At 35.0% G+C, this 144,179-nt stretch overlaps 1 protein-coding gene and 1 pseudogene across 1 annotated transcript; both read right to left on the reverse strand.

Moving 5' to 3' along the window:
* The window catches only part of LOC124982702 (PR domain zinc finger protein 2-like), a 6,637-nt pseudogene extending 3,862 nt beyond the window's left edge, over nt 1-2,775 (reverse strand).
* Nucleotides 2,776-15,321: 12,546 nt separating this feature from the next.
* LOC124982703 (A disintegrin and metallopeptidase domain 3-like) lies at nt 15,322-115,738 on the reverse strand. Its single transcript, XM_047549667.1, has 19 exons — nt 115,735-115,738; nt 114,389-114,658; nt 113,705-113,787; nt 80,698-80,774; nt 80,101-80,278; nt 75,589-75,651; nt 72,696-72,767; nt 72,310-72,476; nt 71,177-71,258; nt 51,522-51,658; nt 49,735-49,921; nt 44,598-44,696; nt 42,736-42,931; nt 42,182-42,269; nt 41,751-41,931; nt 36,964-37,078; nt 26,679-26,847; nt 19,629-19,743; nt 15,322-15,384 (listed from the first exon to the last, which is right to left on the reverse strand). The coding sequence occupies exons 1-19, from the start codon at nt 115,736-115,738 to the stop codon at nt 15,322-15,324; spliced, it is 2,346 nt and encodes a 781-aa protein (XP_047405623.1).
* Nucleotides 115,739-144,179: the final 28,441 nt, after the last annotated feature.

Genomic DNA, 144,179 nt, shown 5'->3' on the forward strand with positions numbered 1-144,179 from the left:
TATCATTAGAAATTTATTGGAAAAACATTGGGAAGGTTTTACTGTATTGGGACACAAAATATACCCAATAAAAATTTAGTAGTAATACATAGATAAACTATATGAAAATAAACAATTGTAGCTATGCTCGAGTTAAAAGGAGCCCGTGATTACTTTAGTATAATAGTTTCTAAATATAGATGGATAAAGAGGCATTCCTCTGAGCTTGGATGCGGTGTTTAGCCTTTGTTGCTTTCCTAGTTTTAGTAATTTATTCTAGAGATACTTTACATAATAAAAATATTTAGGTTAGTCATAAATATAATTTGTGTTTTTCCTGTTTAGCCTAATTCTTTGAGAATCAAAATAAGATTGTAGTCCACCATTAAATGAAATAGAATTGACTAAATATTAACTATAAGTTGACTTCTTTGCCCTTTGTTAATAATAGTAAAAGCTTTTCACAGTTAAACACTGGAGTTCACGGTAAAGGTAATTTCTCAGAAAATCTAGTGATGAATTTGTTCTGGAAATTGAAAGTTAACAGATCATGGTGACCTCAATTTAGCTGGAGGACAAGGTTGTTTTAATCTAGCTGGGAAATAAGGTTGTTTTGATCTAAGCTATCATACAGAAAGAATGTGTACTTTGAGAAGAAGCATAGATTGTACTTTTGAAGTTTTTTTTAAATTTTGAACTAACTGTAAAACGATATAATCATTAGTAAAGAAAAAAATGAATAAAAAGGCTGGCAGGAAAATAAAGATAGAGATTCAGCCTCAGAACACTTGGTGTCTCTGTCTGCTGTTTCTTCTCACCGCCGATGCCTCCCATCCACCTAGGACCCCCGACCACTTCTAGGGCTGGACCCCAGCACCTTAACATTTATAGCTGAACCCTTTGGACCTTTACATTTTGTATTCATAAAAGGAAGGAGAGTTCCCAGTTTCTCTCTCTTCTCTCCCAGATGAACTCCATGCTGGTGAGTCAATATGACTTTCTAATTTGGGTTTCTAGGAAGTTAGGACTGTCCATGCTTCTTTTCCATCACTGGGTTTCTGGAAGTCCCGAGGGGCAGGGCTGGGCTGTGGCAAACTGGGTAGAGAACTGGTCAATCTCTTAAACCTACTCAAGGTCACAGGTAATATGGATACCGGAGTGGACATGCAAATGGAACCTAACTTATGGATTTCAGTTGCTGAAATCTCTGCAGGAGGAGTTAGCTTGTCCTGGATTTGATGAAGCTATTTGAGCTTTGATGACAAATAAACATTCTTCTCCTTGTGGAAAGACACTGCCTGAGTCGTTGATACACTAAGAGGCAGACTTAAGGAACACGGAGGTGCCACAGGGTCAGAGTCTGTTTCAACTTTAATTTTGGGGCACACAGGTGGCCTAGCAGTTCCGTTTCTTAGACCCACAGTTTATGCTGCTGGATGGCTCTTTAGGAAGCTCATCTGTTACAATGACCTGTGTAGTCTTTATACTTTGAGTAATTTCCACTCTAACTGGAATGAGCAGACAATTTATGCCATATAAGTCCACCAAATTGGATTCCATCTCAATCACATCACAGTTACTAGTCCTGTTGTGATCTGCATTTTACCATCAGTTTGTACATGTGCATGTATATATTTTCTGCAAAGATTTTCAGGAGCGTTGCTATGGTTAGAGTGTCTCCTCAAAGATCCAGGTGTCAAGGATTGGTCCCTGTGTGGTACTGGGCAGTGGTGAACTTTCCACATGTATACATTATGTATGCATTATTCTTAACCTGAGATTTTTTTTCTTATCATCAACAAATGGCCCAAACTTTTTTGCCTTTTAAGATTGATTTAGTGGCCCAGACACTGATCCAGGTCATGTCAACAGCTGATTGGAGAACCTCACTTCCTCCAGAAGTCCTCAGAGCACATGTTTGGGTACCTCAGTCAGGGTCTCAGCAGCTGCCAAATGCTCAGGAGTGTTCATTTTTTACTTTATGCTGGGTTTACCCAGACCTGACCCCACAGTGAGTTGAGGAACATCTTAAAATAATCATCAGGATTTTAACTGAAAGTCAATCTTGCTCAAGTTTAAACTTTGTATCTGAATTTTTTGTGTAGAGTTATTTTGAAGTAAATGTTAGTGCATTTATAGGTCATTTTCACTGGCTGATTCATTTTCAATTCCAGTTGTGTTCTATAAAGTTACAACAAAGAAACTTTAATTATATGAGCCCCACGCTGCCACCCCCGCTACACCCCATGCCCCAAACAATGCTCTGAGAGCCACTGTGGCCGCTCTCAAATATTTCATGTTTCTGTGTTAAGATTTAAGCACCTATTGGGTTTGATTTCTTCTTTAATCATATGTGAGGTCTATAATAGGACACATCTTACCTTAGTAATATGTCCTTTGATATCAGATTATTGTGAAGTATTAAATGCATTTCCAAGTGGGTTTTATAGTTTAGTTTCTCTGTCACATGTTTGGTGATGAGTAGTGTTATTTTGACATATTGAAAACTGTCAGAGGCTGAGAATTCCCTTTCTCTGTAGTTTTCACAAAAGTCTTGCCATTTTAGTGGATCAGGCAATTTTGTTGTAGAATATATGAGGTAAGTATGTTAAAATTCCTCCTTTAGTCTTGTCAACACTACATTTTGAAATGATATGCAGAAAAAACTTGGTCAAGGACTTGCATAATATGGTGCCTACAGTCTTTGTGCTGTTGCTCTCTGCTGTTGCTGAAGCAGTGGATGTCCAGGAGAAGGTCTTTAGGGACCCCTATACATCCTACGTGAGGTCTGGTCATTGGGTGGGAATTTTATCTCTCCTATTTATTTATGTAATGTTTTTATTAGTGCATTACAGTTACATATGATATTGAGGTTCATAGTGACACCATATATGCATAAATATATCACATTTTCCTTATGCATTCATCTGTTGACAGCTAGCTGGGCTGGTTGCATAACTTGGTTATTGTGAATTGCACTGCAACAAACATTGATATACCTATATCAATATACTATGCTAATTTTATTTATCTTGGATACATAGCAAAGAGTAGGATTACTGGGTCATATATTGGTTTGATTTCGTGTCCTTTGAGAAATCTCACCACTTTTTTCCAAAGTAGTTGTTCTAATTTATAGTCCAATATTGTATGAGTGTATCTTTTCCACACGTCCTTGTCAACATTTGCTGATATGTGCTTTCTTTATAATTGGCATTCTAACTGGAGTGAGATGAAATTTCAATGTGGATTTGATTTGCATTCCCCCTTATTGCTAATGTTGAACATTTTTTCATATATTTGTTGTCTATTTATATTTCTTATTTGAAGAAGCATTCATTTAGTTCTTTTGTCCATTTGTTGATTGGGTTATTTGGATTTACTTTTTATTTTGGTGTTAAAAATTTGAGTATTATATATATTCTTGATATTAATCCTGTCATTGGAGAAGTCATCAAAAATTTCTACCATTCTGTAGGCTCTATCTTTATGCTTTTATGCAGTCCATTTGCTATGAAAAAGCTTTTTAATTGAATACTATCCTATCTATGGATTTTTGGTTTATTTCTTATACTTGAGGAATGTTAAGGAAGTTTGTGACTGCACCAGTATGTTGGAGTGTTGACCCTATGCTTTTCTCTCATAGTCACAGGGTTTCAGGTCTAAATCCCAGGACTTTGATCCATGTTGGATTGACATTTTGCAAGGAAAAAAGGAGAGATTTTCACTTTTCTACATGTGGATATTGGTTTTGTAAGCACAATTTTTTAAAAAGCTATCTTTTCCTCTCACAGGTTTTTTGATCACTTTGTTGAGTTTCAGATGTCTGTATCTAAATGGGTATGTTTCTTCTGTTCACTTCTCTTGATCTTCATTACTATTTTGATGTCAATGCTGTTTTTGTTACTATACCTCTGTTATATAATTTGGGATCAAGTATTTTTATGCCTTCAGCATCATCTTTTTGTTCAGGTTTGCTTTGGCTATTCTGGGTCTTTTAGTGTTCCTTACAAATCTTGAGACTATTTTTTCCTAGTTCTGTTAAGAATATCATTGCTTTTCTGATTGAGATTATATTGAATCTGTATAAAGCTTTTGGTAGTATGACTGTTTTGAGAATATTAATTCTACACATACAAGAATGTCAGAGATCTTTATATCAACTAAGTTCTTCAAATTATTTATTCTGCGATCCATAGTTCATTATAAAGGTCTTTAACCTTCTTCATATGTATATTCTCAATTTTTTTGTTTTGTTTTTTGAGGTTATTGTGAATGGGAGTGCATTCCCGATTACTTTCTCAGCACATTCATTTTTGGAGAATAAAAACTGATTTATTTATGTAAGCTGATCTTGTATCCTGCTACTTTGCTGAATTTATCTGGTGATATCTACATTTTCATGTCTAATTTTGTCAATGTTCTTCTCTCTCTCTTGATAATTTGGCTATGGTTTTATCAATACTATTTATCTTTTCTAGAAGTCTTCTGATGAATATTTTTGCATCTTCCAATATAAGATCTTGTTTTTGACAACAGAGATAATTTGACTTCTTTTCCCATTTGTATCCCTCCAAATTCATTGTCCCCCCTGAATCCTCTGGTGAGGATTTCAAGAACTATATTGAATAGGAGTCTTATTCAATATCATGTCTTATTCATGATTTTATAGGAAATGGTTTTACTTTTTCTCCCTTCAGGATAATGTTGGCTTTTGGGTTTGTCATATATTGCCTTTATAATATTGAGTAAGTTTCCTTTATATATAGTTTCTCTAGTATTTTTAACATGAATGAGTGCTGGATTTTTACAATTACTTCTGCATCTTTCAAGGTGATCGTGTGTTTCTTGGCCTTAATTCTATATATGTGGTGAATTACATTATTGATTTGCATATGTGATCCAATTTTGCATCCCTGGATGAAAGCCACTTAATCACAGTATGTTAATTTCCTAATGTTTTTTTGAAGACAGTTTGCTAATATTAAGAATTTTTGAGTCTATGTTCATTGGGAATATTGGTCTGTAGTTTCCTTTATATGTTGTCTTCTGATTTTGGTATCCAGGTAACACTTGGCTCATAGAATGAATTTCTGAGTGTTCCCTTCTTTTCTATTTCATAAAATATTTTTAGAGAAAATTGAAAAAAAAAAAAAGAAAATTGGCATTGACATTGGCATTGGGCTTTTCTTTGTTGTAAGGCTTTTAATTGCTGCTTCAATCTCATTGCTTAATACTGATCTATTTAGTTCTCTATGTCCTCGTGGTTCAATTCAACTACATCATAGGGGTCTAGAAATTTGTTGATAACTTCTAAAATTTTCCGGCTTATTGGCATAAAAGTTTTCAAAATTGTTTCTGCTGATTCTCTGAATTTTAGAAGTGTCTGTGGTGATATTTGCGTTTTCTTGTCTAACTTTGTCAATGTTTTCCTTCTTGATAGTTTGGCTATGGCTCAATATCATCTTTTCAAAAATCTCACTCATTGTTGCACTGATCCTTTGTATTTGTATTTTTTACCCACACCTTCATTTCAGTTCTGATCTTAATTATTTCCTGTCTTCTAATTATTTTGGAATAAGCTTTTTCTTCTTTCTCTAGAATATTGAGGTGTAACTTTAGATTATTTCTTTGGAATCTTTTGATTTTTGAATGTAAGGCACAGAGTGCATTAGAAATAAAAATGGAAAGAAATAAAAGCTCTGTAAAATGAAACTGAATCTATGTGGTCTGAAGTCTTCAATCAAAAGGCATAGATTGGCAGAGTTATTTAAAAACAAAACTCAAACATATGTTGTTTACAAGAGACTCACCTTAAAGGCAAAGACATCCACAGACTGAAAGTGGAAGGAAGGAAAACAATAAACGATGCAAACTCTCTTTTGAGAACTGCCTCTTACTGTCCCAGACATTTTGATATGTTGTACATCTGTTCCCATTTGCTTATAAGAAATTTTTATTTTTAATATTTTTTAATTCTCCTATGATCCATTCATCATTCAAAAGTATATTCCTTAATCTCTAGGTGTAGAATGTTTTCTGTTTCTGTTTTGTTATTGGTTTCTAATTTAATTCTATTATGATCTAATAGGATGCAAGAAATTTTTTTTTAAGTCTTCACTTGTGTAATAAAATATGGTCTAATTTAGAGAAGGTTCCAAATGTCACCGAGAATAAAGTGAATTTGGGTGCTGATGGATGAAATATTTTATATATGTCTATTCTACTTTATTAATGGCATTTTAGTTCTGAAGAGTCTTTTCTGTAGTATATGTCAAAATTGCCTATCGGTGAGATAAGTGTGTTCAAGTCACCCAGTGTTTTGTATTGGGGTCTTTTTGACTCTTTATATTTAGTAGAGCTTGTTTTATGTATGTAGGTGCTCCACCATTTGGTGCATAGATATTTACAATCATATCTCATTGCCAGATGGTTACCTTATTAAGTGATCTTCTTTGACTCTTCTGATTAATTTTAACTCAAAGTCTTCTTTGTTGGATATGAGAGTAGCTACCTTTGCTTGCTTTTGTTCTCCATTTGCATGGTATATCTTTTAACACCCTTTAACTTTCAGTCTGTGAATGTCTTTGACTATAAGCGGAATCTGTTGTTAACACATGGTTGAGTCTGGTGTTGTAATTCACTCTGTTAATCTATGTCTTTTGATTGGAGAGTTTACAACAGTTGTATTCAGTATTATTATAAAGAACATGAGTTTTATTTCCTGGTGTTTTGTTTCAAATGCTTAATTCAGCCTTGACTCTTATTTAATTGACTATTCCTATTAATTGACTATTAATGAGATACATCAATACATTTGATATGATATGTATTTTTCTCTTTTTGTGTGTGAAATATTTAATTAAGGAAGATTTGTAATATGTGCTTAGTGATAGTGATATTTTGTTTCTCTTTATCATGGAATGTTTACATTTCATTGTCAATACTGAAGGATAGATTTGTTGGATGTTGGAGATAGTAATCTTGGTTGACACCTCTTATCTTTGCAGTCTTGGTATATATTATTCCAAACTCTTCTGGCTTTTAGGATCTGAGTTGAGAAATCTGTAGAACTTATGATTGGCTTACCTCTTTTTTTTTTGGCTTACTTCTTAATATGATCAGATATTATCCTCCTGAAGGTTTCAAAAGTCTATCCTTATTCTCTATATTGGGCATTTTAACCATATAGGATCTTGGAGAGTATCATTTTTGATCTTATGTATTTGAGGTTCTAAATTTGGATAGCCTTCACAATCCTAAGGTTTGAAAAAATTGGGGTATTATTTCATTGAAAAGTTTGAGTATTCCTTTACTTTGCATCTTGGTGCCTTCTTCTTCACCAATGTTTTTTAGGTTTGTTCTCTTAATAGTATCCCAGATTTATTTAACATTCTGGTCATGGTCTCTTAACACCATTTCTTTACTGTTGACTCTATTTTCAAGATTATATATTTGTCTCCAGACCTGAAAATTTGTCTACTATGTTGTCCAATCTATTGATGTTTTCTACTAAACTTTTATTGACAGGATTTATTTTCAACATATCTCTTATTGAAATGATTTTTACTTCCTTTATCTTATTAGTTTATTCTTTATATCTTCTTTGAGTTTATTGAACACTTTAACTATGCAGTTTCTAAATTTGTTTTCTGATATTTCTTCCACTTGGTGTCAATGGGGATCAATTGTTGAAGTGTTGTGGGCTGTTTGGCATGTCTTCCTCCCTTGATTTTTCATATTGTTTGCATGTCTACCCATCTGCTCCAATTATTAACTCTTCTTTTTAATCCATGGTGTTGAGGGCCGTCTTGGACAAGATGGCACCTGGCAGTGAGCCAAAGGGCACTGGCTACCAAAATAAGGAAGTACCCAAAAAGGCTGCTTGCTTACTAGTTCCTTGGAGACTTATGACATGTTAACGCCAAGCTCAAGGATTGACTATCTAATATGCTGCACGTGGACAGCTTGTGATTTATATAGTGTTATGCTAGCATTCCTCTGCATGCTCTCCTGCGTGAGAGAAAGCTTTGCTATAATTGGCTGATAAGCTAGGAGCCTGGGGGAGGAGAGAGGGAGAGAGAAGAAGGAAGATAGTGAGAGAACAAAGGAGACAGAGAAACAGGGAGGACGCAATAAATCTCGTCAAATTAAAGATTAGTGGTGTCTCCTTTCTCTGCGCTGGTTCCGCTGGATGGAACACATGGGACTATTTAGTGAGCTTCCTTCTCTTAAGTACTCCAGACTAAGTGAATATTCAAGTATTGATATTCCACCCAGTGTGTATGCTCTGCCATTCCCAGCATTAGTACTACTTTGAAGAAGATATTCAATACTGTTCACTGTAATTTTTTAGAGCAAAGTCTTATACTAATAAATCTTAGAAAAACATTTTTGAAAATGTTCTCCATAGTTTCTCAAATCCAGTTACAAAATTGCAATAATGTTCTAGTATAGGTTGAGAATTCAGTCATTAATGATACTTAAATTATCAATACACCAAGTAGGGGTTGAAAGGGACAGGAGAGATCAATGGCCAAATGGGGGGAATAGACAGAGAAAATAAAAGATTAGGATAACATAAAGATTTTTAAAAGGAATAAAATTGGTAGAAGATAAAGTAATTTCAGACAGAAGTCCATAATGCACTAGCAAAATGAGAGACTAAGAAGAGTGAGTAACCTGAGGTCAGAAAACAAACAGATAATAATTCCCATTGCTGATTTAAAAAATTAGGAGAATTACAAATGGGTTGAGGATTGCAAAATGAAATAATGAGGGAAAATCTACTGATTCCATACAAAAAGTAATATCTGTAACATCGAAATTGAATTTTAAGTTTTTTATGTTAATGTATACTGAGTGGGGAGATTTCTTATTTCATCAGACTGTGGTACCTTTAGAAAATGCTTGGCACTCCTCAGATTTACCTCCAAGTTTCCCCATACTCTTCAGATATTTAAAGATATTTCCAGTAGCACAGAAACCCCCTTTAATTTGTATAATTTATATGTTAATAATTATGATAAATTTTTTCCAAAATTAGATAATTTAATAAAGTAAAAAATAATGCTTTTTTGTCCATTTTCAACTCTTTCTGGTGTCTTATAACAACAGTTGTCAATTTTAAGACCCCCTCTAATGTTTGGTGTGCTCAGATACTTCTTAGCTTTCTTTTGGGTCAGAGAAGACAAGTCTTCACCCTATGTGTTTTGGGTATCAGTTATTCCCTTTAATGGGGTGCAGATTTGCATATCTTCCTGAAGAAAAACTCCAAGTATCCAACATTGTTAAGTCCAATGTGGGTTTCTATGTATATATTTCAGAGTGTACAGGTGTTGTGATCAAAGTATGGCATTGTAGTCTGTTTGTTATGGTTCTGGGTGTCCCATAGTGGGGTGCATGACTGATATTACCTCTAAAGCACACTGTTTGCAGTTGGAGGGGTTGTATATGGATATACTGGGTGGTGTCTGCTGCCTTTGGGACACTCCTTATATATGTTTGAGGTTCTCTTTTTTGATCCAACTATATTGGTCACCAAATTTAAAGAGTAATGAGGATTCAAAGATTTGGTGTTATAGGAAAACCGGGTTAAAATAAACAACAAGAAAAAAAAACATTGAATTTCAAGGGTAGACCCGAGTTTGGATATGATTGATTTTATTTCCATAGGGAGGTAAAGTATACCTGCATCATATATGATAGATAGATCTACCTGTGATATGCAATTTTATGTAATTAACACACTGTATCTCTCAAAATTCTGAAATAAGTGGGTTTGGTCATTTATTGCTATTTCTTTAATTTTTCAATACTTCCTGGGGTCTTATAACAACAGTTGTCATAAGAAGTATTGATCAAACTGGAATAATGTATAGTGAGAAAAGGAGGCACTAAAAATATTAAATGTATATAATTATTAAAATTTACATTTAATGACTTACACAATTGATTTTATTACTTTGATAGATCTAAAAGTATTTACATTAAAAAGATATTTCCAGTAGCAAAAATACCCATTAATTTGTATAATTTATGTTTTTTTTTTATTATTATTGTATACAAATGGGATACATGAGTGTCTCTATTTGTACATGGAGTCAAGGCATACCATTTGTGTAAACATACGTTTACATAGGGCAATGATGTTTGATTCATTATTTTTTTCCCTTCCCCCCCACCCCTCCCACCACTCTTTTCCCTCTATACAGTCCTTCTTTCCTTCATTCTTACCACACTCCTTATCCCTAAACCTAAACCTAACCCTAAACCTAATGCTAACCCTTCCCACCCCCCAATATATGTCCTCATCCGCTTATCAGCGAGATCATTCATCCTTTAGTATTTGAGATTGGCTTATCTCACTTAGCATGATATTCTCCAATTTCATCCATTTGCCTGCAAACGCCATAATTTTATCATTCTTCATTGCGGAGTAATATTCCATTGTATATATATGCCACAGTTTCTTTATCCATTCATCAACTGATGGGCATCTAGGTTGGTTCCACAATCTGGCTATGGTGAATTGAGCAGCAATGAACATTGATGTGGCTGTATCTCTGTAGTATGCTGATTTTAAGTCCTTTGGGTAGAGGCCAAGGAGTGGGATAGCTGGGTCAAATGGCGTTTCCATTCCAAGCTTTCTGAGGAATCTCCATACTGCTTTCAAGAGTGGCTGCACTAATTTGCAACCCCACCAGCAATGTATGAGTGTTCCTTTTTCACCACATCCTCACCAACACCTATTGTTGCTTGTGTTCTTGATAATCGCCATTCTAATTGGGGTGAGATGAAATCTTAGGGTAGTTTTGATTTGCATTTCCCTTATTACTAGGGATGTTGAACGTTTTTTCATATATCTGTTGATTGCTTGTACATCGTCTACTGTGAAGTGTCTGTTCATTTCCTTAGCCCATTTGTTGATTGGATTATTTGTATTCTTCGTGTAGAGTTTTTTTTGAGTTCTTTATATATTCTGGAAATGAGTGCTTTATCTGAAGTATGATTGGACTTTTCTTTGTTGGTAGGCTTTTGATGACCTCTTCTATTTCCTTGCTTGAAATTGGTTTATTTAAGTTGTGTATGTCCTCCTCGTTCAGTTTAGGTAATTCATATATCTCTAGAAATTTGTTGATGTCTTCGAAGTTTTCTGTTTTGTTGGAGTATAGATTTTCAAAATAGCTTCTAATTATGTTTTGTATTTCACTCGTGTCTGTTGTGATGTTTCCTTGTTCATTCCGAATTTTAGTAATTTGAGTTTTCTCCCTCTTTCTCTTTGTTAGTGTGGCTAAGGGTTTATCAATTTTGTTTATTTTTTCAAAGAACCAACTGTTTATTTTGTTAATTTTTCCAATTGTTTCTTTTGTTTCAATTTCATTGATTTCGGCTCCAATTTTAACTATTTCCTGTCTTCTACTACTTTTGGTATTGGTCTGCTCTTCTTTTTCTAGCGCTTTGAGCTGTAGTGTTAAGACATTTATTTGTTGATTTCTACTTCTTTTTTTGAATGCGCCCCATGAAATAAATCTTCCTCTAAGTACTGCTTTCATAGTGTCCCAGAGATTTTGATATGATATGTCTTTGTTCTCGTTTACCTCTAAGAATATTTTATTTCCCTCCTGATGTCTTCTGTTATCCATTCATCATATAATAGTGTATTATTTAATCTCCAGATATTGGAGAAGTTTCTGTTTTTTATTCTGTCATTTATTTCTAATTTCAATCCATTATGATCTGATAGAGTACAAGGTAGTATCTCTATCTTCTTGTATTTGCTAACAGTAGCTTTGTGGCATAAATATGGTCTATTTTAAAGAAGGATCCATGTGCTGCTGAGAAGAAAGTGTACTCGTTCTTTGTTGGATGGTATATTCTATATATGTCAGTTAAGTCTAAATTGTTGATTGTGTTATTGAGATCTATGGTTTATTTTTTCAATTTTTGTTTGGACAATCTATCCAGTAGTGAGAGAGGTGTGTTAAAATCGCCTAGTATTATTGTGTTTTGGTCTATTTGATTTCTGGAATTCAGAAGGATTTGTTTGATGTACGTGGATGAGCCAATGTTCGGGGCATAGATATTTATGACTGTTATGTCTTGCTGATTTATGCTTCCGTTAAGCAGCATGTAATGTCCTTCTTTATCCCTTCTGACTAGTTTTGACTTGAAGTCCACATTATCTGAAATGAGGATGGATACTCCAGCTTTTTGGCTGAGTCCGTGTGCATGGTATTTTTTTCCCCATCCTTTCACCTTTAGTCTATGGGTATCTCTTTCTATGAGATGAGTCTCTTGCAGGCAGCATATTGTTGGATTTTTCTTTTTAATCCAATCTGCCAGTCTATGTCTTTTGATTGATGAATTCAGGCCATTAACATTCAGGGTTATTATTGTGATATGATTTGTATTCCCAGTCATTTGACTCATATTTATTTTTTGACATGATTTGGTTTCTCCTTTATTTGGCTATTCCTTTAGGCTAGCACCTCCTGTTGCTGATTTGCATCGTTGTTTTTCATCTCTTCATCATGGAATATTTTGCTGAGAATGTTCTGTAATGCTGGCTTTCTTTTTGTAAATTCCTTTAGCTTTTGTTTATCATGGAAGGATCTTATTTCATCGTCAAATTTGAAGGTAAGTTTTGCTGGGTATAAGATTCTTGGTTGGCATCCATTTTCTTTCAGGGCTTGGTAAATGTTGTTCCAGGCCCTTCTAGCTTTTAGGGTCTGGATTGAAAAATCTTCTGATATTCTTATTGGTTTCCCTCTGAATGTAATTTGATTCTTTTTCTCTCGCGCCCTTTAAAATTCTGTCTTTATTGTGTATGTTAGGTATCTTCATAATAATGTGCCTTGGTGTGGGTTTGTTGTCATTTTGTATATTTGGAGTTCTATAAGCCTCTTGTACTTGGTTTTCCATTTCATTCTTCAGATTTGAGAAATTTTCTGATATTATTTCATTGAATAGATTGTTCATTCCTTTGGTTTGTTTCTCTAAGCCTTCCTCAATCCCAATAATTCTCAAATTTGGCCTTTTCATGATATCCCATAATTCTTGTAGATTCTGTTCATGATTACTTACCATCTTCTCTGTTTGGCCAACTTTGTTTTCAATATTAAATATTTTGTCTTCAATGTCTGAGGTTCTGTCTTCCACGTGTTCTACCCTATTGGTTATGCTTTCTATGGAGTTTTTAACTTGGTTTATTGTTTCCTTCATTTCAAGTATTTCAGTTTGTTTTTTTTTCAGTATCTCTAACTCTATTGAAATGATCTCTTGCTTCCCGTATTCGGTCTTTTAACTGTTGATTGGTGCGATCATTTAATGCCTGCATTTGCTCTTTCATCTCCTCCTTCAATGCCTGCATTTGTTCTTTCATCTCCTCATTTGCTTCTCTGATTGTTTTAATTATGTACATTCTGAACTCCCTTTCTGACATTTCTTCTTCTGTGCTGTCATTGGGTTTTATTGATGTAGTATCTAGGTTTGTTTGGGACATTTTCTTCCCTTGTTTTCTCATATTGGTCAGATGTCAGTGGGAATCTGAGATATTGCAGATTTCCTCTATTGGCTTATAGTGTCCCGGTAGATTTCCAGTGTATCACCTCCCAGCCTTCAGTAGCATGAAGTCTTGGAGGAACTTGATAATGCAGTGCTTCCGAAGAAAGCTACCCCTAGCCCCTACTGGTTCCAGGGCTTGGAGCTGGCTCTGTGCGGAAAGGCTCTCACTGTGGGCCTGCACCGTGCAGCTGGCCGTGTGGGGGGAGCCCACCGCCAGAGTGTGGAAAGCTACCTTGGGAAGACTCTAGTTGCCCTACCCTGCTATGATAAGCCACCCCTATCTGTGCCTCGCGCCCAGGCCAAGTTTCGCCCAGTGGGGGAGACTCACCCTGTGACTCTATTTTTGTCCAAGTCTCTCAATGCCTCCCCTTCTTGAGTCCTGGGGTCTGGAGCGACTGGAGATGCAGTCACCCTCTAGGTCACCATCTTGGATCACCCTGTGGAAAGAGCCTGCGGCCGGAGTGGGCAAAGCCGCCTGAAGAAGTCTCTGTCTGCCCTGCCCTGATCCCAGAGGCTGCTTGCGGATCAAAGCTCTCCGTTGGCTCGGGGACTTGTGGCTGTCTCTATGTAGAAAAGCTCTCACTGGGCGGTCTGTTCCAAGAAGCTAGCCTTGAAAGGCACCTCCCACTGCAGGGGTCCAGGCTGCTTGGGGAGGTCGCTGGCTGCCCTGTCTTGGTCCCTGAAGCCGCTTGCGGGCCAGAGTATTCCGCACTGGCTCCGGGACTTGGAGCTTGTTCTGATCAGAAAGGCTCTCAGTAGGGGGCCTGCTCGGAGAACCTGGAGAAGCTGGCTGTGTGGGAGGGGCCCAGCACCGGAGTGCGCAGAGCTCCTGTGGAAGACTCTAGCTGCCCTGCCCTGCTCCGATAAACCACCTCTATCTGGGCCTGCCACCCAGGCCGAACTTTACCCAGTGGGCAGACTCACCCGTGGCTATATTTTGGTCCGAGTCTCTCAATGCCTCCCCGTCTTAACTCCTGGGTTCTGGAGTGACTGGGGATGCAGTCCCCCTCTAGTCCGCCATCTTGGATCACCCCGTGGAAAAACCCTGCCAATTTATGTGTTAATAATTACAATAATTTTTTTTCCAAATTAAATAATAAAGTCAAAAATAATGCTTCATTTACCATAACCATCCAAGACAGAATGGATTTGGATGTTCTTAGCCTCATCTGTCTAAAAGTATATTTTATCAGTGAGTTCCCTTGCCATATGTTCTTGAGGAGGAGGTACTTGTGGCCTTGCACTTGGAAAGGGACTAGAAAAAGGAAAGGGGTTTCTCTCTTTCCCTACCAGAGAGAAATTTGTTGTCACATTTGGTTTTCTACAAAATTCTAGAAAAGTCTCATGGGAGTCCAAAAGTAAACAGAGAAAATTTGTCAAACTAATGTTGAATTACTCTACTATTTTTTTACAATTAAAAGTTGTATATTACTTAAATACGAAAAGTATAGAACAAAGCTTTACAGTTCCTTACACAGAGCATAATGTGATAACAGACATGAACTACAAATTCCTTTCAAGGAAATAAGGATGTAAGCAACCCTACCTAACAGACATCTGGAGAGGCCTACACAAAACAATGGAATAATATAGAGAAACATTGCTAAAGGCAAATATATTGTCAAATATATTGAAGAAATTTGATTAAAAATTAATTCTATAAGATCTTGAAAATCCCCAAATATGTACACTTCTGTTTACCTCAGAATCAGTAGAGAAATAACAGTGAAATTTGAAAACATTTATATTAAAAATTATAAATGTGTCATATAACCTTCATGAAATGGAGACACAGTGAAAATCAGAGTGAGGACCTCCAAAACTCTGTCCTGCATAAAACTGATAAGAGAACCCACAGAAATTATTAAACTTGACTTTTTCAGAACTGGAAATTATCAAAAGGCTTGCAGCTTTCTGCAGAGTTTTTATTGAAGAAAAAGTGACAGATCCTGGTACAAACAGCAATCTTTGTAGAATTTCAATTTGACTCAGTCCCTTCCCTCATGGGATGAAAACTGTTAGCCCATATTTGCCACACATGCAAGCTGACTGTCAACCATAAAAAAAAAAAACACTCAGAATGGGCCTAAAGAATGTTTCAAACCTCTTTCCTAGAAAATCCTCACAATTTAACCTCCATTGCAGTTCCTAGAAGAGCCCCTTCAAGCTTATCTGCATTTGATCATTGATCATACAAGATTTGATTTGGTTTGTAAAGTCTTTTTCCCAAGGACATTTTCTTTCTTTTCTTTTTCCCTGTTTTTTTTTTTTTTTTTTCTCAGTTGCCTTAGTGGAAACTTAAGAAGCAAATCTTGAAAATAAGGTAAAGAGCTATGACAAATTTCTGAAACTCTAGAGGGGTCAAACAAAGCACATGGCCAGGGAAGGGTACATGTTTACAAAAGACCTGAAATTCTCACCTCTGGATGCTCATAAGGCTCAGGGCAAGCAGTATATAAAACCAAGCATGGTTGAGTAATGAAGGCATGCTTTGATGTGTGCCCAGAGACCCTTGACAAATAATGAGGGGCATGCAGGCCCAAACATTTAAGAAGTCTCTATCTAATCATTACCACACTGTTAATAACATGTAGAATCATTCAGTGGCTGCATGCAACCTATACAGACTTCAGAGAACAAATTCAGAAACTACAACCAATAACAATAGCAAAAACATCTCTGGGGAGCTGGGAGAACCTGATTTTCAGAATTACCATACTGTATTATATGGAATGTCCATTTTTGGTTTTCAAAAAAAACATACAGAAAGACACTGAGTGGCCCATACACAGGATAATGTTCAAGGGACTGTATCCTTGAGGAAGATCACATATTGGATTTACTAGAAACATACTCTGAATCACCTACAGATTCAATGCAATTCCAATTAAAATCCCAATGACATGCCTCCCAGAAATAGAGCAAGCAATCATGAAGTTCATCTGGAAGAATAAGAAACCCAGAATACCTAAAACAATCCTTAGCAGGAGGAGTGAAGCATGGGTTATCATAATACCAGAACTTCAACTATACTACAAAGCGATAGTAACAAAAACGGCATGGTATTGGCACCAAAATTTACAGGTAGATCAATGGTACAGAATACAGGACACAGACACAAACCCTAATAAATACAGTTTTCTTATACTAGACAACAGTGCCAAAAAAATGCAATGGAGAAAAGATAGCCTCTTCAACAAACAGTGCTGGAAAAACTAGAAATCCATATGCAACAGAGTGAAACTAAACCCCTGTCTTTCACCCTGCACAAAAATCAACTCACAATGGATCAAGGACCTTGGAATCAGACCAGAGACCCTGCATCTTATAGAAGAAAAAGTAGTTCCAAATCTTCAACATGTCGACTTAGGATCAGACTTCCTTAACAGGACTCCCATAGCACAAGAAATAAAAGCAAGAATCAATAACTGGTATAGATTCAAACTAAAAAGCTTTCTCTCAGCAAAGGATACTATCAACAATGTGAAGAGAGGGCCTACAGAGTGGGAGAAAATCTTTGCCACTTATACTTCCAATAGAGCTCTAATTTCCAGAATATATAAAGAACTCAAAAAACTCTACACCAAGAATACAAATAACCCAATCAACAAATGGGCTAAGGAAATGAACAGACACATCACAGAAGAAGATCTACAAGCAATCAACAGAAATATGAAAAAGTGTTTAACATCTTTAGTAATAATAGAAATGCAAATCAAAACTACCCTGAGATTCCATCTACCCCAATTAGAATGGTGATTATCATGAATCATCTACAATTCATATTTCAAAGGAAAAAGGGAACCATGCATAAACCAGAGAAAGCGTAAAGATCGTGTCTCAATAGAGAATATCCATGAAAGAATTGAACTTGCAAAAAAGAGTAAATTGAAATGCTGGAAATGAAAAATAGAATAACAAATATTTGGAATGGAAGGAGAAAACCAGACACAAGCATAAACATTTGTGCATAAATGGTTTATGGTGAAGAAGTTTAAACTGTTTAAACCCCTCAGTAGTGACAGGAGGTAAAGCATGATTTACCCTGCTAGTGAGGTTTTGTAATTTCATTTGTCTGGGCAACAGTTATTTTTTTTGCTAAATTTTTATTTGTTCTCATTAGTTATGCCACAGTTCTTTGGCAGGTTTTATTTTCTCAGGTGGCAGTTAAGGGAAAAGAGAGATATTAACTCTCACTAAATATTATTACTAACAATTTCCTAATACATGCCACCACTGACTTAAATATTATCTTTGCAAACAGGAAAACATCAAGAAAGTAGAAAATGATTTTGATAAGCCTCTCAAAAACCACTTTTCACAAACTGCATACTTTTCTTATAATGACAGATTAAGCTACTTGGAGGAAAGGGAAAGGAAGGTCTAAAACTAACCTAAGTGGTTTTTTTTTTTAATGATTATTCTATGTATTGAGAAGCTATGTGGATGGGAAGGGCATGGGGCCAGGAGAGATGGGGAAGGCACAGCATGTGGAAGAAGACTGCACCTGCCTCCTTGAACCTCCCAACAGGTGTCTGACACTACAGGTGTCCAAACCCAATCCACTTCTATCCCACCTCTCAAAACTTCTTGCACAGAACACCTTATTCCACAGAGGTGTAAAATTAACCTCTGGGAAGGACTAAAACTTGGATCCACTAGGTGCTGTGATGCCTAGACAGTTGGTTACTAAATAATTATTACTAAAATCTGGCTGGGAGTGAACCACGTGGCCCCAAATAAACTAGTGGCAATGAGGAGAAGAGTGTAATAGCACCATTCCAATTGGTGTTTCAAATGCAGTCATCAATATACAAAGGTATTTTGAAATTCATACTTTTAAAATGCACAAGTGAATGTTTTTTGGTGTATTTGCATCATTTAACACAGTAGATGAAAGGAAACACTGCTCATTAAAGCCATCAAAAAGAAACCCTGTTCACTAGAGTCATGCCCTCTCCACCATTCCTTTATCCCTGACTTCCACCCTCAGTCCTAAACAACTAGCAAATGAATTCTTTAGAGATGTCACTGTTAGGAAAATTTTATACAGATGAATGATGCATGGTCTTTGTGATTATCTTTATTCTTAACAATGATTTCAAGGTTCATCCCTGTTGTAGCAATATCAGTGCATCATTACTTTTGTGGCTAAAAAAATCCTCCATTGTATGAATATACCATGGTTTGTTTACACATCCATCAGTTGATGGGCACTTGGGACAGGAAAATGTGAGCCTCTGTCATGAGGTTTTTCCAATGCTGACCCAGGATCATCTTCATTTTTTTAATGGAGAAGTATAGGTACTTGTCAGACTCCAGGTGGGCAGGTGGTTCCCTAAACCATCAAAACACTTTCTGAAATTCAGAGGTGCACCCATCTCAGTAACAAGGAGAATAGGAGAGGGAAGACTGAAGCAAGAAAATCTTACCCAGAAGATCTTAGTTTCAGTGACGATACAGGCCATGTTGTGATCTGGATGTCGCATGTACCCCACAAGCTAATGCTTGAGAAAATGCAAGAACGTTCAGAGGTAAAATGATTGGTTATGAGAGCCTTCAACCACTCAGTCAATTAATACCATGATGGAATTTAACTGAATGGCAACTGATGACAGGCAGGGTGTGATTGGAGGAGGTGGAAATTGGGAGTGGGCCTTTGGGGTATATATTTTGTATCTGGCAAGTGGAGTTTCTCTCTGCTTTCTGATCATCATATGAGCCATTTCCCTCCACCACACTCTCCCACCCCGAGAAATGGAGCCACTGCCTATGGACTGAGACATCTGCAACTGTGAGCCCCCAAATAAACCTTTCCTCCTTAAAATTGTTCTTTTCAGGTCTTTTCGTCACTGCAGCAAAAAAGCTGACTAAAAGCAGTAAGTTTGGGTTTCCAAAGGGACAAAGAAATACCTTAGATCTCATTTTACATGGGGCTAATGAAGCATCACCTGGAGATAGAACAGGTACCTATAACCAGACACCCTGAGCAATCCCTTCAAGATAGAATGACTGCTAGTGACTATCTGGAGATCTTGGGGGGTAGCCTTACTTATGCTCCCTATTAATATCCCTAAGCCTACCATGGATAGAGCAGAGGAATCTTGAGCAATTGCAGAGGTGGAAGTTCTGGAGTCCTGTCTAGCGATGGGAACAGTTAACATGTCCATGGCCAACTCAGAGTAACAACAGCAGTAACTGTGGAATATTTCAACCAGAATGTTATAGTCCCCATGGTTAATACAGAGGCAAGGCTGCTTATTTCCTAATCAATAAATACAAGCTTGCATGATTTCGGTCATAGGGTTTATTTTGGTTTTTGACACTGAATGCTGTGAGCCATAACAAAAGGAGATTAAAACAGATGTTTTCATTTTTGGATCAGGCCAGTTAACAGTGTATCTTGGTAATATCCTTTCTGCACATGGCTTTTGATATTGTTGCATAATGACTGTTGAAAAAGAAATACAGAAAAGCAGAAACATTACATTCTCCTTGTTAATAATAACTAATTTTTACTATGCAACCTCAAGTATGGTGATTAATGAGCTTAAGATGGCACTGGGAATACTGTGGTAATATGTGCCTGTTAATCAGGAAATTCATAAAGCAAAGTTTGTCTTCTAGGAATAGATTGTGACACACACAAAAAAGGAAAGTTAAGAAATTCATGTTTTATTTACAGTCTCTAAACTTGACATGAGTAAAAAGGAAAAAACAAGGAAAAGGAGTGAAGGAAAAGGAGAGAAAGAACAGTATAAATAGGCAAATAGAAGAATTACTATCAGTTTTATCTATTTTATCTGCAAGGAAAGTGTGCATCCAGAATTTCTCTGTGCATCTCCAGCAGTTGTCCTCCCCACTACTCAAAACCAAAGCTATTTTTCACTGCTGTCCACTTTATCACCCAAACCCCAACCTGGATCTTCACCTACTCTACACTACGTCATTGATTAAAAAAAAAAAAAAAAAAGTGTCATTATTCATTCTAGAAGAAATGCTGAGGTCCTCATGGTTTCCTTTCTTACCTATTCTAGGTCACATACACACAACCAGTCAGCACCCTAATTGATTCCACCTGTGTCATGACTCTTCATGCTTCTCTTTTCCTGTTTCCCAGTCCTGCTCCTATCATGTCTTTCCTAGTGTGGAATTGTCTCTTACCCACTTCACTCATCTCCAAGTCTGAGTGAATCCATTTTACCGTATTCTGTGTTAGAGAAAGTTGTAAACTATAAACCATACCACGCAACATCCTGCTCTTACCATAATAGAAATACTTTGTCCCTTTTCGTATGCGATAAAATTAGACTTCTTATCAGCACTTGTCTTGGATCAAGATTAACTATGCAGATTTTCAAACTTATCATGAATTCATTCACAAACTTATGAATTTTAAAAAGCATAAGTTAAGAAAGCAAACTCTGGAATCAGGTCTGTTAATTTTCGTTTTAATACTTTCTTGAAATTACAATGTAGCCAGGTTCTTTTGTTGCTTTATGTGTACATTTTCAGCAGTTTTTCTTAGGCTGCCAATACATTTACCTTCAAACTTTCTCACTAACCCTTATCACTCTGATCTGAAGTACTGTAATAGTTTCTCTCCTACTCCTACCGTAATAGATTTCAAACCCCAGCCTCTCAACAGTTACTTTAATGCTTGCAATATGAGTCCTCTGATCATTTCTCTTTGCTCAAAGTAAAAGCACTGTTCTCCAGAGATCCAAAACCCTGCATAAGTTTGACTTTTCTGACTTAATCACAGTGATAGCCCTCTTTACAGTTCCTATGCAGATGAACTATCATCCTTCTTACTCATCAAACATTATGGCTTATTTTCACACTCAATCATTCGTGTGTTTGAACAGCTACTTCTCAGATACATGCAGGGAGACAAATGTAAGACAGACTTGCTGTACAGCCATGAAAATATAAAGCTCTGTATTTATCTCTCGGAAAGTCTGGGTATCTGGTTTAGAACTGCTGTCAAGTTATGGGCAGCAGGATTTATAATGGAATTTTTAAATTTTTAAATAAAGAACCTTCAAATAAATATTCAAAGAAAATTGAATGTCTCCAACTCCCAATGCTTGGTAACACAGTAAACAGTAAACCATTGACTTTACCATCAATCAAAGTGAGATGTGAATGAAGAGCAGATAATTAGGCAAACTCTCTTGCTTTGTTGAACTTTTGAATTTTTCCAATGACTCCCAGTAATAGGACCGATATATAAAAGAAACACTTTTTACATGTTTGAACTAGAATTTTTAATAATATATATGGATCCCTACATTTTCCCATCTTATTGTAAAGGACCTTCTTTCTACTTTGGAGGGAGGATACAGTTCACATTTTTCCTGGGATCTCATAGGTCCTCAGTCAAAGCCAGTTCCATTCCTCAACCTAGTCACGTGTCAGGCTGTTTGTGTCACCACTGCCCTTAAGGGTTTAAACTGCTGTCTGATGACTTAAACTCCAACTACATATATCATGAAAATCTTATTTAAATTATTCCTCATGTCCATGTCCTCCTTTTAAAATAAAGATACATACATGGAGTGTAAATAAAGGAAGAAAAGTAAACGTGAAGAGAGAATTTCTTGTCCGTGTATCACCTGGAGCCTTATGTGAGGAAGCAGAAGGTGTGATTGTTCATACATACTTTAATAAAATATTTGCAATCTCTTTAAAGTTATTTCTTATTATAAATGACTTGCTTGATAAACTTCTGGCTAGAATTTGTCCACATTAAATATTTTTACATTAATATGATACAAAATTAACATCAAATGTTTTAACTTAGCCTTATTTTAGCATATGAAACATAGAAATCAAGATAACACTATGTGAATAACAGTGATGTAACACTAAGATATTGTTACCAATAAAAATTTACATCATAAATTATAATTTTTTATTAATAATTTGTTTTTTTCAGTTACCTTTAACTCTATGACTGAGTGCTGTTACTATTGCTGTCTTCCACTGTAGATCTGTATAAAAAAAGAGATAGCATTTTCTTTTAAGGTAGAAAACAAGTGATCAAGGAAAACCAAAAAAAGAAGTAAAAAAGTTAGATTTATGCTAAATAATCAATGAGTATGTACTAGCACCATCTTAGCATTACATATCCCATTCAAACATCATAAATTCTACTGTTTGATCTTTTTAAAATATTAATCTTCATTCAAAGGTGTAAAGTATTTCTTTAAAATTTCAAACTAAAAACCTATCCATCCATTTCCTCTATCTTGTCTGCATGATAAATGGAATGAATATTAATATATCTATTGTAATATTATGCATATTGAAAAATATAACTTACATACACATTTTCAAATTCTAAAATTACCATTTCTTCTACAACTGTCTCTGTTGATTGCCTCAGCACAACTTAATGGTCAATGCAAGGAAGATGGTGTTTTTAATGTTCACAGATCCTCCCTAAAACAATCATAGTCAACATGGTTTTCTATCTGAAAGGGACTGAGGAATTACTGAGTTGCTTCAATTGTTCTGCTTCTCTAGGGAAATGAAGGATACTTAACTGCTAGAAAATTGAAGTGAGCTTTTGTGTATACTTAATCTCTTATTTAATGGTTCTAAACAAATCTAAGAGGTGGGTGACAGAATAAAAGTTCTAATATATGATATCTGCAGAGACTTAAAAATAGGTTACCAGCATAGAAAATAAGAGCAGACTTCCCTAACCCAGAATCTGCACCACACTGTGGGAAGAAGGAAAGGGAGGAAGATAGAACCAGAAAGCACACAAGCTCTTCCACTTAACAACATTTGGGGAGAAGAAACAGACTGTATTAAAATCACATTAGGATCAACAATAGTGTCCTCAATCCATATTTAACACTTTAATACTAATTTGAGAATAGAAAACAAGGTGGGATTCCACAATCATTTTGTGGGACACATAACTGACTGGTCACCCAGTAAATCATTTGTGAAAGCCTAGGCAGGGAAGGAGCTTCCTGTATAGCATCTGGACAGGGAAGAAGAACCCCAATGTAGCATCTCAAGGAAATTGGGAGAGAGTGCTTCACACAACCTATGCAAAACCCTAGGCAGGGACTGGGAACCAGGCAGGAAGAGAGCCCTCTCTGTTGCCCCCACAAAAACCCAGGCAGGGAAGGAGTGCCCCATTCAGTGTCCCCAGAACTCCATCAGGGAAGGAATGCTCCAGGCAATCCATCAATGCCTGTGGGAACCAGGGCAGCAAGCAACAGAGACATGGCCTACAATTCCCAAAGGCAGGCAACAAGAGCTCTAATCCAAGCATGAAGGCAGTTTTGACATCAAACAGAAGTAAGGGAAAACTTTGGGACTGCTGCCCTTAGTTATTACTGAAGCTGGGGGAAGAAATAGTGGGAAATTGCCTGAGTCCTAAGAAGTCTAGAAGGTCTGTGCCCCTGATTGTGGCCACAGTTTTTGTGAGGCCTGTCCAGTAGGGAAGCTGCCTGGACATTCAGCAACATAGCAGGACTGTCCACAGATCATTGCTGCAGTCAGTCAAAAGCCAGCCCTAGAAAATGCATGAGTCTAAGGAAACTTAAAAGGAAGGTATTTGGATCAAGATCAGAAACAGTAGGAAGTCAGTCAAAGCAGATAGCTGCCTGGGTCCAAGGAAGTGGATAGCCACAGCACCATTGCCGGACCAGTGACCACAGGGGTGAATTGCTAGACACCAGTGGGACAGCAGTTGGGCACTGCCTCAGTCACAGTAAACACAGGGAAATTGCACCCCCTATACCTAACATGGGACAATGGAAGATAGAACCCAGGAGAACCAAGTCATCTTACTCAGTAGTAAGGACAGTACCCCAGTGAGCCTCTGCATAACAGATTATCTACAGAGAACCCACATCACAGAATTGGTGTTTATAGAGACAGCCACCAGGGTCTACGTTGCCTTAAAAATAACCCCATTAAAGGGAGCTGGGACAAGGAGAACCATGGCAATAACCCAGATCCCTACATCCTGATCTCCAGCACACAATAGAAAAAAAAAAAAAAAATCAATGGCCACAATGCTACACCTCTCCCAGTAGTCAACTCCAGGACCTTTAGCTGACAAAACAGCACTGGTTGCTGAGAGCTCCATAGCAACTAGGGAAGTGGTTCCTGTGCTCCAGCATCACTGGAGGAATCAAAAACTAAAGATTGAAGGATATCTTCAAAATGTCTCAATCCCTAATGAACTCCAAATCAAGATTCAACAAGAACTTTTCCTCATAAAATACAGAAAGTGAAAGATAGGAATTCTGAAAAGAACCAAACAAATATCCTGGAAATGAAAGACTCACAAAACCAAATTAAAAATTCAGTGGAAAGAATCACCAATAGATTAAAACACTTTGAAAATAGATTTTTTCAGACCTTGAAGACAAGTATACAATCTTGAAAATAAATTCATCCATAAAGAAAAGATGTTAAAAGACCATGACCAAAATATTCAAGGAATTTGGGACACCAAGAGACCAAATTTAATAATCATAGGAATAGATTAAGGTTCAAAAATACAAACTGAAGGGATGAATAACCATTTTAATTAAATATTTAAAATTTTTCAATTTTCTAATACCAGAACTGAAACCACACTACAGAGCTTTAGTAACAAAAACAGCATAGTACTGTCACCAAAAGAGAAATGAAGACCAATGGAATGGAATAGAAGACAAAGAGACAAAACCACATAAATACAGTTATCTGATATTAGACAAAGGTGCAAAACATACACTGGAAAAAGGATAGTCTTTTTAAACAAATGGTGCTGGGAAAACTGGAAATCAATATGTACAAGAATGAAGCTGGACCCCTATCTTGCACCCTGCACAAAAGTCAAATCAAAGTGGTTTATAGACCTAGGAATTAGACCAGAAACTCTGTAACTACTAGAAAAAATTATAGACCCCAAAGGTCATAATGTCCACACTGGAAACTACTTCCTTAATAAGACCCCTAAAATGCAAGAAATAAAACTAAGTAAAAGTCAATAGGTAGGATGCCAGCAAACTGAAAAGCTTCTTCATAAAAATTACAGAATTAAAAGTGTGAAGAGAGCCTACATAGTGGGAAAGGATCTTGGCCACCTGCCCCTCAGATAGGGTATTAATATCCAGAATAAATGAGAACTCAAAAATCTTAACACCAAAAAAGCAAATGCCCCATCTATAAATCATCAAAAGAACTTAACAGTCAATTCTCAAAAGAAGAAATGCAAATGGTAAACAAATATATGAAAATATATTCAGCATCTCTAGCAATTAGGGAAATGGAAATCAAAACTACACTGAGATTTTATCTGACTCCAGTCAGAATGACAATTATCAAGAATAGAATAATAATAATAAGTATTGGCAATAATGTGGGGAAAAAGTACACTCATACATTGCTGGTGGGACTGCAAATTAGTGCAACCACTCTGGAAAGCAGTATTGATAGTCCTCAAAAAACTAGGTTTGGAACTACCATATGACCCAGCAACCCCACTCCCCACTATATATCCAAAATATCTAAAATCAGCCAAATCAATGTTTATAGCAGCACAAAATTCACATTATCAGATTATGGAACCAATGTAGGCATGCTTCAACAGATGAATGGATCATGAAAAAGATTGAAATTATGTCATTTGCTGGTAAATGGATGGAACTGGAGACTATAATGCTAAGTGAAATAAAGCAGACTCAGAAAGACCAGTGTTGAACAGTTACTCTGATATGCGGAAGCTAGTCTAAAATTAGGGGTCAAGGAAAAAGACAGAAAAGAAATTGAAGAGGGGAAGCCATCAAAATAAAAGAAAATCAGGAGAGTTTCCTCAGAATGAATCTGACCTAACTTTCCAATGTACATACATGAATACACTACAGTGACTGTCATTATTATGTATATCCACAAGATGCTATTTTTTTAAAGAAAATGTAAATAAATTGAAAGATCACCAGAGTAGAGCAAAGGGAATGGGGGAAGGGAAAGTGTAAGTATTGGGGACTTAATTGGAGTAATTATTCTCTTGGTATTTATAATTATGTCAAATAAATCACAATGTTATGTAGAACTATTATGAGCCAATAACAAATTAGCTAAGAAAAAATAAAAATACTATGTTTACTTACCCTCCACTTATTGTTTCCTCTCTGTGCAAAAATTTCTTCATTTTATTCCATTTAAGAACAATGATGGCAGTTATAATGAGGAAAGGTAGGAAAACATAGAAACTGATCAAGAGTCCACTTTTCGGACGAACAGCTTTTTGTTGGTTTAAAAGCAAAAGTTTGGCTTGATCTGAAAATATAAGTGTACCTTTTAACTTTTTTAAAAGCTATGTTCAAATCATCTAGGAAATTTTTAAAAGAAAATGTTGACTTCCAATAATATAGTTGAAGAATTAATGAATTTGAATTTAGAAGTTTAACAATATTGTGTATGTTTCAAAGTACATTATATATTTATTTCAACTCAATATGCTCACATGTAATTGACAACAAAGTCACTGATAATATATATTTAACATACATTTATAATCTTACACATACTTAAATTTATATATTCAGTATGTTACTCTATCATAATCTCCTCTAACTGCTAATTATGACACTAAATTTACTATTATCTAACAAAAGTTTCTTCAGTTTGCAAAATAGAGCTAAGAAGAACTAAAAGAGAGAAAAATAAAACCAATGGAAACTTCTTTTTATTAAACAAAAGAATGAAGCCTGAAAACTAAAATAAACTATGTATGGTGGCATATGCCAATAATCCAAGTGACTTGGGATGTTTAGGCAAGAGGATTACAAATTCAAGGCCAGGCTTGGCAACTAAGTGAAACCCGGTCTCAAAATTTTAAAAAATGCATAAAAGGGTTGATTGAGAATGTAGCTCAGTGGTAGAGCAGCACTGAGTTCTATGCCCAATAATGGAAAAACAAACAAATCCCCCAGAAAAACAAAATATAAAAATAAAAATCAAGCAATCAGCCCATTAGTATTGTAATAGAAAATGTAAATGAATTAAATGCTCCATAATAAAACATGGAAGCAGTAACTTAACCATACACACATAGGTTAGGGGAGAAGAGAAAAAGACAGGAAGTAAAGAAGGAAGTAAAGAAAATAGAAAATGTCAGCTGGGTCTACTAAGAATGTGTCAAATCCATGGGGGAAGCATTTCTGTGTTAACAATATTGAACTTAACATTAAATGAATGTGATATTTTACATCTATTTAGATCTTTAATTATTTTTGATAATGAATTTTTAGTTTTCAGGGTATGTCACATTTCTTAAGATTATTTCTACATATTATATTATTGTGAGATACTATAAATGCCTGAGGCATTAAGTACATTCACATTTTTGTGTCACCATTAGTAATACCATCCCACTTGAAATCTTTCTCATTCTACCAATCTGAAACTCTATCTAAAATATTAGCTAACACTTGTCTTTACCCTAACCCCTGGCAATCAGTCTTCATCTTTGACTTTATGAATTTGACTATTTGAGCAGAATTATATAATGCTTGGTCTTTTTAAGAAATTTATTTTGGATCCATATTGGGACCATTGTTAAAATTTCAGTCCTTTAAGGGTAAGCAATAATCCAGCCATCAATGCATGAGAGTTCCCATATTTCTATATCCTGTTCAAAATTTGATATTATCTAACATTTCCATAGTAGTCAACCTAATAGTATGATTTAATATGTAATTATAGTTTTTCCTGCATTTTCTTAAGGATTATTCATATTGAGCATCTTTTTGTGTGCTACTGATCATCTCTAAAGCTTTGGAGAAATGTCCACTTGAGTCCTTTGGCCATTTTTCTTATCGTGGTTGTTGTGTTGTAGGTTTTCTTTATATACTTTCTACCTCACCAGATAATGATTTGAAAATAGTTCCTCCCATTCTATGTATTTTCTTTTCACTTTAATGATAGTGTCTTTAGATTCATGATTAATTCCAATTTATTTAGTTATGTTTTTCACAATGCCTTTGGTATAATATACAATAAGTGATTGCTAAAACTAATGCTAGAACAATTTTCCTTAATTGTTACCTATGAGTTTATACTTTTAGCTCTGAAATATTGTTGATTCATTTTGAGTTAATTTTTGTATATGGTGATAGAATCCAAACATATTTTTTATGTGAATATCCAATTACTCAAACATATTTTATTGACAAACTGACTTTCTCAAATTGAATGCTGTTAGCACCATTGTTGAAAAGCATTATAACAGATAGGTGAAGACTTATTTCTTAATTTCCTATTCTATTAGAAAACTTGTATTTTCTTGTTTTGTTGCCCAAGGTAAGGTATCAACTGTGAAGAAGATACAACAGAGTCCTGAAGAGGACTTTCTCTTTCATTAAAGGTTTTGTTGAACACATTTGAAGAATTTAGAATTTTTCTTTTTACTGTGCACAGTGAATGGACAAGAATACTGAAGAAGACATTATACTATTATTGGTCAGACATATATAAAGAAACAGTATTCTAACACATGATTATTGCCTTACACTCCTCAGGTTGCTATGGCAAAAATGTCATAGAGTAGGTGACTCACAAGCAACAGAAACTTATTTTCCCATTCTTGGAGCTGAGAAGTCCAAAATCAAGGTACTAGGAGGTCGTTATGGGAAGGATATGATCCAGATTCAAGTTTGACAACAAGGTGTTGCATTCAAAACACACAATTCAATTTAGTTATACATAGTTAAAATTCAAGTAAAATTGTGTGATAAAAATTGAGCTTTCTGTTTATTTTTTAAGTTTTAATAAAGTTTATTTTTACTAATTTTATTTTTTCTCTGAATTATCTGTAATATATAATTACAAATGTACAATAAGGGGATTCATTGGACATATGAGTAAGAGGTTACTTTAAGGATTAATTTCAAACAAGGCAAAACAAGAAGACAGAAATAAAATACAAACATTAAAGAAATTATGAAAACAGAAATTCACCAGAAAGATATGATTGTCTAAACTATGCATGAACCAATTTAAAAAGATGCTAAATGAATGAAGTACAAATTGTTAGAAGAAAATGGAAAAATAAACAAACCCCACATTATGACTGGAGTTTTTAAAAATCTCCTGTCTTGGTAACAGAGGGGAAATAAATGTCATGCCAAAAGTTAATAATAAAGATTACTATAATTCAATGAAGATGAACTCAAAACAGATCATATGAATGCCTATGTATGCATAAAAATAAATCCATCATTTATAAAAGAGACATATCCAGTACTGTATGAATTCACTGGAAAATATTTTTTAACTTAAAATGTAGTTTGTGATTAAAGGTTAACCATAAAGCTACACTTTTTAGAAACACCATAGCATAAAAATTTAAGGCCCTAGGACTGAAAAAGAGTTCATATACTTGACATCAAAAACAAGATTCTAAAAGAAAAAAGGGTGATGTCTTCATAAAAAAAAATTTTTTTTAAATTTTTTAAAAATGTGAAAACTCTTGGAGGAAAAAACCAGATTAAAGATCTGGAGTAAAGATGGGCAATCATACATCCAACAAAACATGTGTTTAAAAAATAAAGTCTCTTAAGACTGAAGAGTTAAAAAACACAAACAACCAATTAGAAAGTAGCCAAAGATATTCCCAAAATGTTCCCTAAAGAGAATGTAGAGATGCTAAATGATTCACTACACATGGTCCACTATAGGAAAATGAAAATTAAAACCACAATGAGACATGGCCGCATAGCAAGTAGGATGGCTAAAATAGAGAAAAGCTAGTTATCTTTAACAAGTGTTGGTGAGAATGCAAAAAAGTGGGTCACTCATTAGTTATTGTTGGGTTCAATGAATAGGACAGCCACTCTGCAAAATAGTACGACAGTTTCTTTTGAACAGTAAATAGCTTATAATGTGACCCAGCAATTTCATTCTGAATCATATATCCTAGAGAATTAAAATTCTAATTTTAAGTACAACCTTCTACATAAATGCTCACCACAGACTTATCCGTAATAGCTAAAAATTGATAACCACTTAACTGTCCCTCAGGAAGAGAATGAATAAAATTTTTCTGATACATCTACACAGAGGAGTACTAGTCATCAGTAAAGATAATAGCATGGAAAAACTTGGATATCACAAGAGAAAAGGGAAGCCAATCTCACAGGGATATGGACTGTGTGATTTCACTTATTTATATCACAGTCATGAAATTACATAATTAAAGAGACAGAGGACTGTTCAGTGGTTTCCAGGAGTTTGGAATGGGGGAAAAGGGCCTTTATATATCTGTGAGGAGTAACACGAGAAAGCAATGGAGTGATTATATGATTATGCAGCTTGATTGTGGAGGACATTATATGAATCTAAAAATGACAAAATTGCATACCACGAAACACAAAAACACACGCATACACAGTGAGATGACTGCACTTACACTGGTGCAACTAATTATAGCCTTGCCTCTTTTCACAACGCCATTTCACAGTTTGGATAGTGTGGAAAATAACTAGAACATTTTAAGGCGATAGAGTCTGGGTTACATGGGACTTCTCTCAAATGTTCTTTGTAGGTCTTTAAATCTATAATTATTTCATCATAAAAAGTTAAAATATAAACCAAAATCAGATAGGACTACACACCTAACACATGACAGAGAAGAACCAAACAACATAACAAAACTGAAAATAGCATATGGTGGCAAAAGCATGTACAGAGCCCGGAACTCACATAATGGATTGAAAGCTGAAAGCAAGCAAATCTGGTATAGCCAGTTTGCAAAATAGTTTGACTGTGTCTCGTGACATTAGACATAAACACATACCATATGATGCATCAAACTCACTCCTAAGTATTCACCCACCAAAAAAAAAAAAAAAAAGTTTGGCATACAAAAAACCCTGTGTGCATGTTTATAGCAGTTTTTTCCACAACTGTCAAATCTAGAAACAACCTAGAAGTAATTTAATGAATGAATGCCTGAATAAATTATTGTGCATCTTTTCAATGGGAATCTCCTTAGAAATAATAGGCTGGGTGCAGTAACACACATCTATAATCCCAGCAGCTCAGAAGGCTGAGGCAGGAGGATTACAAGTTCAAAACCAGCCTCAGCAATTCAGCAAGGACCTAAGCAGCTTAGTGAAACCCTGTCTCAAAATAAAAAATGAAAAAGGCCAGGGATGTTTCTCAGTGGTTAAGCACCTCTGGGTTCAATCCTGGTACAAAGAAAGAAAGAAATAATAAAGAATGTAAAATTGAAACACTTGATAACATAAATGAGTTTCAAATATGTGTGCGCTATGCGTGACATTCTGAAAAAGGCAAACCTGTGTGGACAAAAAGGAGATTGTTTGTTGCCAGAGATTGACAGTGGTACATGACTGTAAAGTGGTAACTAGAGAGAAAATATATCTTTGACACAACTGCTGTGGTGGTGACATGAGCCTGCACATATTTTAGTACCTATAGGACTATAATCCATGGAGTGAATGTAATTTCTGAAACCCAATATATTAAATAAAAATAAACCTTAATACAAAGATAATTTTTTTGGCTAAAACTTTTGGCCAAAACTTCAAAAATGTGATTAATCCACACATTTCACTTTCTCAGTAAACTCCAGCAGAATAAACTAAAAGATAATCACGTTTTGGCACATCATAATGAAACTATGCACAATCAAGGGTGAGATGTGTTTAAAATGAAGGCAAAAATAAATTTATGTTATTGGGGTGATTAATGAAATTGCACCTATATTTTCATAGAAATGAAATCCAGGATACAACAAGGGTATGTCTGTGCTGCTCAATGGGACAATTCTCAGTGGAGAATTTCACTTTTGCTGAAAATCTTCCTCACAAATTAAGATTCTATAAAACATTTTAAGGACAGTCAAAAACTAAGACAATTGGTCACTGCAAAACATATGTAAAAAGAAATGCAAGAGAAAGTTTTCAGGGTGAAATGGAAAGGTCTACGTAGAAATTGAAATACGTCTGCAACATTGAGTAGTCCTAGAAAAAAGTAAATAGTAGGTGAAAGTAAACATTTTGTTTTAAAATACTCTTAACATTCTATTTACCTTTTAACTGCAATGCCCAACTTGCATTTCTAAGAGCCATACTGTAATCATAATGACATAGATAGGTTGAAGATAATATTTAAATTTATACAGAAATATAAAATGATTTAAATTTACACTGTAAGATTAAAATTGATTAAACCAAAACAAACTGATGTAAGAATCCGTACCATAAACCAAGAAAGGCATTTCATAATGGTAGAATATACAACTCATCATGATGTAAAATAGTTCCAAATGTGTATGTACCCAATGATATAGCATCAAAATACATAGATAAAAATGGACGGGAATATAAAAACATAGACAAACCCAAAGTCATTTTTAGAAATTTTTTAAAATACTGTATCAATAAATGGTAGAATAATTAAAAACTTTGTCATTGTATAAAATATTTAGACACAAATATAATCAAATTACTGTAATAGATATTAACAGAAGAGCATTTCAATTACTGAATGCACATTCTTTTCATCTGCACCTGGGGCTTTTATCAAAATATATCATTGGACAATAGCCCATAATGAAGTCTCAAAACATAACATACAACAATGATGATGGAGACAATATTTTCTAAATGTTAGAATTTTAACCAAGGAACCACAAAAGTCTAATGAGAAATTTCCCAAATATGTGTCAATTTGAGACTCACTTCTACATAACAACATTAAGGAGGTCATTCTACCAATTAGAGGAAGGTTTATAAAAAAGAATGAACAAAGAAAAGATGTCATTAAGATGGATGAAGACAAGTGCTTAATATATATCCCTTCTATATCAAAGAAACCAAATTATGAATTAACAACTATATGGTCCACAGTATCTAATGGTGAGCATAAGAATACAGAATGGGAATGGAGAACCTATAGAACATGGAGATTCATGAAATGTGCACTGCAAAGCAAATGAAATATTCAACCTTTGGAGTAGTGTGTCTCAATTGGGAAAAAATTAGAATATTGTGTATCAATTAGAAAACAATTAGAACAAAAGGGACTTCACCCAGTGGGAAAAGGTAAACAGGAAACCTTCAAAAGTCTCTATCAATGTCAAAATTTTCTGAAGCCTGTGCTGGTGGAGTATCCTCTAGTCTTCATAACCCCCAAAGGCAATTTAGGGAGATGTCTGGAGTTTACATGGCTAAACTACTCCAGAGAAAATGTCCACAGACTGTACTCCATGACCAATACTGCGGGTGCATGGGTTCATTTTGAAACCAGAGCCACTGAAAGTTTCATGCTCCAGGGATCAGTAGCACTGTATATCTCCAAGCACAAGGTTTGCTCCTTATTAAAAGTTCACATAGAAGTGCACAAGTCCACAGCCAGGTTAATGTAGCTCCCAATCTTCTGGGACAAAGTACCTAGATGATTGTCCATACTTTCCATCCCACTGCCCAACCCTGTGGGAAAAACAACCCAGAGAGCCAGCCAATGCTTGCCCCCAGCACATGGAGCAGCCCGACTCCTCACACAAAGGCATACAACCTCCTATAGCTTAGTTCATTGAAACAATTGCAGGCATCACTGATTCTGATTATAGCTGAAGAAATTACAAAATTACGTGGACACTATGCAAATGCACGTATCTGGAACCAAAGCCAATGCACTGTATATCGTCAACATCTTAGGACTCATCTGTAGTTCCTATGCTACTCTTTAGAAAGAGACAATGCAAAAGATGTGAAAAATATGCACAGATATTTAGAGAAAACAAGAAACAATGAAACTCAAAGAAGGGAACACAATAATTCTGCAATAATAAAAAATAAAGAAATGAAAATATGTGAATTCTGTGGAAAGGATTTCAAACAATCGTCTTGAGTATTTCAGTGAGATATAAATAACAGATTATTCACTGAAATAAGAAAAAAATTATTATCTGAGTGCACAAATCTATGAAGAAATACATATCAAAACAAAAAGGATAAGACATGAATCTTGGAGCTAAATAATTAAATGAAAAAACTAAAATTACAACTGAGAGCTTCAACAGCAGTTTATATGAAGTAGAAGGCAGAATCGGTGAACTTGAAGACAAGTTTTTCAAAGTAAGTCAGCCAAAGGGAAAGGAAAGGAAAAAAAAAATTTTTTTAAAGTGGAAAGCACCTTTAGGATTTATGGAATTCATTATGTTGGTTCCAGAAGAAAAAGTAGTGGAGTAAGGCAGAGAAAGCTGTTTTTTGTTTGTTTTTGTTTTTGTTATTTTTAATTAACAAAAGTAATTGCAAACTCTTGACATACTGGGAGAGTTATGAACATCAAAAATCCAGGTAGTTCAAAGGATCCAAATTAATTCTACCCAAATAATTATTTATAGGGAGACATTATAATCAAACTCTGAATGTTAAAGACAAAATACAAAAACCAGGAAAAGTGTCACACCATTCAAAAGACAATCACCAACTGACTATCAAGAGATTGCTCAACAAAAAGTTTTCACATCAAGAGAGAATGACATGAGACAGTCAAAGTTCTAAAAGAAAAATAAAACTTCATTCAATAATAATGTAACAAATAAATCTATTCTTCCAAAATGAAAAAGAAATAGAATCTTTCTCAGGCGAGCAATTGCTGAGGGACCTTCATCACAATTCAACAAGCTTTTAAAAAATGCCTAATGGATTGTTTGGAATGGAAGCAGACAATAATTGCTGTCATGAAAACAACAAAGTATAAAACTTATAGGTGTAAGTAAATTTTCAATCAAACTTGGACTATTCCACTATAGCCATGGTCATATGGAAATATTTTTCAATCTCTAGTATGAAGGTTAAAAGTCAAAGCAGTCAATACTAATTATAGCCATGATAAGTATTTAAGTTTAAACTAACACAAATAATAAATTGGAGGTAGTAAAAATCTAGAAGATTTTTATGCTAACCAAGTTAAGTAGATGTCACCTTTAAAACCTCTGTGATAATATTCTTAAATAACACTTATGCTAACCATAAAAAAAAAAACTTAAAGCACATACACAAATGAGAAAGAGCATGAAAAAAATTTTAATCACTATAAAAAAACCTTAAGTGTAACCAATAAAAGAGGAAAAATAATTAAGACATACTTTCAGGAGCAGCACATGAACTATGGGTCTTGGAACTGTCCCAAAATAGAGATAACACCTCCCTAGGGAATTTTTCAGTACAAAAGCACTGATTGAAATCTGCCTAGTTGTGTGGTGAAGCCCTGATCAAAGGGAAATTCCTTGCTAGCCAAGGAATTTTATTAGTTAATAACCTTGGGTTCAGATGTCTGCTGCCTGGAGGAAGAGAATAATGGGTGCAAGATGATAAGTTCTAATTGGATTGCTTTTACTCTCAGCTTTTGTTTTCTTTATCTTGAAGAAGCTTTCTCACAATAAATCCTTCTGATGTTGAAACCTATGTAATAAATGTGCTGAGTGTGCTCCTGGTCAGTCTTCTACCAGAGGCAGGCTGAACCACCAAACCCCAGTTTTTTCTCTACTTTTGTGTCTGTCTGTATTTTTTCTAATCATCTCATTGACCAGTCCATGTAGCCCTGAATAAACAGTCATGCAGGACATGACAACTAACTCCTTCAACAGGGACTGACACAGACACATGGGAATTCATTTGTCAAGCTGAGTGTGATGCTCCTAAAAGAGATGTGTGTTGGTGAAAGGAAGGAGAGGAGTGAGTATTTATGTATATACAGCATATATAGTATTTGATGCAAAATGCAGGACAGTTAAGGTCCAAAGAAGGAGATCTCTATATTATTATGCCTATGTTTATGCTTAAGACTGCTTAAATCATGGGGAAGCCTGATAAAGAAGATACAGATGGTGCAGTTTTTTAGAATTTGTTATTGAAACTTTTCCCTGGTTCCTTGAGAAAAGAGCAGAAAATGTAGAATCATGGGAGATAATTGACAAACAGCTGTGTGTTAGCTATACAGCCAAGGGACCTGACTAAATCCCAGTGGGAACTTTTACCTGATGGTCTTTGATACAAGATTGCCTTGGTCTATCTTATAAAAATATAAAATGGTCGACTTCTGACCTTCTTTCTGGCTTTAGAAGTGCCATTAAAGGCTGCAAACAGTTAAAGAATCTTCTCCTGCAGCCCCACTCCCTGCTCTACTGGAATCTTTATCTCCTGAGATAATGCTTACTTCTGGGTTAAAATTTAAAGTGTGGATACAAAATAGACACAAGTGGTTATTTAAAGAGGTAAAGTAAAAATGGAAATCTCAGTTCCACAGTTGTACTCTCTACATGTCAGGTGCTTCACTGTCATAAAGGACAAAAAAATATTGTAGACCATTTCTAAGGGAGCACAAGCTCAATTAGAAAACACTGATCTGGAGACTAACCTGCTCTAAGCCAAAACCCATCATCGAAGCTCCCTCCTGGTGATGACATTACTTCTTCACAATCTGGAGGAGCATATCCTCGATCACAGTGACAATTTAAATTACTATTGCAAACCTAACACCAAAGTCAAACAAAATGAAGAACATAAAACTAAATTAATTTTTTGTGTTAGACCAAGTAAATATTAAAATACTGTAATTTAGCATAAGCAGTTTTAATTTAATACAGCTAACAAATTTACAACAAAAGTGACATAAACGTACATGCAATATATTTTTAAATAAAATAGTGCCATTGTTTTTCATATTTTTAAGTACAAGTAGATAACATTCTTTTTTAGATTTTTATTTGTTTTTTTTTTAGTCATGTATGACAGGAGAGTCTATTTTAACATATTTATACAAATATGGAGTATATCTTATTCTGATTAGGATCCCAGTCTTGTAGATGTACACGATGTTGAGATTCACTGTGATGTATTTGTAAATGTACATAGGAAAGTTATGTCAGATTCATTCTACTTCATTTCCTATTCCTATTCCCCCGCCCTTCCCTTTATTCCCCTTTGTATTGATATAAATTAAAATGCTTTATTTTAGAAAACTATAGAGTTTATGAAGCTAGAAAGAGTAAAGTGATGATAATTAATCTTTATTATTAATTTATGCCACATTTTGAAAAGAGAGCTGTGATATAAGCCAATGTCTATGAATGAAGAAAGAAAAACAAAAGGAAAAATCTTTATAGTCAAGTACAAATGCCAATATTCATATGAAGGATTGAAAATATCTTTAAATGTGATCAGTGAATAAACAGATCATCAGTAACAGAATGAAGAATTCAGAAATAGCCTCTAGCAAAAATTGAATATAAGATTAAATTAAAACCATGTAAGAAAAGAAAAAAATAGAAACAAGATTCTGAGTAACAGATTATGTGTGTAATTTGAGGGAAAATGTTGACGTAAGACACAGGTTCTGTTTGAATTGAATTACTATATAAAGCATCAGTACGGCCAAAGACACTGTTCTGGTCACAAACAAAGCAAAATGTATGCTTGGAAAAACATAATGACAAAAGTTTAGACAATTTCTACAACCTAGCAGTTAATTTAATAATGGATGGACCAATACAAATACTAATGTCAGATATGACAATACATACTTAAGCCCTGTATCATTGAATACTAAATAAATGCAAGTCAGAGATGGATTTGGCATGTTAGAAGACTTAAAAAAGACTGATGAAATAATCTAGTCAAAATATGAGGAAATGCACATTTTCATACATGATATGTGAGATCAAAAATTGGTATAGTTTTTCATGAAAATTTAAATGTTGCATAAGTTTGGCTCATGAGATTTCAGTGCTAATAATTTAAGAAACCATATAAATGTGAAAAGTTCAATGCACAACAATGTCTGTTTCTACCATTATTTGCAGTAATTAAAATATTATTTGAAAGTCCATTAATTTATGAATTTGGGACTACAGTAGAGAAGATCCATAAAAGGAAATAAACTGAAGTTGTCAAAAGATGAAATCAATGTCAATGGAAAAGAAATTATTTCATAAAATTATTAGATGACAGGCAGTGTGAATATTAAAAATACATTGTATATTTATAAATATATGAAATATATGCCCACTCAATTTAAATGATATGTATAAATGTATAATGTATGTGTAATGCTTAATAAATCCAGTTCTAAAATTTCATAATCTAAAGCATTGTCATAATGTTTCACATTACATTTTCACAAATTCAAAGCTTCATTTGCTCATGAGGACTATAACAATCTGATTATAAACATAAATTATGTATATATGTGTAAATAATGGAATGTAATTTCCTTCTTAACTGCAATTTTATAAAAGAAATTTCCACATCAAATAATTCTGAACATAATTATCCTGTAAAAGTTTATTGACATAACAATATTTAAAAAGAGAGATATCTGTTACATACCCCATGTCCTCCACATTGGTGCTCTGAGCTACAATTTGCTTTTTCCACATGGGTATGTGCAAGAACACAAGATCTGCCACTACAAACCTAAAAAACATGTTAAAGCTAAATATATCGAAGTAACCACCACCAGCATAAGCTTTAAATATAAACTCAAGAGTTGAGGGATCACAATTGGTGTAAAAATTATATGGAAGAGTGCTATGCAAAATGGATAAATCAGATATCACAACATTGGCTGGTTCTTAGAAAAACTATTGGAGTCAATATCAACATAGTATGCTACTACTTTATTAAGTATTAAATCTTGCAAAAACATTTTTCCCTTGATAGAGCAGAGCTACACCTTAATTATTATAAACTGGTGTAAGAACAAGCAAAACCAGCTTGTAGTAAATATTTATTTTGACTAGGAACTGCCTTTGCACTTCATGCATTTTTCTTTTCTATACTCATAAAAACCCTCAGGAGTCATTTTACTTTCATTTAATATTTGATGAGAATAAAATTTAAACTCTTTCAAGTTCAAGCCATGAGTTATGGAACAGCTATTTTTCAGTGCAAGAACTGCTTTACTCACAGAAACCAAGGCCCTGTTTAACATTGATGCTAAAGACCAATGCTCCCAACAAGTTTGCTTTTTTTCCACCTATAATTATAATCCCTCCCTCCCTCTCTCTCTCCCCACCTCTCTCTCTCTCTCTCTCTCTCTCTCTCTCTCTCTCTCTCTCTCTCTCTTTTCAGGAAGCAGGGCTTTATTCTGTGACATGGAGGAAACATGCTTTCCCAACTGCCCTTGTGAGTCCCATGCAGGGTTCCAAACACCTCTTATCTTTCACATTAGCAGAGTATTCTTGCAAAAGTTATTGAATTTCTCCAAACATCAGTTAATTCATCTTTGAATTTGGGGTACTATTAAACATCTCACAACCAGTGAAAGAACTGGTTGCACACAAATGAACAAAAGCCATTTGGGCATATGGTAAAAGCTCATTAACTATAATAATTTACAATGCAGATTCTACATAACATGTTAATAGTTCTCTACTGAAATTTTAATTTAATCTGAATGTCTCTTGAGGCATCTTCTAAAATGATGTCTGGCTTTTCTCATGTTATCTGATGGAATACTTTGTATATGAAGATTGTCTTTGTTTGAAAGACATAGCAAAGTACCAAAGGTTAAAAAGTTTATTTGGGCCAACAATCATGAATTGGGCATCTCCAAACCAGTAGTTTTTCAGAAACTGTATTGAAGATACATAGGAGGGAAGTTATTATCAGAAGAAACAAGAAAGAAAGGAAATGAATTATTGTATTTGATTGGTTGCAGTTATACAGCCTCCTTATTTGATTTATCCTGCTGAATAGTCCCTAGTAATATGATCATAAGTTAGTTGGCCGCTTCTGACTAGTTTGGCTTGAATTCTCTAATACAGGAATTTACAAAGAACTGGTCAAGTTACATTTTACTTATTTTTGTAAATCAAACTTGGTTACGGTCATTTACAAGGCCTAAATGACTTTGTCTGCTCAAGCATTCTTCAGGCAAGTTTCCATTTTAATTTTCTTTAATATCTTAGCAAGTCTTTATTGTCTATCGCCATGGATAGAGAAAGAGAAAACAAACATCAACTCGTTCATTAACTAAACATGCTCTGATGGTACCAGTGAGAGTAACACAAATAAACACAAACTAAGGGAGATTGAAAAGGGCCTAATATGAATAACAAAAGAAACTACAATCACTAATGAAATTCTAAGAGTTTTATTAGTGCCTATGTGCCAGGAAACAAAGACAAAGATCAACTCAATTTTTATGTTATTTTATTCCAAACTGAACATTAGTCTGGTTGTGTTTTTCTAACAAAAGATAAAATTAGTTAATAAATATTTATATTTCTCAAGTTAAATTTAAAGTAAATGCTTTTTCAGTTTGTTTTAAGTGGTTTTTGAAGGGACAACAGATTATTTTTTAATATGATCAACCCCTGGTATTTTCCTTTTTCATTAATTCTTTCTTTTTATTTGAGAGTTTCATTTCCCATTCTGAGATAAGTGTACTATTCACATGCATTTTCCTCTGCTTATTTCTCAAATTATCACATCTTCAAGTATTCTATTTGCACTAAACTATTTGATAATTATGCACCTTTTCATTAACCAACTGATTTTTCCTATTACTAATTTGAAAATCCTTTCTTAGGATTCTCAAAAGCTTTATGGAAAAGAAAAGTATAACGAACTGTTTTATTATTGTGTTTTATGAGGGAAAGACTTTTAACAAGAATATTGTGTTTTCAGAGGAACTTTAAAGAGTATATGTCAATAAGCAACATAAATGTTTTACTTATTTTGTAACCAAATTAATTCTCCTTATCAATCACTACCAGAGGAAATACTTAACTTTAAATTTCTCTTTAATGTTCTTATTATTAGGTTGTTCTGAGAAACTGGCATTCTTGTGACATTTTTTTATGACATCTTCATGTGTATTATTTCATTCTTTTTGTTTGTGGTTTATATAAATTATTGCAGACCATATCCTTGCCTGAGAATGGGGGCTTATATTCAGTAGTCCAAATATCTACTGAAAAAATTCATGATAATGAAGCAAAAATTCCTTTGACCAACAGAAATTTTGATCTTTTCACTAAAGGATATCATGCAGTAGCCAGAAGTATTAGCATTGATTATAAATTTAAAAAGTAAGCTCTGTCACACACATTCATAAACACACACACACACACATACACACAAATTCATACATTCACAAACAATTCCACCATAAATAATATCAAATAAAATTGTATTTACCCTTTCCTGACCACAAGGAGCAACATTCTGTGCAAACGTATCATCCTTTCTTGAAGTATTTCTTAAATGTGCCGACAAGCATACATGGCCGGCAAGGTATGTATACTGCAAATCATAATCTCTCAGAGGTGCTAAACTTGTATGTCCCCAGCTACAAGCTAATTTTCCACAAAGAACAGACCTGGCAATAAAAAGCATAAAAGTTACCTATTTGCGACTTAGTTTTCTAATATACTTGGAAAATAACAATTCAAAATAGAAGGTATTTCAAAATGTTATTCAGACTATAACACCAAAAGTATTTGTAATATGAACCATCTTATGAAGTGAAACATAAAGTGCGTATTCATTTCTCATTTCTATTACATAGGACTTTGCTGTATATACGCAATATATACACACAGAAAATGTAGTATCCTCTAAGTGCATACCCAAAAGAACAGACTCTTCCACAGTTTCCAAATTTATCATTTTGAAAATTTATTTCTTCAACACACAGATAAGGAGCATTTGTAGCATCTGAAAACAATAAGAATTTCCAATTACTAAGATTTAAAGAATCATTTAAAGTTGTTAAAAGTGCTTGCAGTCAATAGAGAGACATGGAGACAAGGCCCACCATCTGCTATGAAATATTGAAGACTTCTACTGTGTAATACAAGGACAACAAATAATAACTAAAGACTACCAAGAATGTGAAAATCTGTAGTACAGTACAGATATTAAGAAACTCATCATTTTCTCTTGTAAGTCATATTCTAATCATGTACTCCTCTTCTACCAATCACCTGAAATTTGATAAATATCCTATTGTATTTGTTCTGTAGTTACTAGGCCAATTTTATCTTTTGACATAGATCAAAGTTACTATGATTTACAAGTTTACTTTCAAATGTAAATGTAAAATAACATTTTCTAGGATTACTGACTTTAAAATAACTGCACTTTAAAAGTGAAAACCAGATAAAGAAGATACAACAATTACATCTTCCAAATAACTCCATACAATGTCTACTCGGATCTCGGCAAATTCCACTCAAACAATAAGCAGACCCATTATTGCATGGTTCTAAATTAGCAGCTTTCACATCAGGCACGCAAGACGGAGATGTTCCATTGCAATATTCCGGAAAATCGCAGTCATCTCTACTTCTCCTACATAGGTGTCCTCTTTCGAACATCTTTGAGACAAAGAAAAAAGATGCATATTTGTCAGGTTCAATCGGGTTTTCCTTTTACAACTAACAATTGTTGTGGATGTTGTGAAAGAGAGAATCTTTCTACTTTTTGAAATATTAGTATGGAATACAGCTGTAAGAAGAGGTAATGACCGAACTATACCACATATGGAGAAGGCTTGTTTGAGATTTGCTAGCAAAAAAGCAAAGATATCCAAAATAGAGGGTAAAATCATTGTTAATATTTGAGAAAAGATTTACCTGAGCATGCACTTACACAAAACTTCTACTTAAACTTCTGAAATATTTGTTTTTCTTTGACTATTCATTATGAAGATTAAACTGTCCAAAACATAATTATTATAATGTGGTACCAATTAATTTTTAATCACCTATAGTAATTGAAGTTCTGGTTAGAAATACTTTCCTCATTATTGTTATAAATCAGTTGGTTCAACTCTTTTCTTTCATGTCTTTGTGTGAAGTTTGTCTAAGTTGAAAATTTATAAGGAAAAATATTGCGAGGAACCTCATTGTTAGTAAAGAATACTACTATTTTGTAAAACTAAAAGGAATAAATTTTTAAAGACACTTCTATTTGAAAGAATACAAAGAAGAAAATATGAAGCTTTCTACACTAATGGCAGAGCATAAAACATGTATAACTCTTTGAATGACAGCAAAAGTCAAATTCTACACTGTAATATACAATAAAATTAATATGATCAGATCTGATGCATTCAGTTATTGTTACTGAGGCCCTCCTAGCAATTTGGGTCATGAATTTTCATTTACCAAATGGAGCAATTATCTCCATTTAAAGAACCACCCTTTAGGATGTAAGTGGATAGCAATATACTGCTCAGAAGACCAAAAAGTCAATACAAGGGCTCTGGTGAATGGAAAAGCAGAAAGGTCTAAGAAGTAGAAACCTTAAGACTGTCCTTGGCATTCATACACCTTGTAAACAAGTAACTTTTGGCTTTACTCACTAGTCCACAGAGTGAAAAAGAAAACCTTGCCAAAGCTACTTCAGTATTTTATACACTACATAATGTTGACTTTTCTGCAGTGATTCTTTTTCTGCAGTTTTCAGAATAAGAATTATGGTTGTCTGTTTCTTGGAACACTGCGTGTTAACTATGTGTGGTTAAGGTGGTTTATTCAAAATTGTGTCATCAGTTGTTCAGTCATGAAGAGTTATATTCAGGCATGACCTGGCCTGAATTTAAATAACACCCAAATAATATGGAGTTAGTATTGTATGTAAGAACTGAGTGGGACTTGCATACAGGGTCAGTGAAAACAGGAGCTAAGGATGTTGAATTAGCCCTAAGGGCATCCTCTCAGTCTGTAATTAACCAAGTGTGAATTGAGTTTCTGTTGGCTACCATCAGGAGCCACTAATTAAATTTAAACATATGAAATGATAAAAATGACAGAAAATACCATTAATATCTACCCATTTGGAATAAAATGTATCCTCTAAAAACACGTTCTAAGGATGCAAAATAATTATACCTGATTAATAACTTGATGGAAAACAAAGCCCACAGGAAAGAATATAAATTATTTGAAAGATGTGATCACAAGAAGCTACAAAAGGGAAGGGATGCATAAGAACATAAAAAATTCATGAAGGAAAATCATGGGATATTTGAAAACTTACCTTACAATTGGCTTTGTTACAGCATGCCCCACTGCCACACTCTGAAGAACCAACTAAAGTACAAGTTGTGGGATTGCAGCATTTTTTAAAATCACATGACTATAATTAAAAACAAAGCACAGAGATTCTCAATTATTACACAATTTTATTTCTATTCATCATATGATCATGTGCTGCATAATAAGTTCTAATCTAGAAACAGTTTCTCAATAATACAGTCTTGCACCCTGTCAAGGCCAGACCATATAAAAGATGTGGTCCTGTAAAATGGGTAGAGATAAGATTCATATTGCCTAGTCATTGTAACTTCACAGTGCAACATATTACTTTGTGACAATTCTGGTATAAGCAAACCTAATAAGCTGCCAATCACATAAAATTATCACACACAGAGTTATATGTACAGTATATAACACTTCCCGAAGATGATAAATAGTCATGTTTCTGGTTTGTATATTTACTATGCTATAATTTTATCATTATTTTGGAGTGTTCTTCTATTAAAAGAAAAGTTAACTATAAAATGGTCTTAGTCAGAGGTTTCAGGAGATTTTCAGAAGATGGTATTATTATGAATAACTTGCTCTAAGCAACTTTTTGCCCCTGAAGAAAAACAGTGATATTGATGTTCCTGATCCTGTGCAGGCTGAGGCTAGTCAATGTGTGTGTTTCTGTCTTAGTTTTTGATCAAAATATAATTACAAGGGAAGAACTTATATAAAAATAGATAAAGGATTAAAGGAAAAGGACAAGAAGAAAGTATTTTGTAGAGCTGTAAAATGTCCTTGTTTTTAAAGCTGTTATTACAAGAGTCAAATTGTTTTAAAAGGTTCAACATTTATAAAGTAAAAGTATTACAGTAAGCTAAGGTTCATTTTCTATTTACAGCAGAAAAATATTTTTTAATAAATTAGTATATATTAAGTGTAGTGTTTATAAAGTCTACAGTAATGTAATGTCCTAGGCCTTTGAATTCACTCACCACTCACTTCCCAGCTTACCCAGAGCAACTTCCAGTCTTGTAAACTCCATTCATGATAAGTGTCTTAGTCAACTCTAATTTTTTATGACATAATTTTACTGTACCTTTCCTATGTTTGGATATGTTTAGATGCATAAATGCATACCATTACATTACAAACATCTGTAATATTAATTATAATTAGAGGTTACACATGGTTTTAGCCTATGACAAATAGTTTATACTACATAGTCTAGGTAAATAGTAGTCTATACTATCTAGGTTGTCTAATGTACAAAAAAAAAATGACCTAAAGATGAAGAAATTATTCTCATTGTTAAGTGACACATAACTATGTCTTGAATTTAATTCTCTGAGGGTAATATTCTCTGTGCTATCAAGTTCTCTCATCTCATGTGACTGTTGAGCCCCTAAAAGGTGACTAGTATGACTTATGAGCTGAATTTAGAATTTTCCTTATTTTTAACTTATTTGCATATTAATAGCCATGCATGTATATTAATCATATTTTCTATTTTCTATATTTAATGATGCTTTTACGACTTGGGAACCTTGCTGGTATGGAGAGACTGTCCCTGCCAAGAATAGCTAATTTAAATACTTAGAGATAGTGAACAATTTGCCTATGAGAAAGACTTTCACATGCAAATCAACCAGTTCATAACCCATAACCCCAACCACTATTTTTATCTAACACTTATACTTCAAGCCAATATATTTCTAATTCATAACAATATTGGAGAGAGACACTGACAACTAGGTACCAATTCTGTAGGTCACAGACCACCAGCATTATTATTTGAGCTAGCTAGTCCTAAATCATGTACCCTGTCCTACCTTGCCTTCTCCCTGAAAAACACCATAAGCCCTGTGCCCATCCTTTCCTCACAACTCTTTCTTCTTCCTGGACAGCCCTGGTACATTCCATTGTTGTCTTCCACTCTCAGGAAGTGTTGGTAATTATAATTAAAATTATAAAAATACAAATGAAATATGATGAATTACCTCTCAATAAATATGCCAAACTAAAACAATATGAAAAGGAATAGTCTTTCCAATGAAGGAGACTAGGTATCAACATGGAAAAAATACATTCTGAAACTGCAGTCTATGACTCATCATAAATAAAATCATCCAAAATATGAAAACAATACTGATAGAATGACTTCCGAAACTGCTAAAAGGGTTTATAACTAAGCTTTGATGTATCAAACTCATAATCCCAGTAAGATAGTACAGGTGATGCATTTCCCATAATTGTTGGTTCATTTGAATATGTACAGATGGATTGCACTCAATTACCAACTTTAAAGTTTGTCTTCTGCTTTGATAGAAACTTTCCCATGCAGGAAACCTGACGATATAAAAGTATCTAAAATTTTTTTAGAAAATAGGTTCCTTTTCTGGGAAATTCCTGGAGAAGTCTCTATTGCTAAAGATATTTGTTTTACTGAACATGTTTAAAGGAGTCAAATAAGGCATTACAAACGCAACAGTACCAACACAAAGCTAACTGAATTGACTGAGTTGCCTTAGCCACAGATTATTGGAAGGCAATCAGATCTACCTCCCATGGAAAATACAGATTGACCCCTTATAAAAATAGTTACGTGAAGGCTTATGCACCTAATAATGGGACCTCATGTGTCTCCTGCTCTTATAAACTCTAACAGCACTCACGATTGCAAGGATATGATTTCAATTGCATCATTCCTTAAGCATGTTTTTACCAGGTAAAAGATGCCCTTTGCCACCAAATAACTGTTGACACCACCTTTCATGATCTAGAATTTGGGAAATTAGGTCTTTCAAAATGATGCAAGAACTATCCATGAATTTCATTGTAAAGGACCACACTCGGTTTTTCTCTCCATCAACATCTCACAGCCACCAGTCTTGTAGCTACATCACTTGATTCAAGTGGGCTCCTATTGTACACTCATTGTAGACCTCAAACTAAAACTGACCATGGAGGTTTCTCTTCAGAAGAAGACAGCAACCTAAACATAGACAGTTTTCCAGAGAGGACAAGTCAAAATTTCTCTCTCCTATAACCATGAAAACTTTTTCCCTTGTTCTCTTTCCCTGTATTTCCTTTCTGTTTATACATGCAAAACAATGCAATAAGTAAGATTTCTTAACTGATCCTCTCCACAAGAAACAACAGAATATTGGATATGTCTTCTTAAACCTAAAATCCTTACATGATCTTAAGAGATTCCCTGATTCAGTGTGTAACAAATTTCAATGACATTCCAAGTCCATCATCAGGTCCCTTCTACAGGAGCTTTTTAGATTAACTATGCAATTTGTCAGATTTCCTAATATGATAATAGGCAAGACATGTTTGAGGAATTTGCAGTTAAATTATGTCATAAATTGAGTAAGAAAATCAAAAGAAAGATAAAACAATAGTTTGTAGGAAACTTTATGACCCTAATCCTTCATTTAAGTAGTCTCTAATTATGCAATGCTTCAATAATGGATCCTTAAGAAAATATTACCAGTACTTTTCTACTGTTGATCCTTAAGACACAGGGCATCCCAGAGGGAATTACCTGTTGTCTTCACAGGGTATAATTTCATCTTTGGAGAATTTAATGATTAACTACATGCCTTGGAAACTCCATGTAGCAACATGTATAAATAAAGGGTCAAAGTCGATTTCTAACAAAATTATTGCTATTTGGTAAGCAACTAGAAATGAACATTGGTCCAAACTGAAAAATAAATAGGAATTTGCCAGCTGAGGTACATCTCGAATAAGTGAGCATCATTTTGCAGAATATTCCTTACCTTGATTATCATAAATGTAAATGAGGCTATAATTAGAGATTCGTATCAAAATTAGCTAATACAACTATCTCCATCACAAAGACTGCATTTGCAGAGTAAAGTTCTTTAATTGCTCTTGTTAAATTTGTTTGAGATTATATGATTACATTGAACCATTGGCTCAACAGAAGGGAATGTATATTATATCTAATACTTCCTGTTTCATTGGATAAATACATTGGGCATAGTGGAAGCTTCGTTTCAAGAAATCCACAAACAAGGTACTTAGTTAAAGTAAAAGGTTCCTCTTCTGGCTCATTTTTTTAAACATTTTGTTTTGAAAGATAAAGTTTTGAAAGAATACTCCTGGTAAAGACTAAACATCCAGTCTGTATACTGTAAGTCAAATGATCTCTGTAGAATACAGAAAAAAATGGGGCCCCAAAGAAATATTCAGTTGATCTGATATTCAAAATTGTTAATTCCATACTGAAATCAAACAAACTTTTTATGATGGTGACAGAGAATGGTGTTAAGACTCAAGCTTTTGCTCACTCTTTCCAAATTGAAAGACTGACTCAAAAAGGGGAACTATTAATTTAAATTAAATTTGACCTAAACTGCCTCCCTACTTTGTACTCTGAATTCCCACATAGCATAGCAAAAATGCAATCTATCTTACTATGTAAACAAACTGAGAGCTAATTTAGAGTCTATTCTAACAAACAGCGGAGTGTCAGCCAATCACATCAGTGGGGCTTCAGTCAACCACAGACTGAATCACATGATCAGACCATGTAAATATACGACAAATGGATAATCACACCATGCCCAAATAAACCAAATGCTGAGCTATAACCAATCAAGCTGTTTCTGTACACCACATCCATTTTCTACCTGCAAATACCACCTGCCTCCATTGCTAAGTAGACATTTCTGAGCCTCTCAGGCTAGCCCAGAGTACTCCCTGATTTAAGAGCTGGTTTTTTTTTTGTTTGTTTGTTTGTTTTTCTAAGTAAACTCTGCTACATTTAATTTGTGTAAATTTTTTCTTTCAGTAAAGTGAGAATTTTTTTAAAAGGAAGCACATAGAATTTTAAATCAAGAAAAATATTTAAATAAAAATCCAGTAGGTCTCAAATAAAAGAAAAGATTAGAGGTTTGCAGAGTAGTATCCATGCCATGCTGATCCACAGTTTAAGTTCATCAAATGCATCCAATTCATAATATGTCAGTCATTGCATGCCCCATTTCTCCCTATCATAATTATGTAATAAAATGGTACAATAACTAAGGAAACATGTCTTCTTCCTATATCTACAAGGCTATGTAAGATACACAAAAACAAATCTTTGACTCTTGTGAAAGTTTATCACTGACCTCTGGCTGGCCACAATCACACTCCTCTCCACCTTCCATAACTCCATTTCCACAAGTTGATTGTGGTTGGTAAACCACTTTTGGAAGAAGTTTTTTCTTCTGAAGACATCCAAATTGGGGTCGTGCAATTGTCTGCTTAAATTCATCTGTGCTGCAACGGCTAAAAACCTTTATACCTTGGGAACGTCTAAAATTAAATTATATACCTCAGATAAATTGAATAAAGTCACAATCAAACTAACATTCTTCAAGAAAGTGCTATGAATTCTGGACTAGTGAAGAGCCAAAGGGGAAGATATTATCTTTATTTATTAATATAATTCATAAGCGAAAGCAGTAATTTTACTTCCTTTGTAATTCTTTATAATAGACATACAGAAAACAGAGGAAGTTAAAGTGACAAAACACTCAAAATGCTTTGCACATAAATTCTATTAGAGTATATTCTATGTTTTTCAACATTGTTTTTTATTACAAGAAGCTCAAATGACCATTAAGAATATGGAACAAACCCAGGAACTTAGGTGGAAATTTTAAGGAATAAAGGATGATTTGTCATGTTATAGAAAAATCATGGCTAATTGTTTTGTAGTAAGAGAATTAAACATAGTTTTTCAACACTAAGGAATATATAATGCACAAGCCCTCAATTCCATTTTCATCCTTGATTTTATTTTTTATATTTCTACACCATTTGGAGAAGAACAGGGCCCACTTTGCTGCCCAGATTTGTCTCCAGTTCTGGGCTCAAAGGATTCTCCTATCTCAGCTTCCAAAGTGCAGGGACTATAAGTCCCAGGCCAACAAACCCAGCACCAGAATTTTTATATCTTCACATACTGTTTAGGGCAAGCTCAAAAATTGAGCAATGATGCAAATAGAGTGCAAAACAGATTTTGCTTAATAGTTAACAGTTAATAAATACCAGCAGAGTCCTGATAATTCTAAGTACTTTGATATGTAGTTCTTATATACAAGTGAATTCTTTGTAACACTAGGACCTTAAAAATAAGGAAAGAAAGATATATTATTAATACCTAATCCTGTGAATCCATCAAATATCCCCAAATATCACCATGTTGGCATTGCATAACAATAGGACTCAGTTCACAAGGAAGCATTTCATTTAACACTAACTCTCCTTAGTTTAGGTGCATATGCTTTGTTAGGCATTTGTGACCTCGAAAAGGTTTATAACTAAAAGTTAATTATTTTAACAACCTCCCTCAATTTAGGTTTATGAAATATGCCTTTATGATTAGACTTATATCATGCATCTTGGTCACATTACTATGTGACAGTTGTAGTGTTTGTTTCATTGCCACCCTAAACAATGACACACCATTTCAATTAGTTCTACCAGTGAGAAAGTCATTTTGATGTGTTGATTTTCTTATGGATAAGACTTATATTGATTAGAATGTATTTCCATAAATCTCTGGGCATGTCCTTATTTTCAAACACAGCATATCACGGGTTCATTTTTATTTTCTCTGCCTTAGTCTTGAAATTAACCATTTCTCTGAGATTCTCAATAAGGACAACAACAAGCTATTAAAGAATGATCTCATCAATATCTACTTCATCTCTATATAGTAACATTGAATAAGAAACTATTCATCACATTTTCCATAGCACCCTGCACTCACTCTCAAGTATTTTTAAATAAGCATGTATATATTTAATAAAAATATTCTTACTCATTATATTGTGAGAAATTACATATCAAAGAATACTACAAGTATTTCCCAAAAGTCGATAAAAATTTGATATTAAAAACATCTTACATTGCTCCAGGATTCATTACACATGTACTTTCTGGACAGTAACAATTGTAGATGTCATCATAAGTTAATCCCACATTAATTCCAATTAGCTGTGCCAGAACAACTGAAAATGCCTCTAAGGATATTGTCTTGGGATGCTAAATAGAGAAAAAGACAAAAATAATTGCTTCAGGTTTTCTCCACCATTTTGATTTGTCAACTTTTTGTGCCATTTCCATAAATGTACAATCAAATTTGAGAAACTACTATACTAAAGCTATTTTCTTAGCAATATGGAACACAAAAAACTTTGGTAAATTTTGTTATTCTTTTGGTGTAAAAATTTATTAGTCCAAATGGCACGGTGCTATGGAAAATGTGATTAAAATGAAAATAAGATGAACGTCATCATACATTTTTGACATATGATTGAATAAAAAACAAAACATCAAAAATATTTTGCTAAGTAGAATGATTAGCTAAGTAACTTATTTTTGAAGACAAAATTGGGAAAACTTCAATTATGAAGAGTTAAATGAACAATCAATTTTGACTTTAGAAATAGTTCAAGAAAAGATTTGAATTATTTTTTCTAAAAGTAGAATAATATATAATATCTTTCAGATAGTTCTAGCAATGAGTGATCTTTTTACTGCTCTATAGTTTTATCTATAGATTTCATAGTCCTGTAACTTACTATCAAGCAGATGAATATATGTCATGCAAAGAGAAGAGAGAGAATAAGAGACAAAGAGCAGGTATGAGGAAATAATGGACAGAAAACTTGGTAACCAAACAAAATTTGGTAATAAAGAAAACTGGAATCAAAAAAGTTAATGAATTCAAACAGGACTAACCCCATGAGAACCTCATTGAGATATATTACAATCAAACTGTCAAAAATCCAACACCAAGAGCAAATTTTTTTTTAAGGATGTGCTGTGGTACAATCAGACTCTGAAGATGGTCAGAATGGGAAAAGTGAAATAAACTGATCACCTCACCAACAACTGTCCAGTTCTGAGAAAACCTGAAATATGCCATGTTGGCCAGGATTGTGGTCCTCAACACAGTGGCAATAACAGAATTGGGCACAGAATTGGAAACACTACAGAGCATGCATGCTGTCATTGATCCAGACAATTCTGATATGATTAGAAGCAAGCCTCAGCTCTCAGGGATTCTTCAGATTCAGGGGAAAGGCCAGCTATAGAACAACTTAGAGACATGTAAGACATGGAGAGACAACTTTTAATTCCTTGTTTTTATGGCACTGGGGATTGCACTTCATTCCTAGCAGGCAAGCACTCTGCCACTGAGCTTCATCCCCAGCACTCTACACCTTCTTTCTCACATACACACAAATAAAAAGAAAACAGAAAAAACTTGAGACAAGGTCTAGCTAAATTGTCCAGGAGGGTCTCAAACTTGCAATCTCCATGCCTCAGCAACCTGAGTAGCTGGAATTATAGGCATGAGCCACTATGCTCAGTGGCTGAGAGGTTTAAATAAGGAATGTGGGGAAAATATGGAAATATTTGGAGCATTTTAGTCAAATACAGTAGGAATTGAGAAGAACTGAAAATTTGGTAAGAACTCATAAAATGAGAGAAAGAACAGGATCCAGTCCAATTTTCAGGTAGGCAGCAGAAACAGGCAGGTTACAGAGTTGCAAAATAGCTCAGAGACAACAAGCCAAAGAAGAATCTGCAAGCCTGCAAGTGTTAGTTTTATAGTGAAACATGATCTTTCTCTCTACTGCCATGGCAATTAATTTTCACAATATGCCAGTAGTCCATTAATGTGCATGTATGAAACACTCAGACTCTTAATTCCTGATTAGTATTTAAGATATACAGCTGCAAGATAAATACATACAATTTTCCTGTTGGTACTGGGGATGGAACTCAGGGGCACTTTATCAGGAGAATCACAAGTTTGAGGACAGTCTCAGCAACTCAGCAAGAACTCGTCACAAAATAAAATAAAAAAGGAAATTAATTCAATGTCACAGAGCTTGACTGGCAAGTGTGAGGCCCTTATTCAACAGCCAGGATTGGGATGGGGGTGATTTGGGCTCTCACATATGATCAAATCATGGAAGAGGCTCTGTTGGTCAGGAGTCAGATGTGAAATGCCCACCATCACTGGTGATGAGAATCCTTTACTTCTGGAGATTCTGTGGATTACATTTTATGTTAGGGTATGAAGAAATGTCGTAAAAGCCAGAAACCCAAGATCTGAAGGTCTGCCACCTCAGGTGAACTAAGCATCTCTCTCTCCTGAGGTCTTTTCACATGCTTGGAGTCAGCACATCTTCCTGAGTTCTTCTCACATACTTGGAGACACAAGGCACATCTTCCAGTCCTTTGTCAGAAAGAGGTTTTGGTACTCAATGCATCCATAATGTTCTCTCACATTTCTAACTGAGGAGAGAATAGGGGGCCATTACTATAAAAGGTTTGCTTTCTTCCATGTCAAAAACTTGGAATCTTCTCCCAGGTGATAAATCACACAACTCGGTTACCTGTTAATGTGGTTGGATCTGGATTGTCCCTAAAGCTTTTGTTTTGAAGACTTGGTATTCAATGCATCAGGGTACAGAGCTGGGATCTTCAGGAGGTGACTGAACCACTAGGGGTCTGACCTCATAATGAATTAATCCCCTCAACACCAAGGGCAAATCTTGACTGCATTAAGTCAATAGTGACTGACTAGTCACATATGAGGAAGCTCTTATAATATATTGGTGAATTTTGCTGGGGAAGCATTGCAGGCCAATAGGGATTGAGAGAGACAGCAAAGTACTAAATGAAAGAAACTCAACTGAAAAAATAATTGAGAAAACAAAAGTGTCATACATAAATGACAAAAAATATTTTTTTCAGAAATAAAAAAGTACGTTATCAGTAAACCCAATCCATAAGAATTCTAAAGGATTCTAAAGGATTTTTAAAAAATTCTAAAGGATTTTTTTTTTTTTTTTTTTTTTTTTTTTTTTTTGCGGTACTGGGGCAACCACTCTACCAGCTGAGCTATCTCCCCAGCCCGGGATTTCTTCATGTTAAAAAGAAAGTGCGACTGGTCAGTCGCAGTTGCTGAGCGAGCTGGCGGGTGAGTCAGGCCGCCTGCATCGCGGAGGTAGCAGGCGGGCACCCACCCACCTGCCTTGCAGAGCTATGTGGCGGGCAGCCAACCCGCGCAACCACCAGGCCAAAGACAGACACCATCACTGAGAGACCCCGCCTGACTACCGCACCGAGGTCTGTCGCCATCGCGGAGCAAGCCAGCAGACAAGCCAGCCTGCCTGCATAGTGGAGCTAGCCAGAGGCTTCTTTATAGGCTGGTGCAGGCATTTTGAATCATTCCTGAGGGTGTGACCATCATCATTGGAAGGGCAGCTCCCTTCCTGAGACACCTACAGGAGACTAGAGGACCTTTGACAAGACCCAGGAGTCAAGAAAAGAAGGTATTGAGAGACTTGGGACCAACTCAGAGCCACCGGGTGAATCTCTCCCACTGGTTGGGCTCCCCGGATGGGGCAGTAGTCCAGAAACGCAGGGAACATCGTGGAGTAGACTGGCCCAGTGAGACTTCCTGCTGGAGCCCAGACCCAGTCAACCAGGAGCATTGCAGAGGAGGGCCGCACTATAAGTCAATGTGGGGAAAACTGCAATATCTCAGATTTTCACTACTAGAGCGTTAGATACCTGAGCAATATGAGAAAACAAGGGAAGAAAATGTCCCAAACAAACCTAGATGGTATAGCAATAAAATCCAATGACAGCATGGCAGAAGAAATATCAGAAAGAGAGTTCAGAATGTACATAATTAAAATGATCAGGGAAGCAATCACGAGGAGATGAAATGCAGGCATTAAAAGATGAGATGAAAGAGCAAATGCAGGCACTGAATGATTGCACCAATCGAGAGATAAAAGGGCAAACACAGGAAGCAAAAGATCATTTCAATAAAGAGTTAGTGACATTGAAAAAAAACCACACAGAAATTCTTGATTCAAAACAAATTAAAAACTCCGTAGAAAGCATAACCAATAGGATAGAACACCTGGAAGACAGAACCTCAGACATTGAAGACAAAATATTTAATCTTGAAACAAAGTTGACCAAACAGAGAAGATGGTAAGAAATCATGAACAGAATCTACAAGAATTATGGGATATCATGAAAAGCCAAATTTGAGAATTATTGGGATTGAGGAAGGCACAGAGAAACAAACCAAAGGAATGAACTATCTATTCAATGAAATAATATCAGAAAATGTCCCACACTTGTAGAATGAAATGGAAAATCAAGTACAAGAGGCTTATAGGACTCCAAATACACAATTACAACAGACCCACACCAAGGTACATTATAATGAAAAAACCTAACATACTAAATACAGAATTTTAAAGGGAGCGAGAAAAGAATCAAATTACATTCAGGCGGAAACCAATACGCAGATATCAGCAAATTTTACAATCCAGACCCTAAAAGCTAGAGGGGCCCGCAACAACATTTTTCAAGCCCTGAAAGAAAACGGATGCCAATCAATAATCTTATACCCAGCAAAACTCACCTTCAGAATAGACAATGAAATAAAATCCTTCCAAGATCAACAAAAGCTTAAAGAATTTACAAAAAGAAAGCCGGCATCACAACATTCTCAGCAAAATATTCCATGAGGAAGAGATGAAAAACAACGATGCAAATCAGCAAAGAGAGGAACTACCCTAAAGGAATAGCCAAATAAAGGAGAAACCAAGTCGTGTCAAAAAAAAAAAAAAAAATGAACAAAATGACCGGGAATACAAATCATATCTCAATAATAACCCTGAATATTAATGGCCTGAACTCATCAATCAAAAGACATAGACTGGCAGATTGGATTAAAAGAAAGATCCAACAATTTGCTGCCTGCAAGAGACTCATCTCATAGAAAGAGATACCCACAAACTAAAGGTGAAAGGATGAGAAAAAACATACCGTGCACATGGACACAGCAAAAAAGCCAGAGTATCCATCCTCATATCAGATAATGTGGACTTCAAGCCAAAGTTAGTCAGAAGGGATAAAGAAGGACATTTCATACTGCTTAAAGGAAGCATAAATCAGCAAGACATAACAATCATAAATATCTATGCCCCAAATAGTGGCTCATCCATATATGTCAAACAAATCCTTCACAATGCCAGATCAAATAGACCACAACACAATAATGCTAGGTGATTTTAACACACCTCTCTCACCACTTGACAGATCCTTCAAACCAAAATTGAACAAAGAAACCATAAATCTCAAACACAATCAATAATTTACACTTAACATACATTTATAGAATATACCATCCAACAAGGAACGAATATACTTTCTTCTCAGCAGTATATGGATCCTTCTCTAAAATAGACCATATTTTATGCCACAAAGCTAATGTTAGCAAGTACAAGAAGATAGAGATACTACCTTGTATTCTATCAGATCATAATGGATTAATTAGAAATGACAGAGTAAAAAACAGATACTACTGCAGCACCTGGAGATTAAATAATATGCTATTGTATGATGAATGAATAACAGAAGACATCAGGAAGGAAATGAAAAAAAATCTTAGATGTAAATGAGAACAAAGACACATCATATCAAAGTCTCTAGGACACTATGAAAGCAGTACTTAGAGGAAAATTTACTTCATGGAGTGCATTCAATAAAAGAAGAAAAAAATCAACAAATAAATGACCTAACAATACAGTTCAAAGCCCTAGAAAAAGAAGAACAGAGCAACACCAATAGTTAAACTCACAGCTGAAATCAATGAAATTGAAACAAAAGAAACAATTGAAAAAATTGACAAAATAAATAGTTGGTTCTTTGAAAAAATAAACAAAATTGATAAAACCTTAGCCACACTAACAAACAGAAGGAGAGAGAAAACCCAAATTACTAAAATTTGGAATGAACAAGGAAATATCACAACAGACACGATTGAAATAGAAAACATAATTAGAAGCTATTTTGAAAATCTATACTCCAACAAAATAGAAAATCTTGAAGACATCAACAGCTTTCTAGAGACATATGAATTACCTAAACTGAACCAGGAGGACATACATAATTTAAATAGATCAATTTCAAGTAATGAAATAGAAGAAGTCATCAAAAGTCTACCAACAAAGAAAAGTCCAGGACCAGATGGGTTCTCAGCTGAGTTCTACAAAACCTTTAAAGAAGAGCTCATTCCAATACTCCTCAAAGTATTCCATGAAATAGAAGAGGAGGGAACCCACCCAAACTCATTCTATGAAGCCAATATCACCCTGATACCTAAACCAGACAGAGACACATCGAGGAAAGAAAATGTCAGACCAATATCCTTAATGAACATTGATGCAAAAATTCTCAACAAAATCTTAGCAAATCACATATAAAAATATGTTAAAAGATAGTGCACCATGATCAAGTGGGTTTTATCCCAGGGATGCAAGGTTGGTTCAACATTCGGAAATCAATAAATGTAATTCACCATATCAACAGACTGTTTTTTCTGCATCTATCGAAATAATCATGTGATTTTTGGCTTTAAGTCTGTTGACTTAATGCAGAAAAAGCATTTGATAAAATACACCATCCCTTCATGCTCAAAAACACTAGAAAAAATAGGGATAGTAGAAACATTTCTTAACATTGTAAAGACCATCTATGCTAAGCCCATGGTCAATATCATTCTAAATGGTGAAAAACTGAAAGCATTCCCCCTAAAAACTGGAACAAGGCAGGGATGCCCTCTTTCACCACTTCTATTCAACATTGTCCTCGAAACTCTAGCCAGAGCAATTAGACCAAGGAAATTAAAGGGATACGAATAGGAAAAGAAGAACTCAAACTATCCCTATTTGCTGATGACATGATTATATATTTAGAGAAACCAGGAAATTCCACCAGAAAACTTTTAGAACTCATAAGTGAATTCAGTGAAGTAGCAGGATATAAGATCAATGCTCATAAATCCAAAGCATTTTTATACATAAGTGATGAATCTTCCGAAAGAGAAGTTAGGAAAACTACCCCATTAACGATAGCTTTGGAAAAAATAAAATACTTGGGAGTCAATCTAACAAAAGAGGTAAAAGATCTCTACAATGAAAACTACAGAACACTAAAGAAAAAAATTAAAGAAAATCTTAGAAGATGGAAAGATCTCCCATGTTCTTGGATAGGCAGAACTAATGCTGTCAAAATGGCCATACTACCACAAGTGCTATACAGATTCAATGCAATTTCAATTAAAATCCCAATGACATACCTTACAGAAATAGAGCAAGCAATCATGAAATTCATCTGGAAGATTAAGAAATCCATAATAGATAAAGCAATCCTTAGCAGGAAGAGTGAAGCACAGGGTATCACAATACCAGTTTCCTACTATACTACAAAGCAATAGTAACAAAAATGGCATGGTATTGGCACCAAAATTTACAGGTAGATCAATGGTACAGAATAGAGGACACAGACACAAACCCGAATAAATACAATTTTCTCATACTAGACAAAGGTGCCAAAAGTATGCAATGGAGAAAATATAGCCTTTCAATAAATGGTGCTGGGAAAACTAGAAATTGATATGCAGCAGAATGAAATTAAACCCCTATCTCTCACCCTGCACAAAACTCAACTCACAATGGATCAAGGACCTTGAAATCAGACCAGAGACCCTGCATCTTATAGTAGAAAAAGTAAGTCCAAATCTTCAACATGTTGGCTCAGGGTCAGACTTCCTTTAAAAGGACTCCCATAGCACAAGGAATAAAAGCAAGAATCAATAAATGAGATAGATTCAAACTAAAAAGCTTTCTCTCGGCAAAGGAAACTATCAGCAATGCAAAGAGAGAGCCTACAGAGTGGGAGAAAATCTTTGCCACGCATACTTCAGATAGAGCACTAATTTCCAGAATATATAAAGAACTCAAAAATCTACATCAAGAATACAAATAACCCAATCAACAAATGGGCTAAGGAAATGAACAGACACATCACAGAAGAAAATCCACAAGCAATCAACAGACATGAAAATGTGTTCAACATCTTTAGTAATATGAGAAATGCAAATCAAAACTACCCTAAGATTTCATCTCACCCCAATTAGAATGGAGATTATCAAGAATACAAGCAACAATAGGTGTTGGCGAGGATGTGGTGAAAAAGGAACACTCATACATTGCTGGTGGGGTTGCAAATTAGTGCATCTGTTCTGGAAAGTAGTGTGGAGATTTCCTTAGAAGACTTGGAATGGAACCACCATTTGACCCAGCTATCCCACTCCTTGGCCTATACCCAAAGGACTTAAAATCAGCATACTACAGAGATACAGCCACATCAATGTTCATAGCCACTCAATTCACAATAGCCAGATTGTGGAACCAATCTAGATGCCCTTCAATTGATGAATGGATAAAGAAACTGTGGTATATATATATACAATGCAATATTATTCGGCCATAAAGAATAATAAAATTATGGCATTTGCTGGCAAATGGATGAAATTGGAGAATATCATGCTAAGTGAAGTAAGCCAATCTCAAAACACTAAAGGACGAATGATCTCGCTGATAAGCGGATGATGACACATAATGGGGGGTGAGAGGGGGTGAGAATGGAGAAAGGAGGGACTGTATAGAGGAATAAGAGGTATGGCGGGGGGGAAAATAACAGAATGAATCAAAAACTATTACCCTAGGTAAATGTGTGATTACAAAAACGCTATGCCTCTAATTCACATTCAAACAGAGAAAGATGTATCCCATTTGTTTACAATAAAAATGAATTAAATAAAAAAAGAAAAGTACACTAGAAAGAAACATCAAGCTTGTGAAAATTATGAAGTTGTGTAATTTTGGTGTGAGTATTCTTTTTCATTTATTTATTTTTTTTTTTTGCTGCAATTGAACCCCAGATGCTTTACCACTGAACTATATACCCAGTTTTTTTTTTTTTTTATTTTAAGACAAGGTCTCACTAAGTTGCTTAGGCGGACCTTGAACTTGCAATCCTCCTACCTCAACCTCCTAAGTCACTGGGATTGCAGGCATGTGTTATTGCATCTGCCCAAATTTAATTTTGGGGGTTGAATAGAATTCAAAGAACAAAAATAAAGAAAAAATAAAAGTTGTATGCAGTGAATATTCAGTACAAAAATATGTAATTTGAGACATAAATAACATAAAATGGAATACAAATCTATAAAGAGTAGAATTTGTGTATGTAATTGAGTTAAGTTTTATTAGCTTATAATAGACTTAAATTTTTAAGATAGTTTATGAAATTGCAATGGTAATCAAAATATATTCCATGAAATACATACACAAGGCAAGATCAGAGAATCAAAGCATATAATAAAATATCAATGAAACACAAAGAAGTTAATGAGAGAAGAAAGGAGGGAAGATATTCAGTGTACATGTAACATATACATAAAATAATCAAATAAACATAGAGAAAACAAAATAGCAATACTAAGTTCTTCCTAATCAGTAGTTACTTTAAGTGTAAATGTATTAAAATCCCAAGTTAAGGGCGATCCAAGATGGCGTGACTGCACCCCCAGTCGCTCCAGAACCCAGGACTCAAGAAGGGGAGGCATTGAGAGACTCGGACTGAAATAGAGCCACAGGTGAGTCTGCCCACTGGGTAAAGCTCGGCCCGGGTGGCAGGCCCAGATAGAGGTGGCTTATCGGAGCCAGGCAGGGCAGCTAGAGTCTTCCCAAGGTAGTCTTCCACACTCCGGCAGTGGGCTCCTCCCACACGGCCAGCTGCACGGTGCAGGCCCACAGTGAGAGCCTTTCCGCACAGAGCCAGTTCCAAGCCCTGGAACCAGTAGGGGGCTAGGGGCAGTTTTCTTCGGAAGCACTGCATTATCAAGTTCCTCCAAGACTTCATGCTACTGAAGGCTGGGAGGTGATACACTGGAAATCTACCAGGACACTATAAGCCAATAGCGGAAAACTGCAATATCTCAGGGTTCCACTGACAGCTGACCAATATGAGAAAACAAGGAAAGAAAATGTCCCAAACAAACCTAGATACTACATCAATAAAACCCAATGACAGCACAGCAGAAGAAATGTCAGAAAGGGAGTTCAGAATGTACGTAATTAAAACGATCAGGGAAGCTAATGAGGAGATGAAAGAGCAAATGCAGGCATTGAAGGAGGAGATGAAAGAGCAAATGCAGGCATTAAATGATCGCACCAATCAACAGTTAAAAGACCAAATATGGGAAGCAAGAGATCATTTCAATAAAGAGTTACAAATACTGAAAAAAAAAAAAAACTGAAATACTTGAAATGAAGGAAACAATAAACCAACTTAAAAACTCCATAGAAAGCATAACCAATAGGGTAGAACACGTGGAAGACAGAACCTCAGACATTGAAGACAAAATATTTAATCTTGAAAACAAAGTTGGCCAAACAGAGAAGATGGTAAGAAATCATGAACAGAATCTCCAAGAACTATGGGATATCATGAAAAGGCCAAATTTGAGAATTATTGGGATTGAGGAAGGCTTAGAGAAACAAACCAAAGGAATGAACAATCTATTCAATGAAATAATATCAGAAAATTTCCCAAATCTGAATAATGAAATGGAAAACCAAGTACAAGAGGCTTATAGAACTCCAAACATACAAAATTACAACAGACCCACACCAAGGCACATTATTATGAAGATACCTAACATACAAAATAAAGACAGAATTTTAAAGGCCATGAGAGAAAAGAATCAAATTATATTCAGAGGGAAACCAAAAAGAATATCAGCAGATTTTTCAATCCAGACCCTAAAGCTACAAGGGCCTGGAACAACATATACCAAGCCCTGAAAGAAAACGGATGCCAACCAAGAATCTTATACCCAGCAAAACTTACCTTCAAATTTGACGATGAAATAAGATCCTTCCATGATAAACAAAAGCCAAAGGAATTTACAAAAAGAAAGCCAGCATTACAGAACATTCTCAGCAAAATATTCCATGAGGAAGAGATGAAAAACAACGATGCAGGCGCTAGCCTAAAGGAATAGCCAAATAAAGGAGAAACCAAATCATGTCAAAAACAAATATGAGTCAATTGACTGGGAATACAAATCATATCACAATAATAACCCTGAATGTTAATGGCCTGAATTCATCAATCAAAAGACACAGACTGGCAGATTGGATTAAAAAGAAAAATCCAACAATATGCTGCCTGCAAGAGACTCATCTCATAGAAAGAGACACCCATAGATTAAAGGTGAAAGGATGGGGAAAAACATACCATGCACACGGACACAGCCAAAAAGCTGGAGTATCCATCCTCATTTCAGATAATGTGGACTTCAAACCAAAACTAGTCAGAAGGGATAAAGAAGGACATTACATGCTGCTTAAGGGAAGCATAAATCAGCAAGACATAGCAATCATAAATATCTATGCCCCGAACATTGGCTCATCCACATACATCAAACAAATCCTTCTCAATTCCAGAAATCAAATAGACCAAAACACAATAATACTAGGTGATTTTAACACACCTCTCTCACCACTGGACAGATCTTCCAAACAAAAATTGAATAAAGAAACTATAGATCTCAACAAGACAATCAACAATTTAGACTTAACGGACATATATAGAATATACCATCCAACAAAGAACGAATAAACTTTCTTCTCAACAGCACATGGATCCTTCTCTAAAATAGACCATATTTTATGCCACAAAGCTACTGTTAGCAAATACAAGAAGATAGAGATACTACCTTGTACTCTATCAGATCATAATGGATTGAAATTAGAAATAAATGACAGAATAAAAAACAGAAACTTCTCCAATACCTGGATATTAAATAATACACTATTATATGATGAATGGATAACAGAAGACATCAGGAGGGAAATAAAAAAATTCTTAGAAGTAAACGAGAACAAAGACACATCATATCAAAATCTCTGGGACACTATGAAAGGAGTACTTAGAGGAAGATTTATTTCATGGGGCGCATTCAAAAAAAGAAGTAGAAATCAACAAATAAACGACTTAACACTACACCTCAAAGTGCTACAAAAGAAGAGCAGACCAATACCAAAAGTAGTAGAAGACAGGAAATAGTTAAAATCAGAGCCGAAATCAACGAAATCGAAACAAAAGAAACAATTGGAAAAATTAACAAAATAAATAGTTGGTTCTTTGAAAAAATAAATAAAATTGATAAACCCTTAGCCACACTAACAAAGAGAAAGAGGGAGTAAACTCAAATTACTAAAATTCGGAATGAACAAGGAAACATCACAACAGACACGAGTGAAATAGAAAACATAATTAGAAGCTATTTTGAAAATCTATACTCCAACAAAACAGAAAACCTCGAAGACATCAACAAATTTCTAGAGACATATGAATTACCTAAACTGAACGAGGAGGACATACACAACTTAAATAAACCAATTTCAAGCAATGAAATAGAAGAGGTCATCAAAAGCCTACCAACAAAGAAAAGTCCAGGACCAGATGGGTTCTCAGCCGAGTTCTACAAAACCTTTAAAGAAGAGCTCATTCCAATACTCCTCAAACTATTCCATGAAATAGAAGAGGAGGGAACCCTCCCAAACTCGTTCTATGAAGCCAATATCACCCTGATACCTAAACCAGACAGAGACACATCAAGGAAAGAAAATTTCAGACCAATATCCTTAATGAACATCGACGCAAAAATTCTCAACAAAATTTTAGCAAATCGCATACAAATATATATTAAAAAGATAGTGCACCACGATCAAGTGGGTTTTATCCCAAGGATGCAAGGTTGGTTCAACATTCGGAAATCAATAAATGTCATTCACCATATTAACAGACTTAAAGTTAAGAATCACATGATTATTTCAATAGATGCAGAAAAAGCATTCGATAAAATACAGCATCCCTTCATGCTCAAAACACTAGAAAAAATAGGGATCGTGGGAACATTCCTTAACATTATAAAGGCCATCTATGCTAAGCCCATGGCTAATATCATTCTAAATGGTGAAAAACTGAAAGCGTTCCCCGTAAAAACTGGAACAAGGCAGGGATGCCCTCTTTCACCACTTCTATTCAACATTGTCCTTGAGACTCTAGCCAGAGCAATCAGACAAACCAAAGAAATTAAAGGGATACGAATAGGAAAAGAAGAACTCAAACTATCCCTGTTCGCTGATGACATGATTATATATTTAGAGGAACCTGGCAATTCCACCAGAAAACTTTTAGAACTCATAAGTGAATTCAGTAAAGTAGCAGGTTACAAGATCAATGCTCATAAATCCAATGCATTTTTATACATAAGTGATGAATCTTCAGAAAGAGAAATTAAGAAAACTACCCCATTCACAATAGCATCGAAAAAAATAAAATACTTGGGAATCAATCTCACAAAAGAGGTGAAAGACCTCTACAATGAGAACTACAGAACACTAAAGAAAGAAATTAAAGAAAATCTTAGAAGATGGAAAGATCTCCCATGTTCCTGGATAGGCAGAATTAATATTGTCAAAATAGCTATACTACCTAAAGTGCCATACAGATTCAATGCAATTCCAATTAAAATCCCAATGATGTACCTTGCAGAAATAGAGCAAGCAATTATGAAATTCATCTGGAAGAATAAAAAACCTAGAATAGCTAAAGCAATCCTCAGTAACAAGAGCGAAGTAGGGGGTATTGCAATACCAGATCTTCAACTCTACTACAAAGCAATAGTAACAAAAACGGCATGGTATTGGTACCAAAATAGACAGGTAGATCAATGGTGCAGAATAGAGGACATGGACACAAACCCAAATAAATACAATTTTCTCATACTAGACAAAGGTTCCAAAAATATGTATGGAGAAAAGATAGCCTCTTCAACAAATGGTGCTGGGAAAACTGGAAAACCATATGCAATAGAATGAAATTAAACCCCTATCTCTCACCCTACACAAAACTCAACTCAAAATGGATCAAGGACCTTGGAATCAGACCAGAGACCCTGCATCTTAAATAAGAAAAAGTAGGTCCAAATCTTCAACTTGTTGGCTTAAGATCAGACTTCCTTAACAGGATTCCCATAGCACAAGAAATAAAAGCAAGAATCAACAACTGGGATAGATTCAAACTAAAAAGCTTTCTCTCAGCAAAGGAAACTATCAGCAATGTGAAGAGAGAGCCTACAGAGACGGAGAATATCTTTGCCAACCATACCTCAGATAGAGCGCTAATTTCCAGAATCTATAAAGAACTGAAAAAATTCTACATGAAGAATACAAATAATCCAATCAACAAATGGGCTAAGGAAATGAACAGACACTTCACAGAAGAAGATGTACAAGTAATCAAAAAATATATGAAAAAATGTTCAACATCCCTAGTAATAAGGGAAATGCAAATCAAAACTACCCTATGATTCCATCTCACCCCAATTAGAATGGCGATTATCAAGAACACTAGCAATAATAGATGTTGGCGAGGGTGTGGGGAAAAAGGTACACTCATACATTGCTGGTGGGGTTGCAAATTAGTGCATCTGTTCTGGAAAGTAGTGTGGAGATTTCCTTAGAAGACTTGGAATGGAACCACCATTTGATCCAGCTATCCCACTCCTTGGCCTATACCCAAAGGACTTAAAATCAGCATACTACAGAGATACAGCCACATTAATGTTCATTGCTGTTCAATTCACCATAGCCAGATTGTGGAACCAACCTAGATGCACTTCAGTTGATGAATGGATAAAGAAACTGTGGCATATATATACAATGGAATATTACTCCACAATGAAGAATGATAAAATTATGGCATTTGTAGGCAAATGGATGAAATTGGAGAATATCATGCTAAGTGAGATAAGCCAATCTCAAAAAACTAAAGGATGAATGATCTCGCTGATAAGCGGATGAGGACATATAATGGGGGGTGGGAGGGGTTAGCATTAGGTTTAGGGTTAGGTTTAGGGTTAGGGATAAGGAGAGCGGTAAGAATGAAGGAAAGAAGGACTGTATAGAGGGAAAGAGGGGTGGGAGGGGTGGGGGGGGAGAAAAAAATATAAACATCATTGCCCTGTGTAAACGTATGTTTACACAAATGGTATGCCTTGACTCTATGTACTAATAGAGAAACAACATGTATCCCATTTGTATACAATAAAAAAAAATAAAAATAAAAAATAAAATAAAATCCCAAGTTAAGACATAGATGACTGAAATGGATTAGAAAAGAAGGATCTAAGTGCACACTGTCTTGGAAAAACTCACTTAAGATTAAAGAGTACAAATTGGCTGAAAGAGAAAGGGAAGAAAGTAATTATTTCATGGAAACAACCAAAATAAGAAGAGGGTAGCTATATTTATATCAGAAATTAATAAATAAATGCTTTTGGTCAAAACTGTTACAAGAGAAAAAGAAAGGTATTACATTCACAGTAAACTGCAAAGTCACCTAAAAGTATTAAGAATACCTGAAAAACATTGAAAGGAGAACTACATAGCAACAAAGTAAGAATAGGAAACTCCAATACTTCACTTTCGATAAGGGACAGAACAACCAGACCGTTGATACTTAAATATAGGAATTGAACAATAAGACATATCAGTTCGTATACCAGCATATAGAATACTCCACCTAGCTAACTAGGGTACAGAATCTTCTCAAGTACATTTAGAACATTCTCCACCATAGACCACTTGTTAGGCTACAAAACAATTTTTAAAATATAAGGTTATGTAGACTATCTTTTCCAATTCCATCTGAACCTAATTAGAAATCAACTAGACATGTAGGAATTGAAAAACCTGCTTTTAATGAAGGAGTCAAAGAAGAAGGCACAAAGGAAATTCAAATACACCTTAAGACAAAGGAAAATGAAAATTAAAATGCAATATACTGAAACTTGTGTAGTCTTGAAAAAGAGAAAAGCTTATAGCTATAAGTGCATACACTAAAAAGGAAGGCGATCTCAAATCAACAATCCAACTTTATACCTCAAGAAACTCAGAAAAAGAAGAGAAACCAGACTCGAGCAAGAGAAGAATAAATGATAAAGTTTAAAGCAGACATAAATTAACCAAAGAATAAAATACAACAGGAGAAATTTTAAATAAACAAGATTTGCTTCTTTAAAATATCCTTGAAATATTGATAAAAATACCGCCAACAAAAGAGTAGCAAACAGAATTTGCTAGCATCTTGAAAAGGAGAATACAATGTGATGAAATGGAATTTATTCCTACAGCACAAGGAAGATCTGATTATCTCTATTTGTGGTCTACATGATTTTATAGTTAGAAAGCCTAAAGAGTCCACAGCAAAGAAACTGTAAACAAATTGGGCAAAATTTTAGGACATAAAATTATGATGCCTTTCTATATACTAATGACAATTCAAAAAGAAATTAAGAAAATAATTCCAGTTATCAAAGTATCATAAATAAAAAAACTACTTTTATTCATTTGTATATTGTTATTATAAATAAAACTGGGATTCATTGTGCTATATATATATGTATGCAGCATAATCTGTTTAATTTTATTCACAAGTTCTTCTTTTCTTCCCTTTCTCCCTCCCCCTTGATCCACTACTTCTCCTTTACTGATATCCCTTCTATTTTCACGAGATTTTCCCCCTTCTTTTTTTATTAGAGTGTCATAATTAGACACAGTGGTTGGGTTCATTTTGACAAAATCATACGTGCAAGGAATTTGTTTTAAATCCCCACTTCCCACAATTTGTCTCCTCTCCTCTTCCCCTTATTCTCCCTCCTCTAGCTCTACCAATCTTCCTTTTGCTCCTTTGATTTGTTTTAAATATATATGTATAATTTTTTAGTTGAATATAGTCACAGTATCTTTGTTTATTTTTATGTGGTGCTGAGGATTGAACCCAGTGACTCACACGTGCTAGGTAAGTGCTCTACCACTGAGTTACAATTCTAGCCTCACTTTAATTTTGAATGGTACTTTCCACCTATATATAAAGATGCAATTCACTATGGTACATTTATATATGCATGTAACATGACTTTGTTAGATTCATTCCATATTTTCCCCCTTCCCTTCCTCCCGTCCTCACTCTTGTGGCCCCCCAATTCTTTTTTTCCTTCTAGCTTCCATATATGAGAGAAAATTTTTGACCCTTGGTCTTCTTCTACCTCATTTCTCTGGGCATGATGTTCTCCAGTTCTATCCATTTACCTAAAAATGGCATAATTTCATTATTATTGATTGCTAAATAGCTTTCCACCATGTACCTACATCACATTTTCTTTATCCATCTGTTAAGGAACACCTTAGCTGATTCAATAACTTGGCTATGGTAAATTCTACTGCTATAAATACTGGATTGCACATATTGCAATCACAGGCTGATTTCAGTTCTTTTGGATCAATACTAAGAAATGGAAAAGCCAGGTCTGATGGTTGCTTCCATTTCTCCTCTTTTGAAAAATGTTTGTTTAACTCATTTGCCCATGTAGTGATTGGGCTATTCGGAATTCTGTTGTCATTATTTTTTTTTTCATTTCTTTACATAATCTAGACATTATCTTCTGTCAAAAGAGTAGTTAACAAAGATTTTTCTTCCATTCTGTAAGTTCTTGTCATGCCCTTAGTTATTTGCTTTGTAATGCAGACACTTTTTAAATTGCAGGTAAATAATTAAAAGGAAAACCAGATGAGTTGAGAAAGGGAACAAGGATGAGGAGAGGGAAAGGGGAAATCCTGGGTATGAATTAAAATAAATTATGTACATAAATATACCACAATTAACCCAACTATTTTGTAGAACTATAATGCACTAATAAGATACTTATGAATAAATCAAATCAGGGCATCAGAGACTTGTACATTTTATTCTGTAAAATTCTGCTGGAATCATTATAGAAGAAACAAAGGGGAAGATGTCCCACGTACATGAATTTAAAGAAAATATTGATAATTTTACTACACCCAAAGCAATGTGGAGAGTCTTGGAATATGTACCACATCTGCAAGAAAATTCTTTTAGAGAAATAGAAAAAAATCCAAAAATTCATATGAAATAACAAGAAAGCCCAAATAATCATAATGATTTTTTTTAAAAAAATGAGGATTTGTGTTTCCTACTTTTAAACATACCAAATTTGATAATATTCAAAACAATGTTACTGAAAAAAACTTACATATAGATGAGTAGAGATCCTAGAAATAAAAGCTTGTGTATATGTTCAATTATCTACAAATAGGTCAATGTCACACAAAGGGCAAAGGACTTTTCCAAGAAAAGCTTTTTGGAAAACTGGATATTCACATACACACTGAAGAATGTCAGATTGGACCCTTATCTTACACTACACTAAAAGAAACTAAAAACAGATTAAAAACCTAAATTAAAGGCTCATAACTATAAAACTCTGAGAAAACAACTGGGAGGAAAGTTCATGATATTGATTTTTATTCAGATTTATTATATAAGATTCCAAAAGCACAGGAACAAAAACAAAAAATATTTGAGTACCTCCTGTACTTCCTGTTTCAATTTATGCAATCCAAAAACAGTAAGGAAAACTATTGCATAATAGAAAGTATTTCCAAATCCTATATTCAGATAAGGGATTAATATTCAGAATATAAGAACTCCAATAATGCAATAAGAACAAAAAAGAAAAAGCAAATGACTCATTTTAAAAATAAGTAAAAGAATTGAATACATATTTCTCCAAATACACATACTAAAAGCCAACAAACATATGAAAAGTCACTCAATATTATCAGTTATCATAGAAATGCAAATAATCAAAAATATAATGAAATATTATATCATTTCACTCCTATTCAAATACCTTCATTAGCGAAAGAAAAAAAGCAGATACAACAATTGTGGTGAGGATGTGACTAATCCAATGTAAAATTTTGGTAGGATTATTATTGGTGCAGCCACTGTGAAAATCAATATGGTGGTTCCTCCAAACAGAACTAATGGAACTCCAATTTTATCTGGCAGTCTCACTTCTATGAATATATATTCAAAATAACTGATGTTAGGACCTCAAAGAAATATCTGTACTCTCATGTTCATTGCAGCTTTATGCACAATAACCAACATAGAGAAATATACTATCCATTCTGTTCAGTGACAGAATGGATTAAAAAAGTGCTGTATACTTAAAATAAAATATTATTCAGCATAAAAATGAAGGAAATACTGTCACATACTACAACATGGATGAACCATGAGGATACAATGTTACATGAAATAAGTCAGTCACACAAACTATTCCAATTATATGAAAAATCGAAAGTTCTTAAGCTGATGGAAACAGAAATTATTGCTATCAGAGACAAAAGAGGAGTTGTTATTTAGTACAGACCTCCAGTTTTGCAAGATGAATTTCTGGAGATCCATTTGACAACAATGTAAATATGTTTAACACTCTTGAACTGTACACTAAAAAATGGTTAAAATTGCAAATTGTATGAGTTTTTACCACAACAGTAAACTCTTCAATATTATAATATTTGAGTCTCAAAGTCTAAAAATATAACCTTGTAAAGATAGATGAGTAAATATAAATTACTTATACTTTTGTTTATTGAAGTAGGCATGAGCTTTCTAAAACTGATATTATTAATGAAGAGATGAGAACAAAATGCATACCAGAATAATTCCTACAGCAAACTTTGAATCACAGGCCTTTCCATGGTACGTTGCTCCCACAAAATTAGGATAGTCCTTGTAACTAAATGAAAAAGTTTTTCCTCATGAATATATGCATTTCAAAATATTGCTAATGACATTTGAAAAATTGAATTCCTCACTAAAGCTATGCTTTCCTTAAAACATAAATATCATATAATACATGTTATATTTTATACTATCAATCATTCACCACTTGAGTTTCCCCCCACATTTATATGAAGTCCTAAAAGCTGTTTAACTCATAGGATACACAACACAAAACCTAGCAGTACCTAATCCTTCCATGACAATGAAGCTCACTGTTGTCATCATTGGATGTGTTCTAAAACCTGAAAGTGTTGTTGTGATTTTCACATAGTAAACAAACCCTAAAAGTATAGGACTAGAGGAGGAAATGAGGAGAGAGAACTAAGAGATGTAGTGAGAAAAATGAATGCAGCATGTCAAAAGTGTCCTCATACTTTAGTCCTTTTACGCTCCTTCTAAATCTCCAAATGTGACCTTAGATTTACGGGGAGCATCGGAAGATTCATAATTTATTCAGCATTTCTTAAAATCTTCAGAAATTTACTTTTGTTTTTTTACATTCATAATATTCAAATGAGACAAAAGTCTTCATAGAGACTTTTGAAAGACACAGATTGATAGATACATCTTAGGTCAATATAGAATTACTTGTACCCATAGGGAGAGCAGAGAGGGTCATTTCAGTTATTTACTGTTTTAATGTTTGCTACTATAATCAGCATTATAAGCAATTATTGTACTCTGTGAACTAATTTACACTTTGTTATGTTAAAATGATAGTCTTGACTATCCGTTAGAGGATCTTTAAAGTCATTGAGGCCACATTTATCCTGATGCTTTCCACAATCCAGGTTCAATTTCCATAAGTTTCTGATCCACAATGGGAGCAATGATTTAACATGATTTGTGTCTTACATGGTTATCAGATTTTCATGTTTTCATTTTGCCAACATAGTACCATCCCAAATTTTAAAAATGTTTTGACATTATACACAAAACATTTTTAATAGTCACCTTATCAAACATATTGATAAACCCTCTATCAATATGAATGAAGTGCTTACATTAATAAGTATGCCATATTAGTGGACCTTGGAGATAAAATTGTTTGTTTCCATGACAAAAATCTTTGTAGTATTTCATCAGCACTCCCATTAGTTGAAATCTTATTTTGATCAGACCAGATCTCTAAAGAAGATAGCATAACAGTCATTTTAAGCTGGGAAAACATCTGTAAAGAGAAGATACATGATATGCAATTTGGGTTAACCATCAATATTCCATTTTGAGACATAGTGCAAATTTATTCAACCTACTTGCTTTTGAGACAATTTGACTCATGAATGAAACTAGGTTGACAGGAATACACTTTTAAAAAACTATTCATACAAACAATGTTAATGCATTAATATGAATTTTTCTTATTTAAATGTGAAGAATAAGTACTTACTGTATTGATAAGACCAATGATTTGAATAACTTTCTCAGCAGCAATGTCCATGTCAGAGTCCATATAATCAAACTGAAAAACAGTTTTGTTTCTTAATCATTAATGTAAATGACTAAACTACTACATTTTAATTGGTTTTATATATAAAAATTAAAACAATGAAGTGCTCCAATGAAGGGGCAAAAGTAGAATCAAGTTTTGTGGAATGCTTACTGTGTTTTAGACATAAGCCTATATACTTTAAAGAACAATTCAGAATATTAAATTAAGATAGTCAAGATTATCTTCCAAGAGTGCATAGCCAGTAAAGATAAAAACAAGGAATCAAATATGTAACTTAGTAAACAACTTTATCTAATTGCCATCATATACTGGCATCATTTGTCTTCATTTCGATTAAACAAATTGAATATGTATCATGGATAAACAATGTACTTTCTAAAAACAGAGCCGTGAATACCATAGCAGGGAATAATTTCAAGAATATATCTTCACTCGAAGAAACAAAAATCATAATGTTGTCTCTGAAATATTATTCCTAATTGTGTATATATACATACATTTCTAAATGTTTGATGGAAATATAAAAATAGGCAGCTTGGGGTTCTCAGTGATTCCCAGGAAGTTTGAAGATGATGTCTAACAAAAAATAGAACGTAGCATGTAGAGGACTGTTATGGTTTGGATACAAGGTGTTCCCCCAAAGCGCCTGTGTTTCTATAGGAATATTCAGAGGTACATGATTAGATTGTTCATATTTTTTGAATGAACTATCTGGGTGCCACTGTTGGCTCGTTGGTCATGGGTCACCAGATATGAGCCCTGGAAGGGTGCACCTTCCCTATGGTCCCTTCCCCTTTCTCTTTCTGCTTCTTGGGCACTATGAGTAGAGCAGCACTCCTCAGCCATGCCCTTCGACCACAAAATTCTGCCTTGTCTTGGGCCCAAATCTGTGGAGTTGTCTATCTATGGACTGAGACCTTTGAAACCGTCTGCCCCAATATACTTTTCTACATTTGTATTATTATTCTTGAATATTTTGGTCACAGTAATGAAAAAACTAACTAGAACAAGTACCTAATACAGATGAAAGAAATGGTATCCTTCTAACTCTTCTCTAGAAATGGTTTTTACACTATTATGTCTCAGTAGGTAACCTTCCCCATGCATGTAAATAATAGAGTATGTGAGATATAAGTGAACATGCTTCGTATGAAAATCAAAACAGAACAAAAATATAATTGTGAAAAATGAGTTCAAATACATCAGTAATAAAAACAGAACAAACATTAAATTGCAAAAATAAAAAATGGAATATATGAAAGTTTAAATAAAAATCCCTAAAACATAAGAGAATTTTGGAAATATGGAGAGTCAAAGGATGGATGAAAATATATCTTCTCATACCAGGAAGATACGAGGCACAAAACACATGATATGTGACAATTATATTAATGTATTTATAAATATAAAGATAAAGGAGAAAATTGTACATTATTATCACAACCTATTGATAAAATATGCAGCTCAGGAATATGAAAACATTCTAAATTTGATTGTAACTAATAATATTACCATAAAATACATAAAGTCTATTTAACTAAATTAAAAATAGAATTGACAAGTACATGAGATATTTTACATGATTCTCTTAATAACTAGTAGAGCAGATAAATTAACAGTAAAATTATGTAAGACCTAAAACACTCATGCAAACATCTGCTATTAAGATATAAAATATATTATATATTAATATTACATGCAAAATAATATTAAATAAATTATAAAATATATGATATGTTTTATATGTATTTATGTACACACACATATATATTTATGTAGAAACTTTTGTGAACAATGAAAGGCTATAGATAATTTTTGTGTAAAGGGACCTATAGTAAGACATAAAAATTTCTTTGAATATATATCATAGCATTACTTAGATCACATTATCTGAATACAATGACATTAAATTATAGTGGACTTCACAAAGCATTTTAGCAATGTTACTTTTACTGTTGTGGTTATACTACACAATGCTCTTCAAACAGAAGTAAGCACCCAATAAAGTATAGTATAGATTTATGCTCCATGATATGCTTTTCAATCTACATTTCAAAATCAAACGGAGAGAACACAAGTGATAAAGTCCTTAATTATTAACAATGTGAATAAATAGAAAAAAGGTCTTCTACATAATATTCATATCCTTACACATTTCCTGAAAGTTTAAAATTATTTCAAATAAAAAGTCTAAAAAGTAAGGATGAAAATAAAACAGTTTCACATGAACAAACGCTGAAGAGAATTCAGAAACCTACAAAGAAATATAAGACATGCACATATATTAGAAGGAATGAAAATCATTGGAAATTATGAGTCAGAATAGAAACATGAAACTTCTTTAATTTCTTTAAACAATTGGAAACAATTAGAAACAGAATTTCTGACAAAGAACAAATTATTAAACATAATCTTTTAAGAGAGTTTTATTTTTAAAACTTTCTTCAATATAGCACTTAATGAAATAGGTTTCTTTAAAATGAAAACAGATTTAGGAAAGACTTCTATTAAACATTGGAATGTGCCTGGAAGAATCCACAGTTAGTTATAATCCAGTAGGCTATAGTGTAGTAGAACCCTTCCATACAAAGTGGTATATTATTGCTAGAATTCTATACTGATTTGAAGAACAATACACGAAGTCTGGTCTCTTTATGTCAATATAAAGGCAATGAATGATGTTTCTCTATGCCCTAAAATGTGTACTGAAGCACATAATTTGAACAGAATAAAAGATATTCATGTTGAAAAAATTCAAAGTTTCTTCTCCATGTTCCCATGAATTCCAATACAAAACAAATATCTAATAAAGTATATCGATAATACATACCATTGCTTTATCTATTATGATTTGTATTTTCAGTGTTGTTTTCAAAGTTATCTCTGAAACTGTCTGTGAAATAGAGGACAAGAATTAACTAAAACATTTTAAAAATGTTTACATGGTAATTAGCAAGTGCTATAGATATGTACATGTATATACATACATATGTTCATTCTCAGAAACAGATAACACAACACATATACTTAGATACACAGATATAGATGCATTATATTAAAGTAAGAGTATGGGTGATCACTTAGAAGGCATTTCATTCTATATTCTTGGCAATTAGAATCTTAAAAACTTACTGAAATGAGATAGTAATCTGTGGTTCTTCCTCTCAAAGCATTCCCATGTGCGTTGTAGAACAGCCCCACCTCATCATCCTTCAAAATAAATTTACATCAACTCTTGTCCAAGTGTGGCCTATATTTTCTTGTTCTTTGCCCTTTGACTTTATTAAATTAATTTTATTAAGGTTTTCAATTAATAAGATACATTCATTTATGGATATAGTTTTGATTTATAACTAATGTATCCACTCACACAACTATTGCCATAATTAATTAAGATAAAGAGTCTTTCCATCCTGTTCTTCCGTGTCAATCACCCACAGGGCTCAAGACAACCAATACTATGCTTTCTCACACCACAGGATAGAATAATCTATTCCTTAATTTATGTAAACAGCCTCATTTGCTATGTACTCTTTTATATCTTGCTTCTTAGAGTCAGCATTCCTTCACATCATTGGCATTGTTAGTAGTTCATCAGATTTGTTGAGTGTCATTTTAGAGGTACAACACAATTCATTTATTCATAAGTCTGGTAATGGTTGTTTGGATTATTTATACATTTTAGAAGTTACAAATACAACTGCACTGAATATCCATGTGTAGGTCTTTATGTAATTATATTGTTTCATTTTTCTTGGTAAATACTGAGTATACCTAAGTCATGTGGTAATTGTGGGTATGTAAAGTTGTATGAAAGAAACAAGTGATTTTCCAAAGTGGCTTGATCATCATGCATTCTCACAAAGAATTAATTTAGTTCCAATTGTTTTACATCCTTGTCTATGTTTAGTATTTAGTCTTCCTCATTTTATCCAATCCTATTGGTCTGTATTAATATTAATATCTCTTTGAATTTGATGTGAATTTCTCAGGTGATTAACAGAGTTGAATATTTACCTTTTCACATATTTATGGTTCATTAATTTGGTTTCTACTAAATTTCCTACTTAAAATTTCATTTAACTTTGACCATTATGTCTATAGTGAATTCAATTTTTGCATAAATTCCATAATTCATGTCATTCTATGTGGACATCCAATTTCTCCTCCATCATTTTTTAAGTGAAATAATTTATTAACCTTTGAAAACCTTGGCAACACTGTGAAAAGTTCATTAACCAGTGATCTGTGGTACTATTCCACTTATTAAATTTCCAATAACTTTTATGAATCTGATAAATTTTATTTTTATTAACATCCCATTCTTATTTGGTGATCAATATTTTCTCATGTCTAAGGATATTAATAGTAAATTTTTGTTCTCATCCTCTATATTCTTTGTTACCTCAAAATTTAACTATTTTTGCCATGTCTCTGTCTTCCATATAATATTGTATCATTGTGACTGGAACCCCTTCATATTAAGAATCTAGCAGTAATAGCTTTTTGTGGTTTATGGGATGGAGTCTTCACAGAAGGTAATTTATTTTTTGTTTTGTTTTGTTTTTGTTTAAAAAAAAAAACTCTTCTGTCTATATGGCTAGGTATTTTTTTCTTTGGTAGGTTAGAATAGTTTTCCAACCTAACTTCTCAGAAGATCAAAGCCTGGTTCCCATTATCCCCTGTGCCGCACATTTAACCTAACCATGGTAGTTTCAGTGTGGTTTTTTTCCTCTTAATTGTGAGAGACAGTAGAACATCTGTGTCTGGCACCATGACCTCAAAGACTCCCAAAAGTTTGCTTTCCATCAGTCTATAAAAAATAATTTTTTTTAAAAATGCAGTTACTTAGAAGAAGATGACTTTTCTAAATGTTCACCCAGAATATTTTTGCCATATCCACTAACTAATGAATTTAAATAGACAAGCACAGAAATTTGTTGCATGTTTCTGCAATATAAATAACTGTTCTCTAATTTAGAATCTGATAGCCTGTCTTCATTTCAAGGATAGGATAGGTTTATAAAGGCTAAATTGGCTGTATATCTCTCTTCTATTCAATTCTACTGCTATTACTCTTCTCCAGTCCTGCTTATCTCTGAATGTTTATGTCATTTTATTGGGGTTTAAGGCAGGAGAAGGGATAAATAAATGTGTTCTATTTATCTTATAAAGTCCTTTATCATATCTCTTTTGACTGCTGGCTCTGTTTTCAACTATATTTATAAGGAAGGCATTCACTCCGAGTTTATTAGAGTTCTTTCATATATGTAAAAACATGCCCAAATAGATTTTGTTATTTTCTAATCTTTTAAAAATCTTATATAAACCTATAAGTTTAAATTTGTCAAATTGAAAATGAAAAGCAATGACTGAGTTCTCCAATGAAAGATCTGAAATTCATAAATATGTACCCATACCCAGTTATTCCCACTCCCGTAGCGCCATCTACGCAGGGACTTGTTAATTAATAGTTTCTGAAATTCTGAACTATTTGTTTGTTTTATTTCATTGTTCCATTTTGTCTTTGTTCCAGACTTTTCATAATTGCTTCAAAAAAATGTGACAAGAAAATATTAATAGTTATAGTACTGACATTTTTTGTTTGCTTTTATTCTCCACATACTATGCTAATTTCCATGTTTAAACATATTTAAACACTGTAATAATTGTATATTACTAGCTAATATTATTATATTTTTATAAATGATAAAATGTAAAAACTTTGTACACAATTACGTTACTTGTCCACATTCTTATGATGATAGACTGACAGACTTGCAATTCAAACTCAGGCCAATGGGGATAAAAGTTATCTATAACTCCTCCAGTCCTTTATTACTGGCTCACTGGAGGAGGATGCTTCCAGTTTCTTAATTGTCTTTCCTAAAGCATATCAATTCTCTTGCTGAAGAAGTGCATTCATAGAATCCTTCAAAGTTTTCAATTTACTTTCAATGTAAGGCTCAGTTTCAGTGGGTGAACACCTCCTTCAACTGTGTCCAATTTTATGTCACATCATGAAGATAGTTTCCAAAGGGCCAGCATGAAGTCTGGAGTCATTTTTCAGTTTCACTAAAAATGATGTTTCATTTCTACTCATTATTATATTTTATAATGTTTGTGAGTTTCTCAAAGGTTAATTTTCTCAACCTGTACTTTTATCAAAAAGTACTTTGCCAAAATAAATAAAAGCAAAGTAAGGGAACAGAGAGATGAACTATGTCACATATTAAATTCAAGTTTCATTTATTGTTATTTCATTTGACTTTCCTTTAATGTAAAGCAGTATTGATGACAATGTGTGGAAAGAAAATCATTTATTTTCCACTGGTAACCAAACGTAAAGTTATAAAATCATTCTAAAGAGGGAAGTTAAGATGTATATCAAAAATATGTTTTAAAAGGTCTACTGTTAAATGTAATTATTTATAAGAAGTTGGACAGTAAAATATTTGGTACATTTTGAATTTCATTTATTGATCAAATAGAAAAATATGACTTCAAAATAATATAATGTTATGAAATGTATAATTTTAAATTTCAACATACATAATTATGTTACAAAAAGTAAACCAGTTTACATCAAAATGATAACAGTGCATACAGCAACAGAATTTAGCTCTAAAAATGGTGTTTGGGTGCATTTCCATTTAATTTTTCCTTTAGTATGTTAATAGATATGTTAAGCTGTATTAATTTTTAAAATAATAAATATAACAATTCAATATTAACATTGTCTCCTAGAAAAATGAAAATTTCAAAGAAACATATGATTAGAATATTATATTATTTAAAAAGTCTACACAGTCATAAATCTTCATTCATAATTAAGAAAATGAAAACTATCAGGGCAAATGCACCCAAATTCTAACAGTATTCTCTTTTGATGTTGAAGTTTGAGAAATTTTGCTCATAATTATCTCATCCCCATCCTACTTTTAAACTTTTTATCAAAATAACACTCTTTTTTAAACAAAGAATTTGACTTGACAAAGATAATGGTTCCAGGGTAATAACACATACTTTTACAAATCATTATACTATTAGTGTACATATTCAGTAAAAAGCAATCTTAGGTTTGTGCATAAAAATCATGCCATTGAGGAAACATGAGAACTTTGATGATTTTTAAATTACATGGGTTTATATCAGTTATATTTTCTAAGAACTATCTGAATAAGCATAAAAACATTTTATGAAAAAGACCCCATAATAGAAGTTATTAATATTACGATTATCATTTTAAATTTATTTTCCAAATGTATCAAATCTCAAAATTTCAATGTGAACAACTTTAACAAATGTAACATATATGAAGATAATAACAAGGGTAACTCACATCTGTTTTCACAAGAATCCTGTAGGGCTGACCTATATACTGGGATCCAGAGTAACCTTCTATTAAAGGTGAATAATTATTTTTATCATTTTTTATTTGGTAAATCATATGTTCAAATGTAGCTGAAGATTCCAAAGGTTCAATTCCATAACTGACGTTCTCTAACAGCAAGAATCCCCTAAGAATTCAAATACAGTAAAAGAAATAAAAATTTAGTTCAAATTTCCCACTGAAAAATAGAAATCAATATTTTAAGAAACATTTTAAATGTATTTGATAGCAGTCTTTATAATCTCATATTAAGAATCATTCTCACTTGAATTAAGTTCCAAAACAAATTTTATACAGATCTTCCCTCTGCGGTATCATTTAAAGTGAGTTGTGGTTCTAATATGGCAGAGAAACATGAAAACTCTTCATCCTAGTAGGCAGCTTTTTCTTAAGAAGGCAAAATATAAAGATAAAGAAAATATGAGAAAGGATAGGAGGCAGAGAAGGAAACAAAGTATATGAGAAAAAACAGAACCAAAACTTTATTCTTTTGTCTCAAGAGTTGACAAAAGATCTCAATGTCACACCTCTAGATTATGCCATTACCTGAGACCCGAGCAGATGTTTAATGTCACAGCAGATTTTGGAATGTTTTCAACATATCCTTCATAAAAGCAACTAGCCTAAGAAGGAATATAGAAAGATGTATTCATAATTGATTTCTAAATTAAGTCCTCAGTTTTATTCTTACTTCCTAGATATCAACAAGTCCACAGATTTAGCTATTTTCATAATACCAATCATCTGATGTTCTATTTCCTTGCTCTTGGTGTGCAAATTGCCCCTTTAAACTATCTTCTGCCTATGAACCATCTTCAAACCTATTTCAAACATTTCTTGCTATAAATTTAAATTTTTGATGAACAATTCTCTTATCTGCTTCTTTTCTTAATCAGCCACATTCCCTAAGTGTATAGTTTATCCTTGCTAACTTATAAGTAACAGTATTCGGCTAACATCAACTGCAAACATTCCATTCATTTTTCTTCTGGGCTGCCCAAAAGCATATTAACTGACATTTCCTCACTTTGATTTCTTCTTAATATCTCCCTTGATAGATAATTGATCATCAGTACTTCAAACTCTCTCCCCCATTGACTTTCATAGACTTGGTTTTTTCCAGGATCTATCCTAACATTCTTTTAGTGAACTCCTTTTTCCCTTCCTTTAAATTCTAGTGATCTCTAGAATCAGTTCTATTCCTATGGTAGTCAATACAGTGAGAATTGCAGTGTCACCACACTTGTCTCTTAGGATTCTGTTTATATATTATTAGCTCCCAGGCATCACTGGCTACCTATGTTTATGTTTTTTGTTTTTGTTTTTAATTTATGCAATACTACCTTAGCTCTACTCATGGAGAGTGGCAAGCTAGATCTATTCTCTGTGGTAGTCAATAGAGCCCAGGGAAGATAACCCATCCTTATTTAGCACACGATGACAGCAAAATACTGAACCTACCCACATCACTAGGAATGACTCTCCCCACACAGGAATGTACATGTCATACTTCATGTTAAGCAACAGTAAAAGCCACCTGTAACTACACCGACACCAGAAGGTTGTAGAGCTACCAGTTCTTCACAAAGAGATAGAAGAAAAACCAGTTCCCAAATCACTAACCACCAATAGAGAGCAATACAAATTTAACAATTCCTGAACATGCTCCAGGTGAGAGGATAGGATCCTTGTAAGATGTTTTCTAATAACCTTATAGCAAAAGTTCAGCCAGACAGGAGAATTCCTTAGTGAGGGACATAAGAAAGGATAGAAAGAAGCACAATGATATCCATTCCTCTGCTAATCAGAGGAAATGCTATTCATCCCATGGACTTTCATCACCCACACTCCATATTGATACCATTTGGCCCAGGAAAGTACCACATAAACTTAGAGTTTAACCACTTCAGATGCAGCAAGAGATTCAGCAGAGGCAGATGACTGGCATGCAACCCAATTATATAGCAAGTCCTTGGAATATCAGACCACACTACATCCAAATGTAAACCAGATGACTACCTTCTAAAATAGAATATTTAAATAAGATCAGGAGTACATTAGAGTAAATATCAAGGGTAAAATCAAAATCACTCATGGTACCAATAAGAAAGAAAATCACAATAAGAATCAGAAAAGGAAATCAACTGATATCAACCTTAAGATGTATAACACATGTGAACTACTTTTAAAAAGATTAGGAAGCAGTCATAATAAAATTGCACACAATGAGCAATTACAAATTCTCTTGAAATAAATGAAAAACCAGGAGTTCTTGGAATAATATATACCAAACTTTAAAATTAGTTGGTGCCAACCAAGATTGCTGTGTCCAGGAAAGTTATCCTTTCAAACTGAAGATGAAAGAAAAACCTACTATCTTTATATTTTGCCTTCCTAAGAAAATGCTCCCTACTAGGATGAAGAATTTTCATGTTTCAAATCTGAATTAAACATTACAAATGAATCAAATGGCAGGAAATAAAAATCTTCACTGTAAAATAACATTGAATTCAAATGGTCTAAATGCTCCAATCAAAACTCATAGATTTTAATAGGACAATAGAAATAAGACCCAACCAGTATTTGTTTCAAGAGACTCACCTATAGGCAAAGACATCCACAGACTGAGATGAGAAACCAAAAGCAAACAGGAATAGCTACTCTCATATCTGACAAAGTAGACTTCAAGCCAAAATTAACTGAAAGAAACAAGAAAGGTAACTTCATAGTGGTTAAAAGAAGGATCCAGCAAAAGATAGGAGGATTGTAAATATTTATGCCTCAAACAATGATGTACCTACATGTATAAAACAAACCTTAGTAAATATAAAGAATCAAATAGATTCCAATAAAATAATATTGGGTGATTTCAATACACTTCTCTCAAAAGATGGGTCATCCAAAATGAAACTGAGTAAAGACACTTCAGAACTAAAAAATACTACTAATCAAATGAACCTAACAGATATCTATACACTATTTCATTCATTGTCAAGCAAACTCACTTTCTTTGTAGCTGCACATGGAAACTTCTCTAAAAGAGACGACATTTTGGACACAAAGCAAGTGTTAAAAAATACAAAAAAATTAATAATTTAATATTATTTCTCTAGGTCCTGAAGAGGGAAGAACAAACTATTTCCAATATCAGTAGAAGACAGGAAATACTATCACAGATGAAATTGTGTTTTTTAAAAAAACAATAAAAATGATCAATACAACAAATAGTTGGTTCCCTGCAAAGATAAACAATATTGATGAACTTTAGCCATATTAACAAGATTAAGAGCAGAAGACCTTATTTGTTGGGAGAAATCCTATGTCTTGGCTAGCAGCTGTGAACGTCTCAAGTGTAAAAGGAAAACCTTCATACCTTCACGCCCATCAGGAATACCCACGGAAAGGAACATTCCACTCTGGCCACTTAGGAAAGTAAACAACTGCCCCCAAATTGACCTAGTGTTACCAAGGGAACCTGTATAGGGGCCTGGTGGTCTGATCCCCCGTGGCACATTGTGATTGGGCAAAAAGTCTATAAAATGTATGGTTTTTCCTACAATAAATGAGTTTGCAGGCTGCTCACCACAAGCCTACTTCTACCCAACTCCCGTGGTCTGGGTCTTGACTCCATGGCTCTTACCTGTGCCTGAGCTAGCCTGGTACCCCTACACCTATTCAATAAAATTAGAGATGGAAAAGCTATCACCACAGACATTTCTAAAATCAGGAGGTTCATTTGAAACTATTTTGAAAATTAATACTCCAATCAACTGTAAAAATGAGAAGATATTGATAAATCTCTAGACACATATTTCTAGACTTACCTAAATTAAACCAAGAGAATATAGAAAATGTAAACAAAGCAATATCAAGCAATGTGATTAATAAGCAATTAAAAGCCTTCTGACAGAGAAAATCCCAGGACCACAGGGATTCTCAACTGAGTTCTACCAGATCCTTAAAGAAGAACTAAAGCCAGTCTTCAAATTATTCCATGAAATAGAAATTTCAAATTCCTTCTATGAAACCTGTATCACCCTGATACCAAAAACAAGAAAAAGAGACATCAAGGAAAGAAAACTACAGATCAATATTCCTAATGAAAATAGACTCAAAAATCCTTAATAAAACATTAGGAAACCACAATCAAAAACACAGCAGGAAACTAGTAACAAAAATTGCATGGTATTGGCACCAAAACAGACAGGTAGACCAATGATATAGTGTAGAGGACACAGAGACAAAACCCACATAAATACAGTTATCTCATACTAGACAAATATGCCAAAAGCATATAATGGAGAAAAGATAGCCTCTTCAACAAATTGTGCTGGGAAAACTGGAAATCCATATTCAGCAAAGTGAAATTAAACCCCTACCTCTCACCCTGTATAAAACTCAACTCAAAATGAATCAAGGTCCTGGGAATTAGATCAGAGACCCTGCACCAAATAGAAAAAAAAGTAGGCCTGAATCTTTATCATGTCAGCTTACGTCCAGACTTCCTTAACAAGACTCCCAAAGCACAAGAAATAAAAGCAGGAATCAATAAATGGAATAGATTCAAACTAAAAAGCTTTTTTTCAGCAAAGGAAATAATCCAAAATGCGAAGAGAGAGCCTAGAGAGCCAGAGAAAATCTTTACTACACACATTTCAGATAGAGCATTAATCTCCAGGATTTATAAAGAACTCAAAAAACTTTACACTAAGAATACAAATAACCCAATCAATAAATGGGCTAAGAAACTGAGCAGACATGTCACAGAAGATTTACAAGCAATCAACAGATATATGGGAAAATGTTCAACATCTATAATTATAAGAAAAATGCAAATCAAAACTACTCTAAGATTTCATCTCACCCCAATTATAATGTAAAATACTGTAAAAATGGCCATATTATCAAAAGTGTTAAACCAATTCAATGCAGTCCCCATCACAATACCTAAGACATTATTCACAGATGCAGAAACATAATGATAAAATTCATAAGGAAGAATAAAAACCCCAGAATAGCTATTACAATACTGAACAAGAAGAGTGATGCTGGAGGCATCATAATACCTGATCTCCAATTATTCTACTAAGCTATAGTAACAAAACAGCATGGTATTGCCATCAAAACAGACATGAAGACCAATAAGCAGAATAAAAGACACAAGGAAAATCCATATAGTAACAGTCATCTGAAACTTAACAAAGGTGTCAAAAATATAAGTTGGAGGAAAGACAACCTTTTAAATAACTGGTGGTGGGAAAACTGAATATTCATATCTAGAAGAATGAAACTAGATCACTACTGCACAAAAGTAAATTCAAAGTGGATGAAATAACTAGGAATTAGACCAGAAATTTTTCAATTGATGGAGGAAAACATAGAGCCAAAACTCCACATGTTGGCACAAGCACTGACTTCTTTAAGAAATCCCCTACAGTTTAAGAAATAAAACCAAGAATCAAAAAGTGAGAAGGCATCAAGTTGAAAAACTTCAGCACAACAAAGGAAACAAGAGTATGAAGAGAGTCTAGAGACTGGGAGGAAATCTTTGCCAGCTACTGCTATGACAGGGGACTAATATCCTTAATATATAAAGAACCCAAAAATTTAATAAAAGCAAAGCCAATGAATAAATTGGAAATGAACTTAATAGACACTTTTCAAAAGAAGAAATACAAATGGCAAACTAATATAAGAAAAAATAATCAACATATCCTATCTATCAGGGAAATGCAAATGAAAACTTCATTGAGAGTTCATCTCACACCAATGAGAATGAGAGTCATTACAAATAGTAATAAATTCTGATGAGAATGTGGGAAAAGACACTCTCACATATTGTTGGTAGGAATGCAAATTGGCATAACCACTTGGAAAGCAGTATGAGTTTTTTGGATTTGGTGGAAAGAATCTTGAAATGCTCAGCAGTGGGAGCTGGAAATGCTTTAGGTAGTTGTAAGCAGAGCTTAATGGCCAATTCTGGTGGGAATTCAGAAGACCAGAATGTCAATAGGACTCTGGACAGTGAAGACAGGGCTAAAGAGGGTTTAGAAGAAAAGGAGGACATTACTGGCAATTGGACTAGAGGCCATTCATGTTATGTTCTTGCTGAAAAGTTGTCTGCATTTTGCCTGCCTGTGCCCTGAAACTTTCTGGGAGGCTGATTTTAAAAGTGATGGACTTCTTAATCTGGTGGAAGAAACATCTAGGTAGCATAGCATTCAGGAAGTGGCATGGGTATTGCTAGTGGCAAATTTAGCCAAATTTATTGTGATATTCAGGAGCAGAAACCAGAGCAGAAGTATTTGAAAAACTTGAACTTGAAAGGCAGGAGTAAAACTGGAGCTATGGAGTTGCAGTGGTTAAAGACAGTACCACCATGAAAGAAATGCTAAAGACTTTGCCCAGAGACAATAAGAAAGATGGCTTGAGGGCATTTCAGGAGCTGACAAGACCATACCCATTTCAAGTTCAAAGAGAGTAATGAAAATTCTCTTGAGAAGAGATCAGTGGGGCACCCTTCTTGCTCAAAGGGGCCTAGGAAGTTTTTTTCAACTTGCTCAGTCACCCAGACACTCAGAGGCTGCTGCAACCAGGGTCCCTGGAGGCTTGGCTACTGCTTGAGAGGGCAGCAGACCTTGGCATCAACCTCGTGGTGCTGGTTCTGCAGAAATGCAGTATGCTGGAGTTAGGGGGTCATGAAGGCTTCCACCAATATTTCAAAGGAAGGTCTGGGAGGCCAGGTAAAGTGCAGCAGGATCGGAATCCCTGTGGGCACCCTCTGAAAAGTCAAAGCATGGACATTTGAGGAGGAAGCCAAAACTGCAGTGGAGACTGCCGAGATTAAGAAATGCCAGTAACGTGGGACATCCTCTTAGGAAAACTTCAGGAATCGAGCAGAGACGAGCCAACAGAAAGGCCACTTGTGCTGCAACAAACGAGGCCATGGGGCAGAGCTACACAAGCCCTTTGGAAAGAACGTCACAATGCCATGTGCCCCAGAGGCCAGACATGGAGCTACAGGACCAATGTGTCTGGTGGATTTTGATAGCATCCATCTTCAAGAAATTATCAAAAAATAATCTCAATCATAAGAAAAGTAGCTATACACACCAGGACTAAGATACTGCTTTTCCAAGTATGTGAAAATGTTTCAAGATTTGAAAATCCATCAGTGAAATCTACCTTGTTAGTAAGACAAAGAAAAAATTCATAGGACCCTACCAACTGATACAGAAGAATCATTTAAAATAATTAAACACTCCTTCACCACTAATAGTAAAGTAAAAGAAAAACACAATTAGCAATTGGAAAAATTAGAGTTTTCTCAACTTGATAAAGATTGTATAAGGAAACCTGCAGCCGACATTCTCCTCAATGGTGAGAGACTATAAACACTTTTACAGAGATAGGATACACGGAGGAGCAAGCCTACCCTCATGGCTGCTAGCACATTAGTGCAGATTGTAGCAACATGATGAGTCAAGGGAAATGAATTTTTAAAAAGTGGACAAATTGTAAAAGAGAAAAGGAAAACATTCCTGTATGTAAAATAAATGTCTATTATAGTCTATAGTTCTGAAATAAAAATTTCAGAACTAATACATAAATTTAACAAGATTGTAGCATGTAAGTTAAACACAAATAAGTTGGTCTCTAGATAAAAAATATGTTAAGGTGATTTTAAAACAGTAGCATTTGCTCCAAAGGAAATGAAACATTTATTTATAAACCTTAAAAAATAAGCTGAAGGTGAGAAAGGTAAATTATAAAATTCTAATGAAAGATATAAAATGACCACAGAAATTGAGAGACTTACTGTGTCTGCGGGGAGGGAAGACTCAATAGAGTAAAGATGTGGATTCTTCTCAAATTGACCTACAGACCTAATATAAATTATAGCTCTAGCAGGTAGAGTTATTTTTTTCTACATATGGAGTAGCTTTGTCTAACATTTATATTAAAAAGACAAATACTGGAATAGAACAGTTTAAAAACATTGAAAAAGAAGAATACCGTAGGAGTAACAGTAGTCTATACTAATATTTAATGTGAAAGCAACATTATAGTGATGGAAGAATAGAACTGGACACACCTAGAACTGGACAGAACAAAGAACACAGAAATACACCCACACGAATATGCCGAACTGATTTTTTAACAAAAGTGCCACAATATTTTCTTTAAATGCTGAAAATTTGCTGTTATGGTTTGGATGTGAGGTGTCCCCCAAAAGCTCAGGTGTGAGACAATGTAAGAAGGTTCAGATGAGAAATGATTGGGTTTTAAGAGTCTTAACCTAATTAGTGAATTAATTCCTGAGGGGGTTAACTGAGGGGTAACTGGAGGCAGGAAGGGTATGGATGGAGTAGGTGGGAATTGGGGTGCGGCTTTGGGGTATGTATGTATGTGTATCTGGCGAATGGAGTCTCTGATCCCTGATCACCATGATGTAAGCTGTTTCCCTCCACACCCTCTCCCACGGTGATGTTCAGCCTCACCTTGAGCCCCAAGGAATGGAGCTGGACTTCTATGGTCTAAGACCTCTAAAACCGTGAGCCCTCAAATAAACCTTTCCTCTTTCACAGTTGTGCTGGTTGGGTCCTTTAGTCACAACAGTGAAAAAGCTGACTAGAACAGTTGCTTTTTCTATCAAAATTGATGAACAGTTACATAACCAGTCAAGAATGAACCTTGATCCAAACCCTGCACACCTTAATCAAAATTGTCTCAAAATAGACACAGAATTAAACAGCATGCATAAAACCATAAACCATAAAACTTTTAGAAAAAGTTGTCAGGAAATAGTCTTACTTTCGAATCAGTAGAAAACCATATTGAAAGGAAGAAAACCAACTCACAGACTGGGGGAAAATACTTCCAAAAAAGTACCTGACAAAATATGTATTTAAAATATACTAATATAAGAGCATAATAGTTTTTAAAAAAGCAATGCAGTTAATGAAAAAAAAGACCTTTCTCAAAAGGTGATACACATGCACATGAGAATATATCCATCACTCACTAGCCATTAAGAAATGCCAATCAAAACCACATGAGATACAGCTAAATGAGAGTAGCTAATGCTTTGTCTGTGTGCATAATGAAAATGCCAAAACAGTGTCAAAGATGCAGAGTTCTATCTCTCATATTTTGGTGGTGAGCATAAAAAGACATTATAGCCACTCTGGAAAATAATTTGATATTTTCTTTAAAAAATCAAAACACACATTTACCACAGGACCTGGTAATCACATCTTACCCACATATCCCAGAGGAATGAAAATTTACATCCACCCAGTAATTTGTATATGAAAGTTCTTGGAAGCATTATTTTTAATACCATAACTGCAAACAGCCAAATCACCTCTCAGTAGGTGACATCCTTTCTTTCTCATAACAAGGGGAATACACTAAAGTGAGAATGACTAAACCTGGTGTTTCTCTATGGGAAAGTGGGTTTTAAAAAATCAAATTTTAAATAAATGTCAACCAATTGAGATTGTTTATTTTTTCTTGGTTAAATTTTGATAAATTTTGTTTATCAAAAAATCGTTATTTTTTCACACAAAACCATTATAGAACTGTAATATATTTTGTTTTCTATGTGACAAGTAATAATGCCTTTCATCCTTAATATTGGTAGGTTTTTTATTTTTGTTCTAGAGAGTTCTTACTAGAGATTATTTTTGCTAATCCTTTCAAAAGATTAAAGGTTTGTCTTGTAGATGTTTTTCTATTCTTTTATATGTTTCTTTCTCATTAATTTCTTTCTTTATCTGAATGCTTTCCATCCTCTACTATGTGTTATCTCTATATATATGCAGTGTTGCATTTTGTACAGAAGGCAATTAATTTAATGATAACTCAAATTATTCTTCTTACTGCTGGGTTTTGACTTTGGGTTAGAGCACTGAGGGTGATAAGGTGGACCTCCCTCTAGAGTTTAAGACTTTCTCTACGTAATTTCCTATCTTGTTTTAGATGAATGCCTAGGAACTTAGCAAGATGTTTCCACCAGACCTTAGCTGGTACACAATATATCCCAATAGTGTCTGACATTTAGTATCCCTGTTTTATAACACTTCAGTAGAGCCTCAGCCAGCACATGTGTGTAGCCAAATTCACAGTCAGGCAAGGAAGCACTATCCCAACAATATAAAACAATTAACAAAAAAAGGAGACCTCCTCAAAAACGTAAAAGTACATATACTCTACAAGCCAGTGATCCCAGTTCTGGGTATATAGCCCAAGAAGTGAAGTCAACATTACAAAGACGCCTATATGCCCATTTTATTGAAACAATATTGATAATAGCTAAGATATGGAATCAGCCTAAGCCCCCTTACAAAAGAAAAATGGAAAATAAAATGCAATTTACATAAATGATGGAATATTATTCAGACATAAACCAAACGGATGGGAATGCCATCAGTCCAGACTGTTATCACTGGCCCTTCCCTGTAAGCAGTTTTTAATAAAAATTACATCTTGCATGCCATCTCCACTACTTTCTTTGGTCTTTTGGCAACCCATTCCACTACCCTAGCAAAATGGGCTGCAGACAGTACACTCCCATACCTCTGATGCTGTGTCATGCAAGTTTCAGCTACTTCACTCCAGTTCTGCTTTTTCCCAACCCCTATGCTGTGGTGCAGATATTATCCTCAGTCAGAAAGCCACCTTGAATGTGAAATTCACATTATATACCCTCTCTCTCTCTTTCAAGGAGAAATTTCCTCATCGGCCTGTTGTAACACATCTCTTGCATTTTGTTCTGCTTGCTAATTGTATTAAGTAGGGTGAATCAATTGGACTGTAGTTACTATATTTGTGATTTCATTTTTTCTCAGTTCTGATATAGCAAAATAATCTGACCCATGACTATCATTTGCCTCTTCTCCATCTGTTCAACCAAAATAAATATCTTATACATTTATTTTCTCACATATTTCCAAAACTTTCAGCTCCTGAATGCCTCTTGGAAACCATTCACATTGTTGTTGTTGTTTGTTTGTTTTTGCAAAATTTGCCAAATTTGGCAGGAGGTGGGGGGGTCGTGATCTGTTTGCCCAATAACATTATAGAGTATAAAGCATTTGTTTCCTTGCCAACGATATCACCTTAACCGCATTAAAAAACATGAATCGAAACAGCAAATATCAACTTACCTTAATAAGTAAAGAATCTTCCTGTAATGTTCCCCATTTGTTATATGAAAACACTGGGAAATTTGGGGACAAATATGACCTATTTCAAACAAACATTGAAATTTCAATGTAATAATATCATTAATAATAATAAATTCTAGAATAGTAAAATGAATCAAGATTTACTATCCATGTTACAAGTCCAAACATCTAAACTTAATAGACTTAGCTGTCTTAATAGTATATTATGCACATAAGAAAAATTACAAAATAAAAATAACCACTATAGCCAGAACTAGTATGGGAGCTAGTGAGTGAATTCCAAATGATAAACTGACCAATGCAAACTTACATACAATAATAGTAAGGGATTTCAGATTTCAAAAAACTTTTATACAATCAACCTTCAATAGATGCCATGGGATAAAGGTCTTAATGTTTGCTAATATGTTACAATGGGTTAATCTATTTTTTCATTAAATAGTTTTCATGAGATTATACTGTGGTTAAAACAACCTTCAATGCATAAGTGCCCCTCAAAAGAAAAATCAATGTCATTCAGAAGTCTTGTGAAGATACAACTTCATTCTGGAATCCACAAAAGGCATGCCTGGTGCTTAAACAAAAGGGCAAAAGAAGTTGTGTATGCATATGTTAGTTTTAAAGCTTTGTTCACAGGGAACGCTGGTATTTTGCTCAAATTTCACATTCAGAACAAATTGCATGGATGCACCTGACAGAAAGTGGTGGGAAGTGGTGAGTAAGGATTAAGAAGTAATCTACCTTTGTTGCTCATTGTAGGGAGAATGGGTTTATTCAGGATTCCAAACACCAAGAAGCATTTCAAGTCCTGACTAGAATAGGTAAGGGGCACTCACAGAGTTCTTTCTTTCTTTCCCACTTCTCTCTTCATATTTATTTCATTTTCTCTCAATCCTGACAAATTTTTCTTCTCTATTCAGAAACCAAAACTGCAGTCTTCCCAATGCACAAGAAAATGTTGTTTTTTAGTTCAAGGAAACTGAACAAATGCATAGATTTGAGGAAAATGTCTAAATTTAGAGACAAGTTCCTGGATAATGAATAATGTCATGAAAGCAAAGTCACATTTTGGTAACTATAAGTATGCAAATGAAGGTGGTAGAAATAGGATACAGAAGTGGTGCTCAGGAAAAATAAATTACAAGTTAAAAAATATCTAACATATCATGAGGGCATAATTATAACACTTCAGTTTTCAAGTTTATTCACCTTAGGCCCTCAAAAGTATATATTTTATTCCTACATGAAATAACAAAAGTCTGGCTTAATTAGCGAAGGGATAAAAGTATAACTGACCACTAAAAAACAATATTTCATGTAAGGAAAGTAAGAAATTTAAAGCTATTTCCTATTGAAGTAGTGCTGATTCAAGAGTCAAATTAGAATTTGAAGAAAAGTTAATATGATTCAAAGAAGACCATTTCAAGAAAAAAGGGGCACTCTGCAAGTGAAACATATCACACTAAAAAATTTTTAAAATAATAAATATATCTAAGAGATTTTGTTTGCTAAGAACTGAATTGGTAAGCATATGGCAAAACTAAAGAATCGGAAACAACTATAAGACAACTATGATATAGAGAACAAAAGTGTAAGAGTGGTCATGAAATTATACCTTATAGGTATAAATGAAAAGGAATGTGGAGAGGATTAAAAATGACAGAAGTTATCCAAGAAATTTTTTTCTTTCAGGTACAAACACAATCTTGAAAATGAATGTACTTCTAATGTATGAGGGAGAATTAATGAAATACACCAAAAATCACACATATGCATGCACACACAGATGTGAGCACTCAACAAAACATGTACTGAAAAATTCACTTCAGATAGACAATTAGAACTACAAAAAAATTATATCAATGAATATGACTCAAAAGGTATTGTTAAATGAATACAAAAGGAATATCTGAAGAAATCTGCAAATTCAGAAAGTATGCTATACATGTATTTCAACTGAAGAATATGACCCCGCAAGTTTGCTGACTAAACAATATCTGGGTCTATATAAAACTTGCAATATCAAGAAAAATAAGAAGAAGGTACAGATAGTCAATAAAACCAGCACTATATTTTCATCTGAAGTGTATAAACACTTGTGGTGTCACTGGACAATCATGATATAAATTAAATTCAAGATGTAAGAAACACAAGAGGGGAGACCTAAAATCAATAACACACTATAAATATAACTGATTATATGAAAATTAAATTTTTATAGCAGTAAATCCTACAAACAAAGAAAGAAGGTGGGCTGGAGATATAGCTCAGTTGGTAGAGTGCTTGCCTTGCAAGCACAAGGCCCTGGGTTCAAATCCCCAGCACCACAAAAAAAAAAAAAAAAGAAAGAAGGCAATCAACATGTAGAACAAAAAAAAGTATTAATATACACAGAAAACAAATTCTTCCAAGCTAATTGTAAAAAACTAAAAAGACAGATAACTCAATTAAAAATAACTCAATTCCATCCATTTATTTGCAAATGTCATAATTTTATTCTTCTTTATGGCTGAATAATATTCCATTGTGTATATATACCACAGTTTCTTTATCCATTCATCTGTTGAAGGGCATCTAGGTTGGTTCCACAATCTAGCTATTATGAACTGAGCTGCTATAAACATTGATATGGCTGCATTACTATAGTATGCTGATTTTAAGTCCTTTGGGTATAAAGTGAGGAGTGGGATAAATGGGTCAAAAGGTGGGTCCATTCCAAGTTTTCTAAGGATTCTGTACACTGCTTTCCAGAGTGGCTGCACCAATTCGCAATCCACCAGCAATGTAAAAGTGTGCCTAAGTGAAATAACCCAATCCCCAAAACCAAAAGCTGAATGTCTGCCCTGATAAGTGGAGAATGATATATAATGAGGGTGGGAGGACGGGAGTGAGAGAAGAATGGGAGAACTTTGTAGAAGGAAATGAGAGGGAGGTGGGGTATGAAAAATGGTGGAATGAGACAGACATCATTACCCTATGTACATGTATGATTACACCAATGGTATGAATCTACATCGTATACAACCATAGAAACGAAATGATGTACCCCATTTGTGTACAATGAATCAAAATGCAGTCTGTAAAAAATCAAAAAATAAATAAATATTTTTTTAAAAAAATCTCAAAAACAAAGGAGTAAAAATAAGTCACAAAGAAAAACCTCAATCTCAGGGGAAGGGAGTCAACTAGAATGATAAACAAACATTTGAAAACATACAGCATGCTCTTTTTTTTTATTGTAAACAAATAGGATACATGTTGTTTCTCTGTTTGTACATGGAGTAAGGTATACCATTTGTGTAATCATAAATTTACATAGGGTAATGTTGTTTGATTCATTCTGTTATTTTTCCGCTTCCCCCAACTCCTCCCACCCCTCTTTTCCCTCTATACAGTCCTTCATTCCTCCATTCTTGCCCCCCTCCCTAACCCTAACTCTAACCCTAAAACTAACCCCTCCCACCCACCATTATGAGTCATCATCCATTTATCAGCAAGATAATTCTTCCTTTGTTTTTTTTGAGATTGGCTTATCTCACTTAGCATGATATTCTCCAATTTCATCCACTTGCCTACAAATGCCATAATTTTATCATTCTTATATACAGTTTCTTTATCCATTCATCAGTTGAAGGACATCTAGGTTGGTTCCACAATCTGGCTATTGTGAATTGAGCAGCAATGAACATTGATGTGACTGTATCTCTATAATATGCTGATTTTAAGTCCTTTGGGTATAGGCCAAGGAGTGGGATACCTGGGTCAAATGGTGGTTCCATTCCAAGTTTTCTAAGGAATCTGCACACTGCTTTCCAGAGTGGCTACACTAATTTGCAGACCCACCAGCAATGTATGAGTGTACCTTTCTCCCCACATCCTCGCCAACACCTGTTGTTGCTTGTATTCTTGATAATCGCCATTCTAATTGCGGTGAGATGGAATCTTAGGGTGGTTTTGATTTGCATTTCTCTTATTACTAGAGATGTTGAACATTTTTCCATATGTTTGTTGATTGCTTGTATATCTTCTTCTGTGAAGTGTCTGTTCCTTAGCCCATTTGTCAATTGGGTTATTTGTATTCTTGGTGTTGAGTTTTTTCAGTTCTTTATAGATTCTGGAGATTAGTGCTCTATCTGAAGTATGAGTGGCAAAGATTTTCTCCCACTCTGTAGGCTCTTTCTTCACATTGCTGATAGTTTCCAAGGTCCTTAATCCATTTTGAGTTTAGTTTTGTGCACGGTGAGAGATATGGGTTTAGTTTCATTCTGTTGCATATGGATTTCCAATTTTCCCAGCACCATTTGTTGAAGAGACTATCTTTTCTCCATTGCATATTTTTGGCGCCTTTGTCTAGTATGAGAAAATTGTATTTATTTGGGTTTGTGTCCGTGTCCTCTATTCTGTACCATTGATCTACCTTTCTATTTTGGTACCAATACCATGCCGTTTTTGTTACTATTGCTTTGTAATAGAGTTGAAGTTCTGGTATTGCGATACCCCCAGCTTCATTTTTCCTGCGAAGGATTGCTTTAGCTATTCTGGGTTTCTTATTCTTCCAGATGAATTTCATGATTGCTTGTTCTATTTCTGTAAGGTACATCATTGGGATTTTAATTGGAATTGCATTGAATCTGTACAGCACTTTTGGTAGTATGGCCATTTTGAAAATATTAATTCTGCCTATCCAAGAACATGGGAGATCTTTCCATCTTCGAAGGTTTTCTTTAATTTCTTTCTTTAGTGTTCTGTAGTTCTCATTGTAGAGATCTTTCACCTCTTTTGTTAGATTGATTCCCAAGTATTTTATTTTTTTCGAAGCTATTGTGAATGGGGTAGTTTTCCTAACTTCTCTTTCTGAAGATTCATCACGTATGTATAAAAATGCATTGGATTTATGAGCATTGACCTTATAACCTGCTACTTTACTGAATTCACTTATGAGTTCTAAAAGTTTTCTGGTGGAATTTCCTGGTTCCTCTAAGTATATAATCATATCGTCAGCAAATAGGGATAGTTTGAGTTCTTCTTTTCCTATTCATATCCCTTTAATTTCTTTGGTCTGTCTAATTGCTCTGGCTAGAATTTCAAGGATGATATTGAATAGAAGTGGTAAAAGAGGGCATCCCTGCCTTGTTCCAGTTTTTAGGGGGAATGTTTTCAGTTTTTCACCATTTAGAATGATATTGGCCATGGGCTTAGTTAGCATAGATGGCCTTTACAATGTTAAGGAATTTTCCCACTATCCCTATTTTTTCTAATGTTTGAGCATGAAGGGGTGCTGCATTTTATCAAATGCTTTTTCTGCATCTATTGAAATAATCATGTGATTCTTGACTTTAAGTCTGTTGATATGGTGAATTACATTTATTGATTTCCTGATGTTGAACAAATATTGCATCCCTGGGATGAAACCCACTTGATTGTGGTGCACTACCTTTTTAATATGTTTATGTATGTGATTTGCTAAGATTTTGTTGAGAATTTATGCGTCGATGTTCATTAAGGATATTGGTCTGAAATTTTCTTTCCTCCATGTGTCTCTGTCTGGTTTAGGTATCAGGGTAATATTGGCTTCATAGAATGAGTTTGGGAGGGTTCCCTCCTCTTCTATTTTATGGAATACTTTGAAAAGTATTGGAATGAGCTCTTCTTTAAAGGTTTTGTAGAACTCGGCTAAGAACCCATCTGGTCCTGGACTTTTCTTTGTTGGTAGGCTTCTGATGACTCCTATTTCATTACTTGAAATTGGTCTATTTAAATTGTGTATGTCCTCCTCGTTCAGTTTAGGCAATTCATATGTCTCTAGAAACCTGTTAATGTCTTCAAAATTTTCTATTTTGTTGGAGTATAGATTTTCAAAATAACTTCTAATTATGTTTTGTATTTCAGTCGTGTCTGTTGTGATATTTCCTTGTTCATTCCGAATTTTAGCGATTTGGGTTTTCTCTCGTCTTCTCTTTGTTATGTGGCCAAGGGTTTATCAATTTTGTTTATTTTTTCAAAAAACCAACTATTTATTTTGTTAATTTTTTGTATTTTTTCTTTTTTTTCAATTTTGTTGTTTTCAACTCTGAATTTAACTATTTCCTGTCTTCTACTACTTTTGGTGTTGGTCTGTTCTTTTTTTTCTAGGGCTTTGAGCTGTAGTGTTAGGTCGTTTATTTGTTGAGTTTTATTTCTTTTATTGAAAGCGCTCCATGACATAAATTTTCCTGTAAGTACTGCTTTCATAGTGTCCCAGAGATTTTGATATGAGGTTTCTTTGTTCTCATTTACCTCTAAGAATTTTTTAAATTCCTTCCTAATATTTTCTGTTATCCATTCATCATATAATAGCATATTGTTTAATCTCCAGGTGTTGGAGTAATTTCTGTTTTTTACTCTTTCTTTTATTTCTAATTTCAATCCATTATGATCTGATAGAATACAAGGTAGTATCTCTATCTTCTTGTATTTGTTAACAGTAGCTTCGTGGCATAATATATGGTCTATTTTAGAGAAGGATTCATGTGCTGCTGAGAAGAAAGTGTATTCACTCTTCATTGGGTGGTATATTCTATAAATGTCCGTTAAGTCTAAATTATTGATTGTGTTATTGAGTTCTATATTTTCTTTGTTCAATTTTTGTTTGGAAGATCTGTCCAGTGGTGAGAGAGGTGTGTTAAAATCACCTAGTATTATTGTATTATGGTCTATTTGGTTTCAGAGATTGAGAAGGATTTGTCTGACATAGATGGATGCGCCACTGTTTGGGGCATAGATAATTATGATTGTTATGTCTTGCTGATTTATGCTTCCCTTAAGCAGTATGAAATGTCCTTCTTTATCCCTTCTGACTAACTTTGGCTTGAAGTCCACATTATCTGAAATGAGGATGGATACTCCAGCTTTTTTGCTGAGTCCACGGTATGGTTTTCCCCATCCTTTCACCTTTAGTCTATGGGTATCTGTTTCTATGAGGTGAGTCTCTTGTAGGCAACATATTGTTGGATCTTTCTTTTTAATCCAATCTGCCAGTCTATGTCTTTTGATTGATGAGTTCAGGCCATTAATATTCAGGGTTATTATTGAGATATGATTTCTGTTCCCGGTCATTTGACTCATTTTATTTATTTATTTATTTATTTTTGACATGACTTGGTTCCTCCTTTATTTGACATTTCCTTTAGGATAGCTCCTCCCTTTGCTGATTTGCTTCTTTGTTTTTCATCTATTCCTCATGGAATATTTTGCTGAGAATGTTCTGTAATACTGGCTTTCTTTTTGTAAATTCTTTTAGCTTTTGCTTATCATGGAAGGATTTTATTTTATTGTCAAATCTGAAGGTAAGTTTTGCTGGGTATAAGATTCTTGGTTGGCATCCATTTTCTTTCAGGGCTTGAAAAATGTTGTTCCAGGCCCTTCTAGCTTTTAGGGTCTGGATTGAAAAATCTGCTGATATCCGTATTGGATTCCCCCTGAATGTAATTTGGTTCTTTGATTTCTTACCGTCTTCTCTGTTTGGTCAACTTTATTTTCAAGGTTAAATATTTTGTCTTCAATATCTGAGTTTCTGTCTTCCAGGTGTTCTATCATATTGGTAGTGCTTTCTATGGAGTTCTTAATTTGGTTTATTGTTTCCTTCATTTCAAGGATTTCTGTTTGGTTTTTTTTCAATATCTCTAACTCTTTATTGAAATGATCTTTTGCTTCATATATTTGCTCTTTTAACTGTCGATTGGTGTGATCATTCAATGCCTGCATTTGCTCTTTCATCTCATCATTTGCTTCTCTTATCATTTTAATTATGTACATTCTGAACTCCTTTTCTGTCCTTTCTTTTGCCATGCTGTCATTGGATTTTATTGATGTAACATCTAGATTCATTTGAGGCATTCTCTTCTCTTGTTTTCTCATATTGTTCAGGTATCAGCGGACTGCTGAGATGTTGCAGATTTCCTCTATTGACTTATAATGTCCCTGAAGATTTCTAGTCTATCCCCTCTTAACCTCTTAGCCTTCAGTAGTCTGAAGTCTTGGAGGAAGTTGATAATGCGGTGCTCCACAAGGAAGATGCCTCTCTAGGGGTGGTGGCCTTCAGGTGGGGTATATTCCCTGCTAGTGGGCAGAGGTGCCTCCACTTGTTGACCAATGGTCAACCACAGGGGAACTAGGCTGCGGGCTGAGGCAAGGCCTGTTTGTGCCTGTGTCTCTGGTTTTACCGTCCTTGTGGGAAAACCTCACCCGGCGGGGAAGACTCACCCGGTGGGGAGGTCTCGCTGGTCAGTTCCCCTCCTTGCAGTTCCCCTCAAACCACAACTACCACCTGGGTAGGGCAGCCTTCCGAGGAAATGTTCCCAGGGGCCCGGACCTACCTCCTGGGCCTGGGAGCCTCACCCTTCGCACACGAGTCTCCTTAGGCTGCCTCTCCTCAGAGAAGCTGCCCGCAGTCCTGGAACCTTCACTCCGCCCCTCAGCTTGTCTCTGTGCAACTCTTCCACTGAGAAGCCGCCTAGGTCCCGGGACCGTGCTTTGCACCTAACCACCTGGCTATGCGGCCCCTCCTCTGAGCAGTCACCTGGAGACCCGTACAGACGCTCCGAGCCCCAGCAACCCACCGCCCGCCTCTTCCTCCAGGCAGCCACCCAGTGTTCTGTGTGGTCGCTTCGAGACCAAGCAACTCACTGCACACCTCCTCCTTCTCTGAGGAGCTTCAGGAGTGGTTGCTCTGAGTCCAAACAGCTCGCCGCACAGCTCCTCCTCTGGGAGCCTCCGGAGCCCGGCGGGTTGCTCTGAAACCAAGCATTGTGCTGAGCGGCCTCCTCTACAAAGCTCCCAGTTGTCTGTGTTCACTGCTCCAGCGGGGGGAGGGGTGTCTTGCTGCCTGGGCTGGGCAGTCTTCCGCTGCAATGTTCCCAGGGGCTCGGACCTACCTCCTGGGCCTGGGAGCCTTGCCCTTCGCAGACGAGTCTCCTTAGGTAGCCCCTCCTCAGAGAAGCTGCCCGCAGTCCTAGAACCTTTGCTCCGCCCCTCAGCTTGTCTCTGCAGCTCTTCCACCGAGAAGCCACCTAGGTCCTGGGACCCTGCTCTGCACCTAATCGCCTGGCTATGTGGCCCCTCCTCTGGGCAGCCTCCGGAGCCCCGGTGGGTTGCTCTAAAACCAAGTGTTGTACTGAGTGGCCTCCTCTACGATGCTCCCAATTGTCCATGTTCACTGCTCCAGCAGGGGGAGGGGTGTCTCGCCGGGCAACTCTACTTCACAAAGTTCCCTGCATTCCGGTACTACTGCCCTATCTGGGACGTCTCCCCAATGGGAGAGACTCACCCGGTGGCTTTGAGTTGGTCCCAAGTCTCTCAATATCTTCTCTTTTGAATCCTGAGTCCTGGAGCAACATGAAATGCAGCCACCCTCTAGTCTGCCATCTTGAAAAACCCATGACATGTTCTTAATAAGTGGTGAAATACATCTTAAACTTATTAAGAAGTAGCATCTCTCATGTATTAATTGGCCATAACAAATGAGTGAAAATGTGCATTTGGTTGAGCATGTACAGAATAGAGACAGTTTTGAATTGTTAGCTGACACAAGAAAAGGGTTGAAAAAGACTTTGTGGTTTACTGCTTCTCATCAAATTTGTCTACCTTTGCCATGAAAATATACTTGAACTATTTCCTGGAAGCAGAAGCATATGGATTGCCACCAAAATACTCTATAAATCTCATTCAAGGTCAGCCAAATCCACCTGAATCCCACACCAAACCTGGCTGAGATTAGGAGAAGTATGCACTGCTTAAACTAAAAACAATTGCAGTGTATACCACACGTGAATGTTTTCTCATTTATGACCTACCAATTTCACAGGTGCCTCCTAGGAAGTCAAGAACAATGATATCCACAAACAACTTTTCTTGGTATTGCTGTTAATAGATCAAATCAATGAAAAGCACTACAAATATTGGTAGATAAACAATAAGTGAAATATATAGACTTGATGGCTACATGTGCAGTGAATACATCAATATGAACCAATCATAAATAATGGTCTTATATAATATGCTCCACACCAAACCACCAGAAAACTAGAATTATGCACAATTAAAAAATAAATATTCATCACTTTCTGGGGCATGTGACCATAGATTCAGTACTTCTCCTAATCCCAGCTAGATTTGGTGTGGGATTCACGTGGATTTGGCTGACCTTGAATGAGATTTATAGAGTATTTTGGCGGCAATCCATATGCTGCTGCTTCCAGGAAATAGTTCAAGTATATTTTCATGGCAAAGGTAGACAAATTTGATGAGAAGCAGTAAACCACAAAGTCTTTTTCAACCCTTTTCTTGTGTCAGCTAGCATCTCTTTGAAAAAATTAAGTAACATAGCCACAAATGAGCTAGTTAATTGTGGGACCTACACTCATTGAAAATGCAAGCTCCCTTACTGAGAATGACTAAGACTCTCAACAGAGCAAAAACAGAGCATTGGCTGCAGATTGTGTTTGCAATGTCCTCCAAAGGTTCATGGGTTAAATGACAGATCATTATCCTGTAAGAACTATTGGAATGTGGTAGAACTTTTAAGAGTCAAAGTTATTGTGGCAGGCTTTGGGTCACTGGGTACATGGGAACTTCCCTCCTCTTCCTCTCTTTTTTGCTTTCCTGTGAGGAAATGGCTTACTTTATCATGTGAGGTGAATGACTTGCTGATATGATGTGATGCCTTGAGAAAAGATAGTTTGGAACATCATGCATTATTCTGGACATTTAAATTGGTACTGACTTTTCAGAAAGTAATGTCATATTTATATAAAATAATACAGTGATATTTCTAGAAATATCAGTGCATTATAAAATGTGAGTAATACACAATGCCTGGCTTAGAGATTATTGTGAAAATTAAATCAGTACATGTACATTGTTAATTATCTGCCTGGCAAACAGTATGTGCTTAATAAATGTCAGCCACTTTTGTCAATGTTGCTATTTCTTATTGTCATTTTATTGTCACATCCTGATCCAGATCCCACTTCTTGATGTCAAACCTGTAAAGCAAAACCTATTGTATGTAAGAATTTATATATAAGGATGCTTAGTGTAAGGATCCAGAGAGACATGCCCTGGAAATAACCTTATTACCCATGATGTTACATAATGTGGAATGTTATCTATTAAAAAATGTCATACTTACAATAACAAGACATATACTACACATTATTAAAGTCTACCAGCAATCTGGTAAAGATTAAAATCTAAAGCAATGTAGATGTTTGTAGAAAAACAAACTTTTCTGTCCATTTCTATGTGTTCTTTGTAAAGATGAAATTTAGAATAAGAAATTATCGAAGGTTATGTACAAAATTAATACCATTGGTTTTCTAACAGAATAAAAGGAGAAAAGAGAATAAAAAAGATAAAAAATAAACAGCAAAATGAGAAAAGCGTTATTGTGAAGTGCAACAAAATAGCAGTTCATGAATGGAAAGCATAAAATCAGAGGAGAAGTTACATTGTAACTTTGGAACTGTGATTGCCTACAGTTATAAAATTTTCTTTTGGTTCCCTTGTTGGAAGGTCCCCGATCACATAATTATGCCTTAGTTCAGCACTTTAGATTGGCTGGGCTTAAGTTTTATTTTACCAACACTGGCATTTGCAAAGAATGACCCACATCAAGTTGTACTTATGTGTACAACATACAGCTATTTTCATGGTCTATCTGATATTTTTGACTGAGGAACTTCTCAGGAATAAACATGGACAAATAAAAATAAGGTCTGATTATTATCAAATATGAATTTATATTTACATCATTAAATTAGAATTTGGCTATATTAAACTCACAATGAACGCTTGAAATTCAAGCCTAACATTAACCTCTAAGCAGAGATAGTGTATTAAGGAAATGGAATATTTATGCTTTTTTTTAACCTCAATTTAGGGTGGTGATTGTAAAAACAAATAAAAAACATCTGTATGAAAAAGAATGGACACTTACTGTTTTCTGAGAGAGAGTATGTATGAGTTCTCCTCAATATTGATGATATAGGTCACCTACAACAGAATATTAAGAAAGAAAACAGTTGTTAGAAATGTTATCTCCTTAAAAGTAAAAAGCTAAAATTTTTGATATGTATGCACTCTTTCATATGCACATGGATTATATTCCGCATGCCTCAAAATTGAAGGGTATGACAGAATTATTCATAACTAAATTTAAATTCAGTCAAGGAATACAGATCTATTTCAAATGTAAGTGCATTAGTCATTATCATTTATTTAATGGCATGAGATTTGAATTTTAAATGAATGTTTTGTTTAGAAATGCTGAATAACCATTAAAGAAACTTAAATTTTGCAGCTTCCACCCCAAATAAGTTGACAGTTCTATAAGAAAATAAAACTTCACCATTATGATTGACTGACTGTTTCACCATTGTGGTACCCACAGATGCTGCTCATCTCCCTGTTCTCTAGGAATTGCTTCAACTAAAGAGAATTAACTTTGCAATGTATCTTTGATTATATAAAAAACTTTACACTTTTATTTACACACACACACACACACACACTCACCCTTCACAATAAGGTACAACTCTCTGGGATAGCCATCATTTAATCAGAGGCCATTCCACTGAATGGGGTCTTTTATAAGTTGAGTAAAATGGGTTAAGTATAGTGATATCATCACCCATAAATTGATTCTTGCATTGATAATGAAGTCCTCTTTAATTTCTAGAGGAGTTTTTAATGGAAAATTTCAACTGTATTGATATGACTGATATGTAAAATTGCATTATGTTTATGTTGTATACCTAATGTGCATCCAATATTTTGACATATAACTGTGAAATGATTACAATAGAATTAATATAATCATCACCTCACAGTTACCACTTTATTATATAAACTAAGACTACTTGAAATCCACTCTCAGCAAATTTCAAATAAACAACCCATTATTATACCTTAGCTCTCCCAAACTTAAAACTGAAAGATTGTACCCTATAACCAACATCCTCCTTTTCCCTCAACTATTCCAGACCTGGGAAACTACCATTCTATTTTCTGTAAATATGTGTTTGACTTTTTAAAAAATGTTTTTCACATATAAGTGAGATCGTGTAATATTTGTCTATGTCTATCTTATTTCACTTGGCATAATATCCTCCAGTTGATTCATGTTGTCACAAATTACAGGTGGCAGGATTTCAATTTTTAAAACTGAATAACATTCCATTGTCTTTCTCTCTTTCTGTACTATCAGTTATCTATCACCTAATGATCAATTATCTATGTTTCTATTTTATTTAGCTTTACATTGCTGTGACAAAACACCTGAGAAGACCCACTTGGAGGGGAAAACATTTGTGGGTTCACAGTTTTAGAGGCTTACTTCATGGTCAGTGAACTCCATCATTTGGGGCACAACAAAATGGCGGAAGGGCAGTAGCAGAGGAAAGTGTTCACCTCTTAGCAGTCAGAAAGCAGAAAAGGTGGTGGGGAGGAGAGAGAAAGAAGGGGAAAAAAGAGGAAAAATGTACCCTTCTAGGGCATACCCCAGTGATCCACCTCCTGCAGTCATGCCCACCTGCCTAGAGTTACCACCCAGCATGTATGTGTCTTTAAAGCTAAAGTGAGTCTCAGGTAACACATACATGGATTTCTTTTTGATTAATGCAGACACATTATATCTTTTGATTGTAGAGTTTATTCCATTCACATTTAAACTAATAGTAATAGGTAAAGACCTACTATTTCCATTTTGTTCATTTTGGCAGATATTTTCCTCTTTTGCTATCATGCCTTTGATGATATGCTCTAGGAGTATGCTTTGATTCCACTCTCTTTTTTACATATTCACTATAGATAACTATGAAGTATGCATTCACTATAGTTTGGGCTTGTTATTGCTGTCATTGTTTAGATTCATTTAAACCACTTTAAGCCTGTTGATCTTCCCTTTTTTAGTCACATAATGTGTGTATTTGGTGTGCACATCCATGTAAATGAATGAGTAATTTTCTAGAATGCTCCTTCTGGTTTTATTTTCTCTTTCTGAACACATTTATTTAGTTTTGAAAATATGTCAGTGTAGTGAGTTGATATAAGAATCTTTTTCTAGTATGATGTTATCCTTCCCTCCAGTGAGAAATAACCTACTTGCTCACAATGTTTTGCAATGTTTGCTATTTTCAAAGTTTTCATATTTTTGTAAGTGAGGGAACCTATGAACCTATAATTCTCATTTCTTAAACTTCATTTGTCCTCTGCATATGTTTTATATGAATACATTTTAAAAACTGAGATTAGTGAATTTACACACAATTCCGTAAACAAGATATGTTTTATCTTTCCTGGAATATTTTGTAAAGTCTTTTAACAATTTGGCTGGAAGAATTATGGGAAGAACTTACTGAGATACTGAATTTCTTAGAGAACTTAGGGAAAATTTTCAAAACAAATGCCAACAATTTTAAAAACAAATTTTTAAAACAAATGGCAAACTATGATGATAATTACAGAAAATAAATCTGATAGCATTTAAATACCCATTTCCAATTTTCTATACATTAGTGGAAGTCAATGTGGCTATTAGTATCCTGAGTAAGCTATATCCCTACTAATTATCTATGTCATATTTTTTATCTCTTACTGAGAGTAGAGGTCAAATCACTAAATTTAATTAAATTGGCATAATTTTTACTTCTATACTTTGACTCATTTACTTTTTCAAATTTTTAACTGACACATAATAATTATACAAATTTATGAAGTGAGGTGAAGTATGTTAAATATATATGTATACAATGTGAAATGATAAGATCCCAGAAAGCTGGTATACATACTATCTTAAATATCTACCATTTCTCTATGTCAGAAGTGCTCCAAATCCTCTGAACTAGCTATATTAAAATATGTAATTAATTGTTGTCAACCATAATTATGCTGCTGTGCTGTAGAACATTGCAAATTATTCTTCCTCTGAAGCTACACTCCTGTGCCTGTTAACCATCCTCTCTCCACACCTTCTCCCTACTGCTTCTATGAAAACAACTACTTAGCTTCCCCTTATAAGTGATTGTGGTATGTGATTTTTCTGTGTTTGACTTATTTCAGCTTCATAATGCCCTTTACATAATGCATGTTGCCACAAATGACAGTAATTCATTCTTTTTTATGAATGTATTTTATTTTGTTTTGTATGTATATCACATTTCCTTTTCCATTCATCTGCTGATTAATACCTAGGTTCATTACACATCTTGGTAGTGGTGAATAATTCTGCAGCAAATATGGAAGTGCACATGCCTCTTCAAAATACTCATTTCCTTTCCTTTGAACATATGTCCAGTTGTAGAAATACTGGATCATATGATAGCTCTATTTATAGTTTTCAAAGAACTGTTGTACTCTTTTCCATAATGGCTGAACTAAACTATATTCCCACTCACAGTATATGAGAGTTTCACCTTCTCCAAAGCCTCACCAGTATTTGTCATTTTCTTGTCTTTTTGAAAATAGCCAACTAATTTGGGAGAAACAAAATACCATTATAGTTTTCATATGCATTTCCCAATGATTAGTGATGTTGAATGTTTTCTCACATACTTGATTATTGGTAAATCTTGTTTGGAGAATTTGTTTAGATCGTTTGTCTGTTGTTTAATCGGATTATTTGTTTTTTCTGTCAAGTTGTTTGCACTCCTTATACATTCTGGATATTAATAATCCCTTGTTAAGAGTATTGATGAATATTTCCATTGTCAACGAGTAAGGAAGTGTCTGTGCCCCACCCCATTTATGTTTGTCTAAATACTTTAGACATAAAAACCTACTTTATCAATGTAACTTTTCAAATTAAAAAAATAATAATAATAATCCCTTGTCAGAGAACAGTTTGCTTATGCTTTCTCCATTCACTAGTTTGTTTCTCTTAACTCTGTTGGTTATTTCTTTTGCTATGCAGAAGCTTTGAAGTTTGATGTCATTCTGTTTGTCAATTTTCATTTTTTTCCCCTTTGCTTTTGAGGTCATATTCGAAATATCTTTCCCAAAACAATGACCCAAACATTTGCCCATTCATTTTTCTCAGTGGCATATGTTCTTATTACATGTGAGTAGTTTTCAGATTACAATGCCTTTAATCAATTAAGATATTTATCATTATAAAATTACATAATTTATCTGGGCACTGTCATTGTTCTGTAATCTGTTTTCTCTGATATTAGTTTACTCTCATTTCCTTGTTTTGGGGGGATTCATATTCTATAATTTGGATTTTCATCATTTCAAATTTCAACCTATTCATAACATATTTAAAAGACAACTTTTGTAGCTAATTTTATTTTTTCATAAAATATCATAACCTTTATTTGCAAAAGTTATATATATTTGCTTAATGAAATGTATTATATTACAGCATAAACCTACTTTCTCATTGCTTTTAATTTTTTTATTTTTTGTATATTATATCTTCCCCACCTCTTTTTTTCTAATTTATCTTGTAATTTTATACTGAGATTGGATATATCAAAATGAACTTTTTGTTGGGGGGCAGGTACTGGGAATTGAACTCAGGGGCACTCAATCACTGAATTGATCCAGCCCTATTTTGTATTTTATTTAGAGACAGGGTTTCACTGAGTTGCTTAGTGCCTCGCTTTTGCTGAGGCTGGTTTTGAACTCGCCATTCTCCTGCCTCAACCTCCCCAGCCACTGGGATTACAGGCGTGTGCCACTGTTCCTAGCATCAATATGAACTTAAAAGTTTTATGTAAGCACACATGCCCGTTTAACACATTTGTGTTATCAAACCTTACACTTGTGTGTGTTTGTGTGTGTACACACATTTTTCTGGTTTGGGCATAGAGTGATAGTAGAAGCAGTGACACCCCGTAGGAATCATCAGCATGCTCTGCATACAGACATTGAATTCTAAATACCATTCTCCATTTCCCAGTAACAATAAACAGACCCTCTAACTGACACATGACTGAAGTTGACTTAACAAAATAAGTTGGAAAAATGAAAAAAGAAAACCTGGGAAGAATCAAAAACATAAAATAAATAAAAGGCATTTGTAGATAAAAAGGGGGTAGTTTTAAGTCGAAGTATATTAAGAATTTGACTTTGTAATTAAAGATCCAACAACGTAAGCTCCAGGTCTAGAAGGCCTAAGGAGTGAATTGCAATAAACATTTAAATAAGGGAAAAAAATGATAAATCTTAAAAAAAATCTGGAAATACAGAAAAAGCTTTCCCTAACAAATTTTCAGAGGCAGTACAAACCAAATATTACAACCAGACAACTATATTTTACAGAAGAAAAATATTTCTCATGATTATAATACTGTCTTAAATATTAGCAAAGTAAATCCAACAAATATAAAATATATCATGATTAATGCAAGTTTAGGCCCAGGATGGAAAGCTGACTCACTACATCAAAGATGCACACAGTGTATACATAATGTCTGCAAATAAAACTTTCCTTAAATTAATAAATGTCATTTATTAAACCTACAGTCAATGTCATTTTTATTCTTGACATTGAAATTCTCCCTACAACCAAAGAAAATCAAAGTACAAAATAAAGAAAAAAATATGGATGAAATAGATGAACTATTAACTGATATTCAATAACATATAGGAGTGTCTCATCATTACCTATGAAATGAAAAAGAAAAAAAGGGAAGAAAAATTCCTAAGGATAGGAAAAAAGGGAAAAAAAATGAAGTTCTCTTGTAAATAATATGTAATACATAAAAAGTCAAAAGAAACAGAAACCTAATACTAATAGTAACTATTTAAAATTCCTATTTGCAGTATTAATATTTACAGTTACATACAAAAATATATGGCTTATTTTTATAAAACAAGAGAGAAACAATTGGAAAATAAACTTTAAAAATGTCATTTTGCATTGCATGAGCAAACCTTAAGAATATACAGACTATTTTACAATTGAAAATACAAAACATGACAGAGAAAAATTAAATAAGACAAATAAATAGAAAAATAATACCACATTCATAAATTAGCTTGATATTATTGAAATTTCATTTCACTCAAAAATTGATTTGTAGGTTGACTATTATCCATTGTAAAATTCCAGGGAGCTATTCATAAAACTTGGCAAGGCAATGCACAAGATTTACATATTAAATAAATGAACCAAATAGGCAAAATAATTAAGAAAAACAAAAGTACAAAAAAATTGTAAACACCAAATTTCAGAGACGACTTATGAAACAATTATTAAGGTAGTATGTCATTTCTGTAAGAGTCATTATATTACTTGGAAAAAAGTGAAGATATTTTGAAATACATATCCATAAAAGACTTAACTGCTTATTCTTTGATCCTATGCAGATGATTATCAAAGCTTTATGAAACTATGTACATGTCAAAAGTTTTATAAAATATAAGCTATTAAAGTCTATAGACTCAAATGATCATTATAAATGTGTACGTGCATATGCGAATATTCACATAGTTTAAATTTACTGTCTTTAGAACCAAGGTGGACATTTACTTTATTCACAATTCTTTGTGCTGTCTAGATTTAATTTTGTAATGTACATACTTCATTATAATAATTAGATTTAAATGACACTAATGTTCTTTTTCTGAAGGTTTTACACGTACATATGGATGCCTATATAAACATGAAGATTTTTTTTTATATATTCCCATTTAAAACCATGGTAAAATAAATGACAGAGTAAAAACCAGAAACTACTCCAACACCTAGAGATTAAATAATACGCTATTGTATGATGAATGAATAACAGAAGACATCAGGAAGGAAATTTAAAAATTCTTAGAGGTAAATGAGAACAAAGAAACATCATATCAAAATCTCTGGGACACTATGAAAGCAGTGCTTAGAGGAAAATTTATTTCATGGAGTGCATTCAATAAAAGAAGAAAAAATCAACAAATAAACGACCTAACACTACAGCTCAAAGTCCTAGAAAAAGAAGAACAGAGCAACACCAAAAGTAGTAGAAGACAGGAAATAGTTAAATTCAGAGCTGAAATCAACGAAATTGAAACAAAAGAAACAATACAAAAAATTAACAAAATAAATAGTTGGTTCTTTGAAAAAATAAACAAAATTGATAAACCCTTAGCCACGCTAACAAAGAGAAAGAGAGAGAAAACCCAAATTACTAAAATTCAGAATGAACAAGGAAACAGACACAATTGAAATAGAAAACATAATTAGAAGCTGTTTTGAAAATCTATATTCCAACAAAATAGAAAATCTCGAAGACATCAACAGCTTTCTAGAGACATATGAATTACCTAAACTGAACCACAATTTAAATAGATCAATTTCAAGTAATGAAATAGAAGAAGTCATCAAAAGCCTACCAACAAAGAAAAGTCCAGGACCAGATGGGTTCTCAGCCGAGTTCTACAAAACCTTTAAAGAAGAGCTCATTCCAATACTCCTCAAAGTATTCCATGAAATAGAGAGGAGGGAATGCTCCCAAACTCATTCTATGAAGCCAATATCACCCTGATACCTAACCAGACAGAGACACATGGAGGAAAGAAAATTTCAGACCAATATCTTAAATGAACATTGATGCAAAAATTCTCAACAAAATTTTAGCAAATCACATACAAAAATATATTTAAAAGATAGTGCACCATGATCAAGTGGGTTTTATCTCAGGGATGCAAAGTTGGCTCGACATTCGGAAATCAATAAATGTAATTCACCATATCAACAGACTTAAAGTCAAAAATCACATGATTATTTTGATAGATGCAGAAAAAGCATTTGATAAAATACAGCATCCCTTCATACCCAAAACACTAGAAAAAATAGGGATAGTGGGAACATTCCTTAACATTGTAAAGGCCATCTATGCTAAGCCCATGCCCAAGATTATTCTAAATGGAGAAAAACTGAAAGCATTCCCCCTAAAAACTGGAACAAGGCAGGGATGCCCTCTTTCACCACTTCTATTCAATATCGTCCTTGAAATTCTAGCCAGAGCAATTAGACAGACCAAGGAAATTAAAGAGATACGAATAGGAAAAGAAGAACTCAAACTATCCCTATTTGCTGATGACATGATTATATATTTAGAGGAACCAGGAAATTCCAGAAACTTTTAGAACCAGAAAACTTATAGAACTCATAAGTGAATTCAGTAAAGTAGCAGGATATAAGATCAATGCTCATAAATCCAATGCATTTTTATACATAAGTGATGAATCTTCAGGAAGGGAAGTTAGGAAAACTATCCCATTCACAATAGCCTCGAAAAAAATAAAATACTTGGGAATCAATCTATCAAAAGAGGTGAAAGATCTCTACAATGAGAACTACAGAACACTAAAGAAAGAAATTAAAGAAAATCTTAGACGATGGAAAGATCTCCCATGTTCTTCGATAGGCAGAATTAATATTGTCAAAATGGCCATACTACCAAAAATGCTATACAGATTCAGTGCAATTCCAATTAAAATCCCAATGATGTACCTTACAGAAATAGAGCAAGCAATCATGAAATTCATTTGGAAGAATAAGAAACCCAGAATAGCTAAAGCAATCCTTAGCAGGAAGAGTGAAGTAGGGGGTATCGCAATACCAGATCTTCAACTATGCTAGAAAGCAATAGTAACAAAAACAGCACGGTATTGGCACCAAACTAGACATGTGGATCAATGGTATAGAATAGAGGACACAGACACAAACCCAAATAAATACAATTTTCTCATACTAGACAAAGGGGCGAAAAATATGCAATGGAGAAAATATAGCCTCTTAAATAAATGGTGCTGGGAAAACTGGAAATCCATATGCAACAGAATGAAATTAAACCCCTATCTCTCACCCTGCATAAAATTCAACTCAAAATGGATCAAGGACCTTGAAATCAAACCAGAGACCCTTCATCTTATAGAAGAAAAAGTAGGTCCAAATCTTCAACATGTCGGCTTAGGATCAGACTTCCTTAACATTACTGCCATTGCACAAGAAATAAAAGCAAGAATCAACAGCTGGGATAGATTCAAACTAAAAAGCTTTCTCTCAGCAAAGGAAACTATCAGCAATGCAAAGAGAGAGCCTACAGAGTAGGAGAAAATCTTTGCCACTCATACTTCAGATAGAGCACTAATTTCCAGAATATATAAAGAACTCAAAAAACCACACCAAGAATACAAATAACCCAATCAACAAATGGGCTAAGGAAATGAACAGACACTTCACAGAAGATCTACAAGCAATTAACAGATATATGAAAAAATGTTCAACATCTTAGTAATAAGAGAAATGCAAATCATAACTACTCTAAGATTCCATCTCACCCCAATTAGAATGGTGATTATCAAGAATATTAGCAAGAATAGGTGTTGGCGAGGATATGGAGAAAAGGTACACTCATACATTGCTGGTGGGGCTGCAAATTAGTGCAGCCACTCTGGAAAGCAGTGTGGAGATTCCTTAGAAAACTTGTAATGGAACCACCATTTGACCCAGCTATCCCACTCCTTGGCCTATACCCAAAGGACTTAAAATCAGCATACTACAGAGATACAGCCACAACAATGTTCATAGCTGCTCAATTCACAATAGCCAGATTGTGGAACCAACCTAGATGCCCTTCAATTGATGAATGGATAAAGAAACTGTGGTATATATATAAAATGGAATATTACTCAGCCATAAAAAATAATAAAATTATGGCATTTGCAGGCAAATGGATGAAATTGGAGAATATCATGCTAAGTGAGATAAGCCAATATCAAAAAACCAAAGGACGAATCATCTCGCTGATAAGGGGAAGATGACACATAATGGGGGGTGAGAGGGGGCAAGAATGGAGGAAGGAGGGACTGTATTGAAGGATAAGAGGAGTGGAAGGGAGAAAAATAATAACAGAATGAATCAAACACTATTACCTAGGTAAATGTATGATTACACAAATGGTATGCCTCTACTTCATGTACAAACAGAGAAACAAGGTGTATCCCATTTGTTTACAATAAAAATGAATTTTAAAAAATCATGGTACAAGGTCAATGTTTGTATGACCTCACTTAAGACTATACATTTAAATGTATGTATTTTGTAAGAGGCCAGGAAACTGTACGCTTAATGTTGTATTACAAAAATTTGGAGCACTGTTTCGTTTTGTATTTCAGTTTCTGTTTTAAAATAGTTACATAGGATTCATATATTACCTAAAAAATTAAAGAAAAACCAAACACTCATTCTCATTCAAACTAAAACACTCCTTAGCATGATATATTAAGACACAAACAGAATTTCACAAAGGTATGTACATGAATTGATCTGGGCCATAGTACAGTAAAAGTAAACCACCAATAAATTTTATAAAACATTTCTTAATTACATGCGTTTCTGTAATATCCTCATAGTTGTTGCTTGTCTCGATCTTCTTTGGCACCATAATTTGCAGAAGTGATGTTTCAGAGACTGCAGGGAGAAAAAACACATGTCAACGTTCCCAGTGAGGAGCAGCAACTTCAGTCTTCACTTGTCTCTTTCCCTTCCTCACCCTTTAAACTTCCAAGCCCCAGTACTCACTAACACCCCAAGCTGCAAACCATATCCTTCTGATTCCAGATAGAAGCTCCTATAGGAGCGAGAGATTTGTCCTACCACTATCCAGAGACACTTGGGGGCCTGTTGACCTCAGCCCTGAATGGGAGACCCCATCCCAGGGTCTCTGACCCCAGGCAGACTTTCTCTTTCCTTCACCTTCCCAGGAGATGCGCGTCTTATGCAGGTCACATAAATAGGGACAAGTGCCCAGGTCTGCACGCAGCCCTCCAACCACCAGGGCTCAGGAGCCCTCAAGGCTCAGAGGCCCAAAACAGGTTTGGCTCTGCTGCATCCTTCACCAGTCTGGCTGAACTTTCTGGAGTCAGGAGATTGAAGCCCACCTTGCCAAGTGGTACTGCAAAAGGCTGCCCTCGGATCCGATTGTACCCTTCACTTACCTTGGCCGGCAGAGGTCAGCCAAGCCAGGCCTGAGAGGATAAGCAGGAGAGACAGCATTGTGTGGTTAACCGGCCTGGCCACAGTGGTGGCGGTTGTAAGGCAACGCCTGTATCTCGTGGCCTTTGACTACTGGGCTTTTGCAGGGCGGGGTCAAAGGTATTCCAACGGAGCCAAACAGCATGAGGATTGGAGGGCGTGGCTACTCTGTCCAGGCCTGGGTCCAGTACTGTGGACTGCAGCACCCGGTCATCTGTAGCCCCAGAGGTGCCATTCTCATCTCCCCTGCACTGGGCAAAGCCTACTGGGGCCAGCACTTCTGTGCACGGGGGTCTTTCCCCAAAAGCTCGACATTTAAATTGTATTCAGGTGTAACATAACGGTTAAGATGGATACCAAAATCTGCGAATGCTCAAGCCTCTTAAATAAGATGGGTAGTACTTGTATATAACCTATAAACATCTCCCTACATACTTAAAATCATCTCTGGATTACTCATAATACCTCATGCATTGTAAATGCAAATACTATGTAAATTGTTGTGTCAACAGTGCTGTTATGTTTTGGGATAAGGACAGGAAAAAAAAACAACTGATTTTGTTGAGAATACATATATATGTGTGTGTGTATATATATATGTATATACATATATATATATATATTTAATATTATAACTCCTTGGTTGGTTTAATCTGCATATGTGGAAATTGCAGAAACAGAGGACCTACTCTCTGTGTTTTATTACTTTCATTGGTTTATAAACAAAAATTATAACTACAAAACGTCCCTGGAAAAGCAATTAAAAATCCATTTATTCACTTTTGTATACTTGTGCTTCTCAGAGAAACCTATGGTTTACAGAGATTAAATAAACAACCAGACAGAAAACTTTTTCTCTATAAATACAGAGCTTATAAATCGAAAAATATTAGAGCTAACTTGGAGAGAACTTTCCTTATATGGATTAATATTACATTGGGCTTGCATAATTTCAATTTTTAAAATTTGTTTATAGTAACACTCTGTGGGAAAATACACAAAACACAAAATGAACCACTTGACCGTTTTGAAGCATACATTTGGGTGGAATTAAACGCACTCACATTGTTGTGCCACCATCACCACCATCCAACTCCAGGACTCTTTTCTTCTTGTAAAACTGAAACTCAGAAACAACAACTCCTCATCTTCCCATTGCCCCCAAATTTGGCAACCAATATTCTTTCTGTCTCAATGAATGTGATTACTGTAGGCAACTAATCTAACAATTAGGAATCAGACTGTATTTTCCATCATGTGACTAGCTAATTTTATTTAGTATAATGTCCTCAAGTGTCCACCATGTTGTACCATTTGTCAAAAGTTCTTCCTTTTTAAGGCTAAAAAATATTCCCTGCATGTATACATGTCTTTATCACTCACCCATAGGTAGATATTTGGTTTATTTCCATCTCTTACCTATTGTGAATGATATTTTTTGTGAACAAGTATGAACAAAATTTCGTTTGAGATTCTGCCTTCAGTTCTCCTGGCTATCTACCCAGAATATTAACAGAGTAAAATTGCAACCCATACAATATGAGACAATTAATTTCAAATAATAGATAAGAGATTCAGAGCCAAATAATGTAGAAAGTACCAATAATGTGATTCAAAAATAACTAAAGGATTTGAATGAACATTTCTGTAAACAAGATATATATGCAAAAACCCATAAGCATAGGAAAAGGTGCTCAGTGTTAATAATCTTTAGGGAAGTGCAGACCAAAACCACAATGAGATACCACCTCATATTCATGAGAATGACTCCTCTGAAAAAGAAAATAGGGCAAGACAGAGAGGGTGAGGGTGAGAAAGGAAGGAGGAAATGAAGAAAGAAGAGAAAATATGAACTTGGCAAGAATGTGGAAAAATTGGAAACTGTTGATGGGAATGTGAAATGGTTCAGCCACTATTATTAACAGTTTTATGTTTCCTCAAAAATAAAAAACAAATTACTTAATTTCAATTTTGCAAGGACTCTTCTTTTTCTCCTTTCTTTTTTTTTTTAACCTAGATATTTTTAAGTTTTTCTTTGGTATACTCATGCTTGTATACCTTTTGTGAAATATTTAATGACAACAACAAATATTGTTAAATATCACAAAAATAGATTTTAAAAAGTTTTCTTAAAATATGTTACCATATTTTCTTTGAAACATTTTTATTTAAAAAAAAACATTTATTTACATTGCAAATCGTAAGTTAATAAAAAAAATTTAACCTCAAAATAGTCAAATCTGTTTATTTGCTTAAAACGTTTACTTCTTAAGTATTTGTTTTCTTCTTAAGTATATTGTATTCTATTCATTTTGGTGCATTTCTATGCATCTAAAAGCTTCTAACTTTCTATATTTTGCTAAATCATATGAAAATTAATATAGCAATATTTATTGTGTTACAGTTAATATACAATGATTTCTTGACACTCAGTGACCCAGATACAGTTTTAAATAGTAAATAAGGCATAATACAAACTAAATTGCTATTCACAATTTTATTACTGTGGGTCTCAGTCAAATCTTCAAAAAGGTAAATATATGTTTTAAAAAAAAAGAAAATATATACCTCACTTGTCTTTGATTTGGATGATCCTCCTCCTTCACCTCCTCCTCCTCCTTCTTCCTTCTCCTAAATGTACATGAGTAGAGGCATTCAATTCATTTGACTTCGGAAGGAGACCAAGAAGAGGCATTCTTCTATAAATGTGGTTTATGACACTGTCATTTTCTTTTACCTACTATACTTTTTACTGTATTTTGAAGTCAAGTTGCATGATCCTTCCACCTTGATTTTATTTCCTTAAGACATTTTGGCTATGCAATCTTTTGCTGTTCTATACAAATTTTGGGATACTTTTCCTATTACTCTGAAAAATGCTATTGTAATTTTTTTAGGAATGGGATTAAATTCAAAGATTTCTTTAGGTAATATGGATATTTTAGCAATATAAATTCTTCCAATCAATAAACACAGTCCATCTTTCCATTTATTTATGGGTTTTTAAATCATTTTTGTCAATGTTTTATAGTTTAATAATGTATGTCTTTCATCTCCTTAGCTATCTTTATTCACAGTAATTATATAGTTATATTAAAGTAGAAATGTTTTCTTCATTACTTTTTTCTCTTAATCATTGTAGGTAGAAATGATAGTGAATTTTATATCCTGAAACCTAATAAGATGATAACTTTTATCATGAAACCATGTGAAATTTTCTCAAATGCATTTTCTGCATTTAATGAGATAATCATTATTATCATTATTAGTCTTCGTTCTTCATTCTGTTAACATGATGTGTTATATTTAAAGAGTAACATGTTGAGCCATCCTTAACTCCCTGGGATAAATTCCAGTTGATCAGGGTGAGTGATTTTTTAATGGGTTGTTAAATTCTTCTTACTAGTACATTGTTGAAGATTTTTACATGTGTATTTGTCAGGGATATCGGTGTGTCATTTTTACTCTTTTTCTATTATTTGTTCTAATACTTATATATAACAGTAGAATTCATTTTGAGACATCATACTTAAATGAAGCATAGTTTCTCATTCTTCTAGATGTACATGATGTAGAATCACACCAGTCCTATAACCATATATGTACATAGGGTAATAATGTCTGATTCATTCTACCATCCTTCCTAACTCCATACCTTCTTCACTCCCTCTGTTTAATCCAAAGTAGCTCTGTTTCCTTAGCCCTACCCATTTATTGCAAATTAGCATCCACATATGAGAGAGAACATTCAGCCTTTGGTTTGGGGGGATTGGCTTATTTCATTTGGCATGATATTCTCCAGCTCCATTCATATACCAGCAAATGCTATAATTTCATTTTTCTTTAAGGCTGAGTAATATTATGTTGTGTATATATACCACATTTTCTTTATCCATTCATCTGTTGAAGGGCATATAGGTTGGTTTCACAGTTGAACTATTGTAAATTGAGCTGCTATAAACATTGATGTGGCTGCATCTCTGTAGTATGCTGATTTTAAGTCCTTTGGGTATAAACTGAGAAGTAGGATAACTGGGTCAAATGGTGGTTCCTTTCCAAGTTTTCTAATGAATCTCTATACTGCTTTCCATAATGGTGACACCAATTTCCAGTCCTAACAGGAATGTATGGGTGTGCCTATTTTCTCACACCCTCACCAACATTTAATATTGCTTGTATTCATGATAATTGCCATTGTGACTAAAATGAGATGATATCTTAGAGTAGTTTTGACTTGCATTTCTCTATTGCTAGAGATGTTGAACATTTTTTCACATATTTGCTGATAAATTGTATTTCTTCTTTTGTGAAGTATCTGTCAGTTCTTAGTCAATTTATTGATTGGGTTATTTGATTTTTTTTTTTTTTGGTGTTAAGATTTTTGAGTTCTTTATATATTCTGGAGATTAATGCTCTATCAGAGGTACATGTGGTAAAGATTTTCTCCCATTCTGTAGGCTTTCTCTTCACTGACTTCATTGTTTCCTTTGCTGAGAAGAAGCATTTTAGTTTGATTCCATCCCATTTATTGATTCTTTTTTTTTTTTTTTTTGCAGTGCTGGGGATCGAACCCAGGGCCTTGTGCTTGCAAGGCAAGCACTTTACCGACTGAACTATCTCCCCAGCCCATTTATTGATTCTTGATTTTACTTCTTGCACTTTAGGAGTCTTGTTAAGAAAGTCAGTTCATAAACTGACATGGTGAAGATTTGGACCTACTTTTTCTTCTACTAGAAACAGGGTCTCTGTTCTACTACCTAAGACTTGATCCACTTTGAGTAGAGTTTTGTATAGAGTGAGAGTTAGGGGTTTAATTTCATTCTGCTACATATGGAATTCCAGTTTTCTCAGCACCATTTGTTGAAGAGGCTATCTTTTCTCCAATGTATATTTTTGGTGAGTTTTTCTAACATGAGATAAATGTATTTGTGTGGGTTTGTCTCTGTGTCTTCTATTCTTACCATTGATCTGCATGTCTCTTTTGGTGCCGATACCACACCATTTTTGTTACTATAGCTCTCTAATAGAGTTTAAGACCTGGTATTGTGATGCCTCCTACTTCACTTTTCTTGCTAAGAATTGCTTTGGGTATTCTGGGTCTCTTACTTTTCCAAATGAATTTTATGATGGCTTTTTTATTTCTATGAAGAATATCATTGGAATTTTAGTAGGAATTTCACTAAATCTGTATAATGCTTTTGGTAGTATGGCCATTGTGACAATATTAATTCTGCCTATCCAAGAGAATGGGAGACCTTTCAATCCTTCTAAGATTTTCTTCAATTTCTTTCTATAATGTTCTGTAGTTTTCATTGTAGAGGTCTTTCAACTCTTTTGTTAGAATGATTTTCAAATATTTTATTTTTCTTTAGGCTATTATGAGTGGGGTAGTTTCCTAATTTTATCTTTCAGTGGATTCATCACTAATGTATGAAAACATATTTGATTTATGGGTGTTGATTTCATATCCTGCTACTTTGCTGAACTCATTTATTAGTTCTAGAAGTTGTTTTTTGCTCTTTTATACTGTCTTATCTATCTTTGGTTTCAGGGTAATGCTCAAATCATAAAATACACTAGAAAATATCCTTTCTTCTTCAGTTTGGGGGAAGAGTTTGAGAATATTGATACAAAACCTTCTAAATGTTTGGTAAGATTCGGTAGTGAAGCTATCTAGTCCTGAGATTCTCTTTGACACATGATTTTGTTTCATTTTGTTTTTGTTGCTGAATCAATAATCCTGTTCAGTTTTTCTGTTCAATTTTTCTACTTAATCTTGACTCAGTTTTGGTAGGATGTATATATATAGGAATTTATTCATTTCTACCAAATTATACAAAACTTTCACATGTAATTACTCTTTGTATTCTCTTAAGATCTCTTTTTTTCTGTTTTCTCCATAAGTACTAGCCTGGAACCTGCCTCTTCCGGGGTGATCCTGGAGCTTAAATTCATGGTGACCATTTTCCCAGAGTCAGGGCTTAATGGACTCTTTTCACCTCTACAGAAATTTGTTCCGGAGAACTAAAAGAGAGAGCAAGTCCTTACTTTCCTTCAACTCCAGAAGAAGTCAGGATATTAACATCCTGCCCATCCTTCCCTTGGAGAAAAGAAGATTAATTTTTCCCCTCTTTGGTGAGGTTAACATAACACAGAAGAAACACAATAAGCCCTTTCCTTTCTTGTGCCTACTTTTCACTTCTACATCTACTGGCAGAAATCCTGAACTCAGGAGGGTAACTCATGCTTTCCTTAGTGCCACTTTTCTCATTATTATGCTGATGTGGGTACTATGATTTCTCTTTTGTTTTTCTTAGCTCTTATGAAGTTGTTTTCCCGCACAGAGAGTTGTCCAAATTGGTGTTTCCTTGGGGAGCTGATTGCTGGAGGGTCTTACATGTCCTCCATACTTTAGACTTGAGGAATCATACATTAACTGTCAACTCATTTGGGGACAAAATGCCAAGAACACACAATAAGAAATGGAGTCTCTTCAACAAAAAGGGTATGAAAAACTAGAAAGCCACGTGCAAAAGAATGAAGTTAGTTCTTTGTCTCACATCATACCAAAGCAATTCAAAGAGCATTAGATACTTAAACATTAAAACAATAACATAAACTAAAAGAAAACATAACAAAAAATGTATCTACTGTAGTTCTGGGAAACTATTGTTAGGACATAACTCCAAGAGCACAGTTATCAAAAACAAAAATAGGCCATTGATATTACATCAAACACAATGTTGGTCAGAATGTAAACAACTCCAGACATTATGAAAAACAGTATGCAAGTTTCTCAAAAAGTTAAAAATAGAACTATCATATGAATTAGCAATCTCTGGATATATACTCTGGATATATATTCCAACAAATGAAATAAAAATGTAAAAGAGATATCTGCACTCTCATGTTCCTTGCAGATTTAGTCATATTATACTAAGTGAGAGAAGCCATGCATAGAAAGACAGATATTTCATAATCTAATTTGTATGTGGAATCTAAGGTGTTGAACTGACAGAAGCATAGAGGGTAGAATCATGGTTACAAGAGGCTAAAGCAGTGACTCTGATCTGGATCTGAAAACTCCAAAACCATGAACCCAAATAATCCTTTTCTCTTTTTAAGTAAATATCTTTGTGTTTCAGTCAGCTTTTTCACAAAAGACCTGACAAGAACAATTTCAAGGAGGAAATGTTTATTTGGAGCTCAGTTTCAGGGGTCCCAGTACAGAGACCCCCAGCTCCATTCCTCAGGGTTCAAGTGAGGCAGAACATCATGGAAGAAAGGTATGGTGGAAGAAAGCAGCTCAGAACATGGCACCAGGAAGCAGAGAGAAAAAGACTCCTCTTACCACTGACAGAATATATATCTCTAAGGCATGTCCCCAATGATACCTCTTTCAACACACCTTACCTGTCTACCATTATCACCCAGTTAATCCCTGTCAGTGAATTAATTCACTGATTAGATTAAGGCTCTCATAACCCAATCATTTCACCTCAACTTGTTTGAATTGTCTCACACATGACCTTTTGGGGACAATTAAAATATAACCATAGCACTCAGTTATTTTATATAGTGATAGAAAACTGACTAATACAAGGACTAACACAAGTTTATTCATGGGAAAGATATCTGAGTCCTCCAGATTCTCTAGCCAGGTTCATTTGTCTTTACCACTATTTCTTCCCTGAAGTAATTCAGTAAAAACTGGAACAAGTGACTGCTTACTAAAATACAATGGCAGTAAAGCAGTATTCCAAGAAATATGAAGAATCAAGGAAACAAGCACACGTCCAAGTAACAGAACAAATCTCCAGTAGCTGTGAATTTCATGGCAGAGAATTCAAAATAACCATTTTAAAGGTGGACTGTGTTTTGAGAGAATATAGATATTCAACTGAATCATAAAAGGGAAAAGTGCAAGAAAAAAGGGCAAATTCAAATGGGAGATGAAATCATGAAAAAGAAACATATGGAAATTCTGAAACAGAATACAATATCTGAATCAAAAAATTTATCAGAATTTTTATAATCAATCAATTAGAAGAAGAAAAGAAAGCAGTTTCAGCAAAGATCACTTGAAAGTACCCAGTTGGCATAAAGAAAAAAATAAAAATTAAGAAAGTTCTCAGGACTTCTCAAGCAAACCAATATAAGTATTACTGATATACCAGAATCAGCAGATATATATATATATATATATATATATATATATATATATATATATATATAAAGGTATTGTAAGCTTAATGAAAAAATAATGGTGGATTACTTCCAAAATCTGGAGATGAAAATGATCATTCAGTTCCATGAAGCACCAAAGAATTTAAATATAAAAGTGTATTTCCAGAGAAAAATTGTCAAAAGTTGAAAGAAAAGAAAAATTTAAAATCAACAAGAAAAAAAAAATGACCCTTCACATAGAAGACAACCCCTATAGAACTGTCAGCAGGATATATGGCCATAACCTTGCAGACCAAGTATGCATGAGAAGATATATTTAAAGCATGTAAAAAAATAAAGTCTACCAATCAAAAATACTGACCAGGCAAGTATCTCTTTCAGAAATCAAGAACAAATAAAGACTTTCAAAGAAACAAAGGTGTGGCAATTCATCACCACTACACTACCTTACAAGAAATGTTAAGAGGGGACTTTCCAGTTGAATAAAAGCATGCTAATTAGCAACATGGAAAAATATGAAGCTATAAAATTCACAGGTAAACATAAAATGCAGGCAAGGTCAGAATACTGTATTGATGGTGGGTAAATAACTGAAAAACAATGTAAAAGTTCAAAAATCATTAAATAACTATACTTATCATAATTGGTTAATAGATGAACACTACAAAATATGTAAATTGGAGCCAGCTTCTCCAGGTTCTCGGAACGGAACTGGCCCGCTAGTGAGAGCCTGTCTGAACAGAGCAGGCTCCGAGTCCCGGAGCCGCTGCAGTGCAGTGTACTCCTGCAAAGAACCAGCGGAGAGCCTCGATCTGCAATCAGCCTCAGGGATAAGGGCAGGGCAGCCGGAGACCTCTTCAGGCGGCTCTGCCCACTCCGGCTGCGGGCTCTCTTCATGGGGCGATCCAAGATGGCGGCCTAGAGGGAGACTGCACCTCCGGTCGCTCCACAACCCAGGAGTTAAGAAGGGGAGGCATTGAGAGACTCGGACTGAAGTGGAGCCACGGGTGAGTCTGCCCACTGGGTAAAGCTCAGCCCGGGTGGCAGGCCCAGATAGAGGTGGCTTAGCAGAGCCGGGCAGGGCAGCTTGAGTCTTCCCAAGGTAGTCTTCCACACTCCGGCAGTGGGCTCTTCCCACACGGCCAGCTGCACGGTGCAGGCCCACAGTGAGAGCATTTCCGCACAGAGCCAGTTCCAAAACGTGGAACCAGTAGGGGGCTAGGGGCAGTATTCTTCGAATGAGCTGCTTTATCAGATTCCTCCAAGACATCAGGCTACTGAAGGCTGGGAGGTGATACACTGGAAATCTACTGGGACACTATAAGCCAATAGTGGAAAACTGCAATATCTCAGGGTCCCACTGACAACTGACCATTATGAGAAAACAAGGGAAGAAAATGCCCCAAACAAACCTAGATACTACATCAATAAAACCCAATGACAGCACAGCAGAAGAAATGTCAGAAAGGGAGTTCAGAATGTACGTAATTAAAACGATCAGGGAAGCTAATGAGGAGATGAAAGAGCAAATGTAGGCATTAAATGATCGCACCAATCAACAGTTAAAAGACCAAATACGGGAAGCAAGAGATCATTTCAATAAAGAGTTAGAGATACTGAAAAAAAAACCAAACTGAAATCCTTGAAATGAAGGAAACAATAAACCAAGTTAAAAACTCCATAGAAAGCATAACCAATAGGATAGAACACCTGGAAGACAGAACCTCAGACATTGAAGACAAAATATTTAACCTTGAAAACAAAGTGGAACAAACAGAGAAGATGGTAAGAAATCATGAACAGAATCTCCAAGAACTATGGGATATCATGAAAAGGCCAAATTTGAGAATTATTGGGATTGAGGAAGGCTTAGAGAAACAAACCAAAGGAATGAACAATCTATTCAATGAAATAATAACAGAAAATTTCCCAAATCTGAAGAACGAAATGGAAAACCAAGTACAAGAGGCTTATAGAACTCCAAACATACAAAATTACAACAGACCCACACCAAGGCACATTATTATGAAAATACCTAACATACAAAATAAAGACAGAATTTTAAAGGCCGCAAGAGAAAAGAATCAAATTACATTCAGAGGGAAACCAATAAGAATATCAGCAGATTTTTCAATCCAGACCCTAAAAGCTAGAAGGGCCTGGAACAACATATACCAAGCCCTGAAAGAAAATGGATGCCAACCAAGAATCTTATACCCAGCAAAACTTACCTTCAAATTTGACAATGAAATAAGATCCTTCCATGATAAACAAAAGCTAAAGGAATTTACAAAAAGAAAGCCAGCATTACAGAACATTCTCAGCAAAATATTCCATGAGGAAGAGATGAAAAACAACGATGCAAATCAGCAACAGGAGGCGCTAGCCTAAAGGAATACCCAAATAAAGGAGAAACCAAATCATGTCAAAAACAAATATGAGTCAATTGACTGGGAATACAAATCATATCACAATAATAACCCTGAATGTTAATGGCCTGAATTCATCAATCAAAAGACACAGACTGGCAGATTGGATTAAAAAGAAAAATCCAACAATATGCTGCCTGCAAGAGACTCATCTCATAGAAAGAGACACCCATAGACTAAAGGTGAAAGGATGGGGAAAAACATACCATGCACACGGACACAGCAAAAAAGCTGGAGTATCCATCCTCATCTCAGATAATGTGGACTTCAAACCAAAACTAGTCAGAAGGGATAAAGAAGGACATTACATGCTGCTTAAGGGAAGCATAAATCAGCAAGACATAACAATCATAAATATCTATGCCCCGAACATTGGCTCATCCACGTACGTCAAACAAATCCTTCTCAATTCCAGAAGTCAAATAGACCACAACACAATAATACTAGGCGATTTTAACACACCTCTCTCACCACTGGATAGATCGTCCAAACAAAAATTGAATAAAGAAACTATAGATCTCAACAACACAATCAGCAATTTAGACTTAACGGACATATATAGAATATACCATCCAACACAGAATGAATACACTTTCTTCTCAGCAGCACATGGATCCTTCTCTAAAATAGACCATATTTTATGCCACAAAGCTACTGTTAGTAAATACAAGAAGATAGAGATACTACCTTGTACTCTATCAGATCATAATGGATTGAAATTAGAAATAAATGACAGAATAAAAAACAGAAACTTCTCCAATACCTGGAGACTAAATAATACACTATTATATGATGAATGGATAACAGAAGACATCAGGAGGGAAATTAAAAAATTCTTAGAAGTAAACGAGAACAAAGACACATCATATCAAAATCTCTGGGACACTATGAAAGCAGTACTGAGAGGAAGATTTATTTCATGGGGTGCATTCAAAAAAAGAAGTAGAAATCAACAAATAAACGAGTTAACACTACAGCTCAAAGCACTAGAAAAAGAAGAGCAGACCAATACCAAAAGTAGTAGAAGACAGGAAATAGTTAAAATCAGAGCCGAAATCAACGAAATCGAAACAAAAGAAACAATCGGAAAAATTAATAAAATAAATAGTTGGTTCTTTGAAAAAATAAATAAAATTGATAAACCCTTAGCCACACTAACAAAGAGAAAGAGGGAGAAAACTCAAATTACTAAAATTCGGAATGAACAAGGAAACATCACAACAGACACGAGTGAAATACAAAACATAATTAGAAGCTATTTCGAAAATCTATACTCCAACAAAACAGAAAACCTCGAAGACATCAACAAATTTCTAGAGACATATGAACTACCTAAACTGAACGAGGAGGACATACACAACTTAAATAAACCAATTTCAAGCAATGAAATAGAAGAGGTCATCAAAAGCCTACCAACAAAGAAAAGTCCAGGACCAGATGGGTTCTCAGCCGAGTTCTACAAAACCTTTAAAGAAGAGCTCATTCCAATACTCCTCAAACTATTCCATGAAATAGAAGAGGAGGGAACCCTACCAAACTCGTTCTATGAAGCCAATATCACCCTGATACCTAAACCAGACAGAGACACATCAAGGAAAGAAAATTTCAGACCAATATCCTTAATGAACATCGATGCAAAAATTCTCAACAAAATTTTAGCAAATCGCATACAAATATATATTAAAAAGATAGTGTACCACGATCAAGTGGGTTTTATCCCAGGGATGCAAGGTTGGTTCAACATTCGGAAATCAATAAATGTCATTCACCATATCAACAGACTTAAAGTTAAGAATCACATGATTATTTCAATAGATGCAGAAAAAGCATTTGATAAAATACAGCATCCCTTCATGCTCAAAACACTAGAAAAAATTGGGGTAATGGGAACATTCCTAAACATTATAAAGGCCATCTACGCTAAGCCCATGGCTAATATCATTCTAAATGGTGAAAAACTGAAAGCGTTCCCCCTAAAAACTGGAACAAGGCAGGGATGCCCTCTTTCACCGCTTCTGTTCAACATCGTCCTTGAGACTCTAGCCAGAGCAATCAGACAAACCAAAGAAATTAAAGGGATACGAATAGGAAAAGAAGAACTCAAACTATCCCTGTTCGCTGATGACATGATTATATATTTAGAGGAACCTGGAAATTCCACCAGAAAACTTTTAGAACTCATAAGTGAATTCAGTAAAGTAGCAGGTTACAAGATCAATGCTCATAAATCCAATGCATTTTTATACATAAGTGATGAATCTTCAGAAAGAGAAATTAGGAAAACTACCCCATTCACAATAGCATCGAAGAAAATAAAATACTTGGGAATCAATCTCACAAAAGAGGTGAAAGACCTCTACAATGAGAACTACAGAACACTAAAGAAAGAAATTAAAGAAAATCTTAGAAGATGGAAAGATCTCCCATGTTCCTGGATAGGCAGAATTAATATCGTCAAAATGGCTATACTACCTAAAGTTCTATACAGATTCAATGCAATTCCAATTAAAATCCCAATGATGTACCTCGCAGAAATAGAGCAAGCAATTATGAAATTCATCTGGAAGAATAAAAAACCTAGAATAGCTAAAGCAATCCTCAGTAGCAAGAGCGAAGCAGGGGGTATTGCAATACCAGATCTTCAACTCTACTACAAAGCAATAGTAACAAAAACGGCATGGTATTGGTACCAAAATAGACAGGTAGATCAATGGTACAGAATAGAGGACATGGACACAAACCCAAATAAATACAATTTTCTCATACTAGACAAAGGTTCCAACAATATGCAATGGAGAAAAGATAGCCTCTTCAACAAATGGTGCTGGGAAAACTGGAAAACTATATGCAATAGAATGAAACTAAACCCCTATCTCTCACCCTACACAAAACTCAACTCAAAATGGATCAAGGACCTCGGAATCAGACCAGAGACCTTGCATCTTATAGAAGAAAAAGTAGGTCCAAATCTTCAACTTGTTGGCTCAGGATCAGATTTCCTTAACAGGACTCCCATAGCACAAGAAATAAAAGCAAGAATAAACAACTGGGATAGATTCAAACTAAAAAGCTTTCTGTCAGCAAAGGAAACTATCAGAAATGTGAAGAGAGAGCCTACAGAGTGGGAGAATATCTTTGCCAACCATACCTCAGATAGAGCGCTAATTTCCAGAATCTATAAAGAACTCAAAAAACTCTACACGAAGAATACAAATAATCCAATCAACAAATGGGCTAAGGAAATGAACAGACACTTCACAGAAGAAGATGTACAAGTAATCACCAGATATATGAAAAAATGTTCAACATCCCTAGTAATAAGGGAAATGCAAATCAAAACTACCCTAAGATTTCATCTCACCCCAATTAGAATGGCGATTATCAAGAATACAAGCAACAATAGGTGTTGGCGAGGATGTGGTGAAAAAGGAACACTCATACATTGCTGGTGGGGTTGCAAATTAGTGCAACCACTCTGGAAAGCAGTGTGGAGATTCCTCAGAAAGCTTGGAATGGAAACACCATTTGACCCAGCTATCCCACTCCTTGGCCTATACCCAAAGGAATTAAAAGCAGCATACTACAGAGATACAGCCACATCAATGTTCATTGCTGCTCAATTCACCATAGCCAGATTGTGGAACCAACCTAGATGTCCTTCGGTTGATGAATGGATAAAGAAACTGTGGCATATTTATACAATGGAATATTACTCCGCAAGGAAGAATGATAAAATTATGGCATTTGTAGGCAAATGGTCGAAATTGGAGAATATCATGCTAAGTGAGATAAGCCAATCTCAAAAAACTAAAGGACGAATGATCTCGCTGATAAGCGGATGAGGACATATAATGGGGGGTGGGACAGGCTAGCATTAGGTTTAGGGTTAGGTTTAGAGTTAGGCTAAGGAGAGCAGTAAGAATGAAGGAAAGAAGGACTGTGTAGAGGGAAAAGAGGGGTGGGAGGGGTGGGAGGGGTGGGAGGGGTGGGGGGGAGGGGAAAAATATAATAAACATCATTACCCTATGTAAACGTAAAAAAAAAATAAATAAATATAAAAAAATAAAAAAATAAAAAAAAATAAAAAAAAATAAAAAAAAAATAAAAAAAAAAAATATGTAAATTGAACATCAGCATATAGACCATTGGGTTGAAGTAAAAATGTGGAGATCACTACAGAAAGTCATCCAATCAGGAAGAGAGGAAGGAAAAACAAAAGAAAAAAAAAGAAGAGAGTGAGAAAGAATGGAAATATAAATCAGTCATAAAACAGTTTATAAAATTGAGGGGGTTTTGGCAAGATGGTAGGATAGATTGGTCACTTCCCTGGCAGCTCTGTGGTGTGAACCAAGAAAAGCAGACAGGCAGTTTTTCAGCAAGGTGGGTGAATGACCAAGAATTAGGGGGGTACTTTACTGAAATTTAATGCTGGACACTTAAAACAGATCAGGGACCCAAGAGGTTTTATGTAATAAAATAAGGGGGAAAGATTCCCAGGCCCACAGCTGTGGCGGTGGCTGAAGGCACAAGCCAGAATTGTCCCTTTGTGAATTCAATAAAGCAATAAGCAATATAGGAATTAAAGAAACACCCACGCTTGGGAAGGCTGAGGCATGCGCTCAGGAATAAAGAGTTTAGATCAGAGTCACTGCTTGAAAAAGCAGCTGTGCTGCGCACAGTATCCATGTATGGGGAAAAAGACACCATCTCTTCCAGTGGCATGCACAGAGGACAGCTGAAGAAACCATTTTGCAGCTGCAGTGTGGGGCTAACAGCTAGGGGAGTCAGTTACTGGCAGACCTGGGTCTGGCTCAAACAACAAGCTGGGCAAACCCACCCTGTGTGAGAGAGTATGCCTAAGTGACCAGGAGAAAATCAAGCATGGAGAGAGGTTTACCATGGTGGTTGTGGAAACCCACCTGACTTCCCCCTCCCCTTCCAATTTGGTTGCTTGCAGGACTGGCTGTGAGAGAAGCATCTTACCAGGAATTAGAAAGTGAGGGGGTGGAAGAAATTGAGTTTGGAGACTCAATCAGAGACCAGGAATTGTGGGGTCCGCAGTCAGCCTAAGGAGCAAAGATCAGGCTCCTACAAAAATGAGTGAAACCGAAAGGAGATTCCTGAGGTGCAGTCTTCAAGCCTGGACTGTCAATTACTGGGCCCTGGAGGTGCGGTGACTTAAAATTTCCAGACTAATTGGCACCCAGCAAAGAGACTGGTGCATACCTTAGCCTATGCCCCACTTCCAGGAGTTTCACCTACAAGACTAACCCTCTCACCCTAGCAACCCCACCCATCCAGACAACCTCACCTAACTGCTGGGAAGAGAAGCTGAGAAACTTTTGAATTCAAGTGGAAGCGACTGTTCAATTTTTCATCAACTTTTTTTTCTTTTCTTTTGCTTTTTTTCCTCTCACATTTCCATCATTTCTAAAATCAAGTATTTTTCATGCATCAGTTTATTGAGGACTGGGAAGTCTGAAGAGCATATTACAATTTTATTGTTTATTCTTTTATTTTTGCTTTTTCCATTTTTAATTTTTATTAATTTTTATTTTATATATATTTTTCCTCTCACTTACCTGTTTCCCTGGATTCTTTTTATCTCTTTTCTCCTTCTAAAAGCCAACCTCTATTAATCCCTCTTTCATTCTTCCTATAATTTTTTTACTTCTATCTTCTCTCTTCCTTCCTCATTACCATCACATCCTACACCACTTCTGTTCTCTTTGTCCACCATTTGAAATTGTAAACCCTTTTGAAAACTTTTACTGTATATATTGTAGGCAATAATTGAACACATCATTTCTGTGTATTGCAACAAAACTATAGATGTCTTAGTAGGAGTATTTTGATTAAGGCTGTCTATTGTTTTCTTTGGGTGCTGTTATTATCTGTCTCCCCCTTAAAGGTGAGGTACTGGAAACCTTCAAGGACACTGTAAGTCTACAGGATAGAAACAGTACTGCCTCAGATCCACACTTGTAGATGGGTAGGCACCTAAATAACAAGAAAATATTAAGGAAAAAATTCACTCTAAACAAACCAAGATGCTCCAATAATAGAATCTATTGATGATACAGTAGAAGAAATGTCAGAGAAGGAGTTTAAAATGTACATAAACTGATCTGGAACATAAAGGAGTGAACTCAGATAAAATTCAGGAAGTGAAAAATCACTTCAAAAAATAGAGATTCTGAAAAGAAATCAAGCAGGAATTCTCAAAATGAAGAAGACTGCCCACATGATCCTGGGTCAGCTGCCTGTCCCCACTCGCCAGGGACTGACTGTGGCTGCTGCCACTGGGCAGACCTCACTCCCCTTGAACAGGGCACCCTGGACGGGGTGGGGCCGGGTGTGGAGGCACCAGGGGACAAGCACAGCACTGGGACACACCATGCTTTGTTAAATTAGCTACAGTTTGGTATGTCATCCAGCATCTAATGTGTGAAGAAATTAAGTGACCAAATAAGAAGATGGGCTCAAGCTCCTCCTCACCAGGAGGCATACCAAGTTTCCTCCTCTCCGGAAGGAGAGCACTCATATAACAGGATCAGAGAGCTCCAAGGTCAGGAGCCTGTCCTGTGCCAAGGAATCCCCAGCCAGAGGCATCTCCTGCAGCTGGGCAGAGGCAGAGGGCCCCAGGAAAGAGTAAGTCCTAGAGTGGCCCTTTATTTCCTACGAGCAGAAACCACCAAGCCCTGGACCCCACTCTCCTTTGTGGACGTGTTTGTGGAGTTCTCCTGGGAGGAGTGGTGGCTGTTGGACCCAGCGCAGAGGTGCCCGTACCAGAGTGTGATGTTGGAGAATTACTGCAACCTGGTGTCCCTGGGGTATGCACACTCCACACCTGAACCTGATGTCGTCTTCAGGTTGGAACAAGAAGAGTTGCACATGGTGCAGGCCCTGAGCCCAGGCCAAGGTCACCCAGACAAAATCTGGGAAGTTGATGATCGTACAGAGTGGCAACAGGAGAACCAAGGCAAGCCAGGAAGATTGGCAAAAACTATTGAATGTACTGCATTTGGAGAATTGTGTCTCCTTAGTACAAGTTATGCTTCTTCAAGACAAAATGTTCATAAAAGTGGCACACAGGGAAAGATGTTGAACTATAATACAGTTTTCACTACTAATTATGCTGGAAAGAATCCTAATGAGTTTCATGTACGGGGGGAAAAACTACCACACTGCTTTCCACAAAGATGACATCTTCTACATTCCCACCAACAATGCATGAGGGTTCCTATATTTCTATATCCTTTCCAAAATTTGATATTTTCTAAATATTTTCATATTAGTCATTCCAATAAGTATGAATTCATTTATCATTATAATTTTGACTTGTATTTCCTTAAGGATTGTGAATGCTAAAAATCTTTTCGTGTGCAACTGGTCATCTATACAGCTTTGGAGAAAAGTTCACTTGAGTCTTTTGGCCATTTTTTTCTTGTGTTTTGTTGTGGTGTTGTTTTCTTTACATATTCTCTATCTCATCAGATAATGATTTGAAAATAGTTTCTCCCATTCTATGGATTTTCTTTTCACTTTTTTGAGTCTTTTGATTCACAGCAGCTTTTAATTATGATTAATACCAATTTATTCAGTTGTTTTTTACAATGTTTTTGGTGTCATATCCAAGAAGTGATTACTAAATCTATTGCTATGGCAATTTTCCTTTATGGCTACCCTCAAGAGTTTATACTTTAAGCTCTGATATATTATTTTGAGTTAATTTTTGTATATGGTGATAGGATCAAATTTTGTTCCTTTATGTGTGAATATCCAATTATCCAAACAAAATTTATTGAAAACATTGACCTTCTTAAACTGAATGTTCTTAGCACCATTGTTGAAAAGCAGTATGACATATATGTGAGGACTTATTTCTGAATTTCCTTTCCTCTTACATTGGAATTCTTGAGTTTTCATATTTTGTTGCCCAATGTAATATATCAGCTGTGAAGGTGGTCCAACAGATCCTAAAGAGGACTTCTACAGGAGTTGAGCCCAAGCACGGTCAGAGGTCCTAGGTGGATGGGAGGTGTCGGCACAGTGGAGAAACAGCACACAGAGACACCAGACGTTCTGAGGCTGAATCTGTCTTTATTTTTTTTAATTTATTTTTATTGTAAACAAATGGGATACATGTTGTTTCTGTTTGTACATGGAGTAACAGCATACCATTTGCATAATCATACATTTACATAGGGTAATGATGTTTGAATCATTCTATTATTTTTTCCTTCCCCTCACCCCTCTCACCCCTCTTTTTGTTGCCGTCCAGCGGGACATAAAGACACGTATACCTCAGATTGTCACGAAGGAGCTTCTTCTTTATTTGGATCCCAACAACAACAACAACCCCCCAAAAGGCGTCTCACCCTCAATATATAAGCAGTCTCATGCATAAGCAATTTCAATCAGATATGTCCACCCAATCCTGTTAAAGGTCGAGCAATCACAAGCTCAAGCATACATGTAGCCAATTGTAACAGCTTCCTGTTTTTCTCCAGGCATACCGAGCACGCCCTTTGGCTCCCTGCCAGTCCACATCTCCCCATTTGTTTATAAAAAGACCGTGCCTGTCTTAGGTTGTCCATGACAGAGCAACATCCTTACCCATCATCGGAAAATAAAGCTTGTATCTTCATTCCCTGTCTTAGGTTGGTATGAGTTCTTTACGAACCTTACCCATCTCTGACTACCGGTCTAGCATAGCCAAACTTGGGGGGAGGTTCCCACATAACCTGCTAAGTCGTAGGAGCCATTTGGGAAGGGTGCTAAGTCAGGAGAAAAGGGTACAGTAGGTAACCCTAATGTGGAATTAGTGGTAAGAATAGGAGGATATAGATTGGAAGAGTTAGTAAGGGGCAAAGGGCAAGGCCACGCCTTTACTATCCCCCATAGTTAACGCACGGCTCCTCCATTAACATGGTGAGGGATCATCAACAACAGCAGTTGGAGGAACTTCCACATCTTCTTGTTGTTCTTGATTTTCTATTGAGGAAGTCTTGACCAATCTTTCAGGCACCCAAATTGGCAATTGTGCGTCCTGCAGGAAAACACAAACAGATCCTAGGGTCCAGATTAACACTGGATCTGGGTCTTTCCATTGTCCCGATAGAATGTCCTTCCAGAGCACTTGAGGTAGATGTTTTTTATTAGGCTCTGAATGATGCTCAGCAGCTGATCAGCTCTCAGAATCGAGATTTTTAAAATTTAAATTGAAAAAGGCAACAGATAATTTATCTTTTGGGGATCTGTATGATGCCCCTATTCCCCCTTTTTGTTTATAAAGCATGTTTTTAAGTGTTAAATGGGCACGCTCAACAATGCTTTGTCCAGTAGGATTATAGGGAATTCCTGTGACATGTTTAATACCAAAGGTGGAACAAAATTGTTTAAAGGCCTGGGACATATATCCAGGACCATTATCTGTTTTAATTTGTTTGGGGACCCCTAGGATACAGAAAGAATGTAAACAGTGTGTTATTACATCTTTGGTTTTTTTCTCCAGCATGAGCAGAGGCCATAATAAATCCTGAAAAGGTATCTATTAACACATGGATGAATTGTAGTTTTCCAAATTCTGAATAATGAGTTACATCCATTTGCCAAATATGATTGGGCTGAAGCCCTTTTGGATTTACTCCTAACAAGGGGTTAGGAATAAGTGTAGCACATTTAGCACAAGACTTGACTATGTCCTGAGTTATTGCTTTAGTAATCTGATAGCGTAAATGTAGAGTAGAAGCATTTATGTGAAATTTGGAATGAAAATTTTATGCATTTTCAAGTGCATTAAAGATGTGTGGGTCTCTGGTGGCCATGTCTGTTAAATCATTGTGTAAACTTAGAGGACCTGCAAGGTCAGTATGAGCCTGAACATGCCCAATAAAAAAAGGGACTTTTTCTATCCCAAATAAGTTTTCGTAAAGATTGTAAATACTTAGTGATGGTGGAAGTGAGGGAGAGCAGACCAGTTAATTCTAAATTTTGAATAGCATTAACAATGTATTTGCTATCAGAGAATAGTTTAAAGGGCTCGTGGTGGGTTCTGAATACTTCTATAGCTACTAATAGTTCTGTTTGTTGTGAAGATAGAGTATTAAACAGCAATGTTTATGTAACATTATTTAGAGTAATAGCACCCATACCATTTTTTGATCCATCAGTAAATATAAGGGTAACTCCTATAATAGGTTCTTTTCGGGTGACTTTGGGGAAAATTATAGGATGTTGACTCCAAAATTGGAGAAGAGGATCAGATGACAAATGATTGTCAAACACAGCAGAAGTACTAGTAAAGACTATAGCCCATGAATTTGAATTATTAATAAGATATGGTATCTGATCAGTAGTATAAGGAGTAGTTATTGTCGAGAGATGTGACCCAAAGGTGAAAAGGGATACTTTTAACGCCCTAAGGATTAATTCTGCCACAGATTCAGTAAACAAGGATAAGACCTTGTTAGGGGCATAATTCATGTGAACCCATAGAATAGGACCCTTTTGCCAAAACACTCCTGTGGGTAACTTATTTGTGGCCAAGACAATGAATGATAAAGGCTTAGCTAGGTCAATACAATCAAGATGAACCTTTTCCATAGCTGTTTCAACAAGCTTTAGAGCTGTTCGAGCCTTAGGGGTAAGCACCCGCTTAGAAAGGGGATCAGAATCACCTTTAAGAGTGTCAAACAGGGAGCCCAAACTTGAGGTGGGTAAGTGAAGGTAAGGTCTAATTCAGTTAATGTCACCTAATACTGCTCTGGCAGAGGCACAGAGATCCAATCCTGCGCTTCCTCTTGTTTGTTTAATTGGGGAATCAAGGGGTAATGGCTATCCAATATACTGGATAGCCCCGTATATTTGTGGGCCCCGAGGCTGGGGGCCCTGATTCCCGTTTTTTGGAGGTAAAGGGTTACCATCTTTGTCTCTAGTTGATTTACAGTCTCTTGCCCAGTGTTTCCCTTTTTTACATCAGGGACATAATTTTGGCACAGGACCCTGGGGGTAGTCCTTTTTTATGTGTCCATATTGTTTACACTGATAACACTGTTGGCCTGGGCAGGAGTTGGCATTGCCTCTAAGACCCTGTGCAAGCACTGCAGCCATCACCTGACCTTGAATAAAAGCCTCATTAATATCCCTACAAGCCTTTAAATAGGCTCCAAGGTCTTTGTTTTTCCAAGGTCTTGTTGCTTCTTTACACCATTTATTTGCTTGCTCATAAGCAAGCTGTTTGACTAAAGGCATAACCTAATCTACATCTCCAAATATATGTCCTGCTGTTTGAATCAATCTGTCTACAAAATCGGCATAGGGTTCATTGTTGCCTTGAATAACCTTAGATAACTGTCCTTGAAGATCGCCAGCAACTGAAAGTGTTTTCCAAGCTTTAGTGGCAGCAGCACTAATTTGTTGATACACACCGGGGTGGAAATTAATCTGATTACCTTGCCCTTCATATGGTCCTTGGCCTGTCAGCATGTCTAGATTCCATTGAGGATTGCCTGCAACTGCATTACGTCGGGCAGTATCAGAGCATAACTCCTGGTTAGCCACCTTCCACATGAGATATTGTCCCCCAGATAAACATGCTTTTGCTAAATTACCCCAATCAGTCGGAGTAAGACTTTGACTTGCAACATTCTCTAATAAAGAAATAGTAAATGCAGCTTGTACTCCATAGGACATAACTGCCTCTTTTAACTGTTTCACTAATTTTATATCTAATATTTGATGATATCTCTTATTGTTTTGATCTTCAAATACCGGGAATATTGGGAACACTGATCGAGAGTATACATCAGCCCACTGTCTGGGGGCCGCCCCTGTGCAGCAAGTACATGCGCCCCTACGACTTGGAAAAGAGTGGTGACCTGCATTATACGCCGGAGGGCGCAGTGCGGTAGGGGCTAAATGCCACTGAGGGAACTTCTTCTCTAGCTCTGTCTCAGATAGTTCCTGTTCTTCAGAGTCACATCCTTGTTCTAAGTCTGAACATCTACTTTCTCTTTCAGAAGCTCGACTTGATTGTTCTACTTTTACAGTTTCTAATATCTCTTCCCCTTCTCTTAGTGGTTCTTGAAATTTTGGTTTTCTGGAAGTCAGACAAAAAAGAACTAATGTCCATATAGGCAAAGTACCAAGAGGGAGAGGCATTAAGAGAGACTTCCATGCGAATCCGTGAAATTTAAACAGAAACCAAACAAGAAAAAGTAAAAAAAAATATTAACACAGCTAACACCTTACACACATTCATTTATTACAGGACGTCCTTTGCTGTCTCTTGGGACAGCCTTCTGCTAAGTTCCCTCACTAGGGGAACCTTCCGTTAGTACCTTAAAGCCACTGTTTCCTCAAATAGGGAAACCTGCTAGTTGACTGATAGTTGACTGTGCTAGTGAAAAATTTTCTCCTTTATTACTTACCTGAGCACTCACCGTTCCCCATACGGGCCACCGAAATGTTGCCGTCCAGCGGGACATAAAGACACGTATACCTCAGATTGTCACGAAGGAGCTTCTTCTTTATTTGGATCCCAACAACAACAACAACCCCCCAAAAGGAGTCTCACTCTCAATATATAAGCAGTCTCATGCATAAGCAATTTCAATCAGATATGTCCACCCAATCCTGTTAAAGGACGAGCAATCACGAGCTCAAGCATACATGTAGCCAATTGTAACAGCTTCCTGCTCTTCTCCAGGCATGCCCTTTGGCTCCCTGCCAGCCCACACTTTTCCCTCTATAGTTCTTCCTCCATTCTTGCACCCCTCCCACCCCCCATTATGTCATTATGTTTCATTATCCGCTTATCAGTGAGATCATTTGTCCTTTGGATTTTTGAGATTGGCTTATCTCACTTAGCATGATGTTCTCCAATTTAATCCATTTACCTGTAAATGCCATAATTTTATTATTCTTTATAGCTGAGTAATATTCCATTGTGTATATATACCACAGTTTCTTTATCCATTCATCAATTGAAGGACATCTAGGTTGGTTCCACAGTCTGGCTATTGTGAATTTGTCTTTATTTTTTCTGCCAGCCTTTTTATAGATATTTTTCTTTACTAATGATCATATCATTTTGTGGTTAGTTTAAAATAAGAAAAACCTTCAATAGTACAATCTATGCTTCTTCTCAAAGTACACATTCTCTCTGTATGACAGCCCAGACCAAAACAACCTTATTTCCCAGCTAGATTAAAACAAACTTATCTCCCAGCTAAACTGAGGGCATCATGATCTGGCAGCCTTTATCCTTCAGAACAAACACATCATTAGATTTTCTAAGAAACTACCCCACCATGAACTCCAGTGTTTAACAGTGAGAAAGTTTTACTATTATTAAAGGGCAAAGAAATCAACTTATAGTTAATATTTAGTCTATTCTAATTTCATATAATAGCAGACTACAATCTTATTCTGATTCTTAAAGAATTAGACTAAACATAGAAAAAGCACAAATTATACTTATGACTAACTTAAATGTTTTTATTATGAAAAGTATCTCTAGAATCAACTATTGAAACTAAGAAAGCAACAAAGGCTAAACACCGCATTCAAGCTCAGAGGAATGCCCCTTTTATCCATCTATTATTATACTAAAGCAATCATAGGCTCCTTTTAACTTGAACACAGCTACAATTGTTTATTTTCATATATTTTATCTATGTACTACTGTCAAATTTTTATTGTGCACTATTTTGTGTCCCAATACAGTAAAATCTTCCCAATGTTTTTCCAATAAGTTTCTAAATGATATATTGATTATGAATATTAAAAAGCAACTATACATGGAGACATGCCACGCCTATGGCCCCCAAGAGGGAGGACGATCAACAGAACTGTGTCCAGTGTCAGATCCTCTACTCCGACAGATCATGTCAAGTGTCAGAGTGGCAGGAAATAGATGCAGCAGGCTTCATCTTTTTATTACAGGTTTTGTGAAACACATTTGAACATTTAGAATGTGTTTTTGGTGCATAGTAGTATGGACACAAATATTGAGGAAGGTAAACATCATATTATTATTGGTCAGACAAATGTAAAGAAACAGAAATCACCATTCTAATACTTATGATTATTGTCTTAGTCTCTTCTGCAAAAATGTCATAGGGTAGGTGACTTACAAGCAACAGAAACTTATTTTCACCAGTTGTGGAGCTGGGAAGTCTCAGATCAAGGTGATAGGCAGGTTACTCTCCATCTGGACCCACTTCCTCATTCATAAACAGCAGTCTTCTCACTGTGACCTCACATGGTAGAAGGAATGAGGGACCTCTCTGGGGCCTCTTTTCTTACAATACTAATCCTGTTCATGAAAGTTCAACCCTCATGACAAGTAACCTCCCAAAGACTCCACCTCCAAGTACCATCATATGGGGAATTTTGTAATAATATATGAATTTTGAGGTGATGCATTCAGTCTACAAATAATGTTATCATTGATGATATAAATAAAACTTAAGCCCACAAGTTTCCAGATAATGATATAATTTTTCTCCAACTCAAGAATCAGAACACAAACAGTAGATCTGCAAAAATAACATGGATATAAGGAAGTCTTATCCAGATAGTCATACATAGAAAAGACTTCACCATATAAGAATTTGTCATGTTGCTAGGGATATAGCTCAATTGGTAAAGTGCTTGCCTTGCATGCACAAGGCCCTGGGTTCAAGCCCCAGCACCACACACACAAAAATAATTTGTCACAAGTATAGGTAATGTTCTCTATTGTAAAGAATAATTTTGAATGTATAATTCAATTTTTTTAATTCCCCTCCACATCCCTCCCTTTCCTTCAACCCCCTTTGTCTAATCCAATGGACTTCTATTCTTTCCTCCCCACCCTTCCTAGTTGTGGGTTAGCATTCACGTATCAGAGAGAACATTTGGCCTTCGGTTTTGAGGGACTAGTTATTTCATTTAGCATGATATTCTCCAATTCCATCCATTTACTGGCAAATGCCATAATTTCATTCTTTTTTATGGCTATGTAATATCCCATTCTATATATATACCACATTTTTTTCCCTTGTATTTGAACACAAAACCAGGGTAATTCTGGTACAACCACAAAAATAGGATCCTAATTAGAATAAGTTTTACTTCACGTATATCAAATATGTCAAAATATATTCTACTGTCATGTATACCTAAAAAGAACAAATAAAATTTAAAAATTTTAGTTGGTATTTATAAAAATAAAATCAGGACTGGGAATACAGCTCAGTTGGTAGAGTGTTTGTCTTGCAAGCACAAGGCCCCAGGTTCAATCCCCAGCACCACACCACAAAATAAATAAATAAAATAAAATTGTAATTATAATTCAATGATGATTACATCAGGAAAAAATGCAGCCATTAGAATTGTGCTTAGAAAATGTTAATGCCAAAAGAACCACAATTGTGGTCACTATTAACCCATTAGAGATATATTTCAAATATACCTGGTTATCATAGGAAGATTATGATTCAGATTCAAGTTTGACAAAAAGGGTTTCATCCAAAATACACAATGTACTTTAGCTATACATACTTAGAAGGCAATTAAAATTATGTGGTAAAACTTGGGTTTTCTAAGTTTAATTTTTAAAATGTTTTAATAAAATTTTACTAGTATTATTTCTTCTATAAATTATCTTTAATATATCATATCAATATACAATAAGTGGGTTCATTGGAATACCTTTTAATTTCAAAGAATGCAAACTTGAAGACAAAAATAAAATTAAAACATTAAAGAAATTATGAAAACAGAACTTGACCAGAAAGATAGAGATGTCTAAACTATGAATGAACCAATTAATGAAGATGCTAAAAGAATGAATGAAGAGAAAAGCAGAAGAGGAAAATAGAGAGATAAACAAATACATGGTCATGACTTGAATTTTTAAGATCCCCTCTTTTGGTATCACAGGGGAAATAAATCAGTTGTGTCAATTTCTTGAAAAGTACAAGTTGCTACATTTCACCTAAGATGAAATTGAAATAGATAATATAAGTGGGTTCATATTCATAAATATAAATTTGTCACATAAAGAAGACATCTCCAGGATGAAATGAATTCATTGGAAAATATTCCCAACATTTGAAGAAGAAATAAAAATTTAAGCAATCACTGCCAGAATACAGAAAAGAAGTAAACACTTACTATTTTAATGAAGCCAGTGTCATCTAAAACCAAAATGACTTAAAGTCATTTTGACAGAGAGAGAGAGAGAGAGAGAGAGAGAGAAGGAATGAAGGAAGCAAGGGAAGTAACATCCGTCAAGAACAGAAACCAATATGCTCAACAGAATAGCAACAAATTGCCAGCAGGGTGGCACGTGACAGTAATCTCAGCAGCTGAGGAGGCTGAGGCAGGAGGATTGTGAGTTCAAAGACAGACTCAGCAAAAGTAAGGTGCTAAGAAACTTAGTGAGACCATGTCTTTAAACAAAATACAAAATAGGGCTGGGGATGTGGCTCAGTGGTCGGGAGACCCTGAGTTCAATCCCTGGTATGTCCCTACTGCCCCAAAAAAAGCAACATATTGAGTTCAGTAATGTACAAATATATATTAGTAGTTCATGACCAAGGAGTATTTATTCTTGATATTCAAGATGTGTTCTTCAACAGAAGAATGGATAAAGAAAATGTGGTATATATACACAATGGAATATTACTCAGCTTCAAAGAATTAATTTGCCAGTAAATAGATGGAACTGGAGAATATCATTTTAAGCAAAATAAGTTAATCCCCCCAAAACAAAGAATGAATGTTTTCTCTGATATGTGGATGCTAATTCCTAATTAGGGGCGGGTGGGGACTTGGGGAAAAGAGAGGTAATTTGGATTAGGTCGAAGGGAGCAAAGACAGGGTAGGTGGTAAGGGGGTAGGAATGATAATTGAATGAATCAGACATTATTACCCTATGTACATATATGATTACAGGACCAGAGTGATTCCATACATCATTTACAACCAGAAGAATAAGAAGATATGCTCCATTTATGTATGATGTGCCAAAGTGCATTCCACTGTCATGTATAACTATTTAGAATGAATTTTAAAAAGTAAAAAAAAAAAAAGATTGATACAATATTCAGAAACTCAAAACATCATGTTAACAGCCCAAGAGGCAAGATCAGAAGACCATATCAAATGACACTGAAAGGCACTTGCAATTATCAATAATATTATCAACAACAAAACACTCAAAACCTAGGTATTGGGAGAAATTTCCTCAAATATGTGAGGATTATTTTAAAATATCCTTATAGACAGCTGTAGATGTTCAGAGACAGAGGTCCGCTGAGGGTGAGGACGTACGATGCCTACCTAGTGCACTCAGACATTGGAGATCGGGCTCTGAAGGCACAGATCTAATTTTACTTAGGATTGTACAAGACACATTATCCAATCAGGTTAACATGCTTGTTAAAGCACAACAGAATCAGCCTATAGGTGAACTACACATTGAGGTAGTGTAAACAAACCAAGTATGTCTAAGTGATTCTGCCCAGCAACAGGTCTGAGACAAAGAACTGGGGGAATTGCAAGCTCCTGCACACAGCATGAGGCAAGGCAGTGCAGGTGAGTCCACATCACAGCTTGCTGGCATGCTTGATAAGCGAGGCCTCCCCTCAGCTTCTTACTCAGCCTCAGCAGCTGCAAAAACCTTCATTCCATGGTGAGTCTTTACCATTACCTCAGTTTCTCTGTCCAGACTGTTTGGCTTACTTAGACCATGGTGTCAGCAACTGCTGTCAGATAAGCTTGAGGAATGTTCCCTATAGACGGCATCAAAATTAAAAGTGAAAAACTGAATTATTTTCTCATAAAGCCATCTTTTCCTGTTAGAAATCACAGGAACATACAAAATAATTTCAGAACTAAAAATCAAATTAATTAGAATATAGAATTAACATGCACACACACACACACACACACACACACACACACCTCAATTGTATATCTATATATTAACAATGAAGTAGAAGTCAAAACAAGTAAACTAACACCATTTACAATTATTATAATAAAAACTGAATGACAAATAATGAAATAACCACATATGTGAGGTACATACAATAATATTCTGAAAGATATCAAAGAATTAAATAGGGAGACATGCCACATTCAACCATTGGAAGATTCAATCCCAAGCTGATAAATTCTTCCTGTACTGATTTATACCAATATGATTTACAGGGAAGTCACAGCAAGTTTTCTTGTAACCACAGGGAAATTGAGTCTATGAAGTACAGAGATAGGAGAAAACCTAGAATAGGCAAAACAATGTTGAAAACAAAGAATAGAGTGAGAAGAATTATTTTCTTCAATGTGAAAATTTACTATGTAGCTACAAAACTCAAAATAGTCTAATACCAGTAGAGGAATGGCATATAGATAAATGGAACAGAAGAGAGAACTGAGAAAATAAAAAAAAAAAAAAAAAACAGAAATATGTCTAATTAGTTTTTTGATAGAGGTAGAAAACCAACTCAACAGACAAGGGGTCACTTTTTCAAAAAGTTTTACTAGAGTAAATGGACACTTGTGAAACAGAGTTTTGATCTCTGACTCTTCAATATTTTTTAACTCAGAATGTAGTATATGATCAAATGAAAACCATAAAGATACACCTTTTTGAAATGTCACAGCACAAAAAACTGAGGGACTTTTTCCTAAAAGAAAAAAAGGTAATGTCACCTAAGTAAAAACTCTTGGAGAAAAACTAATTGTAGATCTGGAGAAAAGGTAGGCAAATCACGCATCCAACAAAACACATGTCTTTAAAACATAAGATGTTTTAAAGCTCCACATTTAAGAAACACTAACAAACCAATTAGAAAACAGCAAACTATATGCAAAAATGTTCCCTAAAGTGGATGTAAAGATGCCAAATGAACAGTTAAACATGGGCCACGTCATTATCTATAAGGAAGTGTAAATTAAAACCATAATGAGACATGAGTACATTGCAAGTAGAACGACTGAAATAGAGAAATACTAGTATTTTCAACTAGTGTTGGTGGAAATGCAAAGAAGTAGGTCACTCATGTGTTATTGTTGGGGACATCAGCCAGGACAGTCACTCTGCAAAGAAGTATGGCAGCTTCTTTTGAACAGTAAATACCTTATAATATAACCCAGCAATTGCACTCTGAGGTATATATTCCCAGAGAATTAAAATTACAATTTTAAGTACAA

Source organism: Sciurus carolinensis, chromosome 4, assembly GCF_902686445.1.
Source record: "Sciurus carolinensis chromosome 4, mSciCar1.2, whole genome shotgun sequence".
Lineage (NCBI taxonomy): Eukaryota > Metazoa > Chordata > Mammalia > Rodentia > Sciuridae > Sciurus > Sciurus carolinensis.

Bases quoted from the DNA above. Each gene is read 5' to 3' on its own strand.
- LOC124982703 (XM_047549667.1), bottom strand. The intron at 42,270-42,735 runs GTAATTGTTGTA...TATTGTTTTCAG, and splicing joins TATGGAGTTATTTGGAAGAT to ATGCTACAAATGCTCCTTAT. The intron at 26,848-36,963 runs GTTAGTCTCCAG...TTATATTTTCAG, and splicing joins TGGGTTTTGGCTTAGAGCAG to ATCAAGCCAAACTTTTGCTT.